The sequence below is a fragment of the Peromyscus californicus genome, unplaced genomic scaffold, assembly GCF_007827085.1.
Source record: "Peromyscus californicus insignis strain IS unplaced genomic scaffold, ASM782708v3 Scaffold_3__1_contigs__length_106647218, whole genome shotgun sequence".
Classification (NCBI taxonomy): domain Eukaryota; kingdom Metazoa; phylum Chordata; class Mammalia; order Rodentia; family Cricetidae; genus Peromyscus; species Peromyscus californicus.
The window spans coordinates 25,469,124-25,606,856 of NW_026294551.1; the positions used below are offsets into that span (position 1 = coordinate 25,469,124).

The following is a 137,733-nucleotide window of genomic DNA, read 5'->3' on the forward strand; positions in this document are numbered from 1 at the left end:
GGTACTTTGTTCTAATCTATCAAGATGATTTGACCACATTGTAAACATATATCAAACCATCACACTGGGGCTGGAGAAATGATCTATAGGTTAAAAGCTCTTGAAACAGTGCAAAGGACTTGAGTTTGGTTCCCAGCACCCAGGTCAGGTGACTCTCAACTGCTTGTAACTTTGTAACTCCAGTTCTATTGGATCTGACGCCATCTTCCTAACTCCATAGACACTGCACTCATGTGCACATACCCAACACAAACACAAACACACACACACACACACACACACACACTCATAATTAAATATTAAAAGCAAGCAAACAGCTGGGTGGTGGTGGTGGTGGTGGCGGCGGCGGCGGCGGCGGCGGCGGCGGCGGCTCATGCCTTTAATCCCAGCACTCGGGAGGCAGAGGCAGGTGGATCTCTGTGAGTTCGAGGCCAGCCTGGTCTACAGAGTGAGATCCAGGAAAGGCGCAAAGCTACACAGAGAAACCCTGTCTCGAAAAACCAAAAAAAAAAAAAAAAAAAAAAAAAGAAAAGAAAGAAAGAAAGAAAAAAGAAAAGAAAAAAATTTTGAGCAAAGTTGTGCTATGTAGCCTAGATGGACCACACACTGGAAATCCTCCTGCCTCAAATTCCCAAGTTATGGGAATACAGGCATGTGCCAATACAATACAATACTATGCCTATTCCTGGATGAAAAATACATTTACATTTTTTCCAGGTGTGTTTGAAATCCTACATTTATCATCCATTCTTTTGCATATCACCAAAAACCTCGACTTTAAAAATACCAGGGCAGTAATGCTGCAGCTCCTTTTCCTTTTTTTTCTTTTGGGGTGCGCAGGATCTCACTATGTATCCTTGTCTAGCTTGGAACTCGCTATATAGACTAGGCTCTCCCGGAATTCATAGAGATCTCCCTGCCTCTTCCTTCCAAGAGCTGAGATTAAAGGCCTGTGCCACTATACCAACCAGCAGCTCTTTCTTCATCTCAATCTACTGAAAGAGTCTCTCTCTCTCTCCCCCCCCTCCCCCACCCATCCCATCCCCGCCCCCGCCCCCACCTGGATCTCTCTATGTAGCTCTGGTAGTCCTGGAACTGGCTATGTAGACCAGGCTGGTCTCTAATTCACAGAGGTCTGCTTGCCCCTGCCTTCTGAGTGCTGGGATTAAAGGCCTGTGCTACCTACCAGTCTGGACCTGCTTTTATCTTCTTACTCTGTCTCTCATTGTGTCGGGGAGAGGACAAATATATTCCATAGTTTGACATAGGAGCCTTCAGATCAGAGGCCTAAAGACTCAAGGTGAACTCTGCATTTACATGCACATGTTCTATGAAGTTTGGACTGCAGTGTGGAAAGATGAGTTGACACGAAGGGTGTGCCAAAGAGTAATAGATTAAGGGGGAAACCCAGCAAGGCCTGTCTGTTGAGATTCCTGGCCTGTGTGAGCAGTGTTCTTCCTTCCAGGGTGGGTGGGGTAACAGGCTGCACTCAAAATGTAAAGTGAAAGTTCTTTAAAGTCGACTCCCATGGAGAGGTGGAAGGGAGAGGTGGAGGGGAGTGGGGGGAGGGGAGACGGGGAGAGGAGAGGAGGAGGGGGAGGGGTGAGGGGGAAGGGAGAGGGGGAGGGGTGAGGGTGAAGGGAAGAGGGGGAGGGGAGAGGTGGAGGGAGCTGCAGAAACATTTTGAGATTATGTGGCTGGCTTCGGGAGAAAGGGCTTTTTCTCCTCTGGTCATACTTTGGGATCTGCCTTGGGGAAGAAGAATCCTGGTGTCTGTATGGCTTGCCTGGGAGAGACCGAGAAGGGCCAGCAGGGCAGAGATCAGGAAGAAACTCAGCTTCTGAGATCTTTATTTGGGGGTATTGTTTGCTGAGCTATCCACAACTTTCAAGCTCATTTTCTTACCTGAACATTCCTGCACCTTTTCTCTTTATTGATAATACATATTAATACTACCAATCTGTGGCTAACCCATTAAAGCGGGCCGGTTCCACCACGTGACCCACATAACACACTTTTGAAGGTAACCACAAAACACAGCTGTTACATTGAGGACCTCCCGGTTGAAAAGCCAGTCTTTCTTTCTTTGGATTTTTCAAGACAGGGTTTCTCTGTGTAGCCCTGGCTGTTCTGCAACTCACTCTGTAGACCAGGCTGGCCTCGAACTCACAGAGATCCAACTGCCTCTGCCTCCTGAATGGGATTAAAGGTGTGCGCCACCACTGTCCAGCTGAAAAGTTCCTCTTCAGCTATGCAGACCCTCCAGCAATTCTGAGGGAGGCTTTGTGATTGTCAGTGTTCAATTCCCCCACCAATCCCTGAAAACCGAAGTCTAGATTATTCTAGATGTTTTGATTTCAGCTTTCAACTTTGATTAGGTTCTCCCCTTTGACTCTTTCAAAAAAAATTTCCATTATTTGTTTATTTAGTGTGTGTGCATGTACACACGTGCATGCCTCTGTGGGTGGGTGTGCCATCCGTACATGTGCAGGTCTCACAGCAAGTATGTGGAGGTCAGAGGACAACTTGTGGGAATTGGTTCTTGGCTTTCACCTTGCTGAGGCAGGATCCCTTGTTTCTGCTGCTGCATACTCCAGGCTAGCTGACCCTCAAGGTTCTGGACAATTCTGTGCTGGCTCCTTATCTCACAGTATGAGTGCTGGGATTACAGATGTGAACACCCTACATTCAAATTGTTGTGTGGGTTCTTGTGTGGAAGAGCTTTTACTATGCTGAGCCATCTCCCTAGCATTAGAGATTTTTGTCTTGTTTTTGTTTTTTGAGACAGGGTTTCTCTGTGTGGCCTTGGCCCTCTTGGAACTCAATCTATAGACCAGGCTGGCCTTGAACTCAGAGTAGAGACCATTCTTAACCCTAGCAGACATTCTGCTCTTGGACTAGTTTTACTTGGGTCCCTACCCAATTCTAACCTAACTGTCCTTGTGCACTGTAATTCAGTCTCTGTCTCAAACTAGCCTGCACAGCTTGTTCTGTTAGCCGATCCACTCAGTGAAAAGACCTGTCCTTCTAAAAAGCACAAATTCTGGACTGCTTCAGCCTGTGGCAGAGAACATGTGAGGTGGGATCACAGGCAGAGGGGTGTAGTTTAGGCCAGCGCTTTCCCTCTGAAGCAGTGGAGCAACTGTCTTCTGGTCTCCGGGTGGATCTTCCCAGACAGGAAGCAGTTGGCCTGTCAGTCAGGCTCTTGCAATTCAGCACACTGTGAAATTCAGGAGGTGCCCCGAGGCCAGTTCAGGCAAGGCTATTCAAACATCTCCTAAGACCCAACAACGGGGCTAGACGTTGCTGTGGTGTTGGGAGCAATATAATCAAGTCACATTTTTTTGAAATCAAACTGATTGCCTGGGTTGCTAGCTGCAGGAGTGTGCTAAGTGTCTAAAGAGCCAGAGACTTGAGGGTATTGTTTGGAGGAGAGGCAGCCAGAGGAGAAAGGGAGAAGGAAGTAGGGTAAGATGTTTATCCCTGGGGTTTTCTGATTCTTGGGAACAGTGGAGATTAAAGGCCTCAGCAGCACTGGCAGAGGGAGGCACCTTCTGAAGTCTTCTGCTCAAGGTGAGTCAAACGCCTTGCCGGTTTGTCTGGAATGCTGGGAGGAAAGGGAAGGCAGGAGGGTAAAGAGCAGTTGGGAAAAGTTCCAAGGCCTCTGAGGGTGTGTTTCTGCGTGGGGGAGGGGTTGTGTGAAATGCTAATTCCTGTTATTTCTTGGCAGCTTTTCTGGAAACTGTGATGACAGCTACTGGTGGGAAAAATCACTAGTAACCACAGTCAGTTCCCTGCTTCTAGGTAGCTGGCTATCACCTGCACCATTTCCTATGGCAGACTACTGCCGATTGATTCATTTTTCTCTTGCTCATTTGATATAGTGAGGGTATTATTTTCACTGTTTGACATCTCTTGTTTTGAGTAGAGAGAAAAGTTCATGTTTGTTTCTTTTTTCTTTGGAGTCAGGGTCTCACTATGCAGCCCAGGCTGGCCTGGAACTTGTTATATGTAGACTACGTTAACCTCACGTTCCCAGCAATATTCTCTCCTGCCTCTGCCTCCTGACAGCTGGGGTTAAAGGTGTGCATCATCATGCTCAGCTGAGAAGCTCATTTTCAAAGAGCAGTGTATCGATAAGCAGCAATGTCGATATTAACCAGAGAGAGCTTGTTGAAGAATAAAGAGTCCTGGACAGGAGATAAAGTCCACAGAGAAGACAAAGTTTATTTACTTATTTTCTTATTTATTTTCCTGAGACAAGGTTTCTCTGTGTAGCCCTGGCTGTCCTGGAACTCAGAGATCCACCTCCCTCTGCCTCTCAAGTGCTGGGATAAAAGGCGTGCTCTATCACATCCAGTGACAAAATTTATTTAAACATTTTTTTTAACTTTTTATTTTATGTGTACGGGTATTTTGCTTGCATGCATGTCTATGCACAATATGCATGCAGTGTCTCGGGACGTCAAAAGAGGGCATTTTGGATCTCCTGGAACCTGAGTTCCAGGCGGCTGTGAGCTGCCTGTGTGTGCCATGTGCTGGGAACAGAACATGGGCACTCCGGAAGAGCAGCCAGTGCTCTTAACCACTGAGCCATCTCTCCAGCCCTAAAGTAGATAAAAAACATCAACAACAAAACTCTCCTTTGTTGTTGTTGTTGAAATGGGTTGCATGTAGCCTAGTCTGGCCTTGAACTCGCTAGGTAGCTGAGTCTGGCACTGAACACTTGATCCTCCTGCCTCCACCTCTCCAGTGCTGAAATTACTGTGTGACACAGTTTCTATCTTTAGGTATGCTCCAACTAGCTTTAGACATTCTCAAGATATCTTTAGTTCATTTATCTGTGTGACAGGAATTTGTGTCCCTCCAAGATATTATAAAAGGAAACAGAAGAGAAGCTAAGAGTGGTGACACACACCTGTAATCCCAGTACTGGGGAGGCAGAGGCAGGAGGATCACTAAAAGTTAAAGGCCAGCCTGGGCTACATCATGAGACCTTGTCTCAAAAGCGAAAAGAAAGTTTAAAAAAGGAACAAGAAGTATTTAAACTCCTAAGGAAGTAATTCCTTCTAGAACTCTCTTTGATTGTTTTCTCCAGCTAGTCTGTTAAAGTAAACTGTCTGTGGCTGACCTGCCATTTTTTAAGTGGATGCTGGGCATTGCTAAGGAGCCTCTTGAATAATTTCCGCCTCCTAACTGGGACAGAGATTCTGGCTATTGACATAGAGAAGGGTCAAAATAGAACTCAGCTGTTCTACTACTTCCAATTCTCAATGCACACCATGGAAGCATTTAGTTCTGAATTCAAAGCTAGATCACCGACCAGGATTGTGGCCCATGCTTGTGAACCCAGCATTCAGGAGCTTGAGGCAGGTAGATACAAATTTTGAGGCCAGTCTGAGTTATGTACGGTCACTCTGCCTCAAAAGAAGAGGAAAAAAATCAAGCTAGATTATGCAAACACAGACCAGTTCTGTTGACATGTGTGCTAGTGAACAAGTATAAATTATACAATGAAGGAAAAGCAAGGCAAGTCTTGATGTGATGGTACACACCTGGAATTCCACACTTGGCAGTGGAGGTAGGAGGAGCAGGCACTAAAGGCCAGTTTAGGTTATGTAGTGAATTAGAATTTGGGGCCAGCCTAGGCTACATGAGACCTTATCTCAAAGGGAAAAAAAGCAGAGGGCTGGTGGTGCTGCTGCTGGAGAGATAGCTCAGTGGTTAAGAACACTTGCTACTCCTGCAGATGACCTGGATTTGGCTACCAGTACCCACATGATGGTTCACAACCATCTGTAACTTCAGCTCCAGAGGATCCAATGCCCTCTGAAGACACAGACATACATGCAGGCAAAACACCCAAACACGTAAAATAAATTAATAATAATGCAGAACAACAACAACAAAAATGGTCAGTCATGGTGGCGCAATGCCTTTAACCTCAGCACTTTGGGGGCAGAGGCAGGCAGATCTCTGTGGGTTCTGGGCCAACCTGGTCTACACACTGAGTTCCAGCCAAGGCTACAAAGTGAGAACCATGTCTCAAAAAAGAAGAAGGACAGAAAGAGGAAAGAAAGAAAAAAGAAAAAGAAGAAAACAATCCACATCTGGAAACAGATGAATATACATAATAAAAGGCTTGTGAATGTTACAATACATGGAATGCTCAATAACGATTTGCCATATGGTCAACATGTCACCTTTTAGGGATCCTTAGTTCACTGTGCTGAGCCAACCTCAGTGTACGAAATGCTCACACAGCATTTGTCCATCGCTGAAAATAGGTTTGTGATGTTCTGTCTCAGGTTGTTTATCTTTACCTTTGACTTTCACTGAATGAATCTATATATCCCATGAAAAGAATCATGAGTTCGGTCCTTAAAAAAGAAACCAGATTCTGTATTTGTAGGCTCTCTGGGTATCTATAGCTTCAGACATGAGTAGAGAATGAATGTGTGAACAACTTAGAGAAAGAAGGGGAAAGAAGAAACAGTAAATGTGACCATGGAAACAGGGTAGGGAGGGGTGTTCACATACAAGCCGCACCTACAGATCTGCAGGTATCCAAGAAAAGTCAGTTAGAAGGGCAGATAGGAGCTGGAGAGAAGGCTCATCAGTTAAGAGCACTGCCTACTCTTATAAGAGGACCAGAGTTCACTTCCCAGCACCCACATGGTGGCTCACAACTTCCTATTACTCCATTTCCAGAGGATCCAGCACCATCTTCTGGCTTCCAAGGGCTCCTGCGTGACTGTGATGTTGGGATAATCTTTTTGGACACTGTGTGAAGATGTGTCTCTGTTCTACCTCAGCTGCCTACGGCACCTTCTGATTGGTTTTCTACCTCACCTGCCTACGGCACCTTCTGATTGGTTTAATAAAGAGCTGAACAGCCAGTAGCTAGGCAGGAGATGATAGATGGGACTTCCGGGGAGAGATAGGAACTCTGGGAAAGAATCTGAGGTGGGGGATTCACCAGCAAGACTTGCTTTTTTTTTTTTCTGGAGCTGAGGATCGAACCCTTGCGCTTGCTAGGCAAGTGCTCCACCACTGAGCTAACTTCCCAACCCCTCACCGGCCAGACTTGAAGGAAGTCAGACATTCTTTACTGAGGGGAGATAATGAGCCACATGGCAAAATGTAGATTAATATAAACGGGCTAATTTAACTTCTAAGAGTTAATTGGGGCCAGGCAGTGGTGGCACATGCCTTTAATCCTAGAACTTGGGAGGCAGAGGCAGGTGAATCTCTGTGAGTTTGAGGTCACTCTGGTCTACAGAGTGAGTTCCAGGATAACCAGGACAGTTTCACAGAGAAACCCTGTGTCGGGAAAGAAAAAAAAAAAAGTTAATTGAGAACAAGTCTAAGCTAAGGCCAAGCTTTCATAATTAATAAAGTCTCCATGTGGTTATTCAGGAGCTGGCAGTCCAAGGAAAGACCCATTATAATACCGTACACATACAGACAAATATACACATAAATTTGTTTGTTTGTTTTTGTTTTTTGAGACATCATTTTTCTGTGTAGCCCTGGCTGTCCTGGAAATAACTCTGTTGACCAGGCTAACCTCGAATTCAGAGACCTGCCTGCCTCTACCTTCCAAGTGCTGTAATGAAAGGCCTGTACCACTACCACCCGATTCACATACAATTTTTTTTTTTTGGTTTTTCGAGACTGAGTTTCTCTGTGTAGTTTTGGTGCCTGTCCTGGATCTCGCTCTGTAGACCAGGCTGGGCTTGAACTCACAGAGATCCACCTGGTTCTGCCTCCTGAGTGCTGGGGTTAAAGACATGCGCCACCACCACCTGGCCTCACATATAATTTTTTAAGTAAATAAAAATATTGAAAAAAAGACATTTTTCTTGGTGGTCACTAGCATCTCCTTGATTTTAAACAGTGCCATCAAATCCTTTATTTGTCTCTAGAATCTCTCAGTGCCTTGATTTCTTCTGTAAAATTGTTTGTTGGACTAGAAAATCTTTAAAGTTCTTTCTAGCTCTTAAATATAATATAACTTAACTTTTTTTGTAAGATATGTGTGAATGTGTGATTCATGTGCATCATACTAGACCATCAATATTTAAAATTCTTTTTAGGGTATCTCACAACTGTCTGTAACTCCAGCTCCAGGGGACTCTGTAAGTAACACTTACATGTAACTAAGAGTCATAAATATCTTTAAAAAACCCAAAGAGGCCAAGTAGTGGTGGTGCATGCCTTTAATCCTAGCACTTGGGAGGCAGAGGCAGGTGGATCTCTGAGTTTGAGGACAGCCTGGTCTACAGACCGAGTTCCCAGACAGCCAGGGCTTCACACAGTAATCAACCCTGTCTTGAAAACAATAACAACAAAATAAACAAACAAAAAATCCCAAAAGATTAAAAACAGAAAATGAATTAACCATTAAGAAGGAGGGGAGAATATAAATATTCATATACTTGATAAAGCATTCGTATCCAGATAATATAAGGAATAGCTAAAAACAACAACAAAAAACAACCATCCATTGAATGGTAAGCTTCGAACAGATACTTACCGAGGTGTCTGAATGAACAATGAGTCATGAACAGGCACTTCCGGTAATTGCTGTAATTCTCCTTTCAGAATGGAAAACCTTGTCCTCAGCTGTTGGGAAGGCTGCCTGCCAGCAAACAGCCCTCAGCTGTCAGTCACTTCAGTGATGACCTCAGCCTCTCTATGGTCACTCTCTCTTCTCCCGGTGGCCTATATCCAAAGACTAATGAACATGGGTGTACAAAGACCCAGCCCTTTGCCCAAACTCAGAAACTTTTGAAGGTTATCCAGGCTCATTGCTTTCTAGAGGGTCAGCTGAGCCCTCTGAGGGGTGAGAGCTCACTTCTCCTCTTTTCCTTTCCTTTCTTTCCTTTTAGACATGGTGTCCCTCCATAGCCAGGGCTGGTCTGTAGCTCACGGAAACCTCCTGCATCCCTCTGTGTGTGTGTGTGTGGTGGGGGGTGGGGGGTGGGGGGGTGTGTGGTGGGGGGTGGAGGGTGGAGGGGGTGGCACATGCCACGCTTGAGTGTGAAGATCATAAAATAACCTCAGGTGTCAGCTGGTTTTTCTTCTTTGAGTCCTTTGTTCCTGGCTGCATAGAGACCAGACCATCTGCCTCAAGAGTTTCTGGGTATTCTCCACCTCTCAGTAAGAGTGTTGGAATCCTAGATGCATACTACCAACTCTAGCTTCATGTGGCTTCTGGAATTCCAACTCAGGTTTTCATATTTTCACAGCAAGAGATTTGTCCACGGAACCATCTCTCTAGTCCAGAGTCTACATCGCAGAGATTTAACCCTTGCTATGGTTTAGATATAGTTTCAGTGGGTCCATTGGGGGTGGGGGTTATGTCATTGGAGTTTTGTCCACAGTAGCAGTGTGTGTCGTAGAACCTTCCAGGGGTTGAGTCTAATGGAAGGTGATTCGGTTATCAGACATACTGTCTTCAGAAGAGATTCATGCCATTATCAAAGCATCCATTAGTTCTTTTAGAATGTGTCATTACAAAGCAAGGCTACCCTACATGCTTGGGCCCTTCTGCGTGCAGCCCTTTCCCTTTCTTTCTTTCTTTTTTTTTTTTAAGATTTATTTTAGTTAATATAAACAGTATTCTTTCTGCAAGTTTGCCTGTACGCCAGAAGAGGGAATCAGATCTCATTATAGATGGTTGCTGGGAATTGAACTCAGGACCTCTGGAAGAGCAGTCAGTGCTCTTAACCTCTGAGGCATCTCTCCAGCCCCCATCCCTTTCCCTTTCTGAGTCTACACTGATGTGACGTAGCCAAGGGGAAAATCAGACAGTCTGAACAAATGAAGCGGCTTGATCTTTAGCTCACAGCCTTCACGACTGTGAGCTAAACAGTTTTCTTCATAAGGTATTCATCCTCAATTATTTTGGTACAATCTCCCAGTTTGTCACCTTAATGGTAGTTGGAGGGGGGACCCTGGGGGGAAGTGAAGATCAGGTGAGGTTGTGAAGGTAGAGCCACCATAATGACATTAGTGGGCTACTGAGAAGAGGGAGAGAGACCCAGGCTGGTGCTTGCTCTGTCTCACCATGTGATACCCTCTTGCCATGTTCTGAAGTGACAGACAAAGCCCTTACCAGATGCCAGGACCATCCCGTTAAACTTTTCAGCCTCTAGACCCATGAGTTAAATAAACCACCGTTATAATGATTTTTTTTTTTTTTTTGGTTTTTCGAGACAGGGTTTCTCTGTGTAGCTTTGCGCCTTTCCTGGAACTCACTTGGTAGTCCAGGCTGGCCTCGAACTCACAGAGATCCGCCTGGCTCTGCCTCCCGAGTGCTGGGATTAAAGGCGTGCGCCACCACCACCCGGCTATAATGATATTTTTAAAGACAAGGACTTGTTGGGCTGGATAGATGGTTCAGTAGTTAATTAAGAGCACTGCTCTATCAGAGGACCTGGGTTCAATTCCCAGCACCCATATAGTGGCTAACAACCACCTATAACTATAGTCCCAGGATATCTGAAACTCTCTTATGGTCTCACCGATTCCAGGTATGCAGGAAAAACAACCATAGACATTATAAATAAATGAAATAAAGTTAAAAAAAAAAAAGACAAGGTCTTGCTATGTGTCCTTGCTTGGTACTCAGCCTCTAGTCCAAGATGGCCTTAATTCAAGGTAATCTTTCTGCCTCAGCCTCCCAAGTTCTGGGATTACAGGCATATGCCACTAGGACTGGCTTAACCTCTATTTTTAAGTTAATGACTTGACTCAGGTATTTTGTTGTACCAACAGAAAATGGTCTAATACACTTCAGATTGTGAGCAAAGGACATCTTTTAAAGACTTCCTGCCAGGTGGCTGTGAAGATGACTCAACTGATAAACTGTCTACTGCATGAGCTTGAGGACCTGAGCTTGAATCTTTAGAACCTACATAAAACCAGAAATGTTAACATATCTGTAACTCTCATGCTGGGGCAGCAAAGGCAGGAGACTTCTTAGAGTTCAAGGCCAGCCTCCCTAGCAGGATTGACAGACTCTAGGTTTAGTTAAAAACTGTGTCTCAAGAAATAAGATGGAGAGTGATCAAGGGGTACACCCAGTGACTTCTGGCAGACACCCATGTGCACACGCGCATGCACATAACCACATATACATGTATACACCAGCTACCCACACCCTTTACTGCTGGCTAAGCGTGGTGACACACACCGTAATCCCAGCACTCAGGACACCGAGCTATGAGGATGAGTAAAGTTCAAGGTTATCCTTGGCTACATAGTGAGCTGGAGGCCAGCCAGGACTACATGAAACCCTCAAGACCAAAAAGCAACAAACCAAGAAAACAACAATAGCAACAAAAAACCCTTCCTGCCTATTAATTTTCTCTTTGCCCTTACTACCAAGGGAACCCAACTGTGATAATACCCAAGATGGTTAATGATCAAGGTATTTGAATTAAATGCAAACCATGAACTGCCACTTTACATTCACTAGAAGGGCTGAAAGGATTAATAAATAGTAAATGTTAGTGAAGTTGTAGAGAAACCAGGACTCTCTGGGATAAAATAATACCACTGCTTTGGAGATTACCTGTCAGTTTCTTTTTCTTCTTCTTTTTTCTTTTTTTCTTTTTTTTTTTTTTGTTGTTGTTGCTGTTGTTTTTCGTTTTTTTTTCTAGACAGGGTTTCTCTGTGTAACAGTCCTGGCTGTCCTGGAACTTGCTTTGTAGACCAGGCTAGCCTCGAACTCACAGAGATTCACCTCCCTCTGCCTCCCAAGTGCTGGGATTAAAGCGTGTGCCACCACCGCCTGGCTGGCAGTTTCTTATAAAGTTAAATAGATACTTAACCCATGATCCAGCATTGAGTTAGCCAGGTGTACTACCACATGCTTGTGGTCCCAACACTCAAGATGTAGAGGCAGGAGGGTCAGAAAATCAAGGTTATTATTCTCAGCTACATAGTAAGTTTGAGGCCAGTCTGAGACACATGAGACAAACAGACAAGCAGATTGTATAACATAGATCTGGCCCACAGATGCAAACCATACCAAAAGATCCCACTGCTGTGAAGTACAGGAACAGGAGGCAAAAATACTCTGTGGCATTGGAATGTAGAAAGTACTTGTCAGGTTAGTGTGAGTGGGTAATAGAGCTGACTGAAAAGACCATGAAAAAGCTCCCGGCTTGTTAAAAAAGGCTCTATGTCTTATTTTATTTTATTTTATTTTTTTTTTTTTTGGTTTTTCGAGACAGGGTTTCTCTGTGTAGCTTTGCGCCTTTCCTGGAACTCACTTTGGAGACCAGGCTGGCCTCGAACTCACAGAGATCCGCCTGGCTCTGCCTCCCGAGTGCTGGGATTAAAGGCGTGCGCCACCACTGCCCGGCCTCTATGTCTTATTTTAAATCATAGTTACACTGCAGGTACAATTCTCAAGTCATTGATCTGAACACTTCAGGTTTGCCCAGTTTACTATATGTACATTATTTCTCAGTAAAAGCTTATATACCCATATGAAAAAGGTGAATTGTGGGGGCCTGGAGAGATGGCATAAGTGGTTAAGAGCACTTGTTGCTCTTGCAAGGACCTAGGTTCTATTTTTAGCACCCACATAGCAGCTCACAACAATCTGTAACTCCAGTTCTAGGGGATCCAGTACACTTTTCGGACATCCTTGGGCACTAGCACACACATACTACATAGACATACTTGTAGGCAAAACACCCATGCACGCAGAATTTAAAAAAATGATGGCCTGGCAGTGGTGGTGCACTTCTTTAATCCCAGCACTCGGGAGGCAGAGGCAGGCAGATCTCTGAGAGTTTGAGGCCAGCCTGGTCTATAGAGTAAATTCTAGGCCAGCCAGGGCTACACAGAGAAACAGAGAAACACACACACACACATACCACAATAAAACAAAACAAAAATAAATAAATAAATTGGAGTCTAGGGAGAAGACATAGTTGGTAAAGTTGGTTGCCTTGCAAGCAGATCCCCAACATTCAGGTAAGAGGCCAGGCTTGGTAGAGCTCTCATGTAATCCTTGGAGATAAAAGAGTCTCTGGAACTAGCAGGCAAACTAATCCTGTTGAAACGGTGAGCCCTAGGTTCAGATTCAGATCCTATCTCTAAAAATATAAGGTAAAGAGCAATAGAGGAAGACATTGATCTATGGCTTGTGTGTGGATGCAAGAATACACCACACACACCCACACACCCACACCCACACCCACACACACACACACACACAAATCATGGTGCATGCTAGGCATTTAATAAACACAATAAACAAGTAAAGAGATGACTTTTTTCTGAAGAATTAAATTATTAAATAAGCTGGGAATCCAGGCATAGTGATGCACAACTTTAATCTCTGTGAGGTCAAGTCAGAGCCTGGTCTACAGAGTGAGTTCCAGAACAGCCAGAGCTACACAGTGAGACTCTGTCTCAAAAAACCAAAAAACAAAACCAAAAGAACAAATAAATTTTCTCATGAAAGGGCTAGGGGAGACAGCTTAGGGGGTAAAAGTGCTAGCCATGTGTCTTAGTTATGTTTTCATTACTATGAAGAAACAACATGACCATGGCAACTCTTATAAAGGAAGACATTTAATTGAGGGGGTTTGCGTTAGAGTTTCAGAAGTTTAATCCATTATCATCATGGTGGAGAGCATGGCAGCATGCAGACAGACATGGTGCTGGAGCTGAGCTTCCTACATCTTGACTCAGAGGCAAGAGGAAGTCGACTGGCTCATTGGGCAGTATCCTGAGCATAGGAAACCTCAAAGCCCGCCCCCACAGTGACATACTTCCTCCAACAAGGCCACACCTCCTGATAGTGCCACTCCCTTTGGGGGCTATTTCCTTTCAAACCACCACACCATGCCATGCAAGCCTGATTATGTAGATGTAACCAACCATCTTATTAAATAAGAAACACAGAGCCGATTCAGAGAAGAAAGCCAAGAGGTCAGAACTAAGAGCCTCACCCTTCCTGATTCAACCAAGAGAGCTCTCTGTAGCTAGAGTTTTCCTGCCTGGCCCATAGTCAGGACAAATCTCTCTCACCTGCCAGTCCCACAGCCGCTCAGACCCGACCAAGTAAACACAGAGACTTATATTGGTTACAAACTGTGTGGCCGTGGCAGGCTTCTTGCTGACTGTTCTTACAGCTTAAATTAATCCATTTCCATTAATCTATACCTTGCCACATGGCTCGTGGCTTACCGGCATCTTCACATGCTGTTTGTCATCGTGGCGGCTGGTAGTGTCTCTCTGACTCAGCCTTCCACTTCCCAGCTTTATTCTCCTCCTTGTCCCACCTATACTTCGTGCCTAGCCAATGGCCAATCAGTGTTTTATTTATTGACTAATCAGCAACACATTTGCCATACAGACCATCCCACAGCAGCTCTCCGAAAGGGACCTACTTCCTGTGTGTATGTCTTTATATAGTCTAGCTGTTCTGCCTTCTCATTGGTTGTAAACCCAAACACGTGACTGCCTCATCACAGTACAGCCCTCCAGGTCCTCTATGGTATTGAGATTAAAGGCATGCGCCACCGCCGCCACCGCCGCCACCGCCGCCACACACTTGCTATGGCTCTAATAGCTCTGACCCCCAGGCAACTTTATTTATTAACATACAATTAAAATCACATTTCAGTACAAGTAAAATACCACCACATGATTACTTATGTTTGATTGCCAGAACACACTCCTGCGGTGAGATAGGAGGCTGAGACGGTAGATCACCTACATTCTAGGTCCCAGAAGCTTGTGCATCAGGTGGCCTAGAGCACAACATGGCACAGAAACAGACCCTGAACTCAATAAGGTGGAAAGTGAGAACCAATTTCCAAAAGATGTCCTCCAACCCCCACACACCTGCTGTGGCCTGCACTTGAACTCACACAATACATGAATAAACATTTTTTGTTGTTGTTTGTTTGTCTTTTTTGAGACAGGTTCTTAATTATGTAGCACTGGCTGGCCCCGAACGGCTATGCAGACCAGGCTGGCCTTAGGCTTACAGAGATGTGCCTGCTTCTGCCCCCTGAGTCCTGGGATTAAAGGTTGTATGCCACCATGCCTAGCTAAATAAATATTTTTTATTTATTTATTTATTTATTTTTTGTTTTTTTTTGAGACAGGGTTTCTCTGTGTAGCTTTGTACCTTTCCTGGAACTCACGCTGTAGTCCAGGCTGGCCTCGAACTCACAGAGATCTGCCTGCCTCTGCCTCCCGAGTACTGGGATTAAAGGCGTGCGCCACCACTGCCCGGCTAAATAAATATTTAAAAAAAAAAAATCCTATGAAAGCCAGGTATGGTGGATCATATCAGATAGTTGTGAACTGCCATGTGGGTGCTAGGAGTTGAACCCAGGTCCTCTGGAAGAGCAGCTAGTGCTCTTAACCTCTGAACCATCTTCCCAGCCCTGTAATAAACAATTTTAAATCCAGGCGAGGTGGTTCATACCTCTAATTCCAGCACTCTGGAGGCAGAGGCAGTTGGATCTCTGTGAGTTCAAGGCCAGCCTGGTCTGCAGAGTGAGTTCCAGAAAGCCAGGGTTACATAGAGAAACCCTATCTTAAGAAACCAAATAAAGAAATATAAATAGGTAAATTTAAGCTCTGATATTCACAGGAGAGGCTGAATCAGGTCTGGAATGTCAGCGTGAGTCATTGTTAGGTAGTGGAAGCGTTCAAAGTATATTGAGACAGTACCAGTGGCCAGAGAGAAATGAAAACCATCATTGGTTTCTCTGTGGTATGTCAGCTCTTGGCTGCCACCTGACAAAATCTTGCCAATATCACTCTCAAAGTAATTTTTTGTTAAACAAACACAGCACAATTGCTACCCTATTCTGAACACAAGTATCTAATCGCAGAAGTAGTATGTAAAGTATCTGAACTATTTGGTGAGACAAGCTGATTTTTATGGAGCCAGTTGAAATTAACTGTGGAGGTTCTGAATGAGAATGGCCTTCATAGGCTCCTATATTTGAATGCTTAGTCATCAGGGAGTGGAACTGTTTGAAAGGATTAGGAGGATTAGGAGATGTGGCCCTGTTGGAAGAAGTGTGCCATTGGGGGTGGGCTTGGCGGTTTCAAAAGCCTGTACCCAGTCCAGAGTTTCTCTCCCTCTTCCTGCCTACGGATCAGGATAGCTCTCAACTACTTCTCCAGCATCGTTGGTGCTGCCGTGCTCCCAGTCATGATGGCAGCGGACTAAACCTCCGAACTCGTAAGCAAGTTCCCAGTTAAATACTTACTTTTATAAGAGTTGCCTTGGTCATGGTGTCTCTTCACATCAATGGAACTGTGACTGAGACATTAACCTATGCTGTCTTCCACTAAAGTAAACAACCTGGATATAGGAAAATCAAAAAAGAGATCCTGTTTAGGGTTTCGTAGGTTGAAAAATGCAAACGTGACAGAATGCCAGTCAACTCTCGAGAAAAAGGTCGGTGCAAACAAAAGCTCTTTTGAAGTTCCTTCTTAGAAAGCAAACAGCTCAGGAACTGGGGATGCAGCTCAGTCGGTAGCGGTGGGATCTCTCAGTAGGCACAAAGGCCTGGGCTCTGCCTTCAGTGCCACATAAAGTTGGATCTGGTAGCACCAGCCTCTAATCCCAGCACTCTAAAACTGAAGGCAGGAGAACCAGAAGTTCAAGGTCATTCTCTGCTATACACAAGTTTAAACCCAGCCTGGGATATAGTGAGACCTTTTCTAAAAAATAAACAAGCACAAGCTGGGGGTGGTGGCTTTAATAATAAATAAATAAATAAATACTAAAAATAAACAAACACACAAATCAAGCGAACAGTTTAAATACCATTGGTTGCAGTCCTCACATTTTTTTTTCCCCAGAGCTGAGGACCGAACCCAGGGCCTTCTCAAGCGCTCTACCACTGAGCTAAGTCCCCAACCCCAGTCTTCAAAATTTGAAAGCAGGATTGGTGATATATATATAAGGCCCTGGATTCCACCCTAGCACCAAGAAAATTAGTGAGAACTCCATATGAACAATGTATAGTGTTGATATGAGTGTAAACTCTTTTTTTTCCTTTTGGCTTTTTGAGACAGAGTTTTTCTGTGTAGCCCTGGTGGTCCTAGAATTTGCTCTGTAGACCAGGCTGGCTTGAATTCATAGAGATCTGCCTGCCTCTGACTCCCGAGTGCTGGGATTAAGATCATGAGCCACCACTGCCCAGCTGTAAACTCTTATTGTGTATTTAAAAGAAGATTTAGTTTATGTGTACGTGTGAGTGTCTGCATGCATGTCTGTGTACCACGTGTGTGTAGTGCCCATGGAGGCCAAAAGAGAGTACTGGATCCCCTGGAACTGGTGTTATCTATGGTTGAGAGCTGTCATGTAGGTGCTAGGAAATGAACTGGGTCTTCTGCAAGCACACCAAGTGTCCTTAAGCTTTGAGCCATCTCTCTCCAGCCATTTACATTTTTGTTTTTTTGTTTTTTTTTTGTTGGTTTTTCGAGACAGGGTTTCTCTGTGTAGCTTTGCGCCTTTCCTGGAACTCACTTGGTAGTCCAGGCTGGCCTTGAACTCACAGAGATCCGCCTGGCTCTGCCTCCCGAGTGCTGGGATTAAAGGCGTGCGCCACCACCGCCCGGCTTACATTTTTAATATAATCATATATCATGAAATATTGGATATATATTTGATGCTAACATAAACAAACAAAAACCCATATTGGGATTCACTAGCCTCTGCTTCCTGATTGTGGACTCAATGTGACTAGCTGCTTCAATTTCCTGTCACTTTGGTGAACTGTCCCCTCCAAGAGTGAGATAAAAATGAACCCTTTCTTCCTTAAAACAAAACAACATATGGTCGTTTATCTAAAAATTAAAATTTATAGCTGAGATTTATAGCTCAGTGATTAAGAGCATTGGCTGCTTTTCCAGAGGATCCAGGTTCAATTCCCAGCACCCACATGGCAACTCACAACGGTCTATAACTCCAGTCCTAGGGGATCCAACGCCCTTTTCTGGCAGGTACCAGGTACTCACATAGTGATATAATGATATGAATAAGGCATACATTCAGGCAAAACACCCATACACATTGAATAGAATATCAAAAATAAGTTTTTAAAAAAAGAAATTCAAATTTAACCAGGTTTCCTTTTATTTCCTGGCAAACCTCTGACCTGGCTGGCGAGTGTGCCTTTAGCCATGACCATGAAGAGGACAGATCCTTCTGCTCCATGGATTTTCACTCTGTCCCCTTTACATGGTGAAAAACATGGAAATACACTTTTAATCATTTGGTGCAGTGATGGATCAACTATTAAATAAAGTGGATACTTCATTTGCAGCTCTTCAGTTAGTGTTTGTGTAAGGGCTGAGAGCCTCGGATTAACCATACAGAGTTATGCCTAGAAAACCTGTTTTTCTTGCTAGGGTTGCTGTTCCTACTGAAGCGTAGATTCGATTCTGGAAAGCAGTTTGAGGCCTTCACAAATGCTGAGTGAGAATATTTTGTTCTAATGACGTCATCCTCGCCTTTCCCTAATGGGTTACCCTATTGTCTGGCCTTTTAGGACTTGTCAGACCTCCAGGAGAGAAGCCTGCCAAACAGAGACTAGAACCGTTGTTATTCCAGAGAGGGTTTGAAAAACAGCTATCCTGGCTGGGTGTGGTGGCACTCCAGAGGCAGAGATAGGAGGAGGTCAGCCTGGTCTACCCAGTGAGTTCTGGGCCAGCCAGGGCTACGGAGTGAGGCTCTGTCTCACAAACAAAGGAAGAAAAAAAGAAAAGAAAGGAAGGAGGAAAGGAAAACGGAAAGAGCCCTCCTGTGCTCATCTAGATCACCCCACTCAGCATCAGCTGACGCTCTGTGGCACAGGATTCTGTTACCCTCATTTGAGCAGCCTGCTTATTCCAGCAATCAGATCTTTCTGTCTCCTTCCTGTTACCCGACCTTGACACTACCTATTCATGTGTCCTCTTTGCCTTGACTCCAGGCACACAATCCTTTCATTTTCTTTAAACTCAAATGCCAGAGTATTGGAATTCCCAGACATTGGCCTGTCTTAGGACAACAGTGGAGGAGCACACCTGCCATCGGAGTGTCCTAGAAACCTAGCATAGGTGGTGGCTCCTCTGTGAGTTCCAGACGACAGCAAGGATCTCTGGACAGCAGATAGGGCTCGGAGTCTGAACCCGTTCTCTCTGTGTTTTTAGTCTTTGCTCACAGTTAACCCCGGGCAGACTGGGGACGCTTCGTCCCGTGTCAGCTTCCTCTCCCTTCTATTTGATGGACCGGTGACAATAATGAAAACAAAAACGAACTAGTTTCCAACTTATTTTGGCTAGTCTTGAAATGCAACCTAAGAATCTTCAAGGTTCGGACACAACAGGCTGTGTTTCTATGGCCCTTTACCACAAAGTGGGAGAAAGAAAGGGTATGGAAAAGAAAGGACTTGAAGACTTGCCCATTCAAATCTGAATTCTTTGGTTTTCTTTTCTTTCTTTCTTTTTTTTGTTTTAAAGTTTCTTTTCTTTCTTTTTTTTTTTTTTTTAAAGATTTACTTATTATGTATACAATATTAGGCCTGCATGTGTCCCTGCAGGCCAAAAGACCACACCAGATCTCATTAGGTAGTTGTGAGCCACCGTGTGGGTGCTGGGAATTGAACTCAGAAACTCTGGAGGAGGAGCTCCCCTCCCCTCCCCTCCCCTCCCCTCCCCTCCCCTCCTCTTCTCTTCTCTTCTCTTCTCTCTCTCTCTCTCTCTCTCTCTCTCTCTCTCTCTCTCTCTCTCTCTCTCTCTCTCTCTCTCTGTACATGCAGGAGCAGGAGCACATTGGTGCACATGTGGAGGCCAAGTTCAATGTTCCTCAGGAGATGCCAACCTTGTTTTGTTTTTTTAAGACAGGGTCTCTCACTGACCTGGGGATTGCTGACTAGGCTAGGCTGACTGGCCAGGGAGCCCTAGGGATCCTGTCTCTGCTTCTCCAGAATGAACCACCACGCCTGGCTTTTTATGCTGGGGATAGAATCAGGCCAGCAAGCTTGCATGGTGTGTACTTTACCATCTCCCTACTCCTAAAATTTCTTTTGTTTTTAAAGATCAAAGGTTTTTTGTTTGTGTTTGTGGTTTTTTTGTTTGTTTGTTTGTTATTGTTGCTGTTTTGTTTTCTGTTTTTTGAGACAGAGTTTTTCTGTGTAGCCCTGGCTCTCCTGGAACTCCCTTTGTAGACCAGGCTGGCCTCAAACTCACAGAGATCCCGCCTGCCTCTGTCTCCCAAGTGTTGGGACTAAAGGCATGAGCCACCACACCAGGCTTGTTTTTTTAAGATGTGTGTGTGTGTGTGTGTGTGTGTGTGTGTGTGTGTGTGTGTGTGTCTCTGTGTGTGTGTGTGTGTGTGTGTGTGTGTGTGTGTGTGTGTGAATATCCTGCCTATGAAGGCCAACAGAGTAAGTCAAATCCCCCGGAGCTGGAGTCACAGGTAGTTGTGAACTGCCTGATGTTGGTGCTAGGAACTGAACTTGGGTCCTTGGCAAGAGCAGCAAGCCCTCTCCAGTGCCCCACCTCCATTCCAATTCCTTTTTTTTTTTAGGAAAAGAATGAATCATGTCTGCTTTTAGAATTGCAAGTTGCAAAATTCCCGTGTGCATCCCACCTGAACAGAACTCCAATCTTCTAATTCCTCGAGAAAGCAGCAGGACGAAGGGCTAGTAAACTAACGATCTACCCTGGCAGATGGTCACACTAGCATTTCCTGTCAAACTTCTGTCACCTCCCCTGCATCTGCTGGGCTGCCTTGCTTTAGGATAAAACAACAACAGCAACAGCAACAAAACAGTGAATCACTTAACTAAAGTGCAGGGGTTGGGGACTTAGCTTGGTGGTAGAGCCCTGGGTTCAGTCCTCAGTTCTGAAAAAAAAATAAAAATAAAAAAAGTGCACAGGGTTAAAGAGAGACGACACATTTTGGCATCTTTCGGCACAGTTATACACCAGATCAGGACACCCCAGAGTTCCTTGTGTTTGATGATGCAGACTGGATACCATTGTGGCTTCTGATTCTGAGCTAACATAGGTGTGGGGTGACAGGAACATAAATCTCTCTTGAATGGTTTAAATTGTCTTTTGACTAAGGATTTTTTTTTTTTTGACCTGCCCTAGTTTCTGATGTCAGGTCCTTACGGTATTCATGCTATGTCTCTCAGTTCTCAGTGAATGTGTGTTTTATACAGTGTGATCGCACTTTGAACTAAAATAGACCATAGCCAGACACCTGCTTGTGCAGGCTTCTCAGGGCTAATGAGCAGGTTCAATCGCTCTTCTGTCTCTTTGGTTTCTTTGAGTTGGTTCAGAACATAGAGATACTGCATCAACATCGTAGATTGTATTTGTGATTTTTTAAAAAGATTCTTAAAAGCTGGCTCCATAGCTGAGTGTGATGGCACACGCCTTCAATCCCAGCACTCAGGAGGCAGAGGCAGGCTGATCTCTGTGAGTTCAAGGCCAGCCTGGTCTATAAAGCAGACAGCTAGAGCTGTTACACAGAGAAACCCTGTCTTGAAACCAACCTCTCCCCCTGCAAAATAATATCTGAAGATGGAGGTGCCCCAGAAGCTGGATTTACGATCTCTCTTCGTTCACCTCTAGTATTGTTTTTTTCTTAGGGACAAGACAAGTTCCAGTTGAGTCACAAGCCAATTCCCATCTCTCTCTCCATTTTGTTTTGTTTTGAGACAAGGTCTCCTTACCTAGACTGTCCCAAATTTACTATGTAACTGAAGATGACCTTGAACTCTTAATTTTACACCTCTGCCTCTCTAGTGCTGTGATTACAGGCATTTACCACCATACCTGGTCTCTTATGCTTTTTAAGTGCCTTAACTTCATTCAATACTGACTCCAGGGAGGTTGGCAGCCGAGAACTGTCATCTTCAGTTATTTATGTGGCTAAGACTCCAAGGCAAATTGCTGTTATAAAGTCACACCCCATGAGATGAGATTCTACCAGGTGGTGGCAGACCTTTGTGTCTTGGATTTCTTTCCTTCACCACACCCTTAACCTGGGGTTGGACAAGGGCTGGGCTATTCTCTCTGCTAGGCATGGGATCAGATACTGAGGGTGGCCTAATTCTGATGTCAATTCTTCCTGTCAAGGACTTAAGAAACAGAAAAAGAGACAAGGGTGGAGAAATTGAGGCTCTATGACTTATTGTCATGCTGTTGAGGCTTCTAATCCTCTTGGATACACCAATGCTCTCATTCAAGTTGCCTCCACAATGATTTTTATTTTTAATTCTTTTTCTTTTTTTGTTTTGTTTTTCGAGACAGGATTTCTCTGTGTAGGTTTGGAGTCTGTCCTGGAACTCACTCTGTAGACCATCCTGGCCTCAAACTCACAAAGATCCGCCTGCCTTTACCTCCCAAGTGCTGGGATCAAAGGTGTGTGCCACCACTGCCCAGCTTAAATTCTTTCTTCTTCTTCTTCTTTTGGTTTTTCAACAGGGTTTATCTCCACCAACACCCGGCCAAATTCTTTCTTCTTAAAGAGTTATTTTTATTTTGTGTATATGGGTATTTTGCCTGTATGTATGTGTACCACGTGTAGTGCCCAAGGAAGCAAGAAGAGTGAATTAGATTCTCTAGAACTGGAGTTACAGACGACTGTGAGCCACCATGTGGGTTCTGGGAAACCAATCTGGGTCCTCCGAAAGAGCAACAAGTGCTCTCAACTTTCCAGCCACCTCTCTAGCCCCTATTTATTTATTATTTATGTGTGAGTCTATGTGCATGAATGATGCGTGTGTGTGTGTGTGTGTGTGTGTGTGTGTGTGTGTGTGTGTGTGTATGCAGGTGCCAAGTCATGCATGTGATCAGAGGTCAACATCATGGAGTTTGCTCTCTCCTTCCATTTTTACATAGAATCTTGTGGAACTCAGGTTGCCAGGCCTGAGTGACAAAGGCCTCCACCCACCGAGCCAGCTCCTGGCTGGATTTTTTTTTTAAGTCACTGCAAATGTGGTTGAAACCCAATGCCAGCATGCCAGCATGCCAGAACACTGTAACCTTTAAAGATTTGGGATTCCACGAGAATCGTTGCTGCTGCATTCCAGAAACCCACACTGCAGACACAGACATCTGCATTCTTGCCTGCAGCTGCTGGCTTCACTCCCTAACACACATTCTGTAGAGTCCTGATGGCTCACACTTCCCAGGAGAGCAGAGGTGAACAGGCCCAACTCAATCTGAAGATAAGCAGTGATGGGCTGGGTCTGTTGTGTAGCTGCTGGTCATTCGGGACTGATAAGTAAACTTTAGTAATGATTACGAGAAGGGTGGTGGTGGTGTTGGGGCTCAAAAGGAAATTAGGCAGGTGGAAATGCATGACTCTTTCAATTTCCTGATGGAAAGATACCAAGAGAAACAGAAATCTTTTGGACAAAATAGAACCAAGTACCAACCTTTGGTCTTGGTTGGATCCACAGAATAATATTGCTATTCTCCAATAAACAAATCTGGGTTGGGGTGTAGGTCAGTGGCAGACCACTTGCCTACCATGAGTAAGTCCCTGGGTTAGAATCTTCAGCACCAGAACAAAGAGAAAAAACCCTGAAAAAAATCTCTATCAGCCAGGGGTGATGGGGGTGCTGGTACACACCTATAATCCCAGCACTCAAGAAAGGCAGGCAGATCTCTGAGTCTGAGGCCAGCCTGGTCTACAGAGTGAGTTCCAGGACAGCCAGGGCTACACTGAGAAACCCTGTCTTGAAAAACCAAAAAACAAACACAAAAAAAACAAACACAAAACTCTATCATATTATATATACATATATATACATACATATATATGCTCAGAACTCAGTATGCAGACCAGGCTGGTCTCAAACTCAAATAGATCCACTAGCCTCTTCCTCCAGAGTGCTGGGATTAAAGGTGTGCACCAACACACTGCCCTGTACGTAGAATATGCTTCTTAATGTATACCGAATTAACCTACTTCCCTTTCATGAAGAACACAGGAGAGTGTCAACATTCCGTTTATTTTCATTTCCAACTGTCATTACAACAGCCATTTTAACTTACAGAAGACAGCCAAGGTTGGCATCACTTCTAGACGGACTGTGCTCCAACTTTCTGTGTCCCTGGCTTTTGGAGCTCCTTCTTCATATTCCATAGGTAAGAATCATATTAGTAGAGTAGAGTTATAATTTTCACCCTTGAAATTGACGTTGAGGCCAAAATTTCCAAGTCAGAGATAGTGATGTTTTGCTTTGATCTAACATGGTAGGTTTTATGGTCTCCCATGTTTTTTACATCTTTCTCTTCCCCTTTCCATGTTCCACAGCCAGGGTTTCTTTTCTGTCTGGATATTTTGGCTCCCTACTCTAACTCCTTTGTACTATCTTTGCTTTGAATCATCTCTTTCAGTGATCTACATTTTCTCCATGAATCCTTTATGCTATCCCTTTACCCATCATATTACAAAAATGGTAAGACCTTTCCACAGAAAATTTCAAGCCCCAAGTGAAGCCCAAATCTCACTTATGGATGTGGAAACCAAGGCAGACAATGTATATGACTTGTTCTTGGTCACACAGAAGACACTGAAATTACCTCCTTGTGTCCTCAGAGTCTTGAGCTCAGGGCAAATAAGCACTGTACCACTGAGCTATATCCCCAGCCTATTTTCTTAGCCTTTAAAATTTTTATGTGTGTATTTGTTTATTGTTACTATTATTTTGTTTTTTTCTTTGTTTTTTGAGACGGTTTCTCTGTGTAGCCTGGCTATGCTGGAATTCACTGTAGACCAGGATGGACTTGAACTTCCAAAGACCCACTGGCATCTGCCTCCTGAGCTAGGGTTATAGGTATAGGACATTATACTAATCTATTTTTTTTTTTTTTTTAGATAGGGTGTAGCTAGAGTTTTCCTGTCTTGCCCACAGTCAGGACAAATCTGTCTACCGCCAGTCCCACAGCTGCTCAGACCCAACCAAGTAAACACAGAGACTTATATTGCTTACAAACTGTATGGCCATGGCAGGCTTCTTGCTAACTGTTCTTATAGCTTAAATTAATCTATTTCCATAAATCTATACCTTGCCATGTGGCTCGTGGCTTACCGGCATCTTCACATGCTGTTTGTCATCGTGGCGGCTGGCAGTGTCTCTCCCCACCTTCCTGTTCTCTCAATTCTCCTCTCTGTTAGTCCCGCCTATACTTCCTGCCTGGCCACTGGCCAATCAGTGTTTTATTTATTGACCAATCAGAGCAATTTGACATACAGACCATCCCACAGCAATAGGGTTTCATGTAGCCCAGGCTGGTCTCACATTCTTTATGTAAGGGAGGATGACCATGAACTTCTGATGCTAGTGCTTTCACTTCCAATTACAGTGTTACAATCGTTCCATCGCATCCCACCTGGCTAAGGCAGGCAAGATACTAGGGGTTTTCTCTTTTCCTTCTCTTTCTTCCTTTCTTTTTCTTTCTTTTTTTCTTTTTTCTTTCTCTCTTTCTTTCTCTCTCTCTCTCTTTCTTTCTTTCTTTTTTTCTGGAGCTGAGGACTGAACCCAGGGCCTTGCGCTTGCTAGGCAAGCTCTCTACCACTGAGCTAAATCCCCAACCCCTCTTTCTTTCTTTTTTTTTTTTTCTTCTTTTGTTATTGTTTTGGAAGATAACTCAGGCTTGCCTGGAACTTACTATGTAGCCCAGGCTAAGCTCAAAGTTGTGGCAATCCTGTCTCAGCTCTCTAAATATTTGTTTCTCATATGCCCTCCCACTCCACCCCCAACCCTGTGTCTGTAGCTCGTGTGTGTGTGTGTGTGTGTGTGTGTGTGTGTGTGTGTGTGTGACAGGACGAGTGGACACTTGCAGGAGTCAGTTTTTTTTTTTTTTTTTTTTGGTTTTTTGAGACAGGGTTTCTCTGTGTAGCTTTGCGCCTTTCCTGGAACTCACTTGGTAGCCCAGGCTGGCCTCGAACTCACAGAGATCCGCCTGGCTCTGCCTCCCGAGTGCTGGGATTAAAGGCGTGCGCCACCACCGCCCGGCTAGGAGTCAGTTTTTTTCCCCAGTGTGTGGGTTCTGGGGATGGAACGAAGATTGTGAGGTTTGGAGGCAAGTACCTTTACCCACTGAGTCATCCTGCCTGCCCCCTTTTAAACTTTTTCATTGAAGCTTATGGACTAGAACAGGATTTCTTCTTCTTATTTGCACATTTTTCAGGGGCTTGGTAAACATACCCAGAAATCTGTTAAAAGTAAGGCTGATTGATAATCTCCTGATAGCACTGACTTCCTAGTCTTCTGGAAGCACCAAGGAGAATTTCCAAAAGCCCTGGAATTCTCCATCTCAGCTGTTTTAGAGAAGCCTTAATAGAATAGATGTTAGGGGGGTATCCAGTCCCAGGTAGGAAATGCTTGATATACTGAAATCTCCTGGGTTATGTAAATCAGGGATGGGGCTGAATATGATTATTCTCTTCTTTCTCAGCAAGTTCAAAATTACTGCTGTATGAAGTAGTTTTTTTGGATGGTGGGGGGCTAGGAATTGAACCCAGAACTTTTTGTACATGTCACGTCAGGCAAGCACTCTAACACTAAGCCTACACCCCAGCCCATGTGCATTTTCCTTTTAATCTTGTTATTTAATAAAAGAAGACTGTCTATAGTCTTAGGTTCACAGTTTCTCTGTGGGGCACAGATCTGGTACAGGAAAGACAACACAGACTGAATAAGATGTCCTCTCTTGGCCAGTTGTGAGTCAGCTCGATAACTGAGGTGTACTTTGTTCAGGGCCTGCTGCTGAAAGCAATAAAAGAAGCAGAGAGGGAGCTCTTAAAAAAGGAAACGAAGCAGAGAGCTAGGTGTGGTGGCTCAAACCTGTAATCCCAGCACCCAGGAGGCCGAGGCAGGAGGATAACTACGTGTTTAAGGCCATCTAGGGCTTCAGTCTGAGACCCTATTCCAAAAAGACATAACATGGCATGGTGGTTCCTGTCTTTAATTCTAGTACTAGGGGAGCAGAGGCAAGCAGATCTTTGTGATTAGGAGCCAGCCTGTTCTACATAGTTAATTCCATGCTAGTCAGAGTCAGGACCACATAGTGAGACCCGGTGTTAGTTTACTTTTTTTTTTTTTTTTTTTTTGGTTTTTCGAGACAGGGTTTCTCTGTGTAGCTTTGCGCCTTTCCTGGGACTCACGTGGTAGCCCAGGCTGGCCTCGAACTCACAGAGATCCGCCTGGCTCTGCCTCCCGAGTGCTGGGATTAAAGGCGTGCGCCACCACCGCCCGGCTGAGACCCGGTGTTAAGGGAAAAAAAAAGAAAGAAAGAAAAGAGGAGGAGAAAAGGAAAGTAAAGTAAGAAAACAAACTGGTGATGGTGCATGCCTGTAAACACCTGGGGGAGGCTGAGGCAGGAAAATTGCAACAGTTTCATGCCAGCCTGGCCTATATATTGAGTCTGAGGCCAGCATGGGCTATAGCGTGAGACCCTGTCTCAGGGAAAAAAATTAAAAAATAAAAAACCAAGCCAACTCTTGCTAGTATTTATCCTACAAACCAACCCAAAACCCTATACATTCCATGGCAAAACATAAGAACAAGTACAAATAAGTCAGCAGAGTCAGTACCGGAGCTAAGGGGAGAGGGTTAGAGCTGGGTGGCGTCAGCCAACGAGGACTGTTTCTGAGGACAGGAGGAGCAGGAGCTTGACAGAAAAGGACGAGGAGGAGGCCATTCCAGCACTAGTTTGTGAGCAATGGTAGACGGCAAACGAGCAAGCTGCAGGGGCCACACAGTAAACGGGTCAGACTGGAGAATGTATGTTAAAGGGTAAGAAAAAAACAAGTCAGAGGAACTGCGGTGGCGCACACCTTTAATCCCAGCACTCGGAAGGCAGAGGCAGGCGGAGCTCTGTGAGTTCGAGGCCAAAATAGCTCACAGACAGCCTTAGATGGTTATAAATCAATTTTGCTTTGACACAGGAAGCCTTTTGAGTATTTTTAAAATGAAAATATCTTGGGGGAACTGATACACAGTTAGATTAGAATAAGACAAGATGGTAGAATTATGAAAGGAGCTGTTGTAAAGTTCCAAGGAGTTAAAAGAAACGGACTGGGTCCCAACTCCAACTCTGCCTGTATACAGGTCTTCGGCAAGTCATGTACTTTTTTTCTTTTCCCCCTGAGACAGGGTTTCTCTGTATAGCCCTGGACATTCTGGAACGTTCTCTGTAGATCAGGCTGGCCCTGAAATCACAGAGATCTGCCTGCTCCTGCCTCCTGGGATTAAAGGCGATTGCCACCATTGCCTGGCTATCTCCCTTGTTTTAATTCTACCCAGTGGCTCACAGTGTGATGTGGTGATGTCTATGGACAGGTCTTGTCCAAGAGAGCATTCTCCACTGAGTCTCGGAAATTAAGTTTTGGCTCTACTTTAGAAATTTCTTATAAAGATATATGCTTTTAGGAATAAATATCTTTTCCCTTGATGTAATTTAGACTCATGTCTAATTTAACTACGGAATGGAGAGAGCCACAGTTAGGAAATTTTTATGAAAGTCACAATTGGTAAAGAGTCTTGTCATTTAAAAAGGCAGGAACAAAAAAACGAGGAGCTTGAGGTGTGGCTTAGTGGCAAAGGGCATGCCTAGCCTGGATGAAAGCTATGAGTTCAAGGCCTAGCACCACAGGAAGATAAGATCCCGGAGACATATTTATTTGATTAATTATTTCTATCTATGTTTTTTGAGTCAAAATCTTTCTCCGTGCCCAGACTATCCTGGAACTCACTCTGGAGCCCAGGCTGGACCGTGATGATCCTCCTGCCTCAGTCTCCACGCCCAACTCCGAAGCATCTTGTTTTAAACATTAAATCATGGGGTCCAGTCCTTCTGATGTTTGAAATCACTCCCCCAAAGGGCCAGCTCTCACTGGTCGGAGCGCCTTGGAGAACTAAAGATTTTCTGGTAAAAAAAAAAAAAAAAAAAGGAATGTTTTCAGGTCATCCCTTCAACTAGCTGTGTAACAGAAAAGAGCCTCGGGTCAGGATTAGACCGCTGAGGTAGAACGGCTGTTTCCACACGTCACCCCGGCCGAACCGACCGCCGCGGCCGAGGCTTCCATTCCCCTCAGCACCTCAGGAGCTCCTGCACGCCCTCGGCGGCTCTCTCCGGCCACAGGCCGAGCGGCGCCGACAGGTGCAGCGCCCGGAGCCGCCTCGCGCCTTCCCGGCCGCCCGGCCGCGCCCTCGCCGCCCCGCCCCGCCCCCGGCGCGCGCCCTCGGCGGGGGCGCGCACGCCCCGCGGGGCCGCGCACGCCGCCGCCGCCGCCGCCGCCGCCTCCCTCCCTGCCCTCCTCCCCTGCCCTCCCCTCCGCCCCCTTCCCCGTAGGCAGCCCGCCCGCCCGCCCGCCCGCCCGCCCGCACCGCCGCCCGCCCGGCCCAGGCACCCGCTGGGTCTGTCCCCCGCCCCAGCCTCCCCGGCGGCTCTCGGCAGGCGGTCGCCCGCGCCCGGTGGATGTGGCTGGCAGCCGCCGCCCCCTCCCTCGCTCGCCGCCTGCTCCTCCTCGGCCCTCCGCCTCCTCCCCTCCTTCTCCTCCTCAGCCGCTCCTCTCGCCGCCGCCGCCTCCTCCACAGCCTGGGCCTCGCCGCGATGCCGGAGAAGCGGCCCTTCGAGCGGCTGCCCGCCGAGGTGTCGCCCATCAACTACAGCCTCTGCCTCAAGCCCGACTTGCTGGACTTCACCTTCGAGGGCAAGCTGGAGGCCGCCGCCCAGGTACGGCGACCCTCGGGCGGGCGCCGGCGGCGAGCAGCGGGGCGAGCAGTTAGGCCGCGCCCGCGGGCTGGGCTGGAGGCCGGGGCGGGCTGGGCGCGTGGGCCGCGGGACCGGGCGGGAGGCGGGTGCGGCGCGCCCCTCGAGGCCGGCGGCGTGCTGGGCCTGGCCGGGCGGCGACCGCGGCCGCGGGGGCTTGCGGGCGGAGGGCGGTGCGCCCCTCGGGGGGCCCCCGCACACCTGTGTGCGGACGCCCCGGGTCCCCGCCTTCCGGGCCCCGAGCTCTGGGAGAGGCTGGCTTGGGGGGTGGGGAACTAGAAGGGGGCTAGGAGTCCCTGCTCGGTCCCAGCCTGGCGGACTCGGTTCTGGTCTGGTTGTCCCTTCACCCTCCGGGGGATCGATTGGAAGGGGGTGGTCATCAGGCTGTCGGGAGCGAGGAGGGGAGCGTCTCGAAGCAGGGGGAGAGTGGAACGAGAATGTTAATCCCCGGCAGCCTCACCGAGTTCTCTCGGCCCTGATCCTGCCCAGGGGCCGGGTTTCCAGGATGATCCGCCCCCCTCCCCCCTTCCCCTCAAATGACAGTGCAGCAGTGACTTTGTTCTCTCTCCCCTAACCTCCTGAGAAGCTGCGGGAGGACCCCAGCTCCGCGTTTCCTATCTGCCTTGCTCTCGGAACCTTTGAAGCTGGCGGATTTATAGCTGCAGCGATGGTTGTTCAGCAGTCCCCTCCTCTGAAAGAAGGCTCTCAGTCTTAGGCTGCCCCTGGTGAAAATATTCCATTACTCTCCTTTGCAGTTTTTGGTGAATCATACTCTCCTCTCTCCTCCCCGAAGCATTATCTGGCAGTATTGTTTGATTTTGGAGACCATTAGTATAGATGGCCCATAAAGGTCCCCAACGGACATTTATGATAGATACCATGGTGCATGATGTGTTGTGTGAAATCGGAGATGAAAATTGCGAGCTGTTTAATAGCTATCTGTGAAAGGAATGGTGGGAAATATAATTGGTTCCGTTTCTTTTCCCACCCCAGCTAGGGGTGGGGGAGCAGGAGTGGTGGAGGAAGCTAGGCCAGTAGGCCTCAACCTGAAAGATGAGGGCGTGTATGTGTTGTGATGAAATGAGAGAAATGGAGACTAGTGCCCATGAATTGAAGGCCCAGAAAGTATGATACTCAGTTTGAAAATTGGTGTAAAAGTGCAGAACTTAAAAGTATACTCTTAGGGGCTGGAGAGATGGCTCAGCGGTTAAGAGCACTGACTGCTCTTCCAGAGGACCCCGGGTTTAATTCCCAGCACCCACAACTCACAGTTACGGCAGCTCACAACTGTCTGTTAACTCCAGGAACCAACAGCCTCACACAGACATACATACAGGGAAAACACCAAGGCACATAGAATAAAGTAAGTAGATAATTAATTGTTAAAAAATATAGACTGTTAGATTTGGGGCATTGGTTTGAGAGCTTGAAGGCCGTAGGTGCTGGCAGCATCAAAAGGCAGGACTTTTGTGAAAGTGAGATGATTTACAAGTTTTCTATCAAGAATATAAATCAGTGGTTAGGGATTTTTAGCTCGGAGGTTAGGGATTCAGCTCTGGGAAAAATACACACACACACACACACACACACACACACACACACACACACAAAATCAGCATGTGTGCGTGTTGGGTCTAAATTAGGATTTGAAAGTGTTAGTTAGGAAACTCTGGTTTATGCCAAGTGACTTCAGTTTGATAGGTATTGGCAGGGGGCAGATTGAAGTAGAGTGTCTTGTGACTTGGCAAACCTTTGGAAAAGGACCTAGCCTTGGATGAGTGTGAACTATGTGAAAAGACTAACATTCAGAAAGTTGACTGGAGTTTGTAATTCTGGAAGGTGTACAGAATTGAGTGAAGAAACTTGAGGAAAAAATAGTACGATTTGTTTACTGGTTATTTGGTGAATTTTACTAAAGTGTTAGAACAGCAAGCAGCAACATGCCGCTTTTGACCCCCTCCCCTTTAAAACCGCGTGTGTGTGTGTGTGTGTGTGTGTGTGTGTGTGTGTGTGTGTGTGTGTGTGTGAGAGAGAGAGAGAGAGAGAGAGAGAGAGAGAGAGAGAGAGAGAGAGAGAGAGAGAGACATGCGCGGGTGCTATGGTATGTATGGTCAGAGGACAACACTTGGCATCTTTGATCCTCTCACGGTGGGATCTTGGGTTCCTACTCAGGTTGTTTAGCTCCCATGTCAATCACTTTTACCCTGATGCTACCTCTCTAAAGAGATGAAAATATGTGAAGATTGGTTCTGCTATTGGGAAGCACAAGGTTAGATGTTCGCCATCAGCAGGATTTAGTAATTTTCTTTGAGATGAAGATCTAGTTGCCCAGGCTGGCCTTGAACTAACCATCTCACACCTCAGCGTCCAGAGTAGATTCTAGGTGCACATCATTGTATTTGCCTGATTGGTGAATTTGCCACGAGGAAATGAGTAGATTTTTTTTGGAGAGGGTTGGTTTTGAGACAGAGTTTCTCTGTGTAGCTTTGGAGCCTGTCCTGGAACTCACTCTGTAGACCAGGCTGGCCTCAAACTTACAGAGATCCTCCTGGCTCTGCCTCCCCAGTGCTGGGATTAAAGACTGTGCACCACCACTGCCCGCCTGAATCTTTTTTTTTTTTTTGGTTTTTTGAGACAGGGTTTCTCTGTGTAGCTTTGCGCCTTTCCTGGAACTCACTTGGTAGCCCAGGCTGGCGTCGAACTCACAGAGATCTGCCTGGCTCTGCCTCCCGAGTGCTGGGATTAAAGGCGTGAGCCACCACCGCCCGGCCCGCCTGGATATTTTTAATAGAATAGACTTTACAAAGAATTAACAAAACACTTCCCTCATTTATTTATTTTGTGTGTTTACCTATGAGTGCATGCACACTTGGGTGCCAAGGCATGCCTGTAGAGGTCATTGGGCAACTTGTGGGAGTTAGTCTGTCTGTTCACTATGTGGGGCTCTGGGATCAAACTCAAAGAGTCTTGGCAGCAAATGCAGCTATCCACTGAGCCGTCTTCTTGGCCTTCAAGCCCCGCCCCCCTCCAGTTCTTTTCAGGCTAGGTGGCAACACAAAGATGGGGTGCTTGTGAATCTTAACGAGTTGACTAAGGGATGAATGGACTTTTTAGTTGTCCCTTTGGAAGTGTAAGTGACATTAACAGTAGTTAAAGCAACTGGATCCACAAATTGAAGCTATATGTTTAAGTTGTAGCATTAGGTGGTTTCATTGTGGAAATTTAAAATATTTTAAACTTTAGATTGAATAATGACATTAGGTTACTTTTTTTATTTTTTTTATTTTTTTTCGAGACAGGGTTTCTCTGTAGCTTTGCGCCTTTCCTGGAACTCACTCTGTAGCCCAGGTTGGCTTTGAACTCACAGAGATCCGCCTGGCTCTGCCTCCCTAGTGCTGGGATTAAAGGCGTGCATCACCACCGCCCAGTTAGGTTACTTTCTTAACAGTTGATATCATATCATAGAATATGGCAAGTTGCTTGGTTGCCTTAGTTTAGAGTTGCAAGATTTTATGGCAGAGTATTGGTACAGGTTACATATTAGAAACTTGGTGGATTTTTAACCTGGCCTCAGGTATTAGACTCCTGTGAAAAGTGAAAAAAATTAGACATTGTGTAATGATGTAAAAATTGTCTTTTACAATTTTTGTTTAATCCCAGCACTAGGGAGGAAGAGACAGGCAGATTTCTGTGAATTTGAAGCCAGCCTGGGCTACAGAACTAATTCCAGGACAGCCAAGGTTACACAGAGAAATCCTTACTTGAAAAACAAAATAATAATAATAACAATAATAATAAATTTTATTTTACATAGATGACTCTTCTTTCTTTCTTTTACTTTTTTTTTTTCCCCTAGACAGGGTTTCTCTGTGTAGCCCTGGCTGTCCTGGAACTCTCTGTGTAGATTAGACTGGCCTAGAACTCAAGACCCACATGCCTCTGCCTCCCTAGTGCTGGGATTAAAGATGTGTGCCACCACCTCCTGGCTCATAGACACCTCTTCTGATTGTGGTGGGATTTTTTTGTTTTTGTTTTTTAAGATTTATTTATTTATTAATTTTATACACATGTTCTGTCTGCATGTATGCCTGCATGCCAGAAGAGGGCACCAGACCTCATTATAGATGGTTGTGAGCCACCAGGTGGTTGCAGAAATTGAACTCAGGACCTCTGGAAGAGCCAGTGCTCCCAACCTCTGAGCATTTCTCCAGCCCTGATTGTGGTCTTTTTGAAATGAGGTCGGTCTTTGTGGCTCAGCCTGACTTGGCACTCAATGTGCATTCCTTGCTACCCTCCAAAGCTTAGCAGTCCTTCTGCCTTTGGAGCACTGGATTATAAGCACGAGCCACTGTGCTCAGCTTCAGCAGGCCCTGAAAATGGGCCTGGAGAGATTTTTAGGCCTATAATTCACTTTTATAGGTAATTTTTTTTTTTTTTTAATGTGCATTGGTGTTTTGCCATGGGTGTCAGATCCCCTGGAACTGGAGTTACAGACAGTTGTGAGCTGGACACTCTCAGGCTGGGCAGTGGTGGCGCATGCTTTTAATCCTAGCACTCGAGAAGCAGGGGTATCTCTGAATTCCAGGCCAGCCTGGTCTACAGAGTGAGTTCCAGGACAGCCAAGGCTACACAGAGAAACCCTGTCTCGAAAAACAAAAACAAAAACAAACAAACAAACAAACAAAACCCAAACAACAACAAAAAAGAGTTGGATACTCTATCTGTATCAGCCCAGAAATCAGAATATACTATAAGGTCTCTGCGTTCTACCAACAAATATCCATGTTGCAAATGACTACATTGGCAATAAGAGGATAGTTGCAGATCCCAGAGTTGGTTTGGCAGGCTAAAAGCTTGCCATCTAAGTGGATGTTATTGATAACCATGTGTTATGAACATTAATGCCCAAGTTTTCCGTATTTTTTCCCATAATCATGGGTGACCGTTTTTAATTACTTTTAAAAATGAGCGAAATTAGGCCGGGCGGTGGTGGCGCACGCCTTTAATCCCAGCACTCGGGAGGCAGAGCCAGGCGGATCTCTGTGAGTTCGAGGCCAGCCTGGGCTACCAAGTGAGTCCCAGGAAAGGCGCAAAGCTACACAGAGAAACCCTGTCTCGAAAAACCAAAAAAAAAAAAAAAAAAAAAAAAAGCGAAATTAATAATATGCTAGCATTATGTTAGCTCATTAATTGGTCTTAAATTTGTGGTGTTAAAGGTGCAGCTTTATGGTCAGAATGCATGCTTCAAGGATTTGTGTTCAATGCCCAGCAAATAAACAAAGTTTAGAAGGTGGGTGTCTTAGGGTTTCTGTTGCTGTGAAGAGACACCATGATTACAGCGACCCTTATAAAGGAAATCTGTTTTTTTTGTTTGTTTGTTTGTTTGTTTTGTTTTCAAGACAGAATTTCTCTGTGTAGCTCTGGCTGTCTTATAACTAGCTTTGTAGCCCAGGCTGGCCTCAAACTCACAGAGATGGGTCTCCCACTGCCTCCCAAGTACTGGAATTAAATGTGTTTGCTACCACTGCTGGGCAAAGGAAAACATTTAATTGGGGCTGGCTTACAGTTCAGAGGTTTAGTCCATTGTTGTCATGACTGGTGGCATGGCATGGTAGCACTCAGGCAGACATGATACTGGAGAAGGAGCTGGATCCTAAGGCAGCAGGAAGAGAATGCCACACTAGGCCTGGCTTGAGCTTGTGAAACCTCAAAGCCCTCCCCCAGTGACACAGCTCCTCCAACAAAGCCACACCCACTTCAACAAGGCCATACCTCCTAATAGTGCCTATTTCCTATGGGCCAAGCATTCAAACACATGAGTCTAGGGGGCCATTTCTATTCAAACCACCACAGTGGGTAATAAGAAATTTGCTCCCATTTTATGTTCAACAGTGTATCTATAAAATAAGAAATATAAGGCACTAAACTGGGCCTAGTGGCTCATGTTTGTAATTTTAACCCTTAGGGGGCAGGAGGATTAATTACCACAAGTTCAAGGCCAATTTCAAATCAGCCAGACTGCAAAGTAAGACAAAGACAGAGACAGACAGACTGACTGACACACAAAAGAAAAAGATACATAAAGAAAAGGGGGACTGGAGAGATGGCTCAGAGGTTAAGAGCACCCACTGCTCTTCCAGAGGTTCTGAGTTCAATTCCCAGCACCCACATGGTGGCTCACAACCTTCTGTAATGAGATCTGGTGCCCTCTTCTGTATAGATAATAAATAAATAAATCTTAAAAAAAAAAAAAAAGAAAAAAGAAAAGGGGTTGGGGATTTAGCTCAGTGGTAGAGCGCTTGGAGTTTGGTCCTCAGCTGGGGGCGGGAAGCAAGCAAAACACACCAGCTTGGTAGTAGAGTCCATGCTTAGGATTTAGGGTGTGCAGGAACTTAATGCATAGAACTTTTTTTTTTTTTTTTTAAATGCATAGAACTTTTATGTAGTGAACTTTTGTCTGAAGTCACCTGGCATTGAAATCTGTAGTGAGTTTTCCATATAAATCAAACTTATCTTTGACATATTTAAACTTTATTCACTGATTTGGATGGAAATGTTTAAGGTTTATAATTGACACTCTAGATTTCTCTTTTCCCTTTTTGAAATACTGACTCACTCTGAGCATGTCATTGGTGCTAGAATACTTATAGCAGTTACCTCAGACTGTGCACTGTATGATTCATGAACTTCGTACCTGTCCTTTAAACTTGCTTGTGTGTTCCCTGCTCTCGGGCACATTGCTTCTCTCTGTGGATTGTGTCTTGTCATAATGCCTGGTGTGCACCATGTCCTCTCTTGTTTCACTGGAGCTTGAGCTGGAGAAGTCTATGGAATAAGTCAAGCAAGCTTGTTTAAGCTTAAAAATGAATTTCTAAGTGAGAGTTGATGGATTCTCTTCTAAGTAAATGGTGTGAGCTTTAGTGTATGAACTTTGTATTATCTATTCTGGCATTGTGTACAAGCCTTTTTGTTTTTTTAAAGTTTAACTTTCTGGTTCTAGATTATCAATGTCTAATACAACTTGGATAAATGTGGTCTTGAGTAGCCAGTTATCTATGAAGCTGCTTTGAACTTTGCTACATTAATGAGTCTGTTTTTGTTGTAAAGTAAATCTATTCTAATCTGTATGTGAGTCAGTGGGAAAGAACTGAGCTTTCTGCTAGCTGTTGTGTTAACGGAGCTCAGCTCCCCAAATTTTAGAGATTTCCTTTTGAACACCACGTAAACCTGTGGTTTTGGTTTTTTTTTTGGTCATTTGTAATCTCTTTGAATTTTTATTTTAAATCAGGAAATGTTTTAGAAATATAGAAAATAACTTACCTAGATTTACTCTTTTGTCCTATTGTTTCAGACTGTTTATACTATATTTTGGAAAAGGTCACAGATAGCACTGGGGTTGCAGCTCAGTAAATAAGAGTTGCTTTTCTAGCTCACACAGGCTCCCTAGCACCACCAAGTAATCTCCGTGCTTGGAAGTAAAGGCAGGATGATCAGAAGTTGTTTTTTTTTTTTTTTCTGAGATAGGGTTTCTCTGTGTAGCTTTGTGCTTTTCCTGGAACTCACTTTGTAGCCCAGGCTGGCCTCGAACTCACAAAGATCCACCTGCCTCTGCCTCCCAAGTGCTGGGATTAAAGGCGTGCGCTACCACCGCCCGGCAAGGATCAGAAGTTTAAGATCATCCTTGTCTGCACAGTGAATTCAAGACTAGACTGGGCTACATGAGACCCTGCACCCTGGGCACCCCCACCCAAAAAAAGACTAGGTATGATGGCACACACCTTTAATCCTGGCATTTGGGAGGCAGAGGCAGGCAGATCTCTGAGCTCCAGACTAACCTGGTCCATATAGAAAGTTCCAGGAGCCAGAGCTTTGTCTCAAAGAGTAGGGGTAATCATGAATACCACTAAAATTCATTCCCATGTCTTACCATGCTCAACTGTTGCCTACTTAGAGATACATAATATGCCTATATACAGTTTTAACTTTATTGTGTTTATAAGTAGTCACAAACTATAAATGTCAATATTCTGTGTTTGAGTATATGTGTGTGTGTGTGTGTGTGTGTGTGTGTGTGTGTGTGTGTGTGTGTGTGTGTGTGTGTGTGTTTATTGATGACTGGGAGTGGTGGTAACATGCTTGTAATCCCAACTCTTTGGACAGGTGGTTCTCAAATTCCAGCCAGCCCGGGTTACCATAGTGAGTTGGAGACCAGCCTAAGCTACAAAACAAACTATCTTAAAAAACAAAACAAAACAGAAAAAGTTCTTACTTGGTTTCGTTTGACTTGCTCTTTTCAACATCACTTGTAAGAAAACTTGTAAGAAAACTTGGCTCAATTTGAATTGACCAATAATTTGCTTCTTGTTGATTTGAGAAATTATAGTTCTGTTCCTCCAAGGCAACAATTACTGCAAAGTTTTAGCAGTGGAATCACTTATTAGGGAAAGTGTTTCAGACTTCCAAATGATTGTGTTTGTGATTATGTCACTGGACATTTTCCTTTATTAATTTATCTGGATTTGGCAGTCAGGAAAAATTTATTGAGTCTTACTATAGTAAATGCAAGATGTATTTACTATTTATCTGATTATAACACAATACAAAGTCATCTTCCCCAAAAGATCAAGGGCCTGATGGATGGAGCATGTTACTTCATTGCAGAGAAAGCTTTCAGGAAAAATTGTGTCTGCTTGCTACCTCTGTAGTGCCTTGGAATCTTCCATTGTACAATTGTTACCAAGGACCACGCTGCTTTAGTACAGCCATTTATGTGGTTCATTTGAAGTACAATCTGTATAGAAATCCAAAGATTTAATCCTGGAGCTGAAACAAAGAAATGGCATTCTACTCTTTTATGGCATTAAATGGAAGAATTGAAAGTGAGTTTATTATCACCACAATTTGTAGGTCAACTTAAGCATTTCACACACACACACACACACACACACACACACACACACACACACACACACACACCAGGGTTTCTCTGTGTAGTTTTGGTGCCTTTCCTGGATCTCGCTCTGTAGACCAAAGCTGGCCTCGAACTCACAGAGATCGGCCTGGCTCTGCCTCCTGAGTGCTGGGATTAAAGACATGCGCCACCACTGCATGGCTGCATTTCACTTTTTAAAGTTAGAAATTGGCAGTTTTAGTGCTGAAATTCATTTAAATTAAAACCTATTTCTCTTTTTTATTTTTATTTTTTATCTACTTATTTTGTGTGTATGAGTGTTTTGCTTGCATGTGTTTGTGTGCACCATATGTGTGCTTAGTGCCCATGGAAGTCAAGAGAGGGCATGGGGTGGGGATGCGGCTGGAGAGATGGCTCAGCGTCCCAGCAACCACGTGGTGGCTCACAACCATCTATAATGAGATCTGGTGCCCTCTTCTGGTGTGCAGGTGTGCAGGCAGAACACTGTATACATAATAAATAAATCTTAAAAAAAAAAAAAATCCGGGGGGGGGGGGGGGGGAGGGCATCAGATTTCCTGGAAGAGTAATGAATGGTTGTGGGTATTGGGAACAAAATCTGGGTCCTCTGAAGGAGCAATAAATGCTCTTTACTACTAAGTCATCTCTCTGTCCCTCTTGTTTTCTTGTTTCAGTTTTTGGTCGGTCTTTCTTTTTCTTTCTTTTTTTTTTTTTTTTTTTTTTTTTTTTTTTTTTTTTTCTTCAAGACGTGTTTCTCTGTGTAGCCCTGGCTGATCAGGAACTCACTCTGTAGACCAAGCTGATCTCAAACTCTTAGAGATCCACCTGCCTCTGCCTCCAACTGCTGGGAGTAAAGGTGTGTGTCACCATTGCTGGGCAGTGTTTTTGTTTTTAATTGCAGAGCACAGGTAACATTTACTAACATGATGGTATCAATATATGAAAAGTAACATGCTATATCACCAGGTCCTTGCTGTTGTTGGAAAGATGACTTTAAATTTTTTTTGATTTTTTATTTCTATTTTATGTCCATTGGTATTTTGCCTGCATGTATGTCTGTGTGAGGGTTTCGGGTCCTCTGGAACTTGAGTTACAGACAGTTGTGAACCCGGGTCCTTTGGAAGAAGCAGTCAGTACTCTTCACCTCTGAGCCATCTCTCCAGCCCCAGAAAGATGACTTTATATAGTCTTGTAATCAGCGTACATGCCTATGTCCATATGCATATTTTAAATTATCTTTGTTGGGTAGAACATTTGTGCTGGTACCCCCAAAACTATATGATAGAACACAAGAGTTCTTAAATTTGAAATTTAATTTATAAACTGTTGGGTGAATGCTGCTTTTTAAATTATGTGAGAATACAGTTACTTTGGTGTGTATGTATACACACAATACCCTTTTAAGTGGTTACTACTTACCAGGCAGTAAATGCTAACTCAATCACTTTCCATAGATTATCTTGTTTTTGGTTACCTTTTTTTTTTTCTTTTTGTTTTTTGATATAGGGTTTCTCTGTGTAGCTTTCGAGCCTGTCCTGGAACTCGCTCTGTAGCCTAGGCTGACCTCAAACTCACAGAGATCTGCCTGCCTCTGCCTCCCGAGTGCTGGGATTAAAGGTGTGTGCCACCACTGTCCGGCTTTTGGTTACCTTTTTAAACGCATCTCTAATAAGGGGCAAAAAATATTGACTGTTTCTTTTTTTCCATAATATTTTTATTGGTTATTTGGGAATTTCACATCATGAACCCTGAGCACACTGTCTTCCCAGTTCTCCCAGGTCCACTCCCCTCACCCTTATGACACCCCCCACTCCCCCACCCCCCCTATCCCCCCCACACCTGCCAAAAAAAAATCCAATTTGTCTTGCCCATATACTCATTTGGAAATGGTCAAACTCCCCATGGCTAGTTCCTTAAAGAAAACTGAGTCCTTTTCCACCTCTACCCTCACCAGAAACTACCACTTGTGGGGAACTACACTTCAGCATCCTTATCACAGTTTTTATGAGTTCTCTTTGTTGGCTTTCTGTCTAGGGTGTTGCTATGTTTTGGGGAGGTGAGGTGATATTGACTGATATTTAAAAGGTTTAATGGAGTTCTATTTTTAAGGTACACGTTTTTGTTCCTCTGGCTTCTTTTACTTTTCTAAAAGTGTCAGTAACCTGAAAAGAAAAAGTAGCTGTTAAGTAAAAAATGGCTTGATTTATTAGTATAAGCAGGTAGACTTCCCTAAACATAGGAGGAATGAGAAAATATTGGTAATTTGATGTTGTACACAAAGCTTTCTAAAGTAAATAAACATTATAAGCCCCTTCAAGGTGGCTATAGTAGTAGTCAGCTAAATGGGATTTGCAGATGTAAAGTAGTAAAGTTATGTTGACTGTGGTAGATCAAATGACTGGCTGCCATGAAAACTCAAGGTATGTGTTGATGGATGACAGTATGGTTACTTAGATAAGGATTAAGACCAGTAACTAAACCAGTTATTTTGTTGGCATAAGCTTCAAACTTTGAAAAATATTAATTCAATTTACTCTTTGGAGCAAACTTCAGTTAAGTGCTTCTTTCCCCCAGCATTTCTTTTTCTAAAAAAATTACATTCTTTTAGTGTGTGTGTGTGTGTGTGTGTGTGTGTGTGTGTGTGTGTGTGTAGGGATGCCATAGTGTGTATGTAGAGGTCCTGGGGATCAGATTCAGGTTGTCAGGGTTGGCAGTAGAAGTCTTTACCTACTGAGCCATCATCAGCCACCTTTTCAGGGTTTTGAGACAAGGTCTCGTTATGTGGCCCTGGTTGAGCTTGAACTCATGGGTTACTGTCCTAGCTCTGCTTTCTGAGATTACAGGCATACCCCACCATTCACGGCTCCCACTACCCTTCTTAATTCAGTTTATGAATAGGCAGAAGGCTTGTTGTCTATGACCAGTTGGACATAAAGGTTTTGGTATTGATTGGATATGTTCTGATAAAAAACAATGGGAAGGACCATTGCTACTTTAAACAAAAATTTAAAACTAGGTGACATTATTATTTTGAAACAGGAACTTTAAAAAGTGTGTGTGTGTGTGTGTGTGTGTGTGTGTGTGTGTGTGTGTGTGTTGGATCTTGAACTAAGGACCTTTTTGTATTCAAGGGATAACAGTTAAACCAGAAATTTCCAGGGGGAAATGTTAGATGTTTAGTAATCAGAGTTTGTAATTTGGGAGATTATAATTAAAACCATAGAATGCCATTTAATATTCACCAGGTTATCAGACATTTTTAAGTGGTTTAGTAGGTACTGAATTTCTTTATTCTTTGTGCAGTGAAGTGTTAGTTGGAGCTACTCAGGAGGGAATTTGTCAAGTCTTGGTAATGTTTTATACACACACACACACACACACACACACACACACACACACACAACCTCTGCAGTCCAGATAGACCGTCACGTCATTAAGTTTCTTTCTTCCTTTTTTTTTTAATTTAAGAAATTCTTTATTCATTTTACAAACACAAATCCTCCTCTCATCCCTCCTCTTGCCTCCCCCCAAGGTTTCTTTCTCTGAAAAAATTCTGCTTGTGCACAAGAAAACTCTAAACCAAGATGTTTATTGTAGTACTGTTTTGTTTATATGTAATACATATAAACAAGCAACAAAGCAGTGTTGTTTTAAAAATGGAAATAAACTTCTTTAGGAAGTGTCTGGATAAATAACTGCTTTATTCATAGGATGGAACACTACAAAGGAATTCAAATTAATTAGATCAATCCAGGTGTTGTGGAGGCTGAGGCAGGTGAATTTCTGTGAGTTCCAGGACATCATGGTCTCTATAGTGAGTTGCAGGACAGCAAGGGCTATATTGTGATCAAACAAACAAACAAATAAATACACATTTAGATACCTGAAATCATGGTGGCATATTTTAAGTCTTCCTAACTATCTTAGAGTGTTACCATATGGTAAAAGAACTATTTTGTTCTTTTTTTGTTGTTTTCAAGTCAGGGTTTCTCTGTGTAGCCCTGGCTGTCCTAGAACTCTGTAGACTAGGCTGGTCTTGAACTCAGAGATCCACATGCCTCTGCTTCCCAAATCCTGAGGTTAAACGTTTGTGCTACCATGCCCAGCTTGTTCTTTAATGGAAGAACAAGATTTATATCACTGTTTTGTACCTTTGGGCCATTGTTAAGTAAAATAATAGTGGAACACAGCACTTGTACATTTGTACAGACAAGCTGATAATCCGGATTGCTAAGTGACTAGCTGTAAATAGGGTATGTAGACTCCATAAGCTGAACAAAAGATTCCTAGGCAGGACAGGAGATTTTAAGCTAAGTTGTGCAATTTAAAAAAAAAAAAGTAATTCTTTTTATTTATTTTTAGATTTTATATTATTGAGATTATTTTTGTGTGGGGGAGTGTTTTTGCTTATTTTTATAGCTTTGCTGTATGTAGGCATATCTGGTGCATGTCTGGTGCCCACAGAGGTCAGAAGAGGGCATCAGATCCCCTGGAATTGGAGTTATAGATGGTTGTGGGCAGCACCTGGAAGAACAGCCAATGCTCTTAACCAATAGCCATCTCTCTTCAGCCCCCCAATACTCTGCCTTGTTTTTTAAGAAAGGGGGTCTGCCTGTGTTGTTCAGGACAACCTTGAAGTCTCTGTATATAGAGCCCAAGTTGGTCTGTAATTTTAGTTCTTTCTGTCTTATTTGCCCAAGTGCTATGATTACAGACATGAGACACTACCTAGAGCTTAGGTGTTCAATTTAAAATTTAAGAATTGTTTAGACTGAGGATCTATCTAAATGGTAGCGTGCTTGTCACATATAAGGCTGTAACACCACAAAACGATTAGTTTTTGGAATTTTCCATTTAATATTTTGGGCTGTTGATCAAGGATACTCCCCCCACCCCCCAATCTGAGGACTGAACTCAGGGCCCTGTGCTTGCTAGGCAAGTGCTCTACCACTGAGCTAAATCCCCAACTCCCCCTTTTTTTATTCTAACACAAATAAGACAGATTGATGTTAATGTTGATGGTAGGTTATAGTGTCTATTACATTTGAAATGTTTCTTTGGTAAAAGAAAAATCTAAAGACTAAAATACTTTTTAATGTGTATAGGTGTTTTGCCTGCATGTATGTGTCCTGTTTACATGCAGTGCCTGAGGCCAGAAGAGGGTTTGCATCTCTTGGGTTTGGAGTTACAGTAGGTTGTGAGCTGCTGAGTGGGTGCTGGGAAGTAAACACTGACCTCTGGAAGAACAGCCAGTGGCCTTAACCCCCGAGTCTTCTCTCTGGCCCCTATTTTATGATTTTTTTTTTTTTTTTTTTTTTTTTTGGTTTTTCGAGACAGGGTTTCTCTGTGTAGCTTTGCGCCTTTCCTGGAACTCTCTTGGTAGCCCAGGCTGGCCTCAAACTTACAGAGATCTGCCTGGCTCTGCCTCCCGAGTGCTGGGATTAAAGGCATGCGCCACCACCGCCCGGCTGATTTTTTTTTTAATATCATAGTTTAGTCTCAAGGAAACCCTCATGGCTTCAATGTGCTGATAAAGTATGTAACTAGTGTAACATGTAAAAAAGATTTCGTATTCAATTTTTTTTGAGGGGCTGGAGAGATGGCTCAGTAGTTAAGAGCACTGGCTGTTCTTCCAGAGGACTTGGATTCAATTTCCAGCACCCACCACATGGCAGGTCACAACTGTCTGTAACTCTAGTTCCAGAAGATCTGACACTCTCACACCGACATACATGCAGGCAAAACACCATAAAAAGAAATAAAAATTAAAAAATTAGCCGGGCAGTGGTGGCGCAGGCCTTTAATTCCAGCACTCGGGAGGCAGAGCCAGGCGGATCTCTGTGAGTTCGAGGCCAGCTTGGGCTACCAAGTGAGTTCCAGGAAAGGCGCAAAGCTACGCAGAGAAACCCTGTCTCGAAAAAACCAAAAAAAAAAAAAAAATTAAAAAATTTTTCTTGAAATTGAAATTCAGTTAAATGGCTTTAAGGTTTAGGGGTCTGGAGGTTTGGCTCAGTGGTTAAGAATGCTTCCTGCTCTGCAGAGGACTGGACTTCAGCTCTACTCTTTAAAGATTTATTTTTTAATTGAGTGTGTGTGTGTGTGTGTGTGTGTGTGTGAGAGAGAGAGAGAGAGAGAGAGAGAGAGAGAGAGAGAGAGAGAGAGCGCGCTTGAGTTCCTTGGTGTGCACTTGAAAGTAGAGAAAACTCACAGGAATTGGTTCTCTCCCTTTACAGGGACTCAGCTCAGGGGCTCAGGCTTGGTGACAAGCATCTTTTCCTGCTGAGCCATTTTGCCAGCCATGCTTGGGCTGAGAGAGGGACTCACACTGTAGCCAAAGGGGCCAGGAACTCATGGCAATCCTCTTGCCTCTGCTTCCCAAATGCTGAGATTACCAGCATGAGCCGCTACATCTGGCCACCAAACTGCTTTTCAAACTGCTATGTCATTTCACACTCATTCATTCATTCATTCATTTGCAAGACAGGGTTTCTCTCTGTAGCCCTCGCTGTCCTGGAACTCACTCTGTAGACCAGGCTGGCCTCAAACTCATAGAGATCCACCTGTCTCTCCTGAGATTAAAGACGTGGGCTGCCACCACTTGGCATCATTGCACATTCTTGTTCACAGCCAGCTTAAAGATTATAACCTGGATATACATTGGGATGGAGTTTGTTTGTTTGTTTTGTTTTTGTTTCTCTGTGTACCTGGAACTCACTCTGTAGACCAGGCTGGCCTTGAACTCACAGAGATCTGCCTGCCTCTGCCTCCAGAGTTCTGGGGTTAAAGGCGTGCGCCCCTTAGCACGAATTGTTAGAAGGTCTTATTAATGAAAACAAACCCGGGGTCAGGTTTTGGGGTGAATGCTGGAAGATCAGAGAAGCAGAACAAGCCACAGTCACCTCACCTTGCCAGTTTCTCAGCTGATCCTGTTTCCTCAGACTGGAAGCCTCTTGAGTCCTCATCCAGAATGAATCTCAGCTGAACTGCTGCTCAAAGCCTAAAAGCTTAACCAGGCTCTAGTTCCTCGTTCTCTCACCGTAAATACCTTTCTGCTTCTTGCCATCACTTCCTGGGATTAAAGACTCTTGTTACCTCGACTGGCGGTTTCCAGTGTGGCCTTGAACTCACAGAGATCCAGGCGGATCTCCGCCTCTGGAATGCTAGGATTAAAGGCGTTTGTACCACCATTTTCTGGCCTCTATATCTAGTGGCTGTTCTGTTCTCTGACCCCAGATAACTTTATTAGGGTACACAATATTTTGGGGAACATAATATCACCACACGCCTCCACTGCCCAGCCAGTTATTTATTTAATTTTATGTGTTTTGAGTGTTTTACCTGCATGTATGTCTGTGTACCATGCATGGTTGGTACCTGCAGAGGTCAGAAAATGGTGTTAGGTCCCCTGGAACTGGAGTTACAGATGGTTGTGAGCTGTAATGTGGGTGCTGGGAACCGAACTTGGGTCTCTGTAAGAGCACCCAGTACTCTTAACCACGGAGTCATCATGCCAAATCCCCCAGTTAATGTCTCTTAACTTTTTCTCTCTCTCTCTTGAACTTTCTTTTAATTTGTAAAGTTGTTTATTTATTTGTGTCTGTGTGCCCTGGAAGCCAGAGGACAACTTTGTGGATTCAGTTCTCCTTCTGCCATGTGGGTCCTGGGGCAGAACTCAGGTTGTCGGGCCTGGTGGCAAGTGCCTTGACCTTCCAAGTCAACTCTTGGCCTTTTCTGGGCTTTTTGTTTTGTTTTTTGTGTGTCTCTTGTTTTAGATTTGTTTATTTATTTAAATACTTATTCAATTAAAAAAATGAGACAGTGTCTCACTATATAGCTCTGGCTACCCTGGAATTCACCATGTAAACAGACTTATTTTTATTTTAGTGTGTGTGTGTGTATATGTTAGTGTTTGTCACATGAGTGGAGGTGCTGCTGGAGGCCAGAAGAGGCTGTCAGATTCCCTGCACCTGGACTTGATAAGAAAAAACTTTTGAAAAATCTTTTGTAGATTTATTTATGTGCATGGATGTTTTGCTCGCATGTATGTCTGTCCACCACATGCATGCCTGGTGCCTGCAGAGGTCAGAAGAGGAAGTCAGAACCCTTAGAACTGGAGTTACAGATGATTGTGAGCTGCTATGTGGCTGCTGGGAACAGAACCCACATTCTCTGCAAGAGCAACAAGTGCTCTTACTCACTGGACCATCTCTCCAGCCTGTTTCTCATCAAATATTCGTGTGTGTGTGTGTGTGTGTGTATATGTGTGTTGTGTGTGTGTGCCTGCTCCCATGGGTGCTTGTTCTGTGGCCCACATGTGGAAGGCAGTGCAGCAGGAGTCAGTTCTCTGCTTCTTACAAGTGGGTCCCAGGGACTGAACTCGGGTCATCAGGCTTGACAGCAAGTGTCTTTACCCATGAAGTCATGCTACCAATTTTTCTTCCTTTCATTTATTTTAAAGATTTTGTTTATTTAAGAAAGAATTAAAAAAAAAAATATAACACTGCCTGGTTTGGAACTCACTGTGTAGACCAGGCTGGCCTTGAACTCACAGAGAGATCCACCTGCTCCTGCCTCCCAAGTACTAGGTGTGCATGTCACCGTGCAACTAGCTCTTTTTTTATGTTAAATAATTGTGTGTGTGTGTGTGTGTGTGTGTGTGTGTGTGTGTCTGCTTGTGGGTATGTGCAAATGGGTACAGATGCCCTTAGAGGTCAGAGGCATTGGCTACCCCTGGAGTTGGAATTATGTGATTATGTGTAGTTGTGGGGTGTCCTTTGTGGATGCTGAGAACTGTCAGGTTGTTTGTTTGTGTTTGTTTTTATTTTGTATTTTGAGACAGAATCTCTCTATGTAGTCCTGGCTGTCCTGGAAATCTATGTAAACCAGGCTGGCCTCAAACTGACAGAAATCCTCCTGCTTCTGCCTCCTGGGTGCTCTGATTAAAGTCGTGCATCACCCATCGGGAGGGAGGGAGGGAGGGAGGGAGAGAGTGAGTGTGTGTGTGTGTGTGTGTGTGTGTGTGTGTGTGTGTGTGTGAGAGAGAGAGAGAGAGAGAGAGAGAGAGAGACAGAGAGACAGAGAGACAGAGAGACAGAGAGACAGAGAGAGAAAGAGATTGCTTCCTGATGTGGATGTTGGGAACTGAACTCCAGCCTTCTGCTCATAATGGCTGAGCGCTCTCTCTCTAATTCCCAATATAAAATGATTTTTTTAAAATAAAGAGGTAGAAAAGATTTTATTTATTGATCAGATATTTAAATAGTATGAAAAACTTAAACATGTATTATGGCTTTTAATATAATTTAGAAAATGTGAGTTGCTTTGAAGTATTAAAACAACTTATTTATTTTTACTATTGTATAAATAATCAGCCTAGGTTTTAAAAAATTGCATGAAACATTAGCCCAGGTTGAAGGTCAACATATTTTTTGTGCTAGTTCTGATAATAGCTGGATTTTCCTTTCTTCTTAGGTAAGGCAGGCAACCAATCAGATTGTGATGAATTGTGCTGATATTGACATTATCACAGCTTCGTATGTGCCAGAAGGAGATGAAGGTGAGCCCTGTTTTCCATTTTAATTTGGTATGTGGAGAGAGACAGAGACTGACTGACTCAGACTTTCCAATTGAGACTTCAGTGCCGATTACTTTAAAATGAGCCAGGCATGGTGGTGCATACCTATTATAATCCTGGGATTGGGAGGCTGAGGCAAGAGAACTACATGTTTTTGGCCAACCTGGTCTATGTGGTGAGACTCTTGTCTCAAAAAATAACAAAACAAAGCAAAGAAAAGCAAGTTTGTTAGTTGTTTATGGGAATGTTTGAATAGTATTACCTATGTGTATTGTAAGATAAGAGAAGTGTCAGAATTTAAATTCTATTTGAAACAGCTTATGTTGTTATCCTGGGAAATCACATTTTTATACATGTAAAGTGAATATAATAACAAGCATAACAAAACTGGTTTTTGTTTTGTTTTGTTTTGTTTTTTTGGGGGGAGGGGAGACAAGGTTTCTCTGTGTAGCCCTGGCTGTCCTGGAACGCCTCTGTAGACCAGGCTGGTCTCGAACTGAGAGCCGCCTGCTGCTGAGATTAATGGCATGTGCCACCACCTCACACCTTCCTGGGTGAATTTTTTTTTTTTAATTAAGTACTTTGAATATGAAAGTTCATCAAAGGAGCTTATTTTTATATGTTATGTATTTTTCTTTCTTTCTTTCTTTCTCTCTCTCTCTCTCTCTCTCTCTTTCTTTCTTTCTTTCTTTTGTAGTTTTTCGAGACAAGAGTTTTTCTGTGTAGCCCTGGCTATCCTGGAACTCACTCTGTAGAGCCAGGCTGGCCTTGAGCTCACAGAGATCCACCTGCCTCTGCCTCCTGAGTGCTGGCATTAAAGGTGTGCCCCATTACCGCCTAGCCTGTATTTTTCTTAGAAGACCTCACCACCTTGAACTGTAGTTTTAATTGAGATAGTAAGTCTTACTTATAACTAGAAAAAACTTGCTTTGTGAGGCCAAGTGTTAAGGTTAGAAGCTAGATATTGGTGTTAGTCATCAGGATGTAAAAAAAGAAGCATGGTGTATTTTGTGTGGGAACCCTATTAGCATCTTTAAAATGAGAACTATTGTAGATGTTGTAATTTCAGTAAGGTTGTAATAGATTTGGGGTTCATAGCTTATTCACACATAAGATAATGGAGCCAAATTGTTTTTTACTTTTGTGTTTACCTTACCATTCCGTGTCAGAATATTTTATTGGTTACTTACAGAAAATCTCATTTGACATAGAATAAGTTATTGGTATTTTTAAAAAGTCCTATTTTTTTATTCTTCTCTTCTGCTTTACATTATGCTGAGAAGAAGCATACAGGTTTATTTTAAGGTCTGGCATTGTGTCTTGACTTTTCTAAAATGTCTTGTCAGGAGGAAGATGAGGTAGTAGTGGTTGCCCACACTGTTGCTGCAGTTAGCTTATGCTCAGTAGTTTAGTTTGTGAGGTTGAACTATTGCAGTTTACCTTTAGAAAAACAGATTCTTCAAATGGACTTGAACGAATGCTACCTTTCGAAAGATAGCCTGGCAAATGAGAGAATAGTCAATTTCGTCACCCCTTAGGAAAAATGGAAACACTTGAGACAGTTAAATCAAGGCTAGTTTTCAGTTAGAGAACATTTAAATCAGTGTAGATAGGCAGATCTAGTAAAATAAATACAGTATTTTAGAGCACTTAACAAACAAGACACATATCTGAGTTCGAGGCCAGCCTGGTCTACAGAACGAGTTTCAGGACAGCCAGGGCTATACAGAGAAACCCTGTCTCTAAAAACCAAAAACAAACAAATGAATAAACAAACAAACAAAACCCACCAGAACAACCATTCCTTCCCAAACTGCAGGCAGGGTTTTATAAGACTCTGAGGAGTTGCACAATTGACTGGCTAGCCGGCCAGTGGCCTGCACTTGGGGCAGCCTCGGTTAGTGCTCTCACTTAAGGAGAAAGAACTTACCGAGAGAGTCAGATAGAACTTTACAGTTCTAAGACATTCTTCATCAGGCGGTGGTGGCGCATGCCTTTAATTCTAGCACTTGGGAGGCAGAGGCAGGCGGATCTCTGAGTTTGGGGCCAGCCTGGTCTGTAGAGTGAGTTCTAGGAGCTAACTACACAGAGAAATCCTGTCTCAAAAAACAAAATCAACAACAACAAAATTTTCCTTCAGAACTAGCTACGGAACATTTCCCAATCCTTTTCTCCTATAGCATCAGGAGAAACCCAGAGTCATGTGGAAGTTTGGTTGATTGTAGAATGTAATTTGCAAAATGGTAATTTTATTGATTTGATATTTTAAGATTTGTGTAAGCAGCATGGATAGATTTGACCTTTACACACACACACACACACACACACACACACACACACACACACATACACACACACAATCACAATCACAATCACACAATTTAGTTTTGTCCTTAGACCTAGTAGCATTTTATGGTTTTTACCTTATAGGCGAGTATGGCATGTTGTTTCTTTATAAAGTGATAATTATAAATTTGACCCAGCTCTTTCCAGAGCTATCTGCTGGTAACAGGGAACATTTTAACCTAGCTAATCACATCAAGTACCCATTAATACTTATGATAAACTTATGCAAGATTGATTCAGCCTGTCATGGTGTCCCATGCCTTTAATCCCAGCACTCAGCAGGCAGAGGCCAGTGGATCTCTGTGAGTTCCAGGCCAGCCAGGGCTGCACAATGAGACCCTGTCTCAAAAAAAAAGATTCATTATTAGGATCCACTAAATTTTGATGCTTTAGGCTAAAACCAACCAGAAAAGTATTTGAAGCCATGAAATTGATGCGGTATAAGTTTTTAATGAGTGGAGAGGCCATCTTGTAATATATGCATTAATTCTGAGAGTCTGTTAGACTCTAAGGCACTGTCTTTTAGGCATGGTTTATTTTAAAAAACTATTTGAGATCTTATTTTGTAATATACTTTTTTAATATGAGAAACTAGTAAGCGAAAACGGCTGAAAACTGTTTTTTTACTGTTCTGCACTTCAAGGGTTGGTGAAATCACTGGCACTTAAGCCAGTGCAAGGAATGCACCTCCCTACACAGTGCAGGGATTAGTATTGTCATCAGCTTCTGCAAGAGAAATACGAAACTCTTGAGTGCCTGAACTCAGGTCCTGACAGGTAAAGAGTCTTTTAATTTATCATTAATAGACAGCTTGAGTAAAGCCACGTAGAAAATGATCATTGGAAAATTTTGTGCCAGCTTTTCCCTAGTGTATCCTATCCTTTCCACATTAGTGTGTGAGAAAGGAGCTCCCCTGATGAAGTGTCTCTATACAGGTCCAATTCCAGATTTACCATCTTCACTTTGGCTTATCTATATAAGGGCCTAAATTACATTGTTTGTGAAGTATGGTTATATATTTGAATGTGTACTTATGGAAGTGTGCATGTGTTTAATGTAACAAAAGAATATTGCCAAATACATTATCAGAACAAATTGTTAACTTGACAAAAAGTAATGGTTCTTCACACATGACTATAAGCCCTTGTTTAACTTCTAGTAATGTATATTCTCTCATATAATTATGTATCGATAAACAACACTAGCCACCATCTCTTTGAAGTGGACTTATTTAATGTCATTATTCTGAAAATTCATGTGGCCCTTAAGATGGGAAGACTGAAAATGAAAGCAACATAACTGTCTCTAAAACATATGTATTGATGTGATAGACATGGAGATATTTTCAGTGGAAAGGAACTTGACTATGACTTCAGTTTTTTTTTTATTTATTTATTATGTATACAATATTCTGTCTGCATATGTTCTTGCAGGCCAGAAGATGGCACCAGATCTCATTATAGATGGTTGTAAGCCACCATGTGGTTGCTGGGAATTGAACTCATGACCTCTGGAAGAGTAGTCAGTGCTCTTAACCGCTGAGCCATCTCTCCAGCCTTATGACTTCAGTTTTAAGACAGAGATGTAGGTTAGAGTTACTCTGTAGTCAGACAAATAGAAAATGACTGAATTGGGCTGGCATTAGGAAAATTTGATGGGACAGAGGCTAACCTAAAAAGAATGCTTGTCTCATAAAAATATATTCAAGGCTTGTAAATACAGCTTAGTGGTACAGTAATTGCCTAGCGTTCATGAGGCTCCAGGTATTTGATTCCCAGTCCAGCAAAATAAGTCAAACAATTAAAAATAAATGTATTCAAATTAAAACAATAACAACAACAAAACACTTCTGGAAGTCACATAAAGAGACACCTCTACTCCCAGCACTCAGGATAGTGAGGCATGAGGATCACAAGTTTGAGGCCAGCCTGGACTACATGGTTGAGATCTATCTCAAGCAGACAAAAAGTCAAAAGAGTCTTCTATTCAAACAAGACATTCCTTTAAATTAAAAAAAAAAAATTACTCATTTATTTAGCAGTGTTAAAGTTGGATGAATGTTAGGCAAGTGCTCAAGCATCAAGATGCATTCCCAGCCCTGAATAAAACATTTCTGAAGGCCACTTTGAACTTAGTTAAAACTTGGAATTCTGAAAGAGTCCTGGGAACTGATTCCAAGGAACTGGTATATTCTGCATCTTCTTCATCACTTAGACCTTAGTGCAAGATGTGAGCATAGCTATCTGATTAAAAGGGAGTAAAAAGAGGTTTGTTTAATTAATTAATTTATGACGTGGGTCTTCTACAGCTTAGGCCTACTTTCAGCTCATTGTGTATATTCAGACTGGCCTTGAAGTTGGTATCCTCCTGCTTCAACTTGCCAAGTGCTAGGAATACAAATGTGTTCTGCCATTCCTGGCACAGCCTTGAGGATGTATAGACCTCAGTGAAAATTGACACAAACAGTATGTAATACACTGTATTATAATGAAACCTTAACTAAGTTGTTTGAATTTATTTGCTGTTCTTGCCTCTGTGATACTATAGATACCAAGATTTCAGGGCTGGCAAAGATGGTTCAGTGGGTAAAGGTACTCCACCACACCCCCAGCCTCACGACTGGAGTTAGATCTCCTGACTTCACATGGTAGAAGGTGACACGTGTGTCTTGGTGTGCACCCACCTGAAAATAATGTTAAAAAAATAAAATATTTAGGGCTGGTGTGTAGTTAAGTGGCAGAATATTTTTCTGGCATGTGTAAGGCCCTGAGTTTTATCCCTGCTACTAAAAATAAATATTCAGAATCTATCAGCTCCTTTTGATAGACTTTATACTGTTTTGTATGGAGAGGTTGGGTGCATGGTTGCCTACCACTGATAGAATTCTCATGCATATTATACAAACACTCCACCACTGAATTATATCTTACCCAGTTTTTCTTTGGAGAGATTTTCTTTTGTTTCATTTTGCTTTTTGAGAAGGGGACACACTGTATATAACTAAGGCTGGCCTTGAACACTTAACAACCTCCTGCTTCAGCTTTCTGGCTGCTGGTTTAAAGAGGTTTTGAGCACACTTGTTTATAATGTCTTTATTTCTGGGTGTCTTTTGTTGTTGCTGTTTTTGTTTTATTTTAATTTACCTTTGTCTCCGGTTTACTGTTTTTTTCTCCCCTCCCCCCGCCCTATCTCCCCCCAAAGGGTTTCTCTGTGTAGCCAGGCTGGCCTCAAACTCAAGAGGTTCACCTGCCTCTGCCTTCCAAGTGTTGGGGTTAAAGGTGTGCGCCACCACCTGGCTTGGTTTAGTATTTCTGAATGTAATGAGTTAGAATGGGAACATAACGTCTATTTGTGCTATTGTTCTTTTGAAGAATGAGTAAAGTTTTGTGTAACCTGACCACTACTCCAGACTACATTGAGCAACCAGATAGTTTCTCAACTCTTTGGTAAATTTCAGGACATCCTGTTTTCTAAATTAAATGGCTCTCTTATTTCACTTTTAATATATCTTAATTTTTAGAGCTATTTTAGGTTAACAGCAGAATTGAGAAAAAAAAATACAGAGAGTTCCCATATAACCTCTGTTCCTGTGCACTCAACAGACTCTAATGTCAGCACACTGCTCTAACGTCAGCACACTGTTCCGAAGTGGCATTAGTGGTTCCAGTTGATAAATCTCCACTGAAACATCTTCATCTCACATCTGTTTATGTGTTAGTCTTGGAGTACTATCTGTGGGTTTTGACAAATGGGTGATGACCAGTGTCCACCATTACAGACTCATGTGGAACTGTTTTACTACCCTAAAACCATCTGTACTCTACCTGTTCATTCCTCCTCCCCATGTATCTCCTGACAACCACTAATCTTACCACTGCTGTGCCCATAGGGTTGTTTTTTTTTTTTTTAATTATTTTTAATTATATGTCTCTCTGTGGGTATGTGCATATGATTATAGGTGCCCACAGTGGCTAAGGAGTGTGGGATATCCTGGAGCTGGAGTTGCAGGTGGTTTTGTGCTGCCTGATGTGGGTGTTGAGAATTATCCTCTGGAAGCAGCTACTGAGCCATCTCTAGCCCTGTGCCCATAGTTTGCCTTTTCTAAAATGGCGCGGTTGGAATCAAACGGTATGCAGTCTTTCCTGATTGGCACTTTTCACTGCAATAGTATACATTGGAATTTTGTCCGTGTCTTTTCATGGCTTAGTAACTTGTTTCCTTCTAGCACTGAATAATATTCCATCTGGGTGTGGTGGTACAGACCTTTAATGCCAGCATTTGGGAAGCAGAGGTAGGTGGATTTCTATGAGTTATGCCAGCCTGATTTACACAGCAAGGTCCAGCCAGCTAGGGCTGCATAGTTAGACCCTGTCTCAAACAAAAAATGCCCTTTTTGCATATGCTACAATGTATTTACTACAGGAATGTTTTGGTTGCTTCCAAATTTTGGCAATTATGAATCAAGCTGCTGGAAAAATCATATTCAGGTTATTGTTTGAACTTAAAGTTCTTCGTTCTTTTGTATAAATACTAAGGAGTATAGTTGCTGAATCCTATGGTACAAAGAATATTAAGTCTTCTCCATCTTCCTTCTGAGACAGGTTCTAATGTAGCTCAGGCTGGCCTTGTATATGTAGCCAAGGATGACCTTGAATTCCTGATCTTTCTGCTTGTACCTCCCCAGTGCTGGGATTGGAGGTATGTGATATTATACCCAGGCAGGGTATTCAGTTTGTAAGCAACTTCTACTTCCAAAGTGGCTGTTCTGTCAACAGTGAAGGAGTTTCTATTGCTCCACAACTTTGCTAGAATTTGATGTTCTGGAGTTTGGACATTCTGATAGGTATGTTGGAGTATCTGTTGGTTTTCATTTGAATTTCTGTGATAATATATGGTGTGCATATTCTTCTCATGAGCTTATGTGCTATCTCATCTTTGGTTTAGATCTCTGTCTTGCTGAGGATCTGATCCAGTACCTTGTACATATTTAATAAAAGCCCTACCCCAAGCTACAGCTCTAGTGTCTACTTTGGCCCCTTAAACAGCTGTGATTACAGGCATGAACCATCCTTTCTCTCTTTGTCTACTTTATGATGCTGATGCTGATGATTTGGAAGAGGATCTCACTATGGAGCTTAGATTGGTCTCACACTCATGATCCTCTGATCCTCCTGCATCCCAAGTGCTGGGATTACAGGAGTGTACCATAGTTGTGTTTTTGTTTGTTTGTTTATTTGTTTTGGCTTTTTGCACCTCACTTTCCTCCTCCTCCTCCTCTCTCTCATGCCCCACCCCCCTTTTTCAGACGTTCTCACTACATAGTTAAGGCTGGCCTTAAACTCAGAATCTTCCTGTCTCAGACTCTCTGTGCTGGGATCACAGGTGTACTCTCTCCAGCTCTCTTACTGTTGAGTTTTAAGAATTCCTTGTGTATTTTAGATAATACTCTTTTGCTAGATAGTTCTTCTGCTAATGTTTCTCCCATTTTGTGGCTTATCTTTCCATTTTGACAGTGTCTTTTGCAAAGCAGTTGCTTAATTTAAATTAGGTTATCAGTTATTTCATGGATTCATGCCTTAAGTCATCTTGATTTTTGTCCTGTGTTGTGTTCTGAGAGTTTTCTAATTTTACCTTTTCCATTTAGGTGTATGGTCCATTTTAAGTTCTTTTATTTTTTTTTAGGACCGAACCCAGGGCCTTGCGCTTCCTAGGCAAGGGCTCTACCACTGAGCTAAATCTCCAACCCCTGTTTTAAGTTCTTATGGGGGATGTAAGCTTTGGCGTTGTTGCATGTGGCTGTTTAGTCCCAGTGAGCTGTAGAGGAGACTACCCTTTCTCTTATTTTACTGCTGTTGTTCCTTTGTCAAAGATGGACTGACTTTATTTGTGTCTATCTCTTCCTGGACTCTTTTCTTGTCTATTTTTTATTCTCTCACCAGAATCACACTGCCTTCATTACAATGGCTTTGTAGTTAGTCTTACAGATGAGTGATGTAGCCCTGACTTGAGATTCTTCTCCAATACTGTGTTCACTCTTTAGGGTCTTTTGCTTTTCCATATGAAATTTAGAATTAATTTGTTATCTATGAAGCAACTTCCTAGAATTTGTATGTCATTTCTATATCTATAGGTGTGTGTGTGTGTGTGTGTGTGTGTGTGTGTGTGTGTGTGTGTGTGATCAGCTTGAGTGTTGTTCTTCAGGAGCTAGCCAACATCCGTGTGTGTGTGTGTGTGTGTGTGTGTGTGTGTGTGTGTGTGATCAGCTTGAGTGTTGTTCTTCAGGAGCTAGCCAACATCCGTGTGTGTGTGTGTGTGTGTGTGTGTGTGTGTGTGTGTGATCAGCTTGAGTGTTGTTCTTCAGGAGCTAGCCAACATCCCCCCGCCCCCCGAGGATTTCTCTGTGTAGCTCTGGCTATCTTGGAATTCACTCTGTAGACCAGGTTGGCCTCAAACTCTCAGAGATCTGCCTGCAGCTGCCTCCTGAATGCTGGGATTAAAGGTGTGTACCACCACCGCCTGGTTCCAACATTCATTCTTTTTATTTTTTCTTTTGACTCAGGGTCTCACTGTGTAGCCCTAGAACTGGCTATGTAGATCAGGCTGCCATTAAATGAAAATGCAAAGGTCTGTCTGCTTCTGCCTCCTGAGTATTGGGATCAAATTCGTGGGCCAACTCCTGGGCGTGGTGGCACATGCCTTTAATTCGAGCACCCAGGAAGATCTGGCAGACCTCTTTGAGTTAAGGGCCAGCCTAGTCTCCATAGTGAGTCCTAGGACAGCCAGGTCTATGTAGAGAGACCCCATCTCAACACCTCCCCCCTAAGAAAAAAAGCATGGACCCCTACAGCCAGCTAATCTCAACATTCTTGGTAGCTGTATTTTATTTGGGAAGATAAATGAGCTGTATCATAAAGACAGAAAATTGTGACTTCAAAAAGTGTGGGCTATTTCCTCCCAAGCAAACAAACAAAACAGTTCAGCAAAAGGGATACCAGCTGAGTGTCATCTATCCAATTCTGTTCTGACACCATCTCCCTGTAGTTACAGGTCAAGGCTCGCGGATTAAGAGTTCAGTTTCTGCCGGGCGGTGGTGGCGCACGCCTTTAATCCCAGCACTCGGGAGGCAGAGCCAGGCGGATCTCTGTGAGTTCGAGGCCAGCCTGGGCTACCAAGTGAGTTCCAGGAGAGGCGCAAAGCTACACAGAGAAACCCTGTCTCGAAAAACCAAAAAAAAAAAAAAAAAAAAAAAAGAGTTCAGTTTCCAAGATATTTACTGCCCCTCTCTTCAGACACCAATTGTAAACGTGGGTGGTTTTCCCTGTTTCTAATCTTCCAACTATTCCAAGTCCTCACAACAACCTCTTGATTTTGTTTTGTTTAATTTTTTGAGACAGTTTTTCTGTGTAGTCCCTAGCTGTCTTGGAATTTGCTCTGTAGACCAGACTGGCCTTGAACTCACCAAGATCCTCCTGCCTCTGCTTCCCAAGTGCTGGGATTAAAGGCACACACCGCCACTGCTGTCCACCTCTTCAGTTCTGATTAATTTGCTTCAGCAGCTCACAGATCTCAGGGAAATACTTACTGGTTTATTACAAAGAGTACAGATGGCACGATATATAGGACCAGGCATGGGGCTACAAGCCTGCAATGCCGGTACTTGGGAGGTAGAGGCAGACAGATGTCTGTGAGTTCAAAGCCAGTCTGGCTTACATAGTGAGACATTTTAAAAAATAAAACAAAATATGGGGAGTGGGGAAAAGGCTCATCATTGTCTAGGAATTTCTCTTGTCTGGAAGCTTTCTGAATGCTCAAATTTTCAGTTTTTGTTTTTTTTCTTTTTTTGAGACAGTGTTTCTCTGTATAGCCTCCCTGGCTGTCCTGGACTTCTCTTCTGTAGACCAGGCTGGCTTTGAATTCACAGAGATCCACTTCCCTCTGCTTCCCAAGTGCCGGGATTAAAGACATGCGCTACCACCTCCTGGCTTCCTTTTGAGTTTTTGTGGAGACAATTTCCTATCTAATGCTAATAGAATTGGTGAGAAAATCCAGAAAGGCCCGTCCAGATTCCTCTTGACATTTCCATATAGCATTCTCTTTTGAAATAGTGGTAGCAAGGAAGATTAACTTACGCTTAATTAATACCTGCTTTGGGGGTGGAGTTATGAGCTAGGGCCATTGAGTAAAACTCCAAATACCTATTATTATATCCTAACAGGTAGCAAGAAAACATACAGAATAAACTAGTATTAAAGGCAAAAAAAAAAAAAATTGGAAAGGCATATAGAATGAGAATTGTTTATTTTGTTTGGTGTGGGTTTCATGTAGCCAAGGTTGGCTTTGAACTCACTATGTCTGGAATTAGAGGCATGTACCACCATGTCCCATGTTATGCAGTGCTGGGGATAGAACCCAGGGCTTCATGCTCATTAGACCAGCACCAGAGCTACACTCTCCAGCCTTGTGACGATTGTTCTTAAAGTCTCTGATTGGTGTGTAAAATGAAAAAAAATTTTTCTTAATAAAAAAATGAAAAAAAAGTGATAGAACAAATCTTTAAAGAAATAAGTTGATATCTGAATGATTAAGATTTACATACATAGCTGGAGAAAGAACTGTTGAGGCAGATGTGGAAATCCTGAGATTGGGTTGGAGAATGTTTGCACCAACAATATTAGTTTTAATTCTAGGCAACATTAAAGCTAACTACTAATGTGTGTAGTGGTCATTGGTGGTGGATTTAATTTGTGTTTCCTTGAAGACTAATAATGTTGAACATTTTTTCATTTTTGCTTTGACTATTTATTTTGAGCTTAAGAGTATCATAGACTTTGATTTGGGGGCTACGGAATGCTCCACTTAATCTGTTCAGCATAAAATGAATGGATAGTTCCAAGAATACAAGACAATTTAGAAGAATTCAAATATATGGCTATTCTCTTCTGAGGAATCCAGAGAGGACTTGATTCCTTGGTAGTTCTATAGTCTAGTTGTACTTACAGTTGGAGGTATTTATTGTGGAGGAATGTAGCACTCCAGCACTGGGTTGTTCTGTTCTCAGGCTCTCTTCTTCTTTTGTGTTTCATTAACTTCTTGCCAGTTTGAAATGTTTCTGTAGATTTATAAGGACAAATTGGTTTTAGTCATACCTCAAAACTGCCAGAATCCCAAAGTTCTTAGAAAAGAACTTTGGCTGGGGTGGTGGCTTGGTTGGTAAAGTTCTTGCTGCACTGTTGTGAGGACTTGATTTCAGATCCACACCACTCACATAAAAGGGGACTTGGGGGGCTGGAGAGATGGCTCAGAGGTTAAGAGCACTGATTGCTCTTCCATAGGTCCTGAGTTCAATTCCCAGCAACCACATGGTGGCTCACAACCATCTATAACAAGATCTGGTGCCCTCTTCTGGCCTGTAGCCATACATGCAGACGGAACACTGTATACATAATAAATAAATAAATCTTGAAAAAAAGTGGGGGAGGGACTTGGAAGTCATTGGCCTGCCAGCATAGCCAAACTGTGAGCTGCAGGTTCAGGAAGAGACTGTCACACACATGAGGTGTCACACACAGGAAGACACCCGATGTTGCCCTCTGGTCTCCTCGTGCACACGAACATGCCACACACACCAAGAAAAGAATATTGTTCCCTTGTCTGTTTGATCATTTGAGAATGTCTCACTATCATCCCAGGCTATCCTCATTGTCGTCATGATCCTCCTGTCTTAGCCTCCCAAGAACTGAGATTGCTGCTGTGTACAACCACACATGACAGAAGTGAACGTTTATAGGCGTTGTGGTGATAATTGCCTTTCCTTCAGGCTGTTGTAATTGTATTCTATGGAGTCACTTTACAGCATGTGTTTAGTTTTTGTTCTAGCAGAGAACAATTCTCTGTATACCAAGTTTTGGATATCTGTTTAAATTCAGAAGCAATTTTAGGATTACATAAAGAATCTTAGGAAATAATTACAAGAAGGCAGCTGAGATTTAGTCTAGCCATTTAGTCTTCATCATATCCTTAACTTCATTTTCTATTTCCTTTTCTGTAAAATGAAGGTTTATTTAGGGGATCAATGAAAGTTCTTTAAAGTTTGAACTAAACTGTAAGAATTTAGTTTTAGCCTGGCAGTGGTGGTGCACGCCTTTAATCCCTGCACTTTGGAGGCAGAGGCAGGCAGATCTCTGTGAGTTTGAGGCCAGCCTGGTCTATGAAGCAAATTATAGGACAGCCAAGAAAGAAACCCTGTCTTGAACCACCACCCTCCAAAAAAAAAAAAAAAAAAAAAGATTTTAGTTTTATAGACACGTGTATAAACCTTAGTGATAATATAAAAAACTTTGAAATCTTGCTAAGTCAGTTTAAAGCATCTACAGGGCTGTGTATTCCTTTCCTGTAATCTCAGCATTTGGGATGAAGAGCAGAGAGGATCACTGCAAGTTACAGACTGACCTGAACTATAGTGTGAGATGCTGACTCATAAAGCCAAACATTTTAAAAATGAATAAAGTGTGTAGATTTTAATAGCTTTTAGTTTGTTCACACTTTGTATGGTCACCAGCAGACTCAATATTTCCCAGCTCCAAGAAGTACTCATTGCCCATTTCCCCTCCATCTGCCACGCATTTACTTTTTAAAGATTTTTTTGTTTTGTTTTTTGTTTTTTGTTTTTTGAGACAGGGTTTCTCTGTGTAGTCCTGGCTGTCCTGGAGCTCGCTCTGTAGACCAGGCTGGCCTCAAACTCACAGAGATTCGCCTGCCTCTGCCTCCCAAATATTGGTATCAGAGGCATGTGCCATCACCGCCCAGCTAAGATTTTTATTTATTTATTTTTTTAAGACAGTTGTCTCACATACCTCAGGCTGGCCTCAAACTTGTAATGTACCCAAGGCTGGCCTTGAGCTTCTGAGTCTTCTATGTCTTCCTCCTCAGGGCAAGAATTATAAGCATGTGTTATCACCCACCTCACCCCTCCAGCTGTGTCTAGGCTGTTCTTTTTTTGTTTTTAGTGATGCTTGGATATTTGTCTTGTTTAACTTGGTCTATGTTCAGTTTCAAGTTCATAGGGACTGAGGGTGTTGCTCAGTGGTAGGATGCTTTAAAAAGACAAACAGTTGGGTGGGCTCATTGAGTAAACTGCCATGTGAGGACTTGGGTTTGGATCTTAGCACCCATGTAATACGCCAGGCAAAGCACACACATACTCCAGTAACCTAAGCACTGGATGGGCAGAGACAGGGGGATCTCTGAAAGCCAGCCATCTCAAACACGGCTTTAATCCCATACAGCACTGGGGAGGAAGGGGCAGGCAGATCTCAAAGTTTGAGGCCAGCCTGGTGTATAGAGTGAGTTCTAGGACAGCCAGCGCTACATAGTATAACCCTGCCTAGAAAAAACAAAAACCAAACCAAAACACCCACAGATTAAGGTGGAATCATTTGGAAAGACACTTGGTTGACCTAGCCTCTACACACACATGCACACATACGTGCAGGTACTCGCAGAAGAAAAAAAATGACAAGACAAAAAAACTTAAGAGGATCACTAGTTGAGCTTGCTCTCCCATGCCTTGACCCCAGCTTTTGAGATATTGAGGCAGGAGGATTAGTAGTTTAAGGTCATCTTCAGTCACATAGCAAGGTCAAGTCCAGTCTGAGCTTCGTGAGACCCTCTTTCAATGTTGATGCCCATTAAGGCACAACTCCTTTCTTCCTTCCCAATCTTTGTTTTCAACATTCATTTGAAAAGGTGGCATATACCCCATAATGTATGTGTGGAGGTCCAGAGACAACTTTCAGGAATTGCTCCTCTCCTTCTACCATGTGGGTTTCAGGGATCCAGCTCAAGATGGTCAGGTATGGTGGCATGTACCTTTATCCACTGAGCTATCTTGTGGTACAGCACCTCATTTATTTTTATTGTTGAATAACAGTTCATTGTTATTCACATTTTATCTATTAATTAGTTGATGGACATTCGGTGACAGAAGCCCCACATTGGAACTATTAATAACAATACTATTATGAACATTTGTACACTTGTATATATACAAGTTTCTGTATTGACATAGTTCTTCAGAGAGAGAAATAGAGAAAGAGAGAAAACACACATGGAAGTGGGATTGCCCCACCATAAGGTAACTGTATATTTAACCTTTTGATGAAGTACCAAACTGTTTACTAGGTGTCTACTATTTTATATTCTACCAAAAATATATGTGGGCTTCAGTTTCTCGACAGCCTCCCTAGATGTGTTTGTAATTATAATCATCATAGTGGGTTTGAATTGGTATGTTTTTTGGTTTTGATACTGAGCATCTTTTTGCATGCTTATTAAGGCCATATTTTTAACCATTATTTTCACCTGGGGTATACTTGGGATGTGTTGGTTGGAACTGGCTTATGGATTCTTAGTGTGTCAAGTAAGCTTCCTTAAGTGGCATTAAAGACAGCAGTTTCTTCTCCTTCCTGGTTTGTGGAGAGTAAGTAACTGGAGTCTTAATTTATCTGTACATGTTATTATTATATTTATTTCTGTAAAATCCAAGAGCAAAGAATCTAGAAGAGGGTGTGATTTCTATCTGAGTTTACGTTGTAATCTATCTTTCGGGGAGCGGGGTGCAAGACTCTCGTGATATCTTCAACAGTGAATTTGTAACAGTGTACTAGATCTTCTAAAGATCCATGAGTCGGTGCGGCATAGAAAGTAATGCCACAGTCTCATAAGAATTAGAATGAATCATTTCCCTAAGTCTGACAAGACGATCACAACTCTGCAAGCTGAGACGACAAGAGAATTGCTAGTTGAAGCACAGTTTAGGCTATATAGTAAGACCCTATTGATGCATTTAAATAATTACTCTTTATCAATAAAAACTTGGGAGTCAGATATCGTGGTAAGAACTTGAATGATCAGAGAAGGTGAAGTGGCCAGTGACCTCCTATCTCTTTTGTTCCTCCATTCAAAAGGGCTGAGACCCTCTCTCAGGCCCACCCTCCTACTTCCTGTGTCTGTCAGTCTCAGTCCTCCAAAACTTGTATGGTTAATTTTGTAGCTAGTAGCTAGCTCCACCCTCTGATTAAAAATAAACTTTATTGTCAGTCTCGGGAGCATCAGAGTGCAATCAAAATATCACTCAACACTCTCACAAAATGAGCACAGTATAAATGAACAAATAGAAAAGAAAACTATCATTTGTAGTAACTATTTCCTTTACATCACCAGAGATGGCAAATTTATAAAGAACTGTAATTATTCTTTAAAATGTCATACATGTCTGTCTATGTATGCGCGAGTGTGCACGTTTGTGCACATGTGTATGTGAGGTCAGTGGACAGCTTTGTGGAGTTGCTACTCTCCTACTTTTACATTATAAATTCTGGGAATTTTGAACTTTTATTACCAGACACTTGTACAGCAAGTGCCTTTAATTATTGAATCATCTCACCAGCCCACTTGTAATTCTTTTTAAGGAGCATTTTTGAAACTTGATTTACTAAATTGAGAATGTTGCATTTTGTCCAGTATGTTGGCACACACCTTTAATCCCAGCGCAGGGTCTCTGAATTCCAGGCCAGCCAGAGGTACATAGTAAGACCTCTTGTCCAAAACACAATCAAAGAAAAGGAAGGCTAAGGCAGGAGGATTGCTATAAGGTCAAGATCAGCCTGGGCTACATAGTACCAGGGCTGTCTAGCCAGAACTGTCTCACCAAACAAGAATATTTCATTCATTTCAGTAGGAATTTTGTTAAAGATGTTAACTTCGAAGTCATGTACTCCGATTTGTGAAGTAATTTCTTTTTTTTCCTCTTTCCAGAAATCCACGCTACAGGATTTAACTATCAGAATGAAGATGAGAAAGTCACCCTGTCCTTTCCTAGTACTCTCCAGACAGGTGAGAGACTGTCTCTGTGAAATCCATAGAAACTACTCGTGTTAGCTTTCCAGGGAACGTGTGCTGTCTCTTCCCTGAGTATTGCTCACCGATTGAAGTGTTCAGACCTTCCCTCCCCCTCAAAATTCTGGGTTATGAAAATAAAGGTTTCAGATTTCTATCTATTTGTGTTTTAATTAAACAGAAAACTAGATGAAAAGCTAAAGATCATTTACCATAGAAGAAGATGTTTAATTTTTAATTGTTTCTGTTTGTTTTTCAAGATAAAGTTTCTCTGTGTAGCTCTGGTTGTCCTGGAACTCACTCTGTAGGCCAGGTTGGCTTCCAACTCACAGAGATCCACCTGTCTCTGCCTCCTGAGTGCTGGGATTGAAGGCGTATGTCACCATGCCCAGCTCAGTTTCTGTTTTTTAAAAATACATTGACTTAGCTCCATCTGCTGCTGCTTGAAATACTCTACATATGATTTTGGTGTACAACCAGAAAGAGAAATTTTCCTAGTGAGGGCACAGAAAGGAAGATTCAACAATGTTACTATTATTTGTCATAAAAGCACAAAGAAAGTAGATCTTCAGAGCTTAGTATAAAAGAAATTATATAAAAATCAATTTGGAAAGCTCTAGGGATTTGATAAATGAGTAGATGAAAATGAGCACTTCAGGCGGTGGCGGCGCATGCCTTTAATCCCAGCACTCGGGAGTTCGAGGCCAGCTTGGTCTACAAAGCAAGTTCCAGGACTACATAGTGATACGCTGTCTCAAAAAAACCAAAAAAAAAAAAAAAAAAAAAAAAAAGAACAGATCATTTATTAAATACACTATTAAATGTGTAAAAAGATACTCAGTTTCCTAGTAATCAGAACTATCAAAACAAGTTGCTCTAATACAAAACTAATTTATTCTTGTAATGTAAACTGAAGTTAAAAAGTTCTTTTTTTTTTTTTGCTTTTTAAGACAGAGTTTCTTTGTGTAGTTTTGGTGCCTGTCCTGGAAATCTCTCTGTAGACCAGGCTGGCCTTGAACTCACAGAGATCCGCCTGCCTCTGCCTCCCGAGTGCTGGGATTAAAGGTGTGTGCCACCGTGGCCCAGCTTAAAAAGATTCTTAATGGGGCCTGAGAGATGGCTCAGTGGTTAAGAGTGCTTGTCGTTCTTCTACAGGCCCAAGTTCAGCTCTGACACCCATGTCAGGAGATGTGCACCTCCCTATAACTCCAGCCATGGGGGGGATCTGATACCCTCTTGTGATCCCCCCCCACACACACACACACTCTCACTCCTTTTTTGTTTTGTTTTTCTAAACAGGGTTTCTCTGTGTAGTCTTGGCTGTCCTAGAATTCACTTTGTAGACCAGGCTGACCTCCAACTCACAGAGATCTGTCTGCCTCTGCCTCCCCATGCACCACCACCTCCCAGTTAAAAATAACTCTTAAATGAGTAAGATTCTTGATGATAAAAAATGCTTTGTAGTACTGGGTAGAGATAAACCATGTAATTACTTTTGAAAACCAGCTTGTCAGTACATGCAAAGAGCTGAATGTACTCATGACATTGGACTCAGCCATTCTGGTAGTATGTATTCTAAGGAGAAGTCATAACAAAAATATTTTATGCCTGAAAGTATGTTATTGAGACATTATATATGTTGGTGACAAAATTAGAATTAATATTTGTTCAACACTGAGTTAACAAATTCATTGTGACTTCTCAGTATAAATGAAATATACTTAGCAGTTAAAGTTTGTTAATTCTTATTAATGTAATAAAATGCTTATTATAATACAAATTTTAAAACTATAAAGTATATATTCAGGTTGACAAATCCTATTTCTAAAATAGTACAAATAGAATGATACTCAGCTGGATATCCTCGCTCACACCTGTAATCCCAGCACTTGGGAGATAGAAACAGGAGAATCAGGAGGTCACCTGGGCTAGGCCAGACCCCATTTTAGTACCTCCTCCCTGTTTACTCTGTAGATGTCTAGATTATGTCTAAATATTTACACAGTTATTGCTTTTATTCTTATTTATAACTATTATCTGATTTCCAGAAATTTTTAAATTTTTAAAAAATTGATCTGTGTGTGTGTGAAATGTATGTACGTGTATATACACATAGTATAACTTTTGGAAGTCATACTATGATGAATTAAATGTTTTTTATATGTATGTATGTATGTATTTTGGTTTTTCGAGACAGGGTTTCTCTGTGTAGTTTTGGTGCCCGTCCTGGATCTTGCTCTGTAGACCAGGCTGGCCTCTGAACTCAGAGAGATCTGCCTGGCTCTGCCTCCCGAGTGCTGAGATTAAAGGTGTGCGCCACAACCGTCCGGCTAAATGTATTTGTTTTTATGTCTATGGATGTTTTGCCTGAATGTATGTATATGTGCATGTAAGTATGTGCACCACATGCATGCAATATCCTCAGTGGTCAGAAGAGGATGCTGGATCCCCTGGAACTGGTGTCATAGAAGTTTGTGAGCCAACATGTGGATGCTGGGAATTGAACCCTGATCCTCTGGAAGAGCAGCCAGTCAGCTTAACTCTGAGTCATCTTTATAGCTCCTCCTCCTTTTAAGCAAAGGTTTCAGAAGATGAAATTGAGTATGTTCTGAATTATAGGAAAAAACAAGGAAATGCAAAACAGAAAAATAGGAAAACTGAGAACCAGTCTATCAGAACCAAAATCCAAATTATTTAAAAAAGAAAAATTAAAGGACAGAAAAAATGGGAAGATTTTTTTTTTTTTTTTTGTGGTTTTTCGAGACAGGGTTTCTCTGTAGCTTTGGAGTCTGTTACTAGCTCTGTAGACCAGGCTGGCCTTGAACTCACAGAGATCCACCTGCCTCTGCCTCCCGAGTGCTGGGATTAAAGGCGTGTGCCACCACCGCCTGGCTAAGTGAGTTTTTTTTTTTTTTTTTTCCTTGGAGCTGAGGACCAAACCCAGGGCCTTGCGCTTGCTAGGCAAGCGCTCTACCACTGAGCTAAATCCCCAACGAAATTTTTATTAAAGGAATAAGTTCAGCCAGCGAGGTGGTGCTTGTCATCAAGCCTGCTTCTGTAGCTTGACTCTGGAGCCACATGAGAGCAGGAGAGAGCTGTCTCTGCAAGCTGTCCCGGGCCTCCAAGTCTTGGCACTTGTCATATGCTGTGCACTCTTCTTCCTCCCTTCCCACCTGACTGCACAATTGAATACATAAATGTAAGGTTTGAAAATTTGTAAAAAGACTAAAGTAAGAAATCTCTTTGAATTAAACACTGGCATCTTCAGTCTACAAAAATACACCTTTGGAGGCCCTGTGGTGGCTCACACCTTTAATTCCAGCATTCGGGAGGCAGAAGCAGGAGGATCTCTTTGAGTTCAAGGCCAGCCTGGTCTACATAGTGAGTTCCAGGACAGCCAGGGCTACAGGGAGAAACCCTGTCTTGGCGAGTGGGAGAAGGAAAAGAAATCAGAGTTGAAACCTTGGCTGCTGGCTATTTATGGAGGGCACACTGACCAGGACTTGTAGCTTATAGTTAAGCTTGTGGCTGCTGTATCAATTTAAAATGTAAGCTGTTACTTGATAAAAATGAAGCAATTTTAGTCTGGCACACGCCTTTACTCCCAGCACTCTGGGATAGAGGTAGGAGGTTCTGTGTGAGTTTTGAGGTCATCCTGGTTTACATAGTGAGCTCCAGGATTGCCAGGACTGTAGAGAGAGCCTGTCTCAAAACAAAACAAACAGTAACCTTATGTGTATGAGCGTTTTGTCTGCGTGTATGTCTGTGCAGTAAGTGTGATGCCATTAGAAGCCAGAAGAGATGGGGTCAGATCCCCTAGAACTGGATTTACAGGTGATTGTGTGCCGTGTGAGTGCTGGAAATCAAACCTGGGTCCTCTGAAGAGCAACAGTGCTGTTAACTGCTGAACTATCACTCCAACCCTCCTACTCAAAAAAAAAAAAAAGTATGTATCATTAAAGAACTATAGTATGTATGTATGTTTGTATGTATGTATGTTTTTTTGGGTTTTTTTTGAGGCAAGGTTTCTCTGTGTAACAGTTCTGGCTGTTCTGGAACACTACCTCATATTCTATGTTCATACTGTGACAATATTAGAAGTCAGTAGCAAGGCCAGGCACGATGGCCCACATGTTTGGGAGGCAGAGGCAGGCAGATCTCTGAGTTTCAGGCCATGGTCCACATAGTGCTCCAGGACAGCCAGAACTACATAGAGAAATCTTGTCTCAAAAAAAAAAAAATTAATAGCAAAATTTTTTCATTTTTCACATATTGAGTAATTGAGTCAAAACTTGTTAGGAAAGTTAAATTAGCAGAACATTTGGTTAGTATGTGCAAGGCCAAGTGTAGTCTCCAGTACTGCAAAAATATAAAAAGGGAAGAAGAAAATTAGAAAACACTAGACATCATGGCATGTATTTGTAGTTCTGCCTCCTTAAGAGGCTGGAATGAGAGCCAGGGAGTTTGAGACCATTGTGAGAAAACTAAGACCCCATCTAAAATCATAAACAGAAAATTAGCAAGAAAATAGAAAATATTTAGAACTGAATAAGAAAATTGAGGCATATCAAAACATACCGAATCTAAGTAAAATGCTATACAAGCAGGATATTTAGTTAAAAACAAAGACTGAAAATGAATCAGCTAAACATCAAGCTCAAGTAAACAAAAACAGATTCTTCCTACGAGAAAGGGGAGAGGTAGAACTTATTACTGTCATGCTCAGGGACTTGGATTCAATCTCCATTGCCACTAAGAAGGAAGAAGAGATTGAGGAAATACAGGCTTGCTATGTATGAGAAGCCTGACGACCCAAGTTTATCTCCAGGACCCACATAAAAAGCCAGATGAAGCTAGATGGGAGGTGGAGACAGAAGGATCACTTGCCTGCCAGCTATCCTTTAGTGCCATGGACCATGAGTACCAGCCCAGCCTGGGCATCATACTCCAGTTCAAAAATAAATAGAGCAAACAAAAGCTTGTCTCTGCTACATTATGCCTTTTAGTTTGCTTCTTTTTTCATAGTACCAGGGATTTAACCCAGGGCCTTAGGCCCGGGCCTTCCACCTCTCAGCTGTGTCACCTGAGCCACTCCCTCTCTGTTTGTTTGTTAGTTTGTTTTCTAGATAGGCTTTCTCTATGTAGTCTTGACTGTCCTGGACCTTGCTCCATAGACCAGGCTGGCATCAAACTCACAGAGATCCACCTGCCTCTGCCTCCTGAGTGCTGGGATTAAAGGCATGTGCCAACACAGCCCAGCTGCTCTCTGTTTTTGTGATAGGTCTTGGCTGCATTCCTCTGCCTGAACTAGATCTTGCTTTATAGACCAGGTTGGCTTTGAACTTGCCTCTGCCTCACAAATGCTAGGGTTATGGGTGTATGCTGCTGTGTCCTGCTTAGGTTTGTTAGCGCAAGCGCGTGCGTGGTGTGTATGTGTGTGTTTATATTTGTTTGTTTTATTGTTTTCTTTTGTTTGAGGCAGCATGTGTAGCTCTGCTGGGCTACAAGATAGTAGGTAGACCATGTTGGCCTCAAACACAGAAATCCACCTGCCTCTCCCTCCTGAGTCCTGGGATAAAGGTATGGGCCACCATGCCCAACTTCAGCTTAGAATTCAATTCCTACACCCAACTGTGAACTGAACCTAAAGCTTCCACATGCCAGACAACTGCCGTTATCACTGAGCTACATTCTCACATGCCTGGCCCTGTTTTTTGTTGTTTTTTTTTTTTTTGGTTTTTCGAGACAGGGTTTCTCTGTGTAGCTTTGTGCCTTTTCCTGGAACTCACTTGGTAGCCCAGGCTGGCCTCGAACTCACAGAGATCCACCTGGCTCTGCCTCCCGAGTGCTGGGATTAAAGGCGTGCGCCACCACCGCCTGGCGTTGTTGTTTTTTGTTTTTTGTTTTTTTGTTTTTTTTTTTGGTTTTTTGAGACAGGGTTTCTCTGTGTAGTTTTGGTGCTTGTCTTGGAGCTCGCTCTGTAGATCAGGCTGGCTTCGAACTCACAGAGATCCACCTGCCTCTGCCTCCCGAGCGCTGGGATTAAAGGCGTGCGCCACCACTGCCCGGCCCCTAGCCTTGTTTTATCTTATTTTTTAATTTTATTTTGGCAGAGTTATTGCTGTGGTACATAGTTTGAAAATTTATATGCTCCCTGATGGAATTTTGCTTTGCCCTCCTCTCAGTTTACCCCTTAAGTGGAATCAGTTTCCTCTGTATCATTACAAACTATATCATAGTTTTGTAGTCGTTTATATATACTGAAATAGTTTTTAAAAAACAATTCTTTGTATATGGGTGTTTTGTCTGCATGTATGTCTGTGCACCAGATGGTTGTGAGCTGCTGTGTGGGTTCTGGGAATCAAACCTGAGTCCTTTGGAAGGGCAGCCAGTGCTATATCATTCTTGATAAATTTATAAAACACATGATAAATGTCAAAGCCATTTCAAATAATATCAGAGAAAATTACCTATATGTAATACACTATAATTCATCATACTGATTTTTATCTGTTCCATATTTTATTAGAAATTGAGTTTATACATAAAATACTTTATAGTTTTTGAATTTTTTAAGTTAATAGAATTTTTTTTTGTTTTGTTTGTTTGTTTATTTGTTTTTCGAGACAGGGTTTCTCTGTGTAGCTTGAGCCTGTCCTGGAACTCACTTTGTAGATCAGGCTGGCATCGAACTCACAGAGACCCTCTTCCTGCCTCAGCCCCCCAAGTGCTGGGATTAAAGGTGAGCACCACCACTGCCCAGCAGAATAATTCTTTTAAAAAATATATTTATGAGCCGGGTGGTGGTGGCACACTCCTGTAATCCCAGCACTTGGGAGGCAGAGGCAGGTGGATCTCTGTAAGTTCGAGACCAGCCTGGGTCTACAGAGCTAGTCCAGGACAGGCTCCAAAGCTACAGAGAAACCCTGTCTCGAAAAACAAAACATACATATACATATTTTACATATAAGAGTTTGTGTTCCGGGGGCTAGAGAGATGGCACAGAGGTTAAGAGCACTGACTGCTCTTCCAGAGGTCCTGAGTTCAATTTCCAGCAATACATGGTGTCTCACAACCATCTGTAATGAGATCTGGGGCCCTCTTCTGGTGGACAGACATACATGCAAGCAGAATACTGTGTACATAATAAAAAAAGAAAAAGGGTGTGTTCCTATGTATGTGCAGAGCCTACAGAGGTCAGAATGGGTGTTGCATCACCTAGTAATGGAGTGCCAAACAGTTTTTCTTAAGCTAATATAACAACTAATAAAAATGCTAGAAAATCCTGCAAGTGTGACTATACTAAATTATTGAATATTGGGCTGACAAGATGGCTCAGTGGATAAAGGCATTTGCCATACAGTCCCTAGAACCTATGTAAAGGCAGAAAGAGAAAGCCGACTCCATAAAGTTATCCTCTAACCACAAATAATAACACAATTTTAGATTATTAAGTATCTTGATAATGTCTGTTGAAAGATTCCACATTATAACAAACTGACTTCCACATTATAACAGAGTTCTTAGGATCAGATACCCAGTCATTCTTTGCTTTAAATAAAGGTCTTACCTCACAAATATCTGTGAATTTGGGAGAAATAAAAACAACTAAGTCTTTTTTTTTTTTTTTTTTTTTTGGTTTTTTGAGACAGGGTTTCTCTGCGTAGTTTTGGAGCCTATCCTGGAACTCGCACTGTAGACCAGGCTGGCCTCGAACTCACAGAGATCCGCCTGCCTTTGCCTCTGCGTCCTGAGTGCTGGGATTAAAGGTGTGTGCCACCACCGCCAGGCAAAAACAAAGAAAAAGTTCTTTATCTTTTCAGATTTGTATCAAATTACAGAACAGGTCTTGGGTGATGATTGAGTAAAGATTGAACATAATTTTATGATTTTTAGCCTTTAGTAGCCTTTGTGTTTTATCTCTTTAAACTTAACAATTGTAGCAGTTATCAGATAGCTAAGTAAAACATTTCTGATGCTGACATTCTATAATATTAATATCCCATAATCATCATAAAGTCTAAAAGCCTGAGAACAGTTTTCAAAGTCCTATAAAGTGGTATCAATATGGAGAAACATAGTCGTTCTTAGTGTTTTCCCTTTTATATAAATTGGTCTTTAGTTTTATAGCATTTAATAAGCTTATTAAATTTCTTATTAAAATACCTCAAGATATGTAAGTTTTATAATTATAATTTCAAGCTTTCATCATTTGTGTTTTTGATGGATGTTGTGATTATTTTAGTTGTTTAATTTTAATCATTACTTTATGTTTTTTTTTTCTGTTTTTTGTTTTTTGTTTTTTTGAGACAGGGTCTCATTTTGTAGTTTTAGCTGATCTGGAACTCTCAACATTGTAGACCATGCTGACCTCAAACTCAGAGAGAGATCTATCTGCCCAAGTGCTGGGATTAAAGGGGTGGGCCACTAAGCTGCCTTTATATTATGTTTTTAAAGGTTTACCATCTAAACCTAAGTAGGTTATATATTGAAATTAAGTATCTAATTTGAGGAAACAATGTAGTTGCGTGTGAATAGGTATAAAATAAAAGACCTATTGAAAGTTTGTTCATCATGGTGTTTGATAAATGAAATTTGTCAAAAGTCCTTTTTTTCTACTCACGTTAAAATTTTATTAATAGTAATACTTTGTGATTAGTATTGTATAATGTGAAACTAATTTATGAATTATTTAAAAAAACATTTAACTTGTGTTTTGTTTGAATTTCAGGTAATTATCCTTTCCAATACTTTGTATTTTGTTTAGTAAGCCACTCTTTGGAAGTGGTCACTGTCAGTATCTTGTTATGGTTTGATGGCCTTGGAGATTTAAAACCAAGTAAAAGTGTAAGCAGCCTTTCTTATTTAGTTATGAGTTTTAAACCCACTTTTGTTCCAAATAGGAAAAAGTGAAAGCAAATTTACTGTTAATATAAGTTATATTAGAAAACATCCTGACAGTGAAAACAGACTGCCAATTTCATCTGTGGAACTATAACAGAAAATTCCATCCACCAGTTCCCAAAGGGTAATGGAATTGAAAAAATAATCTATTGTATTTTCTTTGAAAACTTAAATAATCTTAGTATATATTAAAGTCCTATAGAGAATAGAGGATAAACCAATTAATTATTTTCTTACATTTTTACATTAGTTATTCCCTTTTTTAAGATTTATTTATTTATTTTATGTGTATGAGTGCTCTATCTACATGTACGCCTTTATGCCAAGAGTTCATCAGATTTCATTACAGATGGTAGTGAGCCACCATGTGGTTGCTGGGAATTGAACTCAGGACCTCTGGAAGAGCAGCCACCTCTTACCTGCTGAGCCATCTCTCCAGCCCTAGTTATTCTTACTATCCATTTTTAATCCATCAATAATAAGACTCTAGTAGTGTCTTATAACTGTGATAATATTTATTGTCCTAGTAATCTGCTATTCTTGTTAAAGAAAAAAGTATTCACTGGAGTTTGGGACATAGCTTAGTGGCAGAGAACCTTCTTAGCATTATTCATGATGTCCTGAGTTCATCCTAGCACCACATACCAAAAAATATTCATTGTCCCTTGAGATGTCACAGATCAAATGTCTGATTTTCAAACTATACCTATCACAGAAGTCTACCGGTTGAGCTTCAGTTAGCTGTTAGTGTTGTTTTCCACATGATTATTTTAAGAGTGTGACACTATTTTTACTAGTGCTTACTTTGCTATTGTAGTCTGAAATTCTGTCTCAGACTTAGTGACATGTAGGAAAATGAGTTTAGCCATGTAGCAGATGCACTTGTTTTTAAGCAGAGGTGATGCCTTTGTCCATTGCCTGTTGTATAGACTTCTACTTACGTGACTTTGAACCTTTCCAAAGAGCAAATTCAGTTTTAGGCATGAAATTTGACTTTAAGACCATACAAAAAGATATGTCAAAGGAGGAAAAAGTCAATGACATTTAATGAATGTCAGGCATGGTTACTTCATAGCATTTCAAAATGACAATCTGAAATATTAGGATATGGAAGTCTGGTATGTTTGGCTAATCATTTTCCTCATGTCTTTAATTTGTTAGGCTCACTTTCTCCTGATCTTATTATAAGTAGGCATATGGAAAAGATCAGTCAACATTTTTTAAAAATTCTTTGTGTGTGTAACTTGATCTGTGAGATGTAGAGTGGATTGCTGTTTTGCCGTGCACCTGTTTTTAGCAGGTGACTGCTAGATGTAATTATCTTTATTCTATTGTTAAGAACAGTACAGAAAAGCAAAAGTTGAACGTAGAGGCAAAAACTCATTGTGCTCTTAAAACAATATGGATATGTGTTTAGGTTGCATTTTTGCTTCGATTTAGTAATTTCTTTCTTTAGTATTAGTGCTCAGATGATTGAAGTGATTCTCAGAGTTCATTTTATGCCCTGTAGTTGGTCAAATAATTGCTCTTTCCTATAATTCCTTACAAGAATATGCATCAGTGTTCTATCTGGATCAAACAAATACTGTCTTTAAGCTTAGACTAATTGGCTGCATTTCTCTTCTTGTGCATAAAGTTATCTAAAAAGACTAATCACATGGTATAATTGGCAGAGAGCATGTTTTGGGTAAAAACATCCTTGCTGCTTACTTATTGTATGACCTTTGGAAAGCCACTTTAAATTTTCAGCCCTCATTTCCTCTTCTAATAAAGGGGGTCACTACCTCCAACTTTGTAAAGTCGGAAGTCTCATGCACAGAAACATGCGTTAGACATTTAATAATGAATGTTTTCTTTCTTATTCTTGATTTATATATTGTGGTAATTTGAGACTTACTGAAATTGTTTTCTAAGCAGTCACCCTAAACAAGACTTTAAGGATTAGTTTACCATTTATATCAATCAGTATAGTATTCTCTTCAGTGCCAAAAGGAGTATTTGAGAAAGGAAATGCTTTGAACACTGTAGTAGCTGATTGAATATAGTGTCTTGAGGGCATGTTTCTGATACCTGTATTTATTAACATCTCCATAAAAAGATCTCTGTTCATCTTCCACCACAGGTACAGGAACCTTAAAGATAGATTTTGTTGGAGAGCTGAACGACAAAATGAAAGGTTTCTACAGAAGTAAGTACACCACCCCTGCTGGAGAGGTGCGCTACGCTGCCGTCACACAGTTTGAGGTATGTATGTGGTGCTCTTCACTAGTGTCATTCCTTTTGGTTTCCATTTATTTGTTTATTTATTTATTTTAGTTTTTTGAGACAGGGTCTCACTATGTAGCTCTGGCTGTCCTGGAATTCATTTTTTTTTTTTTTTTTTTTTTTTTTTGGTTTTTCGAGACAGGGTTTCTCTGTGTAGCTTTGCGCCTTTCCTGGTACTCGCTTTGGAGACCAGGCTGGCCTCGAACTCACAGAGATCCGCCTGGCTCTGCCTCCCGAGTGCTGGGATTAAAGGCGTGCGCCACCACCGCCCGGCTGGAATTCATTTTTATAGCAGGCTGGCCTTGAACTTCACAGAGATCCTCTTGCCTTTGCCTCTTGAGTCCTGGGACTAAAGGTGCACACATACCGAACCACTAATGTAATTCTGTTAGTTGTTTTATTTCTTTTCTTTTTTCTCAACACAAGGTTTCTCTGTGTAGCCTTGGATGTCTTGGTACTAGCTCTGTAGACAAGGCTGGCCTTGAACTCCATGTCTCTGCTGGGATTAAAGGAGTGTACCATCATGCCTGGCCCTAGAATTTATATTTTATATTCAGGATTTTTTTCTGTCTATGTAAAGGAGATAACTAGGACTGGGGAGATAATTCATTGTTTAAGAGTCCATTCTGCTCTTGGAGAAGACCTGAGTTTGGTGGTTTCTAGTGCCTATATTGGGCAACTGAACAACTCCAGCTCCAGGGGATCTGCTCTTTCCTGTGTGTATGCACTCACACATGTAAGAAGAAATCTTAAAAGAAAAAGAGGGAATAAAGGATATGAGTTGGAGAAGAATATTATATCCAGGTAATAATATACATGTAATGAAATTTAATCAGAATTGCTTTTGTTCTTATTGTTGTTTTAGGCTCAATAGCGAATTTGAGAACTGCCACAGCTACCCAGTGTTACCCTGTCAAAAATAAACCAAAACAAACAAAAATACACTTAGCACATTTGTGTATGCTTGTTTCTTTTTTCTTTTTTCTTCCTTTTTTTTTTGGCTTTTCAAGACAAGATTTCTCTGTGTAGCCCTGGTTGTCTTGGAGCTCCCTCTGTAGACTAGGCTGCCCTCGAACTCACAGAGATCCACCTGCCTTTGCCTCTGCCTCCTGAGTACTGGGATTAAAGGCGTGCCCCATAATTGCCTGGCCATTGTTTCTTTACATTTATCCTCGAATCTTAGCTGTAGCATATCTCTAGTTTATGTTTTTTGTTTTTGTTTTGTTTTGTTTTTGTTGTGTGTGTTTGTTTTTTACTTTGTAGGGTTTTAATAGTCAAATGCAGCAGTCTGGTTCAATTCAGCTCTTTGACTGCCAAAGTGGAGGCAGGGGCTGCTTCCCCTTTTCTGCCTTCTCCTTGTCTGTGATGACCAGGCTGTAAAGGTACCTGCTGCCACAGACCTTGACCTTCACATTATCCTTGTTCTTGATCTTGACGGATTTGGCATCCTTCCACTGGACTGTGAGCAGAAAGTCCTTGATTTCCTCCATTTTCTAATGCATGGTGTTGAGGCAGTTGACTTGGTGACTGCACCTGGCTGTGGACTGTCTAGGATTTAACTCCCTTCCCCACCTACCCAACAAAACTCACACTTTTGGGGAGGTTTTGAGATAGGGTTTCTCTATAGCTCTGACTGTCCTAGAACTTGCTCTGTAGACCATAGATATCTGCTGCCTCTGCCTCCTAAGTGAGGGATTATAGGTTTGCACCACAGTGCTTGGCTGCTGTTGTTGGTTTTTAATATTCCTGTGAAATTTGTTCTTCAACAGTTTCATAGGTGTATGTAGTATTTCTCCATCTTTTAGCTTCCTCCCACTTCAAGTCCCTTTCTCACATTCATGCCTTTTGTTTTACATGGTGACTCTGATTTTATATACATATACATTTTTAGACTTTTTATTTTTTAAGTGTGTGTGTGTGTGTGTGTGTGTGTGTGTGTGTAGGTTGAGGTGCCCACAGATGTTAGGCATCTATTCTGGAGTTACAGAGGTTGTGAGGTCCCCTACATAGGTGCTGGGAACTGAATCAGATCTTATGCTCTTAACCTCTCCCATTTCTGTAGCACTGACTCTGATTTTAAGCAGGACTCTCTGTGTGTGGCTGTGGGGTTAGAACTATGTATTGGAGCCTGATGGGTGTACCATTTGGTACACAGCTGAAAGTAATAACTGTCCCTCCCCTAGAATCCATCAGTTGCCAAAAGTTAGCATGGAACACAAACAGTTGTGTTTTTATTTCATTGACTTCCTTTTTATATGTAAGGGTGTTTTTCCTACTTGGATATCTGTGGACCATGTGTATACAGTGCCTGTGGAATCTAGAAGAGGGTGTTGGAACCTTTCGGTCTGGAGTAACAAATGGTTGTGAGCAGCCATGTAGGTGCCGGGTCCTTTAGAAAAGCAGCCAGTGCTGCTTAACCACTGAGCCATCCCTCTACCCCAAAGGGTTGCTTGCTTATTTATTTGTTTGTTTGTTTATTGTGTATGTGTTTCAAGACAGGGTTTCTCTGTGTAAAAGGTCTGGCTGTGCTAGAACTTACTCTGTAGCCAAGGCTGGCCTTGAACTCACAGAGATCCGCCTGGCTCTGCCTCCCGAGTGCTTGGATTAAAGGCGTGCACCACCACCGTCCAGCCCCAAAGAGTTTTTTAACTTGGAATATATAATTATATGCTGTGGCACTCATGTGGAAGTCCGACGACAACTTGGGGGAGTTGATTTTTCCCTTTTACCTTGAGGGTCCTGGAATTGAGCTCAGGTGTTAGACTTGTCACAAAGTACCCTTACCCAGCTGAGCCATCTTGCTAGGTTTCCAGTAAGGTTTTTGTTGTTGGTACTGTGTAACTTGGGCTTGTCTTTCTTTACATTCTTCATGCTCTTCCTGCCTTAGCTTGTTCAATGTTGGGTTTTCAAGTATGTATCACCAGCCTGGCTCACTTCTGTTTCCTGATAGCATCCAATTTAAAGTGTTCTGTTTCCTTAGATCTGCCTCAGACAACACAAACAAAAATAGTTTAATGTGTTTTTTAAGAGCTTTCTTTTATTTTGGGGGGAATGGAGGGGGTGTGTCTCCTTTAGCCTTGGATGGCCTGGAACTTGATCTGTAGACCATTGTGGTCTCAAACTCAGAGATCTCCCCGCCTCTGCTCCATGAGTGCTGGGATTAAAGATGTACATTCATGCCCTGCTTTTAAAAATAGATTTGGTTTATTTTAGTTCTCTGTGTGTTTACACGCACACAAGTGGAGTTCAGGTGCCCTAGGAAGCCAGAAGAAGGTATTAAATCTCCATGAATTTGGAGTTACAGGCAATTAAGAGCCATCTGATGTGGGTGCTGGATACCAAACTTGGGTCTTCTGAAAGAGCAATGAGAGCTCTTAACCACTGAACCATCATTCTAACTCCTGTGAACAAGTGCACAGATGTGAGCAGATACATGCGTTCATGGAGGTCAGAGTTCAGCCACAGATATCATTCCTTGGGTGCTCCCCCCCCTTTTTAAGAGTTTCATTTATGGCTGGAGAGATGGCTCAGTGGTTAAGAGTACTGGCTGCTCTTCCAAAGGTTCTGAGTTCAATTCCCAGCACCCACATGGTGGCTCACAACCATCTACAGTGAGATCTAGTGCCCTCTTCTGGCCTGCAGGCATACATGCAGACAGAACACTGTGTACATAATAAATAAATAAATCTTTAAAAAAGAGAAGAGAGAGAGAGTGTTTCAATTAGAGCTGGGCATGGCGGTGCATGTCTTTAATCCCAGCACTTGGAGGTAGAAGAGGCAGGCAGATCTCTGAGTTCAAGGCCAGCTTTGTCTACAGAGCAGTTCTAAGACAACCAGAGCTACTCAGAGAAACCCTGTCTGGAAAAACAAAACAAAAGTTTTAATTAGGCTAGAGTAGCTGACCAAGGAGCCCTAGGTCTTTTCTTATCTCTGCTTTTCCAGCCCTAGGATTACAAATACCACCACAAACATAGGTTCTGAGGATTGAATGTAATCCTGTTAACTCAGTACACACGACTGAACTATCTCCCTAATCCCATTTTTAATTTTTATAGAAAGAATGAGGTCTTTAACTGGACCAGATAGTGATGGTTTTATGTCCAGTGTATAGAAACGCCATTAAACAAATGACCTATTTGGAATTGATAGAGCATCTGTTTTTATTCTCATTCTAGATAAATAACAGAGTCCATCAGCGATTGGGAATATTTTTACTTATTTATTACCCCACATGGTGTTCTTTTCTGTATTGATGATTTTTACTTTAAAATAAAAGCCAGAGGCACCTTCTCTCATATTTTCCCTAATCTGAATCCTTACAGCATGGTATTAAATGTTCTGTGTTTTGTATTGTGTCTACACTATTGGTAAAGTTATTTATTCATGTTAAATCTGGAGTGTTAAAATATTTTAATAAAAGCAAAAATTAATTACAAATGATTCTCATTTTGTTATGATGTTTAGGAGAATAGTTCCCAAATAATTGCTGGTGGGACAGTGGTAATAACATTGTGTTTACTTTGCAGTCAGCACCTAGCTCGTTTCCTGGCAGAGTAGACATTAAATCTTTGAAGGTTGTGCGTAGACATCAGTAGAAGAGGGCTTGCTATTATATGATGTCTCTCTCTCTCTCTCTCTCTCTCTCTCTCTCTCTCTATATATATATATATATATATATATATATATATATATATAAAAATACAGCCTCTGAGGTTAATTTAATGGTATTTATAAGTTTATATTTTTTCCTTAAGGCTACTGATGCCCGGAGGGCTTTTCCTTGCTGGGATGAACCTGCTATCAAAGCAACTTTTGATATCTCGCTGGTTGTTCCTAAAGACAGAGTTGCTTTATCAAACATGGTATGTATGTGCTAGTGAACTGTTTGGTATATTTAGTTTGTTTTTTAAATAGGATAATGTGAAACCCCCTAGCTTAGTACTTACTACACCATAGAAGTGTTTCTATTAGTTTTCTTTATTTTGAGTAAGTCTTGTTTTCCTTGGTTGCTTTTGATTTTTTTTTCTCCTCAAGGAAGAACTTCTCTGTTAGCGCCACTGACAAGATTCTCACTTTTTGCTGTTTTGTTTTTGAGTCAGGGTCTGTTATATCCAAGGCTGTCCTGGAATTTACTTTGTAGCCCAAACTGGCCTTGAACTCACAACTATCTTCCTGCTCATCTTGGGTACTAGGATTATGTCTATGAGCCACCGTGCCCAGATGATCTACTTTTCAAAATTGAAGGATGTAAGTAAGGTACAACCTTACATATTACCTGAAGTAAGAGTAGTGGCTTTCTCATTAAATCCTAGAAGTGATAGCCATATTTAAAAAGTATATTTAGATTTTTGATTGATTATATTTTTAATATGCTCTCTTTACTATTACTGATCTCATTCATAAGCCAGATAAGCTTTCATTTCTTAAACGGTGTTGTCCAGGACAACCTTGTTTAAAATGTGCTGTAACCAGGAGTGTAGACTGAACTCTGTAGGGCTAATGGCCGCTAGGATGGTGAAAGTTCAAGGCCAGCCTGGACTACGGAGTAAGACCCTTCCCAAAGCCCAAAGTGAACAAAGCATGTAGTTTTTGCCTACTTACTGGTGGAGAGAATTCCACAGAAAATGCCATTCTCTTCTCCGACATTCCTAGAGAGGAGACTGATACCCTAAAAAGAACATTCATTTACACTGCTGTATGAATACCTTTAGGGTCTGTTTCTTTGCTTGTCTGTTTTTGCTTTTTCGAGACAGGGTTTCTCTGTGTAGCCCTGGCTGCCCTGGAACTCACTCTGTAGCCCAGGCTGGTTTCGGAACTCTGAGATCCATCTGCCCCTGGAGATCAAAGGCATGCGCCACCACTGCCCTGCTGAGGAAAAAGCTTTACCAGATCATTTTCCTTCTGAGAGGAAAGACCTTTATGATATAAAAACACTGATGAACTGGGATTAAAATTAAGACATTCTAAGTTTGCTTTTGTTTTCTGTTTTTGTTTTTTTCCCTGAAGAATGTAATTGACCGGAAACCGTATCCTGATGATGAAAATTTAGTAGAAGTGAAGTTTGCCCGTACACCTGTTATGTCTACGTATCTGGTGGCATTTGTTGTGGGTGAATATGACTTTGTAGAGACAAGGTCAAAAGATGGTGTGTGTGTCCGTGTTTACACCCCTGTTGGCAAAGCAGAGCAAGGAAAATTTGCGCTAGAGGTAAATGTCCTTGAAGAGGATTGTTCCAACAGTCCATAACTCCAGGTTGGGGAATTTACATTTCTGATCAATTATTATTAGTACAGTTATTTGTGATTTAATTGGAAAGTTGTTTTGATACTTTCATTTCACTTATTAGACTTGGATATGCCAACCTTGATGTTGGATTAACATTTTATAAGATAATGATCTAGAAAATAGGAAAGAGAGGGCTGGAAGTGTAGTGTGGTAGAGTGTATGTTTATCAGTGCATGAAGTCATGGATTCAAACCTCTGACTCTGGATAAAAGAGAGAGTATAAAAACAGAATTTTGTTTTTCTGTGGAATTACCATTACAGTAATATTGTTCATACCAGGTTATATACGGGTTCGAGTTTGGCCAGTAGTAGAAAGCTTGTGGCCAATGCAGTCTTCAAAGGAAGTAGGGTTCCCTGGGGTTAATTTCTAGAAGCTTATGATAGTTTGGCTTAAAACAGGTTTCCTTTTGTGGATTTCCATGTGACTCATAACAAATTATTCATAGAATGTTTTTTGTTTGTTTGTACTTTCATAGGTTGCTGCTAAAACCTTGCCTTTTTATAAAGACTACTTCAATGTTCCTTATCCCCTGCCTAAGATTGATCTCATTGCTATTGCTGACTTTGCAGCTGGTAAAGTAAATTTCGTTTTATTGCTGAATTGTATGATTTTATTTGAATTTTGTGATTTTTTTGAGGAAAAGTATGCATATATATCAATAAATGTTTATATTTATTTTATGAAGGTGCCATGGAGAACTGGGGCCTTGTTACTTATAGGTATGTTAATGACACATTACTCTGCCCTCTTTCAAATCACTGATTGCATTCTGTTCACAGATGAGTGCTTTTGCTTTATGCTCTAGGGTACATTTTTCTGCCTCTCCTGAGTGTCATGAATATTTGAAGCATGCAGATGGACTTTCCTCTCTGGTGCTACTATCTGAGGGTGCAGTATTTTTAACAGGAGCATTTGGCACTTGTACCATTTTTAGCTTGTGTTCTTGGCTGAATCTCATTTGGTGTGGCTCCTTCCCAGCAGTTACACAGCTATTACCCAACTTGAAGAGCCTCCCTGATCCTTGTGTTTTCTAGGCAGATTTTTACATGTCTTTCAACACAATACAAACATGTGGCTTACATAGTTTCTGAGACTGAGTCTGTAAACAATTTTTCCTTCCACTTTCACTTGCCTTTTAGATGAACTAAGCTTTGCGAGCCTACTCCGTGCCCTTTTGGGGACTTTAGAATGTCTTCCGCTGCTACTTCCTTGTGTCTCCCCTGATGAGCATAGTCTTCCTAGTCAGCAGACAGCATGCTGATAAACTTGTATGTCTTTGATCTTCTGTTGGACAAAGTCTACCAACATAGTCTTCAGTCTTCCTGGATCCTATTAATCTTAAAAATGCCGAGAAAATGTTAACTTGATATTGCTAAAGCCTAACATAAAGCCATCTGACTTACTGCCTGAACCTTCTTCGTTTCGCTTTTATTGAAATGTTTTTACCATTTTACTTTTTTTTTTTTTTTTTTTTTTTAAATACAGGGAGACCGCATTGCTTATTGATCCAAAAAACTCCTGTTCTTCATCACGCCAGTGGGTTGCTCTGGTTGTGGGACATGAACTCGCCCATCAATGGTTTGGAAATCTTGTTACTATGGTATTTAATATTTTTAAGTGCTCAAATATATCCATCTATGTCCTGCTGCACATTATTTTGGCCTCACCGTTTCAAATTTGCTATCATTCTGTGCCAAAGAATTGGGTGATAGAAGCATTTTATTTTAAGCTGGGCAGTGGTAGCACACGCCTTTAGTCCCATCGCTTGAGAGGCAGAGACAGGCAGATCTCTGAGTTTGAGGCCAGCATGGTCTACAGAGTGAGTTCCAGGACAGTTAGGTCTACACAGGGAACCCTGTCTCACAAAACAAAACAAGAAACATTTTCTTTTAAAAAGTCTGTTTTGCAAAAATATTTTTCAGGGTTAGGCAAATACCTCAGTGGTTAAGTACTTGCCCAACATGCTGAAGGCCCTTAGATTCCCTAGCGAAGAGAGGAGAGAGAGTGTTATGAGAACAAAAATGAGACCATATTTCTTTAACAGGAAATACTTGGTAAACTTCTATGATTTGTTTGCAAATAGGGAATGTTAAGATACTAATTTGAGCTAGAGAAAAATTTGTCTTAGACAAAGAGGAATGAATTGTGCGGTGAGATTCTCAGAACTGTAGTTTCTTGAGTTATCTGTTATGTAGTTGCTAGTTGATAAGAAATGTATAAACACAAAATTTATTTTATTAAATTAAAGTGGTTGTTAAGAGTCATTTTGGTTTTTCGATACAGGGTTTCTCTGTGTAACTTTACGCCTTTCCTGGATCTCGCTCTGTAGACCAGGCTGGCCTCAAACTCACAAAGATCCGCCTGGTTCTGCCTCCCGAGTGCTGGGATTAAAGGCGTGCGCCACCACCGCCCGGCCAAGAGTCATTTTTATTTGCCTAAAATAAGATGAAGTTTGATGGAATAAAAGTTTTTTTTTTTTAATCTGCGGAATAAAGTTATACTTAAGTCCAACTAATTGGAGTTTTCAGTTACCCTATGTATTTTGTACCTGATGTTTCCCCTTTACTATAAATAAAAGTCTATCTGGGAGCTAATTATGTTAGTGTTTTGAAATACAGAGTTTAATAGTTACAAATTAGAGGCACCTGTGTAGTGAAAGAATTTCTTGATAGCTAGAGAACTGAACCTGTCTTGGATGTAGGTTAAGTCCATATATATTAGAAATGAGCAAGAAAGTAAGGTGTGTTCCAACTGTGACTTCTTAGCTGAGAGCATTTCTAAAGAAAGTCAGTCTCTGAAATAAGTTCGTCCACTTTTCTTTAGCTGGTTAATGCTTTTCTTATAGCTTATAAGTTTTTTATTTTCAGTATAATTTTATTGGAGCTATACAAGTTAATGACTGCATTCAAATGTGTGTAAGAATTGCATTCTCTCTTTCTCTTTGTTTTTTGTTTTTTTTTATTTGGTTTTATTTTGTTTTGTTTTCTTGAGGCAGGGTCTCTTTATATAGTCCTGGCTGGCCTGAAGCTCATTATGTCCAGCTGACAAGGCTGGCCTGGAACTCATAGAGATTCTCTTGCTCCTGCCTCCCAAGTGCTGGGGTCACAGGACTGTACCACCACCCCTGCCTTGGTGTTTTCTTTTAATGCAGCAAGTCTGCTGCTTCCTACCAAGTCTTTCTTCTTCTTCTTCTTCTTCTTCTTCTTCTTCTTCTTCTTCTTCTTCTTCTTCTTCCTTTCTTCTTGCTTTCTTCTTGCTTTCTTCTTTTTTCTCTTTGGTTTTTCGAGACAGGGTTTCTCTGTGTAGTCCTGGCTGTCCTGGAACTCACTCTGTAGCCCAGGCTGGCCTCACAGAGATCCGCCTGCCTCTGCCTCCCAAGTGCTGGGATCAACGGTGTGCACCACCACATATTTTTGCTTCCTATCAAATATTTTTGCTAAGCTTTGGGAAAATACGATGATTTATGACCAGCAATAAATTTTAGCAGAGGGAATATGTGCTTATTGTTTTGAAACAACTTTTTACTGTGTTTATGTAACTGTCTGTATTCGATGCCAGTTGTTCCAAAAGTTTAGTGTTCAGTAGCTTTGAACCAGGCGCTTACTAATACCTAAATGGCACAGCTTTTATTACCTAATATTAAAAATATTTGATCCTTTCAAACTGTGTAAGTGCCCTTTTATTATTCAACAAAAATTCTCTGGCTTCTGTCTTGGATTTATATTACTCTCCTAAGAGATTTAATCAATTTCAATGAAAATTAGACTGTTGTGTTCTAAAAAGATGGTTCCTAAATGTTTTCATCTGTCACTCATTTGTTTTCATTATACAGAGAATTCTTTATTAGTTTCTGTGATTACACCCACAGAGATAAAACCTCACATATTTAATAGTGTTGCCTCTGTACAGATGGAATAGAAAGGTTTACTGTTTCTAGACCAGTATGGCTGTTAATTTCTGTACATTGCCATTTCAATGTGGTAAGCTGGGACAAACCCCGCCCCCACCGCCCACCTCTTGCCAATGGTGTCTCTTACTGATTTTATTCTTGGTCTGTTCTGCTCACTGTGCATGCTCATTTAACAGATTGAATTTTCTGTTTCATACATACTAAAATATCGTTTGCTTTTTAGCTGCTTCTTGCCATGTATGACATTTCTGTTAAATTTATATAATCCTTATAAGGCTGTACTATTTTTCTATTTATTTAGAAATAGAAACCCAAGTCAGTGTTTCTCCTAGTCATTGTGTGAATAATTTTTTAGTTTTTTATTTGGTCTTGATAGCTGTGGTTTGGTTTGGGTTTTTTAAAGAGAAATTCTTGGCTTCAAGCAGTATTCTGGTTTTCTGCCCAGCCCGATGCCCTGTTGCAGTGAACTTAATAAATTGTTCTTGCTGGGCAGTGAGTGGGGGAGAGTGAGACTCTCATTCTTTATTAAACTTTTTTCTTTCTTTTTTTTTTTTTTTTTTGAGAAGGGTTAGCCCTGGCTAACCCAGAACTTGCTATATAGACCTGGTGGCCCAACATTTCTAGAGACCCACTGTCTCTGCCTCCTAAGAACTGGCATTAAGGTATATGCCACCATGCCTGGCCAGAACTTTCTTCTTTGTGGCCGGGCCAGGTAACATGGTTTCACTTTGTAACTCAAACAAGTGATCCTCCCAAGTTCTGGGATCCTAAGAGTATACCCCAGGAGGGGCTGGAGAGATGGCTCAGCAGTTAAGAGCACTGGCTGCTCTTCCAGAGGACCTGGGTTCAATTCCCAGCACCCACATGGCAGTTCACAACTGTCTGTAACTCCAGTTCCAGAGGATCCAACATCCTTACATGCAGACAAACACCAATGCACATGAAATAAAAATCCATAAATGGAAAAAAATAAACTTTTTTTTTTCCACTGTGAGGTTTTTCTATCTGGTCTTTGTGTATGTGTTCTGTTTTCCCTTTCTGTACACTTAAAACCCTTCCTCCTTTTTAGTTCTGGCAGTAAGAAGTTCTTTATCCATGTTACCATCAGTTGGCATTTCTTTTATTATTCTTTTCTCAAATACGGGTTCTTTACTAACTGGTTTCTGTTGAATTTTAGGTTATTAAAGTACAAATTTTTCAAGTATAATAGAAGGGAGACATGGTTCTCAAAAGATGGAATGACTATTATTTTGTTTCCTTCACTTGTTTCTACTTCTTTCTTTTTAGGAATGGTGGACTCATCTGTGGTTGAATGAAGGCTTTGCATCCTGGATTGAGTATCTTTGTGTAGACCACTGCTTTCCAGAGTATGATATCTGGACTCAGTTTGTTTCTGCAGATTATACTCGGGCCCAGGAACTTGACGCCTTAGATAACAGCCATCCTATTGAAGTGAGCTATACTTTCCAACCATTTTAGTGAAATAAGTATAATTTATTATGTCTCAAGATGCTTAGAATTCTGAAAGGAAAAGCTGCATGGGTGATTTCCCTTGGATGATTTATTTTTAGCTCATATTTCCATGCTTGGAACTGATAAGAATAAATTCTAAATGACATTCCTCTTTAAGGTAGGGAATAAATTTTGTCTTTGTAGAGGCAGGAACTCTGGGCATTGAGTGAGGAGACCATGTCTATTGAGCAGTACTACAGCTGGTTTCAACATTCTGGACACAGTTCAGTGTCATCAAGGCACAGTGCTTTTGACTAGTTCCTGGCCTGGCCTTTCCTCTTGGACTTTCTTGTTTATTTTTAACTTTTATTAATTATTAATAGATTGTGATTTTTTAAATTTTTTTTTGTTTGTTTGTTTATTTTTTTTCCTTTTGGGTTTTTCAAGACAAGGTTTCCCTGTGTAGCCCTGGCTGTCCTGGAACTTACTCTGTAGATGAGGCTGCCCCACTCCAACTCAGCCACATGCTTTTGCCTCCCAAGTACTTGGATTAAAGGTGTACATCACCACAACTGGCTTTGTTTTCCTTATTACTATTTTTTTATGTTGGTGGGAACACATGCCACAGTGTGTGTGTGTGTGTGTGTGAGTGTGTGTGTGAAGACAGCTTCTGAGAATTGGTTATCTCCTTCCACTGTAAGTTTTGAAGATCGAACTTGTCAGGTTTATATGGTTAGCTCGTTTACCCACTAGGCCATCCTGTACGCCTTTTTTTTTTTTTAACAACACCCATTTTTAAAAATTTGTTTTTATTTTATGTACATTGGTGTTTTGCCTACATGTGTGTCTGTGTGAGGGTGCCAGATCTTGGAGTTACAGACAGTTGTGAGCTGCCATGTGGCTGCTAGAAATTGAGCCCGGGTCCCCTGGAAAATAGTCAGTGTTCTCAACCACTGAGTGATCTCCCCAGCCCCCTATTTTTGGGTTTTGAGATAAGATTTTGCTTTGTGACCCTGGCTAGCTTAAAATTCACTATGTAGCCTAGGCTAGCCTGAAAGTCATGGGTGATTTTCCTATATTTGCTTTCTAAGAGCGAGGAGGTGCATCATTGTATGTGGGTAGCTCTTGTAGTTTATAAATTTTGCATCCAGCAACTGGAGTCACTGTCCTGCTTTGTATTTAACCAGTGTCCTAGACTGTGGCTTTCAAACTTCCTAGTCCTGTCATCCTCTAATACAGTTCTTCATGTTTTATATGTGGCCCCAACCACAGTTTTGTTTGTTGCTACATCATAACTGTAGTTTTGCTGCTATTATGAATTATAGTGTAAATATCTGGTATGCAAGATCTGATATGCAACCCCTGTGAAAGGGTCACTTGACCCCCGCTTGGGGGTCACAACCCATTGGTTGAGAACAGCTCTTCTAAACCTTTATAATTTGTGGATGAAATCAAATTGTTTTCATCGGGGTATTCTCTTCAGACACATTGAAGAATAAATGGAGCTTTAACAGATTGCCTTTCATCAAAGGAGAGTCAGGATTAACACCTAGACTGGACCGCAGCAGTGATTGTGCTGTATATTCTGTCTTAAGTTAACTACTCTTTATTTGTTAAGGGTTGTCATATACGTTCATGAGTAAGTTAAGGCAGAAGAATATTAGCGTTAGAAGGGTTTTCCTAGAAAGCTTTTTATGTAATTCAGTGTTACAGGCTATCTGCTTCCTGTCATAACCCTGAATCACACTGTCTGCCAGGTCAGTGTGGGCCATCCATCTGAGGTTGATGAGATATTTGATGCTATATCGTATAGCAAAGGTGCATCTGTTATCCGAATGCTACATGACTACATCGGAGATCAGGTAAAAAAAATTTTTTTTTCTTCCAGTCCTGAAATCATAGTTTTAAAGCATGCACAAAAATTTGGTCTGGTTTTTTAAATTAAATTTTAAAAAATCAGTTTGTCTAAATAAACTAAAAATTACCTAGAAATTTAATTTTAAAAATTTGGTTATTAGAGTTTCCTAGAAGAATGCTATACAAGTTAGAATGTTTGTGGTGGTAAGAATGGGAAGCTGGTATAAAACTTAGAAGTTGGACATGTAATCCCAACACTGGGGAGTCAGAGACAGGGAGATCTCTCAGTTCATGGTCAGCCTGGTCTACATAGTGAGACCCTATCTGTATTAGTTAATTTTCTATTTATGTGACAAAACACCATGACCATGACAACTTCTAGAAGGAAGCATTTAATGGGGCTTACAGTCTGTCGCCATTATGGAGGAACATGACAACAGGCAGGCATGGCACTGGGGCTTTACCTAAGAGCTCTCCACCCCCTTTCCCCCTTTTTCCCCCTGAAGTTGGGTTTTTCTGTGTAGCCCTGGCTGTCCTGGAACTACTCTGTACCAAACTGGCCTCAAACGTAGAGATTCATTTGCCTCTGCCTCTCGAGTGCTGGAAATAAAGGCACGCATCACCACCACCCAGCTAACAGCTCTACTCTTGAGACAAAGCCACCAGATAGAGCTAAATGGGAATGGCAAGAGTCTTTTGAAGCCTCAAAGGCTGCCCCTAGTACTACACCTCCTCCAAAAAGGCTACAACTCCTAATCCTTCCAAACAGTTCTACTAACTAGGGATCAAGAATTCAAACATATAAGCCTGTGGGGACCATTCTCAATCAAACCACCACACTGTCAAAATAAATAAATAAAGGCACCACATTAAAAGCAAAAGTAGAGTTGCGGGGGGGGGGGGGGGGGGGGGGGGGGGGGGGGGGGGGGGGGGGGGGGCCGCCGCCGCGGGCGGGCGCCTTTAATACCAGCCCTTGTGAGGCAGAGACAGGTGGATCTCTGTGAGTTCCACGTCAGCCTGGTCTACAAAACAAGTTCCAGGACAGCCAGGGATACACAAAGAAACCCTGTCTCAAAAAAAAACAAAAAACAAAAAACCAACCAAAAAACCCAGCAAAGATAGAAGATAAAGGGTAGTTACTCTTAGATAAAAGGTAGTGGGCTTCAAAAGGATATATGTTTTTCAATGTCTGTTACTGTAGTATTTGAGTATATTTACTTTTGACTAATGTGCATGTCTACTATAAATTCTGAGCTCTGAGTCACTTGACTTTAAAAATTATATTTTTTCAGGACTTTAAGAATGGAATGAACATGTATTTAACCAAGTTCCAACAAAAGAATGCTTCCACAGGTAATCTTGGCGTTTTTTGTTTTAATCTGTGTCTCCATCCTTGCGTTCCTCTTTTTGTCAACCTGGAGATCAGTTCAGGGCTCTCACGCATGCAGAGCACATACTCCCCCAGCCTGAGCTGCACCCTGGCTTCAAAGACAGTGCCTAGTAACTTGAGATAGAAATACAGATAAAGGCCCTGGTGTTGATTCCTCAACACCAGACAAGGGGGTGCTGGAGAGAAAATGTTATTTTACACACAAAGGTCATTTTATGAGTTATTTGCAGACCATGGACTACACTTTGAATAACAAAATCTACTTAATGGTTTTTTTTTTTGTTTTTGTTTTTTGTTTTTTCGAGACAGGATTTCTCTGTGTAGCTTTGCGCCTTTCCTGGAACTCGCTTTGGAGACCAGGCTGGCCTCGAACTCACAGAGATCAGCCTGCCTCTGCCTCCCAAGTGCTGGGATTAAAGGCGTGCGCCACCACCACCACCACCCAGCTTATCTTACTTGTTTTGAAAAAGGATCTCTCCCTGAACCTCATCTACTAGGCTAGTATAGCTGGTCAACAAACAGGACCCCTTTTGTCTCTGCTTCCCTAGCACTGGGAGCTTACAAGCTTGCTCCCAATTTTTTTTTTCTTTTTTTCTTTCCTTTTTTGTTTTTTAAAGACAGGATTTTCCCGCATAGTCTGGCTGTCCTGGAACTCATTATGTAGATCCGGCTGGCCTCAAACTCAGATATGTCCTCATGCCTCTGCCTCTCAAGTGCTGGGATTGAAGGCCCCAATTTTTTATGTGAGTGATGGTATGGCAACAATTGTACCAAGTGAGTTGTCCCCGAAATAGTCTTTAGAGTAGAATTTACTTAGTTATAGCATTGTGGGTGGGGTATTTGTTTGACTCTCTGTGTGCTAGAGAAAACAGTTGGTAAGCCATGCAATGTTAAGGGTTAAATGAATTTTCTGATTTAGGAAAGAAACATAAACATTTCAGGTTATTATTTTCATTTTCCTTCTAGAGGATCTCTGGGAAAGTTTGGAAAATGCCAGTGGTAAACCTATAGCAGCTGTGATGAATACCTGGACCAAACAAATGGGATTCCCTCTCATTTATGTGGAAGCTGAACAGGTAAACCTATACATAAGAAGCCCTTGCACAGCCAGGTGTGGTATCTCATCCCTGTAATCTCTGGACTTAGGTGAGACAGGAGGAATCATGAGTTTGAGGACAGCCTAGCCAGATGGTTTGAAAAAACAGAAAAGAGTATTAGCGCACAAGGATGATGTTTTTCTCTGAGGATTTCATTCCTCAAAACTGGTAAGCTTATTAATGATTACACTTAATGAAGACTATTAGATGATAATTTTTTTTTTTCTTTAGGCTCAGCACCCTTATAAGCCTTCAGTAGCCTGCCTGGTGTAGTAGTGCACACCTTTAATCCCAGCACTTGGGAAGCAGACGTAGACAGATTTCTTGTGAGTCTTAGGCCAGCCTAGTCTGCATAGTGAATTCCAGGACAGCCAGAGCTACATTGCCTTGGTGGGGGGAATAAAAAGTAGATTTCAGTGAACACATGAGTTACAACAGAGAACAGTAGTTCTCCACTTCCCAGTACTATAAAAATTCATTTTACTTTTCTATCCAGATACTTTCAAGGTTTTGCTGTTTTTGTTTTAATTAGTTTTTGTCCCAATGCCTAGCCAATGAGCGTGTACAAAGGTGTTTTTGTTTTGTTTTGATTTTTCTGAGACAGGTTATCGCTATGCAGTCCTAGCTGGCCCGGATCTCTTAAGTTCTAGAATGCATAATATCCATAACCCATAATACCTCTTTTTTAAAAAATTATTTTTACTTAATTGTAAATTTTTGTTTGATTGTTTGATTGTTTTTGTTTTGGTTTTTTTTTGGGATAGAGTTTCTCTGTGCAACAGCCCTGGCTGTCCTGGAACCCGCTTTGTAGATCAGGCTGGCCGTGAACTCACTGAGATCTGCCTGCCTCTGCCCCCCAAGTGCTGGGATTAAAGGCGTGCGCCACCACTGATCCACTTACAGAATTTTTTAAATCATTATTTCACGTGTATGCATGATTTCCTGTATATATGTTTGTGCACTATGTGTGTGTCCATTAACCATGAAGGCCAGAAGAGGGCATCAGATCCCTTGGAACTGGAATTGCACAGATGGTTGTTAGTTTCTATTGAGTAGTGGGGACTCAAACCCAGGTCCTCTGGAAGGAGAAATAATCAGTGCTTATAACTGTTGGCCGGCCCTTTGGCCTGGATTTTTATTTGGGGCGGGAGCTGTTTCGAGACCGGGTTTCTTCATGTAATTTGGCCTGAACTTTTTAACTTTAGTTTTTAAATTTTTATCTGTTCATTCATTTATTTATCTAGTGGTTCTGTGGACTGAATCTAGGACCTTTTTCCTTTTTTGTTTTTTGTGGGTTTTTTTTTTCTGGTTTTGGTTTTTGGTGGGTTTTTTTTTTTTGTTTTTTTGTTTTTTTGTTTTTGAGACAAGGCTTCTCTGTGTAGCCTTGGCTCTCTACTCTCCTTGTAGACCAGGCTGGCCTTGAACTCATAGAGATCTGCCTGCTTCTGCCTCCCAAGTGCTGGGACTAAAGACATGCTCCACCACCACCACCCAGCCCAACCTTTTTTCTTTTTTCTTATTTGTTTGCTTGCTTGTTTATTTTTTTTCTTTTTTGTTTGTTTTGGTTTTGGGAACATGGTCTTCCTATGTAGCCCTGGCTGGCCTCAAACTTTCAGAGATCTGCCTGCCTTTTCTTCCCCAGTAATGAGATTAAAGGCTGTGACACTATGCCTGAATTTCATTTCTGTTTCTTGTACTTAGTAGGTTTACTAAGGTCATTTTTTTAGTTTAGGTTTACATTTAATATAAGTAAGTTCAAATCTTTTATATTGTGTGCTCTTTAAATTATTTATTTATTTGTATTTTATGTACAATGGTATTTGTGTGCTCTTTGAAATATCCCAGAAAGCAATGTTGATGAGCAGTCAGGAAAATGACTGCCTATTGGTTTGATTTTTTTTTCCCCTTCGGTGGGGGTTGAATGCATGGTGTAGGTGTGCATGTTTGTGTGTGCGCATGCAGGTGGTAAAGGATAAAGGTCAGTGGGCTGTACACTTGGTTTTCTGACAGGATCTCTCACTGGAACCTGGGATTTGACAGTTTGACTAGGTGGACTGGTCAGTAGACTCCAGGCTCTGCTGTTTCTACCTTGTAGACACTGAATTCTAAGTGTTCATTCTCACACCCCAGTTTTCACATGGGTGCTGGGGATTTAACTCAGGTCCTGGTGTTGGCATGGCAGGCCTTATACTGAGTTGTCATCTCACCCAAAGTAGTTTTTAAGCATATAATTTATTGCTTTTGGTTTTCTAGTTATTTGCAGTCACCCTTACCTTCACATTTGTGTTTTATTGCAAACTTGTACTTTGAAAAAAGTTGTGTATTGCTTTTACATTTAACAAGTAGCAGTCTAAGATTTGAATTCTGAATATTGAATCTACCTGTTAATCTAATAAAGTGGGAAAAAACTCTAGATATAATCTTTTTCTATAGAGTAGTGCAATTTGATTGGTTTGTTTGTTGTGTATACTTTGGGGGGAGTGGAACAAGCCTAGGCTAACTTACTTTCTTTTTTTTATTATTATTTATTTAAATTTATTTCATGTGCATTGTGTGAGGGTGTCAGGTCCCTGGAAGTGGAGTTACAGACAGTCATATGCTGCCAGGTGGGTTCTGGGAATTGAACCCCGGCCCTCTGGAAGCGCAGTCAGTGCTCTTAACCACTGAGCCATCTCTCCAGCCCCCTAGACTAACTTTCAACTCACTGTGTAGCATATTCAAGAGCGACCTGGAAGTCTTACTCTTCTGGTTCCCACTCCCAAGAACTGGGATTACTGGTGGGCATTGGCATTCCTGGCTTTTTGTTCTGTATATTTTTAAAGACAAATAAGTTGCTTTTAGGAATTTCTCTCATCTGAGTATTACATACCTTCAGAGGAGTCATATTACATAGAAATTGGTCTTTGATTTAAAAAGTTTTACTATATTTAAATTTATTTTGTGTATATATTGAGAGCTAGTCTCTAGGGCATTTAAACAGGCCCTTTTATTTGTTTTTCTTCTGAGGTCTAAATGAAAAAGATTGACTTTTTAATTTTTTGACAATTTTATACATATATACAATGTATCTTGTATCCTCAGAACTCTTCCCAACACATCCCATTCCCACCCTCATGTCTTTTTTTTTTTTTTTTTTTTTTTAAATAACTCACTGCATGCACATGGCTATGGGGCCAGCCACTGGAGCATGCACAACCTACAGGGGCCACACATCTGAAGGAAATCGACGTCTCCCACCCCAGAGCAGCTGCTTATCAGCTAGGGGTGGGCTTAGATCTCCTCCCTCAAGAGGGACTTTTTTTCCTATTCTTTAGTACCCTCATCTGTGTCACATAAGACATTTGTTTGTACTATCTATCTTTGTCACAGAAACACCTGTCCCCAGTCACCATTGTTATTATAGCCTTTACTTTGCTTCTGTAGGTAGAAGATGACAGAGTGCTGAGGCTGTCTCAAAAGAAGTTCTGTGCCAGTGGACCATATGTGGGTGAGCAGCGTTCTCTAAGATGGGCTGATCAGGGGTTGGGGATTTAGCTCAGTGGTAGAGCGTTTGCCTAGCAAGTGCAAGGCCCTGGGTTCGGTCCTCAGCTGGGGGGGCAGGGCCCCCCGGGGAGATGTGCTGATCAGTAAATTCTGGGTTCTTACTAGTGGTTTTCAAATTAAGAGTAAATAATACCATGTTATATATTTTTTGTTTAGTTATACTTTGAGTTTAATTTGTTTTATTTATTTTATGTATATGTGTGCCTGTCTGTATGTGCACGAACTATATACAGGTACTATAAGGAGGCTAGAAGAGGGCATCAGATCCCCTAGAATAGAAGTTACTGGCAATTGTTAGCCACAATGTGGATGCTGGGAATTGAACCCAAGTCTTCTGGAAAAGCAGCCAGTGCTCTTAACTGCTGAGCCATCTGTTCAGCCCCAGTCTTTAAAATTTTATGTCTCTCTTATTGAAAATGAGTGAAAAAGAGTTGGAATACCGAAGAAATGAGTTTTTTAGTCTTACTCTTGAAGGAATTACTGTGTTAATTTTTTTTTTAAGTTATTGGGCGTAGTAAGTATTAAGTCCAGTGATAATTGTCTTTACTTAGTAGTCATTATACCCGACACTAGAGTTGGCTCACACTTTGTTTTCTCAGTGTCGTTCCAAGGGAGAGAGTAGGATTTTCCTTTTACACATACAAGGCTGAAGCTAAGGTATGCCTAGGTTAGTTAAGTTGCTCAAAGTCAGCTGGGTATGATGCTGCACATCTTTAATCCCAGCACTTGGGAGGCAGAGGCAAGCAAATCTCTGTGAATTTGAGGACAGCCTGGTCTACATAACAAGTTCCAGGACAACCAGGGCTATGTAGAAAGACTCTGTTTCTTTCTTTTTCTTTCTTTCTTTCTTTTTTTTTTTTTTAAAGATTTATTTATTTATTATGTACACAGAAGAGGGCTCCAGATCTCATTGCAGATGGTTGTGAGCCACCATATAGGTGCTGGGAATTGAACTCAGGACCTCTGGAAGAGCAGTCGGGCTCGTAACCTCTGAGCCATCTCTCCAGCCCTGAAAGACCCTGTTTCAATCACCCACTTCTCCACTGCCCTCCACAAAAAAATTTCAAATCACCTGTCTAATAAGTTTAAAAGAGTGGGAATTCAAATAAGATAGTTGAAATCCCTGAGCTTGCCCTCTCAACTACTACCTTCTTAGATAACTCCTCTGTCATTACGCTCTTTTTACCTATCAAATTTTACCCAGGAAATTACATTTAAATTGAAGAAATTAAGTTTCCTTTCTTTTAAAATAGTAATCTCAGTATAGTCCCCTATGACCAGAACAGTATAGGCAACATTAAAACTTGGAGTATCTAAGTGGTGGGGCTTAAGTGGTGATTTAACCAGTTTATTTGTTTGTTTTTTCAAGACTGGGTTTCACTGTTGGCCCTGGGTGTCCTGGAACTCATTCTGTAGACCAGTCTGTCCTCAGAGATCCACCTGCCTCTGCCCTCCAAGTACTGGGAATAAAGGCGGGTGCCACCACCGCCACCGGCTGTGACTTGCCATGTTGCTTACTCAAATGTTGATTGTGTGCCCTTTTAAAATAGCTGTCAATGCACTAACACCAAGTCTGATTTGCTGTTTGATATCTGAGACAGTGTTGTACTTCTCACATGCTCTGGCTTTTCGACGTGGCTCCTCAGTGATGAATAGAGTGGTTCCAGGGGTTGTCCTATCCCGTGTAGCAGTGGGAGCCCTTGAAGGAAAAACACCTGAGAACTCTCACTGCTCAAATTGAACAACAGAGTCACTGTTGGCTTTACTGCTCTCCTTGACTTCATTATTCTCTTTGAGACAACTGTGATTTTGATATTAAATTATTTTTTCCTTTGCACTCATATTACTCAAGTCACCTGGAAGCATAGTGTAACACTGAGAGTGTCTTTGTTACAATACTAGCAGTCTCTGTCTACCTTACCTCCTGTTTCTCTAAGTGTAACATTGTCTTTAAACTTTCTATTTGTTCTCTTCTTGTTTAGGTGAAGACTGTCCTCAGTGGATGGTTCCTATCACAATCTCAACTAGTGAAGACCCCAACCAAGCTAAACTAAAAATACTAATGGATAAACCAGAGATGAATGTAGTTTTAAAAAATGTCAAACCAGACCAGTGGGTAAAGGTGAGTTGAGAATGGCATAGTTGTTTTTAACCGTACCTGAATCAATTTGTTTCTTTTACTCTGCCTTCTGTGGCTAGCTCTGAATTGTATTCTTTCAATTTAGACTAATATTTCAAGGAGAAGAAGGAAAGACTGAAGTGTGGGAAGGAAAAGTAAGAGTTGACTGCATTTGGTCATGCACACCTCTAACCCCAGCACCCGGTAGGCTGAGGCTAGAGGTTAGAGTTTGAGGCTAGCCTGGGTGAGTGAGACTGTTTCAGAAAAGGAAAGGAAGGAGTAAATAGTAGACCATACATAAAACATTTGTAGTCTTGCAGCTACAAACTGCCCTCCCATTCTAAAAAGCTAAACATGGTGGTAAACACTTTTAATCCCAGCCTTTGGGAGGCAGAGGCAGGCCGATGTCTGAGTTCAGTCCACAGAGTGAGTTCCAGGCCAGCCAGGACTACACAGAAAAACCCTGTCTTGAAAAACCAAAAAAAAAAAAAAAAGGAATTGTTCGGTTATTTATGCAGTATATTTTTATGATTCATGTGTTTTTTTTATTTTACTTGCGTTGGTGTTTGCCTGCATGTGTGTCTGTGTGAGTGTGTCAGATCTTGGAGTTACAGACAGTTGTGTACTGCCATATGGGTGTTGGAAATTAAACCTGAGACCTCTGAAAGAGCAGCCAGTGCTCTTAACTACTGAGCCATCTCTGCAGCCCTATTTTTATAGTATTTCTTCATAGTAAATTTTATAATTTCATTTTACATGTGTTCTTTTGTTTATTTGCTTGTCAAGACAGGACTTGCTCAGTAAGAACATACTTGCTTAGTATTCAGGGTCCATGAGTTTGATCACTGTCACTACCCAAAAGAACAAAACCTAGCCAGGCAGTGGTGGTGCACGCCTTTAATCCCAGTACTCGGGAGGCAGAGCCAGGCAGATCTCTGTGAGTTCGAGGCCAGCCTGGTCCAAGATCCAGGACAGGCACCAAAACTACACAGAGAAACCCTGTCTTCAAAAACCAAAAAAACAAAACAAAACAAAAGAACAAAACCTTTGTTCATTGTGTTCATTGTTGTTTTTTTTTTGTTTTGTTTTGTTTTTTTTTGTTTTTTTTTGAGGTAGGGTCTCCCTGTGTAGCTCTGGCTATCCTGGAACTCATGTAGATCAGGGTGGCTACTATGCTCACCCCAAAAAAATCTTTTTAAAAATGGAATGGCTAATCAAGTATGGTAGTGCTCATCTTTAATCCCAGCACTCTGGAGGCGGAGGCAGATCTCTTTGAGTTTAAGACCAGCCTGGTCTACATAGTGAGTTCCAGGACAGCCAGAGATGTAGTGAGACCCTGCCTCCAAAGAAAAGTCAGGGGAAAGGAAGTAGTTAATACTAACTATTGGCTCTTTTCAGTTAAATCTGGGAACAGTTGGGTTTTACCGGACTCAGTACAGCTCTGCCATGCTGGAAAGTTTATTACCAGGCATCCGTGACCTTTCTCTGCCCCCAGTGGATCGACTTGGATTACAGAATGACCTCTTCTCTCTGGTGAGCATCTCACACTTAGGTCATCTGATGCATTTTGTTGGTTAAAGGTTCCTGTTTCTCCTGGAGTGTATAAAGCATAATTAGAAGCATATGGTTCTTCCTAAGGGTTGGCACATTTAGGATGACAGCAAATGGCCAATTATTAATTAGCATAATAAAATTGTACCTATATCATTTGCCAGAAGCAAATTCCATTTCACTGTTTCTAAGCTAGTTTTTATTTAAACTATCCTTTGTAAGGCAAAAAGTCCATTCTTTTCCAAACAATTGGATATGAGTCATGAAGAAATTTCCCTACTGATTTTTTTAAAAACTAATTCAGAGTGATTTTATGTTTTTAAGTAGTACTTGTACTTTGCTAGGAAAGCCAGAATGTTTTAACAGTATGTTATTACTCAAATTATAGCATATCAGCCCCAGAATTATATACATATTTGGCTTTGTTCCAGGAAGGATTTAAAGCAGCAAAATATGTATTTTGTCTTTATGACTCCAGCAGGTTAGGTAATTTCAGGATGTCTTTGCCTGTGGTAAAATTGTCATTCTTTCTAGCGTTCCTTTAAATTGGACCTGAAATCTCCTTGTCCTCTGTGATTGCTGATTGGATTCCTTCTTTGCATAAATGCAGATTAGCATTGATGGACAAATCCTCCCATCTGCTGATCTCACTGCCACGGGAGACCTGTCCCAGGAGAGCAGGCTGTTTGTGCAGTTGGCTGATAGAACAGTTCTTTTTCCAACTCCTGTTAGTCAGTGCTGCGAGCAAGCGCTCTGACTCCGTAGCCTTCCCATTCATGTTCTTTTGGAAGTGAGTGAGGGAGAGGCTCAAAGTGACACAGTTTGCAGGTTCAGCCCTGAAAGAGCCTTTGTCGAGAACCAGAGCCCCAACTTTCCTTGCAGCTTTTCTGAAAGTCTAAAAAATGTGAAAACATTAAAGTGATGTCCTAGAAACTGAGTAGAAATAAGAAGTTAACTGGTTTTTGTTGGTCCCAAATTATGAGGTGTAATGTAATTTTTTAAGGAGTTCTTTTACAAATGGCAAAGGAATAAATAAGAGATTCTGTCATGATAGGATTTTTTATTCTACTAGTATTCTGAACTTACTTAGCCTCATTTCCTTAAACCAAAAAAATTACTAGCAGTAGTTAATACCTAAGTACATGTTTGTTTTCTTTTGTCTTGTTTAGTTTGAAGGCTGGGCTAATTTGTGTTTTTTCCTATCCCAGGCTCGAGCTGGAATCATTAGCACTGTAGAGGTTCTAAAAGTCATGGAGGCTTTTGTGAATGAGCCCAATTATACTGTATGGAGCGACCTGAGCTGTAACCTGGGGATTCTTTCAACTCTCTTGTCCCACACAGACTTCTATGAGGAAATCCAGGAGTTTGTGAAAGATGTCTTTTCACCTATAGGAGAGAGACTGGGCTGGGACCCCAAACCTGGAGAAGGTAATGAATGAACGTACTGTATGGGGAAAGAGTCTGCCTGAAATTAATACTTTCTATTCACTTGTGATTAACAGTTAGGAGCAGCATCTTTGTATCCAGATGTTATTGTGTATTCAGTTAGCCAGAAACTACATCTGCTAAACCTGCTGGTGAAAGTGTCACACCAGCAACAAACAGTAACTCAAGTAGCATGGAACCCATAGAGACTCTCCTGCCTCAGCATGAATCATCACACCTGGCATCCCTCAGCTCTCTGAAATGAATATATTAATTGCTTTCTATGTGTGTTTTCCATGATTATGCTATAATCATGTACCTTTTTTAAAACTGTCATTTAAATGTTGAGAATGGTGATTTGTAAGATTTAAATACAATTATTGCCATCTGCTCACTAAATAAGGTGTTTTCTCCTGACTAATCTTAATCTAGGAGTTTTTTCTTTTTCTAGTGCTGGGTTTAAACCCAAGGGCCTAGCCTGTTCTAAACTCTGCCAATGAGTTATTCCCAGACCACTAATCTGGGACTCTACTAATAAGACAATAATAGTAGCAAATACTTGGCACTGTCTTTTCTTTATTGATTCAACTAATATTTATGTAGCTAGTAAAAGTCAGGTGCTATTTTGGAAGCTGGTGGTAGAGATGAGCAAAGCCCTAACCCGTGTAGCTTCACTTCTAGTGGGGGACATAGCAAACACAGTGTATTATGGTGAAGGAAAGTATCACAAAGAAAAATAAAATTAGACAGTGTGAATAAGGAGTACTAAGCCAGTATTTTATAAAAATAATTGAGGAAATCATCACTAATAATTGGTCTTTGAGCATAAGTGGGAAATTGAAGGAGGGGTTTAAGAATAGAGCACACATGGAGCAGACCAGAGGGACTAGCAAGTGACAAAAGTGTGAAGGAAGAGCGTGGCTGGGGTGTCCACAGAATAACCAGAAGTAGCCGGCATGGTGACGCACAACTTTAATCCTAGCACTCTGGGAGGCAGAGCCAGGCAGATTTCCGTGAGTTGAGTCCAGCCTGATACACAAAGTGAGTACCAGGACAGCCAGAGCTGTTACACAAAAAAACCCTGTCTTGAAAAACAAACAAACAAGATATATTACAAGTGTATATCCTCAGTGTGTTTTGAAGGTAGTACTCAAACTATTTGATGGAGAACTGAAGTGTGGTAGAAAGAAAACTCATCAGATTAAGACTGCTTAGAGAGGACCAGGCTTGGTGGCCTTTAATCCCAGCGCTTAGGAGGTCTTAAATTCAAGGCTAGCCTAATCTACACAGAGAGTTCCAGGCCAGGCAGGGTTACATGGTGAGACCCTCTCTTTAATAAAAAAAAAGAAATAAAAATATGTACACACACTGCTGTAAAAGCACCTTTGGGTACAAAAAAGAGGAGTTTGGTTTGCTGTCTTTCAGATTGAAGTCATTGTGGACACCAGAGTAGAGAATGCCTAGAGATCCAAGCTAGGTAAATACATTTCGGAGTTAATAGCATGCAGGTAGTATCTATAGCTGTGAAACTAGAAGAAATCACCTAAAGATTAAGAACAGGTGAAGACGAGAGGTGTGAGGACTGTATCATAGTTTAGAATTTAGAGATTGGTAGTAGAAGCATCAAAGCCAGGCATGCTGGTGGTACATTCCTGTAATTAGGAAGCATAAATATGCAAGACCAGCCTAGTCTACCTAGAGTTCTTTGTTCTTTGTCTCAAAAAAACAAAAACAAAGAAGACTGGACATGGTGATCCACACCACTAATCTTTGGGAGGTAGAGGCAGGAGGATCAGGAGTCACATCCTCAGCTTCATAGAAAAACCAAGGCCACCCTGGACCATGTGAGACTCAGAAGAACGTGAAGAATCGCAAAGAAACTGACTGGCCAGTGAGAGGGAGAGCCAGGAGAAAGTAGAACGGCCCAGAACTTACCTAGACAACTCTTTAAAAAGAGTTTTGTTGACAACAGGAGTAGAATTGAGGATAGGGGTTTAGAGAAGGAATTTTCTTTAAGTCTGTAAATTTGTAACGTTTTTTTCTACTGTTGAAAAATAATGCAAGAGTATATAGGAATTGGAAGGTTACGGGGAGGGGGCATGGAGGGCAGAGAAATAGTAGTACTGAAAGTGTATGTGTTATGAGAGAAGGTGAAAAGCCAGTGCTGGTGTGTAATTGAGAGGAGTCCAGACCCAGCTTGTAGCAGAGGAGTTAGCTGTTCGGAGGAACATACATATATAGTAACAGGACAGTAGGAAGGAAGTGGACACATGCAGCTAGATTCCTGGATATTGCACTTTTCTTTGGAAATGATATTGTGTAAAACCTTTGATTCAAAAAGAATACAGGGAAGAGAATGCCTTTGTTTTATAGCTGTATAGACAGGGGAATTAAGAGCAAAGCAGCAAAACATTGCTTTGACTTACAACACAGGTCAGTAGCAGAGTCCCAGTAAGGGCTAGGGAGGCAACTCAGCTATGTTTCTAAGAGTACACACCCGAAGCCCCGAGTTCAATCCCAAGAACCCTTGTAAAATAGCCTGGTGTGGTGACACACACTTATAATCCCAGCACTAAGGAGATGAAGACAGGCAGATCTCTAGGTCTTGCTGGTTCTCAGCCTCTCACTTGTGAGCTCCATTATAATAAGAGATAATGGCATAAAAAGTGAGGTGGCCAGGATTGGTGACAGAGGCAAGTGGATCTCTGTGAGTTTGAGGCCAGCCTGGTCTTTAAAGAGAGTTCTTGGCCAGCCAGGGCTAAGTAGTGAGACCCTGTGTCAAAAACAAAAAAACAAGGTGAATGAGTGGCTTCTGAGGGACACCACCCGAGGGTGACCTCTGCTCACCACATACATGGACATATACATATGTACCCATATGTGCACACACAAAAACCATCATAGGAGCCAGAGAGCTTGCTCGACAATTTAAGAGTACTTACAGCTCTTGCAGAGGACCAGGTTCGGTTCCCAGGATCCACATGGAGGCTCACAACCATCTGTCTGTAATTCCAGTTCCAGGGAATCCAACTGCCATTCTGATCTGATCTGTATCCTCAAATAAAACTATTTTTTTTTCCAGTCTTGTGGGTGAACCAAAGGCCTATGGCATGCTCTTACCACTAGCTATATCCCCAGACCTTACCTTGGAGCTTTTACCTGTAATGACAGTGATGCTCAATCAGGTGTGGGTGCTTATTGGTAATTTTTCATGTCGTTGGAGGGTGAATCCATTGGATTTTCATTTTAAAATCTAAGGTTTCAGTTTATTGTGCAAAGAATGTTCTAGTTCCATGTGGGTCTTTTTAAACAAAACTTGCATCAAACCTGTATGATGTAAGCCTTTCATTTTCTTTTTCTTTTTTTTCTCTCTTTTTTTTTTTTTTTTTTTGGTTTTTCAAGACAGGGTTTCTCTGTGTAGCCTTGGCTGGCCTTGAACTCACAGAAATCCACCTGGCGCTGGCACTGAGATCAAAGGTGTGCGCCACTACCACCCAGCTTTAACAGTATAATTGAGAGTACCTTAGTAGGCTCTGATAGCTGACACTTGAGTCCAGACAATGTCAGTAAATTTGTTTGCTTATCTGGTATATTTATTCCTTTCCTCTTACAATTTGATAAATTAAGTCAAGTGTTCTCTCAAGTATTAGAGTAATTGATTGTGTTTGTTCAAGACCATAGACTTGGTATAACAAAGTTACCAAATATTTAGGTAGTGAATTTATAAAAGTGGGCCTTTCAAGTAGTTCTGTGTCTTCACTTCTCAATCAGGTCATCTAGACGCACTCCTGAGGGGCTTGGTCCTGGGCAAACTAGGAAAAGCAGGGCATAAGGCAACTTTGGAAGAAGCCCGTCGTCGGTTTAAGGAGCACGTGGAAGGAAAGCAGATTCTCTCTGCTGATCTAAGAAGTCCTGTAAGTTATCTTAATAAATTCCCATGGAAGCTGGGCATGGTGGGACACTCCTTTAGTCCCAGCATTTGGGAGGCAGAGGCAGGCGGAACTCTTGAGTTTGAGGCCAGCCTGGTCTACAGAGTGAGTTCCAGGACAGTCAGGGCTACACAGAGAGACCCTGTCAGGCAGGAAAAACAGTTACAGTAATAATAAATTCCCTTGACTTTTAGGTATTAGTTCCAGTCTAGAAAGCTAAAATCAAGCTAAGAACTGGCTCCCAGAGCCGCTTGACTGTTGTAACATACGCTACTTAGATAGGTTGTAGCAGCTTCTCATTGGTTTCTCAGGCAGCACATGAGTGTTGCAAGGTGATGAAGTAGTGCAGTTCTCTGGAAGAACTGGTGCAAGCTGCTGATAGGACATGGCAGCCCCTCTGATTGTTCACCAGGAGTCTATTAGGGATTGATAACCAGAGTCTGTCTGTGCAGGTGCATAACTATAATTTTTTAAATTCACTTTTTAGCTCATCTTTGTTTTGTTCTTCCAGACAGGGTCTCACTGTGTAGCTCACAGAGACCTTGAACTTATGGTCTTTCACTTAGGGTTTTCTCACTCTTTCCAGAGCTAAGGCCACAGGCCCTTGGCAACATGCCCAGCTACTTTTTATCTTAGTTAGAATATTTATAACAAAATACGGGTAACTCAAGTGACTTCTTTTTCCTCCTGGTGTTCTTTTGTAGGTCTATCTAACTGTCTTAAAGCATGGTGATGGCACCACTTTAGATATTATGCTAAAGGTAAGTATATCTGGAAAAGGCTCCAAGTTCTTGCTTTTGAATTTGGATATGCCCAGTACCACTTTAAATGGTTTGGGGAGTTGGGGGAAAGCCCAGGCAAAGAAATATATGTGCTGGGTCTGACTTATAATCCCAGGTATTAAAGAGGTTGAAGTAGGCCAGAAAGTGTAAGGCCTATCTGGCTACAGAGTGAGTTCAAGGTCAGAGTGGGTAACTTTGTAAAAGAGCTCTGGGAGTGTGGCTTAATGGGAGAGCTGGCTTGGCATGTTGGAGGCCCTAAGGCCCAGATCCCAGTTCCACCGTCCTAGAGAGTAGGTCTGTTTGGGTATTTCCAAATGATGCTCAACTCATTTTTCAGGGTGGTTTGTTTTTCCTTCACAACTTTAGTATCTAGCTAAATCTTAACCCTGAAATGGTGAGGTTTGACCCCACAACTTCATGCACGTTAGGCAAGGGTTCTGCCACTGAACTATAGCCTGTTTGTTTTGTTCTGTTCTGAGACAGAGTCTCAGTAGCCCGGGCTGACTTTGAAGATTCGTGTTGATTTTCTGGTCCTTGTGCCTCTACCTTCAAAGTGCTGGACTCCAGGTTTGCCACTGCCCATTTTTCTTTTGTTTTATTTGTGTGTTTTTTTTGAGAGGGCCTCACTTAACCCAGGCAGTACTCCACCTACCTTTGTAACTGAGGCTGGTCTTGAACTCTTTAAATCTTCCTAGTACCTTCCCACTGATGCTCAGTTATGGAGATCACAGACATGCATCATACCTGCTCCCACCCTTTTAAAAAGCAGGTCTTACTAGGTTATTCAAGTTACCCTTGAGCTCACTATAGCCCAGTCAGACTTGAAGTAATTCTTCTGTAGCCTCCTAAGTATCAGTATTAAGAACCTTCCTGGGATCACAGCCTGAATCACCCACTAATGCCCCCAGAGATACTTGTTTCTGTTAGTGGTTCTCAACCTTCCTAATGCTGTGACCCTTTAATACAGTTCCTCATGTTGTGGTGACCCCAACCATTAAATTATTTTGTGGCTACTTCATAACTGTAATTTTGCTACTGTTATGAATTGTAATGTAAATATCTGATATATCAGGATACCTGATATTTGACCCCAATGGGGGTCATGTCCTTCAGGTTGAGAACAGCTGGTCTAGATGATAAAGCCAGGTTAAAACTTCTCCCATGGAACGGCAGGCAAAGTGGTACTTGCCTTTAATCCCAGCACTTGGGAGGCAGAGCAGACAGATCTCCGAGTTGAAGGCCAGGCGGTCTACATAGTGAGTTCCAGGGCAGGACTAATCAGAGAAACTTTGTCTGGGGGAGGGGAACTTCTCCACAATCACATGGATCCCTACACACATACACATACACACATACACATGCACCACCGCCGCCTGACTTCTGAGCAGGATTTTTAATCCCAACACTTGGGAGAAAGAGTCAAGCAGATCTCTGAGTTCCAGGACAGCCTGGTCTACAGAGGGAGTTCCAAGACAGCCAAGGCTACACAGAGAAATCATGTCTTGAAAAACTAAATAAATAAATATATAAAATAAAAACAAAAACATCTACATTTCAAGCAGGAATAAAATGTGCTAGCTAGTTCATAGATTAGGAATACTTCTGGCACCAGACGGTGGTGGTGCACGCCTTTAGTCCCAGCACTTGGGAGGCAGAGCCAGGTGGATCTCTGTGAGTTCAAGGCCAGCCTGGTCTACAAAGTGAGATCCAGGACAAGCACCAAAACTACATGGAGAAACCCTGTCTCAAGGGGGGGGGGGGAGATACTTCTGGCTAGGTGGTGGTGGCCCATGCCTTTAATTCCAACACTCAGAAGGCAGAGGCGGTTGGAGCTCTGTAAGTTCAAGGACAGCTCTGGTCTACAGAGCAAGTTCCAGGACAGCCATGGCTACTCAGAGAGACCCTGTCTCAAAAAGCCCAAAAAAATAAATGAATCAATCAATCAGTCAGCCTTTAAGAGCACTGGCTGCTCTTCCAAAGGACCCAAATTCAGTTCCCAGCACCCATATGACAGCTCATAACTATCTGTAACTCCAAGATCTGATACCCTCTCACAGACATATATGCAGGCAAAACACCAATTCACATAAAAAATAAATTAAATTTTAGTTTTTTAAAAAAGAATACTTGCGTTAACTGGGTGGTGATGGTGCACATCTTTAATCCCAGCACTTGAGAGACAGAGGAAGGTGGAGCTCTCTAGTTTGAGGACAGCCTGGTCTACAGAGCAAGTTCTAGGACAGCCAGGGGGTACACAGAGAAACCCTGTCTTGGAAAACCAAAAAAGGAATAAATACTTGTTACCCCAGGTGGGTCAGAAGTGCAGAAACTATTGAGTAAAAGGAAGGGACCAAAGGAAAGGGGACAAGAAAATGTAATGAGGAGGTGAGTATGATCAAAATCTGTTGTATATGCTTGTGTTCCTTTTTTTTTTTTTTTTGGCTTTTTTCAAGAGAGGGTCTCTCTCTGCAGCCTTGGCTATCTTGGAACTCACTCTGGCCTTGAACTATCTGCCTCCCGAGTGCTGAGATTAAAGGCATGTGCCACCCCCATCCAGCCTTTATATGCTTATGAATATGTCATAATTAAACTCATTATTTTGTGCACTCAATATATACTAATAAAAAAAAAAAAAAGGAAGAACCAAGCTCAGTAGCATGTGCTGGTAATTCCATGATTGAGGAGTCAAGAGGCAGGAGGATTGTTGTAAATTTGAGGCTGATCTGGTCTACATAGTTTCAAGCTAGCCAGGGCTACATAGTGAGACCCTGTGTTAAAAAAATGAAAAATAAACCCAGTGTCGTAGCACAAGCTTTTAATCCCCCCCTTTTTGGGAGGCAGAGGCAAGTAAATCTCTGTGAGTTTGAGCCAAGCCTGGCCTACATAGTGAGTTCCAGTATAGCCAGAACATAAAGGAGTAAACCTCAAAGGAAAAAAGAAAAGAAAGAAAGAAATTAAAACAAATTTACAGTTAAAAACAAACTAGCTGTGCATTAGTGGCACACGCCTTTAATCCCAGCATTGGGGAGGCAGAGGCAGGTGGATCTCTGTGAGTTCGAGGCCATCCTGGTCTACAAAGCAAGTTCCAGAACAGCCAGAGCTGATACACAGAGGGAAAAAACAAACTACCAGGCCCATGGTACACGGAATGTCATGTTACATGCACAGTTCATACCATTAAACTGAGGCTGTTCTTGATTTTTTTTTTTGTTTGTTTGTTTTGTTTTGTTTGTTTTTTGAGACAGGGTTTCTCTGTGTAGCTTTGCACCTTTCCTGGAACTCACTTGGTAGCCCAGGCTGGCCTCGAACTCACAGAAATCCGCCTGGCTCTGCCTCCCGAGTGCTGGGATTAAAGGCGTGCGCCACCACCGCCCAGCGCTGTTCTTGATTTTTAATAAAAGAAGTGGAAGAAGCAAAAGAAGAATAAACTATACCTCAAGGCTTATTGCTTAACCTTGTTATGTTATACACAGGCTTCTTTTCCACTGTGAAAATCATTTTGGATTAAACTTTCGACTAAACATTTTGAGTGCTTTTCTTGGGCTTCATATTCCTGTGAAACTGTTTATTGTAAGTCAGGTGAATGAAATGTGTTACTTTAGTCTGTTCCAGGGTAGAGCATGTGGCACACATCTTTCGTCCCTGCACGTGGAGGCAGATATCTATGAGTTCAAAGCCAGTCAGGTCTCCATAGCAGGTTCCAGACCAGCCAAGTCTGCATAGTGAGACACTGTCCCAAAAACAATCAACAAACAAAAATGTTCCATGTATACATGAAGAAAAGTAAGGATTCTGAAAGCTTTATGCCAGATACTATAATATATATTATGTCATGACAATAGAAGAATTTACATTAGTGTGTGGTTTAATAGTTCACAGTTAACACAGGAATGGTCACAGAAATCGGCTTTTTTTATGAGGGGGAGACAACCAAAAACCTTAGTAAGACAGAACCAGGGCTGGAGAGATGACTCAGTGGTTAAGAGCATTCATTGACTGCTCTTCTAGAGGATCCGGGTTCAATTCCCAGCACCCACACGGAAGCTCATAACTGTAACTCCAGTTCCAGGGGAACTGATACCCATGGCAAAACATCAATGCACATAAAATAAAAATAATTAAAAAAAAAAAGAACCCTGTGACAAGAGATAAGGGTTGTTTTCTCCTGGTAATTAAATAATGATCAGTTTAATTTAAAAATTATTCCTGCTGTCTTGAACTGTGGGATTAGAATGCCATCTAGTGGGTGTGTGTTACATGTTCTCTGGGAGAGAAATACTTCCTGAAAGCTAAAGGTCAGACCTTGAATATATCAGACTCAGGAGGTAAGAGGCAGGGGTAGTGTCAGACATTTGAGGCCAGTCTGATCTCCACAACAAGCTCCAGAGTATCCGGGGCTGTGTAGTGAGACCCTGTCTCAAAATAAACAAAAAGAATATTAGGTAATAATAATCTGGGTTTTCCTTTTCTTTTCGTTTTTAAATGTATGTAGGTGTTTTACCTTTGTGTATGTCATTATACCGCATGTATGGCTGGTGACATTCTGATGAGCTCAGAAGATCCCCCTGGAGCTAGAGTTGACAGACAGTTGTGAGTCACCACATGGGTGCTTCAAACCCAGGTCCTCTGCAAGAGCAGCCAGTTCTTGACAATGCACAGCCATCTCTCCAGCCCCAGATATTCTTGTGTGACTATGAGGGACTGAGAGGTAAAAAGCTTGCTATACAGCAGGAGGACCTAGTTTGGATTCCCATGTAAGACCTAGGTGCAGAGAGTGGACAGATAGACAGGAGCTTACAGGCCTACTAGAGTGGACAGATAGACAGGAGCTTACAGGCCTACTAGCTTAGGTGAAATGGCAAGCTCCAGTTTATGGACAGATCCTGACTCAAGGAAACAAGGTACAGAGCAATACAGGAAGACTCCTGACATCGACCTCCAACCTCCACAGGTACACTCCTGAGTAAGTGAGCTGCAAACGTGAGCACATGTACACATATACACAGAAGAAACATTCGATAATGTGTCTAGTTAGTTATTTTGGGACAGGGTGTTGTGTAGCCACGGTTGGCTTCAAACTATGAAGCTGAGGATGTCCTTAAATTTCTGATCCTTCTGCCTTTACTTCCCAATATTAATGCATCTTTTCTTTTTTTTTAATTATTTTTTTTTAAATTACACTCAGAATATTCATTAATTACACTCATGATGCATCTTTTCTTAAATGAGTAAATGATTGTAGCCAGCTACTACGTGTCTAGATTATTTTCAACTTCCACTACTATAATCTAAATTGATGATATCTGGTGATAGTTTGTTCATCTGATTCAATGTCAGTGATGTAAAGAGTTCGACTGTGGCAGATTTACTTCTTAGATCTTACTGTTTGACTCCGTGGAACTGAGGCAGACTACTTAGCTAGTGCACACCTACATCCAGTGGCTTACTGCTATGGCCAATGGAGGCTTTAGTACTCAGCCATTGATGATGTAGTGTCCCACCAGTCTTACCCAGTGGAAGAGAAGCTGATAGGAACATGCGTAGAATCCGGGGATGAGCTAACTGTTCCTCATTGTTTTTTCCCTATAGCTTCACAAACAAGCTGATATGCAAGAAGAGAAAAACCGAATCGAAAGAGTTCTTGGGGCTACTCTTTCACCTGAACTGATTCAAAAAGTCCTCACTTTTGCACTTTCAGTAAGTTACAAGTTAAATTTCAGGAGAACTGGAACTCATTGACAATGTGGCCATTGTCTTTGGTTCAGCACACTCATGATCTTTTGGGGACACTGATACGAGCTTTTTGTTTTGTTTTCAAAATTGTATTGCTTTGTTTTGTTTGTAGCAGGATTGGGGTGGGGGTGAGAGTGGAGGTGAGGAGGTGAGAGGAGGTGAGGAGGTGAGTGGTTGTCTCTTCTGTCATGTGGGTTCCAGAGAGTGAAATCAGGCTTGACTGCTAGTAGTGAGGATGGAAGAAGAAATGGGTTCCTTTAGAATTCTTTTTCCTGCTGAGTCACCTTCCTGGAAGGGAATGTCTTCCTTGCTATTACTTGAATTTTCCAACAGTCTGTTGTATTGTTGTTTTCTCTGGTATCAGAAAATATTCTAGATAGCCAGACTTCCAGTTACTTTTTTTTTTTTTTTTTTTATAGGAAGAGGTACGTCCACAGGACACTGTGTCAGTAATTGGTGGAGTGGCTGGAGGCAGCAAGCAAGGGAGGAAAGCTGCTTGGAAATTCATAAAGGACAACTGGGAAGAGCTCTATAATCGCTACCAGGGAGGGTTCTTAATATCCAGACTAATAAAGGTATGTGCGAGTCTTGAGTAGCTTGCTAATTTGGTTGGTTGGTTGGTTGGTTTTTCGAGACAGGGTCTCTCTGTGTAGCTTTGCGCCTTTCCTAGAACTCACTTTGGAGACCAGGCTGGCCTCGAACTCACAGAGATCCACCTGGCTCTGCCTCCCGAGTGCTGGGATTAAAGGCGTGCGCCACCACCGCCCGGCTAGCTTGCTAATCTTGAATGTTACTGAATTCATGATTTATTAGAGTCTTGTAGATTAGACCCAAAAATCAGGGCTCTTTGCTCTTTAAAAGATTCTTCAGCCAGGTGTAGTGAGCCATGCTTATAATCTCAGCATTGATTATAAGCAGAAGCTGAGGCAGAACGATTACTATTGAGTTTGAAACCAGCCAGGGATATATAGCAAAACCCAAACCCTCACTCCTACCCTCAAATAAAGGGTTCCTGCAGGGCTGGCATTGAATCTCACTCATAGGCCTGTCCTGCACTAGGCCCTGGGTTCAAGCCCCAGCATCAAAACATTTTAACTCAGTAGTTTGTGAGGTTGGTTTTATGATTGTGTATGTTCCCATCTTAGGATCTCTGCAACAAACCAGAGTAGAGAGAATAGAATGGTTGGTTTAGGGGAGTGGAAGTTTGTTCCTCGTGTTTAAAACATGTGGTTTCTTTTCAGCTGTCAGTGGAGGGATTTGCAGTTGATAAAATGGCTGGAGAAGTTAAGGTAAGGAAAGTACTGCTTACTTTTTACTTTTCAATCCGGAATATAAAAACATGAACCTTGTTTTGTTTTGTTTTTCCCTTAAAATTTACTTTATGTGTATGAGTGTTTTGCCTGCATGTGTATGTGTACCAAGTGCTTGCTTGGTACCATGGATGTCAGAGGACATCGGATCCCCTGGAACAAGAAATCTGGGAGGTTGTAAGCCATCGTGTGGGTGCTAGGAACCGGGGTCCTCTGCAAGAATAGCAATGCCCTTACCCTGAGCTGTCTCCAAAGCTCCATGAACTTTGTTTTAATGAGTGTTGGATGGTGTGTTTTTGTGTCTCCTTGTTTCTTAGAAAAAGACAGATTTGACTTTGCCTTCAATATCTGAAGAGTTTAGAGTGGAGAGATAATCAGTTTTGTTTGTGTAGACCCTGGACCTAGTAAAGTTTGGGGGACAAATTGATGCTGAGTAGGAAAATTTTACACTCCATTATACTTTAAACTTCATCATTATGCAGTTTCACCTTTATCTTCTTGGAGGCATGATCTGGTTCACTGTAGGAGTCAGTGTTAGGAATAAGTTTTACAGCCAGACACAGTGGCTCACACCTTTGATCCAGCACTTGGGAGGCAGAGACAAGTGGATCCCTGAGTTTGAGACTATCCTGGTTCTACTGAGCAAGTTCCAGGACAGCCAGGGATACACAACACAGAGAGACCCTGTCTGGAAAAAAGCGGGGGAGGAGTAAGTTTTACTGTTTTTAGGTCGAGGTGAAATACTTGATTTCTGCTGTCATTTAAGTTACATTGTATATTGTACTATATGAACAATTTCATTGTAAAGGCAATGGGATTATAAATGAGAAACACTTAATAGGTTTGGGAAGCAGGGTAGTGGCAAACTGAAGCTGGTAAGGCAGAATTTCCTTACAATGGATGGTGGGCACGGTGGCTCATGCTAGTCAGGCCAAGGCAGGAGGAGGATCACTGCGATTTGAGGCCAGTCAAGCTACGGTGTAGAAGATGCTTTGGAATGAGAAAGAAAAGAGATTGAGACACTAATTCTCCAAGCAAGAAAAACACGGATAATGGAGTCATGAGGTGACAGAGATTCAGGATGGATTTTCTCAATAAGCTTTGGAGGGTATGGAGTGAGATAGGCCTTACTCTCCAGCCAGGCTGGCCTGAAACTCACTGTGAAACCCCAAGTTGGTCTTGGAGTTTGTGATGATCCTTCTGTCTCAGCCTCATGAGGACAGGGTTATGATTTGTGAACATTTGTTAATCTTTAATTCAACAGTGTTTCTATGTGTTGTGACCGTCTAAGGCAGTGGTTCTCAACCTTCCTAATGCTGCAACCAGTTCCTCATGTTGTGGTGACCCCCTCCCCCAACCGTAAAGTTACTTCATTGCTACTTCATCACTGTAACTTTGCTACTGTTATGAATTATAATGTAAATATCTGATTGCAAGATATCTAATATGCAACCCCTGTAGTGGGTCACCACAAGTTGATATATATAAGGGAAGGAAAAAAAAGAGCCAAGGATAATTTCCTTCTGGGGCATGCCTTTCAGCCCAGCACTCCGAAGGCTGGAGAAGGCAGAGTTAGTTCCAGGCAGCCAAGGCTATGTAAAGAAACCCTGTCTCGAAGGAAAGAAAGAAAGAGTCAAGGATGATTTCCAGGTGTAGGGATGCTACGATGCGGGTCCTGTTTGTTGAGATGGAGATGGAGCACTGCTCTGTCCTTCCAGCCTGAGAAGCCCACTGAACATTGCCTTCTGTGAACCATGCTGTTGACTGCTGAAGTTCACCCTTCACCTGATGAGTTAGTCACTTCCCTTTCACACTCTGGTGACCAGGTCCCATTGCTGCATGGTGTTTCCAGATGCTTTGTTTACTGGGAAATCAGGTGAACTAGTTAGAAAATAGCTTAGTAACTTTTAATAATGAACTGGGAAGGAGTTTGATTCTGTGAAAAGTGTCAAACTCTGGAGTTGAACTAGATCAGTATCAGCACCTTACACTTGGCAGCTTCATCGCCCTTATGCACTCATCTTGGGAGAGCATTGGGTCCTGAAGTGCCCTGTGCCGCATTTTGCTAAGTGCTCCTGCATATTTGTTTCTTCATCCTGCAGACATATCTCATAGATGAGAGATTGAAACTTAGAGCCATTAACTTAGTAACAGGCAAGCACCTTGACCATATGAGTCACATCCTAATTACTCAAGACCTTTTAACATTGGGACATAACATTGTCATCTACAAAATTCAAGCTCATGAACCATGAACTCAGCCAGCAGCCGTGGTGCATGCCTTTAATCCCAGCATTTTGGAGGCAGAGGCAGGTAGATCTCCAAGTTCTAGGCCAGCCTGGTCTACAGAGTGAGTTCCAGTACAGCCAGGGCTATACAGAGAAACCCTGTCTTGGAAAACCAGAAGAAAAAAGAAAAAGAAAAAAAAAAAAATGAACTCAGAAGCAATACCTTCCAAAGGCCTTACCTCCCAGATCCCATTAACGTATTGTATGCAAGGGATCACAGTAAAGAATCTGCCAACATTAGTAGGGCAAGGGATTTTTATTCTGAATAAGAGAGAAATACCCAGAGGCATCTCAGAGTCCAGAGCAGAGAGAAAAAGAAGTAGAGTGGATATGGCTAGGGCTATCTGCAAGAGAGCATAGGGAGAGAGACGATGGAGGCTTTGATGTGTAGACCTTGTGGGTAGGGACTGGGGGATCCTGAAGACCAGCTTGGGCTTTGATGCGCAGTCTTAGTCACTGTTGCATAGCTGTGAAGAGACACCGTGACCAAGGCAGCTCTTGTAAAAGAACACATTTAGGTGGGGGCTTGCTTGCTGTTCCAGAGGTTTATTAGTCCATTATCATGGTAAGGAGCTTGGAACAGTAGCAGAGAACGACACTGGGCCTGACTTTTGAAACATCAGAAATCACCCCCCAGTGGCTACTTCCTCCAACAAGGCCACACCTCCTAATCCTTCTAATCCTATCAGAGTTCTACTCCCTGATGACTAAGCATTCAGATATGAACCTATGGGCACCATTCAAACCACCACAAGAACCAAGTCCCTTCTGCCAGAGGGGATGAAATGATTCTTTTTGGGGGACAGAAAACCCATTTCGTGGGCTGGAGAGATGTCTCAGCAGTTGAGAGCACTGGCTGCTCTTCCAGATGACCCTGGTTCAATTCCCAGCACCCACATGGCAGCTCACAACTGCCTGTAATGCCAAGATCTGACACTCTCACACAGACACACACGCAGTAATGCACATAAAATAAAAATAAAATTATAAAAAAGAAAACCCTGTTTTACAAGTTCCTGAGGAATGCTGGCTTTTATCACCAGAATCCTTTATAGGCTAGCTAGAGCTCATTAATAGACATATGGTGGGCCTGAGACCTAACACCTAACTCTGAGACCTAAGTTTCTAGGACATGAAGTGTAGGGGTAGGGGACACTTGCAAATGCTAGCAGCAGGATGTTGAAAAGGACAAAGGAGCCAGGCTTTTTGTCAAGTCTAGGTTAGGGCCAGTGAGATGGCTCAGCAGTAAAAAGTGTTTCCTGCCAAGGCTGGTGACCTAAGCTTGATTCCCCGGATCCCTATGGTGGAAGGTGAGAACTGACTCCTGAGATTGTCTGACTTCCACATTCTCACTGGAGCACACTCAAGTCCACATGTACACACACACACACACACACACACACACACACACACACACACACACACACACGAATAAAAATAAATCTTCAAGAACAAGTCTAGGGGATAGAGAGATGGGTTGGTGTTTAAGAGCATTGATTGTTCTTCCAGAGGTCTTGAGTTCAATTCCTAACATCCACATGGTGGCTCACAACTATCTATAACTGTAGTCCCATGAGATCCAGTGTCCTCTTCCGATGTGCAGACATATATGCAAACAAAATACCCATATGTAAAAACAAATCTTTTTTATTATCTTTTTATTTTTTTTTTTTTTAACAAAACTGGATGCTGGGTATGGTGGCTCATGCCTTTAGTTCTAGCACTCTGGAGGCAGAGACAGGCAGATCTCTGAGTTCAAGGCCAGCCTGGTCTGTAAAGCAGGATAGCCAAGGCAGTTACACAGAGAAATCCTGTCTTGAAAAAACAAAAAATTAAAAATTAAAATAAACTAATTAGATTCTGAATGAAGTGAGAGAAAAGGCAGTTTAATAGACTTGAGGAAAGTAGAGGGAGTCTGAACATGCCATATTCTGGAGGGCCCTGCTTTACCCCACTGGGGTCATTCTGCTCTCTGCAGACCAAACATATTAGATGCTACACGTGACATCAGAGAACTGGAAATGTAGCTAGCTGGTCTGTAAGTATAAAATAGTCCAGATTTTGGAGACTATGTAAGAAACAAAATATAAAATATCTAAATTCTAAATATATCTGTTATATTTGGAGTAGTGTTATTTTTGTTCTTCCTAGTTAAATAAAATATTTTATTGAGAAAAAAACTGCACAATCAGATTATTTAAAAAAAATGCTTTCCTATACTGAGCCCTGTTCATAGCTGACTTTGGCTGTGTGTATCTTGTGTCTGGACCATAAATTGGACACACAGGTAGACAATTAACATTTTAAAAAAGTATCAGGTTCCATCTCTTTTTAATCAGCTTTTGATTAGGTTTTATGCATTGGCTTGTTAAGGAAGGATTCCTGTATGTAGGCCCAAGGAGTTGCTTATTCCAGCCTATAGGTAGCACTGGTCAGTTCTCATGATTGAGGCTGATGGATCCTTTAGGCTTTTACATAGTCCCAACATTAACTTCTTACTGTTGCTAACTGTGGTTCTGCATTCTGATTGTTTTATACCAGGCTTTCTTTGAGAGTCACCCTGCTCCTTCAGCTGAGCGGACCATCCAGCAGTGTTGTGAAAATATCTTGCTGAATGCAGCTTGGCTAAAGCGAGATGCTGAGAGCATTCAACAGTACCTCCTTGAGCGGAAAGCCTCCCTGCCCTCAGTGTGAAACCTCTGCACCAGGGTCCTGCTGCCTCTCCACAGGGTGAGGTGGAGCTACCAAACAGCTGATTCACATGCCAAGAATTTGGAGTCTTATACCAGTGGGGGTTGGACAATGAATGTAGTTAACTGGTTCCTGCTCACACTCCAGAATTAAATTCTATTGAAAAAGGAAAATCAGCAATTCAGCAAAAACAAAATAAAAAAATAAATAAAATAAAAATGTAAATATGATAGTAATAAACTAGAGCATAACGAAACTGTGAAACTTCCTGAAGCCTGTCATGGTTCAAAGTGTTGAACACTCTGTTAGTGACAGATGTTGTTTTAAAACCTACCAAAAGGAAAGAAAGGCTTTTGGGGAAAGGATTTTTGTGAAGTGGGTTCTACATGCAGCTTGACAAGCCGGGTGTGTCCACTGCTGGGGATGCTGACCAGATGGCTGACCCTGGCTCACATGATGGAGTCTGTGCATAATTCCAAGTGGGTTGTTTCTGTTGTTGTTTGTTTGTTTTTTTCCTTTTTGGCATGGGGACTGATCAGGAAGGTATCTTTTCCTGCATAATTCAGTCTGAACCAAGGATTGTAGTTTCCTCCTTGCCTCCCTTCTGTGTGATCCCCCCCCCAAAAAAAGTAATGAAAAGTTTTTAAAAAGTGAAACAATTTCCCCCCAACCTCCGTCCTGGGTTCTTCTCCCTTTAGTTGTGCCCCAGCCCTGACCCTGTCCTTAGAGATGATGAGAAACATCTTTGACAGCCACATTGAGTAAGAGGAGCTGATAATACTTTTTTTTTCTTTTTTAAGATAATTTTTAAGAACCCTGAAATGCACAATAGGTGAGGGAGTAGAAATAAAGACGACCAGCCAGGCCTTTTTGCTGGAGCGATTCTGCTCAAAATGGTCCCAGTTACCTGCCAGGCCGAATGCGCACCTCCTCCCAACAGTATCAGTGAGCTCTGGCTCGCCAGCTTGTGCATAGGGGGCGCCGTGGGGACGCCGCACCGCCAGCGTGCCCGCTAACGAGCCTCGCCACCTAACCCAGTGTCTTTTTACTAAGTCTCAGCCCTTCCTCTTTCCCTTTCTTCTTTTTATTTTTTCTGAATCTTTTTTTTTTTGTGTTAACAGAAATTCATATTTGGTGTGGCTTAATGTATTTCAGAAGGTCGTCAGATTGCGAGACTGCTTCCTTGAAACATTTTTGTGCTATTGTTTTAAAAAATAATAATTAAAAAAAAGTTGGCGTTAATAAAAATGTCAATGTGAAGTTGATGTCCTGATTCTTTCAGCCTCCTTAAAAACAAACTAGAATGTCTCTGTGCTTCCGTAGAATTACACAAAGTCTGACGACCATAGGATTCTTGAGAAACTATTACGTTTTATGTGTGTGGACATACACATAACACAGCACCTGTGTGAAGGTCAGAGGACAACTGTGGGTACCGGTTTTCCCCTCTACCTTGTGGGTTTGGGGACTGAACTCAGATTACCTGACTTTGTAGCAAGAGCCCTTACCCCATGAGCCGCCTTGCCCATTCCTGCCCGTTTGTGGTTTCTGAGGCAGAGCCTCATTCTGCAGCCCAGCTACACTAGACTAGAACTCTTTATGTAGGCCCAGGCCGGCCTCAAACTCAAAGTGATCCTCCTGTTTCGGCCTCCTCAGTGTTGGGATTATAGGCATGAGGAGCCAGGAACAGTTTTTTTGTTGTTGTTATTTTGTTTTGTTTTGGTTTTGTTTTAGTTTTCAAGACGGGGTCTCTCTGTGTAGCCCTAGCTGTCCTGGAACTCACAGAGATGATTCTACCTCTGCCTCCCGAGTGCTGGGATTAAAGGCACATACCACCACCCGGCCAGGCACAGCTTTACCACAGGATTTTTTGAATTTTAAGAAAATTCAGAGCAGGTTTAATGGTTTGTAATCTCAGCATTCTGAAGATGGGGCAGGAAGATTGAGAGAATTTCAGGTAGTATGGGCTATATAGCAGGAACCTGTCTATAAATATATATATCAAGATGTACCTCATCAAGAGAGCATTTGCCTAGCACGAACAAAGCTAGTTTTAGTTCCTAGATTTGCCTAGCATGAACAAAGCCTTAGTTTTAGTTCCTAGATTTGCCTAGCACGAACAAAGCCTTAGTTTTAGTTCCTAGCTACAGTAAACAATAGGGTCTGGCAAGATGGCTCCCTGGGTAAACTGCTCTGTAAGTTCATATCCCTTGCACACTCCCCCACCCCCTTTTTTTTTTTTTAAAGCAACAAGCTTAATTCCAGCACTTGGGAGGCAGAGGCAGTAGGATCTCTGTAGAGTTTGAGGTCAGCTTGATCTACATAATGAGTTCCAGGACAGGACTGTACAATGAGACCCTGTCTTGGCAAAAGGAAAAACACAAAAGCCAGGGGGCTCTATGTACATCTTTAAACCTAGTTCTGGAAAGTGGAGGTACCTGGGGTGATCTGACAGACCAGCATGACCAGCATGACCAGCATGTGGAGGAAAAGCAGGGTTGCCGTGAGTGCAAGGCCGCTACTCTAAGTACTGCGCCAGCCTGAGCTCTTCTGTTCTTAGACACCATGTCTCAAAACACAAAAAAAAGGTCTCTGCACGTAAAAGCACCCGCCACCAAACCTAACAACCTGAGTTCCCTCCCTGGGGCTCACACTGGAAGAAGAGCACCAACTACACCCATTTAGCCTTTGACCTGCACATTTTAAAGAAAACTGAAGATGAGGAAGTGAGATCTGAGTCTGACCCCCGGCTTTGTCTCAGGTCTTAGGAGTCCTTCCTGCCCATCTACCCAGCAGCTGTCTCCAGAGGTACAGGCCTAGAAAGGACCTCTCATCTGCTCGCTCTGGATTACTCTTAAGCCTTGTTGGCTCTCATGAACTCTGTCCATGTTCTTGTAAAGAACCTTTTCTTAAATGTGCTTGTACTTGAGTGTGTTCTTTTTCCGGCTAACACCTTAACTGACCGCTACAGTGCTTTTGGGACTGGCCTCAAACTTGAACTCCTTCCACCTCCTCATCCTTCATGCCAACCCTCAGCAGCCTTATTCTCAGTCCTGAGTCTGGCAAATTGTGCAGTTTACGTCCACCTATTAGTGCATCAGAACACGATCGCCTGGCTTCGTTTGCAGTAATCTGCATGCTCTGTTCTTGGTTACTTTCCTTTGTGGGCTTGAGTTTGTTGGTTTGGTTTGTTTCCCTGAGATGGGGTTTCTCTATGTAGCTCTGGCTGTCCTGGATCTCACTCTGTAGACCAGGCTGGCCTCGAACTCAAAGATCCTCCTACCTCTGCCTCCCCAGTGCTGGGATTAAAGGTGTGCACACCACCCCTGGCTGTTTTTAGTTTTTTGGTTTTTCTTTCAAAATAATTGTGAGGTATAGTGGCTCACTCCTTTACTTTTTATTTTCTATTTTCATGGATGTCTCTATACCACATGCATGCCCAGCACCGAAGGAAGTTAGAGGAGGGTATCATCCCCGGAGCTGCAGTTACAGACATGTGGATGCTGGGAATTGAACCCAAGTAAGTCCTCTTCAAGACCAGCCAGTGCTCTTAACTTCTAAGCCATAACTCCAGCCCCAACCCCTTTGGTTTCTTGGAGACACTCACATGTATCCTGGTCCTTTGTTCCTTCCTGATGTGTATTTGTCTGCACTTAAGAAAGCTGGAGCTGGTGCATGGATCAACAGGTAAGAACACTTTTTTCTTTCTTTTTCCTTTTTGAGATGGTTTCTTTGTGCAGCCTTGGCTGTCCTGGAACTCGCTATATAGACAAGGGTGAGAGCTGACTGCCTCTGCCTCCCAAGTGCTGGTATCAAAGGTGTGTGCTACTCCCTACCAGCAAGACACCTGCTTTTATGCCCAACTACCTGAGTGCACCAGGACCCCCCTGGTGGAAGGAGAGAGCCAGCCGCAAGTTGTCCTCAGACCTTCACACACACACCATGGTATCTGCATCCCCGTCTCACACACAGAATAAATAAATACAAATGTAATTTAAAAAAGTAAAAGGTACAGGGCTGGAGAGATGGCTCAGTGGTTAAGAGCACTGGCTGCTCTTCAGAGGACCCTGGTTCAATTCCTAGCACCCACATGGCAGCTCACAACTGTCCGAAATTTCAGTTCCAGAGGATCTGACACCTTCACAGACATACATGCAGGTAAAAACACCAATGCACATGAAATAAAACTATTTTTTAAAAGATTTATTTATTATGTATACAATGTTCTGCCTGCATGTGTGCCTGCAGGCCAGAAGAGGGCACCAGATCTCATTACAGATGGTTGTGAGCCACCATGTGGTTGCTGGGAATTGAACTCAACCTTTGGAAGGGCAGCCGATGCTCTTAACCTCTGAGCCATCTCTCCAGCCCCGAAATAAAAATATTTTTAAAAAAATATAAAATGCAAAAAGCAGATGAGCTGGGCAGTGGTGGCACACACCTTTAATCCCAGCACTCGAGAGGCAGAGGCAGGCGGATCTCTGAGCTTTAGGCCAGCCTGGTCTACAGAGTGAGTTCCAGGACAGGCAGGGGTACACAGAAAAACCCTGTCTTGAATAAAAAAAAAAAATAATAAAGCAGACAGTGGTGTCCTACATGTTATCCAGTAATTGGGAAGCTGAGGCAGAATTGTCAAGTTCAGGAACAGCCTGGTTTACAATAGTGAGTTACAGACTATCCAGAGATAGAGTAAGATTTTGTCTCAGATTTTAAGAAGAACTAGCTATGATGCACACCTGAGGTCCTAGCACTGGGGAGACAGGGCTCCAAGTTCAAACTGAAGTTAAAGGTGGGTAGCCTTAAAAAAGAAAAGAAAAGCAAAGGTAGGCGTGGTGGTGGATATCTATGATCAGAACACTGAGGAGGTGGGGTATGACCAGAAGTTCATTAGGTGTGGTGGCCCACATCTTTAATCCTAGCACTTTTAAGACAGATCTCTGAATTCAAGATCAGCCTGGTTAAAAAAAAAAGATAGAAAAATAAAGAAGTTCTGTGGTGATACTGTGTTCCCCAAAATATTGTGCACCCTAATAAACTTATCTGGGGTCAGAGAACAGAACAGCCACTAGATACAGAGGCCAGAAAATGGTGGCACACACGCCTTTAATCCTAGCATTCCAGAGGTGGATCTGGATCCATCTGGATCTCTGTGAGTTCAAGGCCACACTGGAAACCACCAGGCACGGTGACTCATGCCTTTAATCCCAGGAAGTGATGTCAGGAAGCAGAAAGGTATATAAGGTGTGAAGACCAGAAACTAGAAGCTTTTGGTTGGTTAAGCTTTTAGGTTTTGAGCAGCACAGTTCAGCTGAGATTCATTCTGGATGAGGACTCAGAAGCTTCCAGTCTGAGGAAACAGGATCAGCTGAGGAATTGGTGAGGTGAGGTGGCTGTGGCTTGTTCTGTCTCTCTGATCTTCCAGTGTTCACCCCAATACCCAGCCCGGATTTATTTTTATTAACAATACCTTCTAACAATTCATGCTACAAAGTTCATGGTCACCCATGGTTCAAGGCCAGCCTGAGCTACAGGAAACCCTGTCTTTAAAGAGAATGTGAGGGAAGTTGGTTTCCTTCTGCTCCTGACTGGACGCTGTGACCATACATCTTCCTGCTGCTGTCCTGCTGTCCCTGCCACCCTGCTGTCCTGCCATCCTGCTGCCCTGCTGCCCTGCTGTCCTGCCTTTCTGCTGCCCTGCTGTCCTGTTGTCCCTGCCATCCTGCTGTCCTGCCTTCCTGCTGCCCTGCTGTCCTTCTGTCCTGCCTTCCTGCTTCCCTGCTGTCCTGCTGTCCTGCCTTCCTGCTTCCCTGCTGTCCTGCTGTCCCGCTGTCCTGCCTTCCTGCTGCCCTGCTGTCCTTCTGTCCTGCCTTCCTGCTTCCCTGCTGTCCTGCTGTCCTGCCTTCCTGCTTCCCTGCTGTCCTGCTGTCCCGCTGTCCTGCCTTCCTGCTGCCCTGCTGTCCTTCTGTCCTGCCTTCTTGTTTCCCTGCTGTCCTGCTGTCCTGCTGTCCTGCTGTCCTGCCTTCCTGCTTCCCTGCTGTCCTGCTGTCCCGCTGTCCTGCCTTCCTGCTGCCCTGCTGTCCTTCTGTCCTGCCTTCTTGTTTCCCTGCTGTCCTGCTGTCCTGCTGTCCTGCCTTCCTGCTTCCCTGCTGTCCTTCTGTCCTGCCTTCTTGTTTCCCTGCTGTCCTGCTGTCCTGCCTTCCTGCTGCCCTGCTGTCCTGCCTTCCTGCTTCCCTGCTGTCCTGCTGTCCTGCTGTCCTGCTGTCCTGCCTTCCTGCTTCCCTGCTGTCCTTCTGTCCTGCCTTCTTGCTTCCCTGCTGTCCTGCTGTCCTGCCTTCCTGCTGTCCTGCTGTCCCTGCTGTCCTGCTGCCCTGCCATTGTGAGCTGGTTCCTCCCAAACTGAGCAAAAATAAACCCTTTCCTTGAAGAAAGAGGAAGAGGTTGGTTTAATGAACGTTAAACCAGTTGGAGAGGTCTCAGGATCTCAGATTAGAAACCACTGGGGGATCTTAAACACAGTTCAATCATTTTTACTTCTTTGGCATTTTTCAGTATATGTACATGTTCCTGGGGAGGGGAGTGTGGTTCTGAAGTTGACTGTGGCTGTCCTCCATGGCTTCTTCACTTTATTTTTGGTTTTGTTTGTTTGTTTGTTGTTTGTTTTTCAAGACAGGGTGTCTCTGTGTAGTCCTGGCTGTTCTGGAACTCTGTAGACCAGGCTGGCCTTGAACTCAGAGAGATCTGCCTGCCTCTGCCTCCCGAGTGCTGGGATTAAAGACAGGCATCTCCATGCCCAGCTTCACTTCTTCACTTTATTTTTTTTAGAGACAGGGTCTTTCACTGAGAGCTCACAGGTTTGATAAACTGATCCTGGAGCTCACAGGTTTGATTAACTGATCCTGAAGCTCACAGGTTTGAAAACTGATCCTGGAGCTCACTGGTTTGATAAAATGATCCTGGAGCTCACTGGTTTGATAAACTGCCCTAAGAGCGCCAGGGATCTTGTCTCTGCTTTCCAAGCACCAAGATTCCAGAAAGAAGCAAGCTGCCATGCCTCCCTTCCCCATGCTGGTGTTTGGGATCCACACTCGGGTCCTCTCGATGGTGTTTGGGATCCACACTTGGGTCCTCTCGCTGGTGTTTGGGATCCACACTCGGGTCCTCTCGCTTGCTTGCAAGCACTGTTCCGACAACTATCTTCCTAACACACATTTTGTTTGTTTTCAGACAAGGTTTTACTTTCTAGCCCAGCCTGGCCTTGAATTCATGGCAATCCCCTTGACTCAGCCCCCAGATGGGGAGATTTCAGGCATGTTTCACCACAGCTGGCTAAGAGAAACAAATATAGCAAGTTTTGAGGCCAACCTGGCCTATAAAATAAGATGCAGTCTCAAAAGAAGAAAAGATAAAGGTAAAAAGAGACATCATGCCCATCCTGAAAAAAGTTCTAGAAGGTCACGCCTTTTTTATACCTAATATCTGTAAGTATTTCCAGCCTGGTGGTGGTGGTGGTGGTGGTGGAGCACACCTTTAATCCCATCGCTTGGCAGGCAGAGGCAGGCTGATGTTTGTGAGTTCGAGGCCAGCCTGGTCTACAGAGTGAGTTCCAGGACAGCCAGGACTACACAGAGAAACCCTGTCTTGAAAAACAAAAACTATTTCTATCTGAACTGTGATACAGGGCTGGAGATGGCGCTTGTTGGTAGAGAACTGGCTCAGTATGTGTGAGGTTCTGGGTTCAATCCACTGAATAAATAATAATGGTATATATTTTTTCCCAAGTTTTTGGGGTGGGAAGGAAGCCAAGTGTGATGTCATACATACTGAAGAGATTTGGGCAGGAGAAATTCTTGGGCCTATGAATTTCAGAGCAGCCTGGGCTACAGAACCCATCTCAAATAAAAACCAAACAGGCTGGGGGGCGGGGTTGGCTGGCAGAAGAGACTTGTGGGTTGTGGCTCTGTTGGTAGGTCCCTAACACCTTAACAAATGGTTTGCTGGTGCATGCTTACCATCCCAGCACCCTGGAGGAAGGTGGAAGCAGAGGACCAAAGAGGGTTTGAGGGTGGATATAGCTCAGCGGTAAGCACTTTCCTGGCATGCATAAGGCCCTGGGCTCCATCCAACTAGAGATCTGGAGGGAGGGGAATTTCTTAACAAGCTCACCTCTCAGGAACAGGCCTTTTTTTTTTGTTTTTTGTTTTTTGTTTTTTGTTTTTTGTTTTTGTTTTGTTTTGTTTTGGTTTGGTTTGGTTTGGTTTTGGTTTCTCAAGACAGCATTTCACTATGTAGCCCTGGCTGTCCTGATAGCCATTCTGTAGACCAGGGTGGCCTCAGACTCACAGAGATCCACCTGCATCTGCCTCCCAAGTGCTGTAATTAAAGGGGTAAATGGAACAGCCTTGTTTAACAGGTAAGTTTGGAAGTTACTCTACCACTCAGCTTTTTTCTTTTTTTTTAAAGACAGGTTCTCGTGTAGCCAAGACAAGCCAGACTAGGCCTAGAACTCACTCTCCTGTCTCGTCCTCCCAAGTCCTAGGCTCACAGGCATGGACCAACCCACCCATCCTGGCTGTGCTTGTATTCACTAGTCAGTGTTTGCAGGGATAGAGATAGGCTGTACCCGCTTTTTGTGTCCTCTGTACAATCCAGTGTGCCACACCTTTGCCATCTTTGATGTTCTGAGCTCTGGACCTGGTGCCCGTGACAGTGTGCTAGGCAAACACACCTGGGGACTGCATCTTCCTCCACCAGTCACTGTCAGGTGTTGCAGCCTGCCTTGCGGGTATTAGGGTCAGTGTGGTGTAATTCCCACAAGTGAGGAATGAGGTCCAAAGCTTCTGGCATCACTGGTTCTACGTGATTCCTGTCCATGTCCTCGTCACCAGAGATGTCAGCTGTTCTGAATCTGAGACCAGCTCTTAGAATCCTGCTGGAGTGTTCAGTTACATTTTAAAAAGTCCTTTAGACAATTTCACACAATGCAGTCTGATCACTCCCCCCTCCCTCCCCCCCCCCTCCCTCCCCCCCCCCTCCATTATTGTCAATGCTATCTTCAGCTATAGTTTCTGGCTAATATCACCATTAACTGGATTTAGAACGCTATACGGTGATTAATTTTACAATGATTTTGTAGGGGGAAATAATAGCTGGCCGAGAAAACCACTAGCACCTGTTTTCAGATTCCCAAGCAGCAGAGACTATTTCCCGAGCTGCTAAGGAGCTGAGAATGCCTCTCAAGGCGCATGCTCACTTGCTGACTGGGGCCACGCCAGCCGAGCAACTCTGCTCCTTCTACTACCCTGCTTGTCTCATTAATCCAGTGACTGACTGCCTTCTTCCCACAAACAAAACCATGTGCTGGTGCTGGGGGTGAGCTCATGGGTAGTCACCTGCAACTTCCTGGGCTCAATCTCGGCTTGAGAGATGGGAGTGAAGGGAACACAGGACAGGAAGGACCTCAGGTAGTGTGGGAAGGTTTTTTTTTTGTTTTTTTTTTTTTGGTTTTTCGAGACAGGGTTTCTCTGTGTAGCTTTGCGCCTTTCCTGGGACTCACTTGCTAGCCCGGGCTGGCCTCGAACTCACAGAGATCCGCCTGGCTCTGCCTCCCGAGTGCTGGGATTAAAGGCGTGCGCCACCACCGCCCGGCAAGTGTGGGAAGGTTTTGTTTTTGTTTTTTTGAGACAGGGTCTCACTATGTAGCTCTTACTAGCCTGGTATAGACCAAGCTGGCCTTGAACTCATAGAGAGCTGCTTGCCTCTGCCTCTTGAGTGCTAGGATAAAGGCATATTCCATTACTTCTGGAAGGGTGAATAATTTTAAGTAACTGTCACTTATGGACCATCCTTGACCATGCCAGTGTGTTCCAGCTGGACACGGGAACATCACAAAAGCAGGAATCTAATGAGAATGGCACTGGCCTTGTCCAGTTGTTCTGACAGAATGGCATTGTGCGACCTCACAGCATGCCGTTTGCTAGGGTGGATGTACATTTGGTCACGAATTAAAAGACCTCGGTTAATCCTAGCCCTTGGAGGCAGAGGCAAGCAGCTCTCTGTGAGTTTAAAGCCAGTCTAGTCTACACAGTAAATTCTGGTTATTGATGGGGAGGCTGGAAAAAGAGTTCAGCAGTTAATAACACCCACTGCTCTTGCAGGGGACCCGAGGTTCAGTTTCCAGTACACATCCATAGGAATGAATGAGCTGCCAGGAACTCTAGTTTGGGTGGGTGGGTGAGGATCCAATGTCCTCTTCTGGCCTCTAAGAGCACCTGTGTGCATATGGTGCACATAAACACATACACTCACACACACACACACACACACACACACACACACACACAAATTAAAAAATAAGACAATGATCATTGAAATACCATAAAAGCAGGGCAGTGGTGGCATATGCCTTTTATCTCAGCACTCAGGAGGCAGAGGCATGTGGATCTTTTCAAGTTCAAGGCCAACCTGGTCTACAGAGTAAGTTCTAGTACAGCCAGGGCTAAACGGAGAAACCCTCTCTCAGGGGAGGGGAGAAGTGGGGGATGGTTGAGAAGAAAAAGAAAAGAGATAACAGAAAAATCATGTCAGAAAAGTCCCACCGCATTGAAGGTGAAGGCGGTGTTTTCCAAGCACAGGCTGGAATGTGTTAGTCCTGGCCTTGAAGTATAGCAGATAGCTGTTCCAAATTTTCAGTCACTAGAATATAATGTCAGACACAGCAGACATGGCCTCTGTCTGCATGACGAGTTAGCCTGGACAAGAGGCACTGAATGAGTGCTCTTCTCCTGACGTGTTGGAGATGGAAACCAGGGCTCGCCAGTTCAGCACTCTGCCACTGATCCGCAACATTAACCATCTGGACCGGGAAGCCCAGGGTGCAATACAACTGAGATTGCACTGGGGATTCCAAAGTGGCTTGAATGTTCGAGAAAATCTCCTTGAAGAAATGATGTCAAACGAGACCTGAGAGATTTGCCAAGCAAGCTGGAGAGACACTCGGCCGTTACGAGCACTGGCTGCACTGGCTACTCTTGCAGAGGACCCAGGTTCTATTCCCAGCACCACATGTAGGTTCACAACCATCTGTAACTCCAGTTCCCAAGTATCCAATGTCTTCTTCTGGTTTCATGGGCACCAGGTATGCATGTGGTTCACAGACATATATACAGGCAAAACATTCACATATTAAAAAAAAAAAAAAAAAAAAAAGCACTAGCTGCTATTGCAGGACACCCAGATTTGATTCCCAGTACCCAAATGCAGCTCCCAAGCACTCAAAACTCCAGTTCAGGGAATCTGATGCCCTCTCCTGGCCTCTAAGGGCACTGCCTCTACATGGTGTAGAGTCCACATGCAGACAAAACCCCCATACACATAAAATAATAAAATAAAATAGTAATTTTTTAATTGAAAAGTAAAGCATTGTTCATGTCTCTTTGTAATGGGAAACTCTACAGACCTGTTCCTCCAGGGATCTGGTGGAAAGGTCGGAAACATACTTCACTTGATACTCCAGTGTTCCAGAGGTCCGGAAGCCCAGGGGGTGAGCTCAGCTGTTTTGAGCAAGAGCCGACCATTTATGGCAATGTGTATTTCTCAACTCCAGTTCCTCAACACAACGTCCAGAAAAGATCAGCATTCCTCCTCATCAGCCCGGTGAGACAGGCCCACTAGAGCATGCCGTCTTCCTGGTTTCTTCCAGCCAAAGCTTGTTCTGAACACCGACTAGCTTAAACTTGGTGCCATTGTTCCAAACTATTACAGTCCTCCACACCGTCCTGTCCTGTCTCAGGTCCATGCATTAGCACTTGTGAGACATCTTAAGAAAAAGACGATGCTTTGTGAGTCAATACTTAGAGAGAACTCAAAAGTACATTGAACCAGTCAAGTCTCATGAGATGCCTGAGAGATCTAAGACTTAGCTGGCCCTTAAGACTGGAGCCTCTATTTACTGTGTAACGCTTAGTGTTCATCCTGGACCATTTCAATGACCAAGTTCAGAGGCTGAAAGTTGACTGAGGCCCTGTCTCACAGCCCCTCCCAGCTCTGAGGAAAAAGCAGCAGACCAGTTCTCCCAGAGGCCACTGACTGTCGAAAAGCCCCACTCAGTACAGTCTTAGAGGCCACAAATGGGCGTTTTCCTCTTTGACCTGCATGGTGCCTTTCTCCCCTTTTGTTGGACTACTGGGGGTTAACCTAGGGCTTTGCTATCTTAGGCAGGTATGCTGCAACTGAGTCATATAGTCAGTCAGTCCTTACAAAATGCTGTTAGTTTCAAATGCCAGCTTTTAAAATTGTTTTACTTTTAATTATGTATGTGCATGAAAGTGCCTGGGGACTAGAAGACATGTTAGATTTCCTGGAGCTGGAGTTCCAGGCATCTGATATGGGTGCTGGGAACCAAACTCTGTTCATTTACAAGAGCAGCATGTACTCTTACCCACTGAGCCATCTCTCCAGCTCCCCAAAAGGGAGCTTATAGAAGTCAAGATATTCTAGACATGAAACAGAACTAAAGAACCATCGAGAAGGGATGGGGAGAAAGGGGGAAGAGAAGGAGGAAACATTCAAGATATTTCTGCCTAGCTTATGGTGACACAAACCTGTAATCCCAGCATTTGGGAAGCTGAGGCATGGCTGAGAGGTGGTTTTTTATTACTGTTGTTATTGTTTTGTTTTTAAATTAGGCTGGGTGTGGGTGGTGCATGCCTCTATTCCCAGCGTTTTGGAGGTAGAGGCAGGTGGATCTCAGTGAGTTCGAGGCCAGCCTGGTCTACAGAGCAAGTTCCAGGACAGCCAGGACTGTTACACAGAGAAACCTTGTCTCAAAAAAACAAAACAAAAAACAAAAAAATATTGTTTTATGTGTATGTGTTTTACCTTCCTGTATGTCTGTGGACCACATGCACACAGAGAGTAGGAGAAGGCATCGAATCCCCTGGGCCTGGAGTTACAGATGGTGATGAGCAGCCCTATGGGTGCTGAATATCAATCCCAGGTCCCCTGCAAGCACAGCCAGTACTCTTAAACACTGAGCCATCAATTCAGCCCCACAGCTGAGAGTTGGAGGCCATGCCTTAACTACTTGGGCCTGTCTCAAAAAATAAAAACAAAACAAAAGCAACCAGAGGCTTGGGAGATGGCTCAGCGGTTAAGAGCACTTGCTTTTCTTCTAGAGGACCTGAGTTCAGTTTCCAGCACCCAGTTAGGGCAGCTCACAATCTGTAACTCCAGTTCCAGGGAATCCAATGCCCCTGCTCTCTGTGGACACCTGCACTTACATGCACAAACACACACCCAATTTAAATTAAAAAAATATTAAAACAATAAATCAGGCTTGCCAAATGGCTCATCAGATAAAAGTGCTTGGTACAGAAATCCTGATGGCATGATTCAATTCCCTGGAACCCAGGCCTTTTTTTTTTTTTTTTTTTAATTGAAATAGGGTTTCTCTGTGTAGCCCTGGCTATCTAGAACTCACTTTGTAGACCAGACTGGCCTCAAACTCACAGAGATCCACCTGCCTCTGTCTACTGTGTGCTGGGATTAAAGTGCACCACTACACCTGGCTTTTGAAGTCATTTAAATTTTTTTTTTATTTTATATACATTGGTGTTTTGCTTGCAAGTATGTCTGTATGTGGGAATCAGATCCCCTGGAACAGGAGTTACAGACAGCTGGGAACTGCTGTGTGGGTGCTGGGAATTGAACCTGGGTCCTCTGGAAGAGCTCTTAACCAATGAGCCATTTCTCGAGCCTCAAGTCATTTTTCAAATTCGAGGGAGGCTTAAAAAAATCACTAGACAGGCGGTGAGCAGCTGTAGTTCCTACTTTTCCAGAGGCCACAGCAAGATTACTTGGGCTTCTGAATTCAGGGCTGGTCTAGGCAGCATGGCCAGAAGACTTGGGAAGGCTGGCTTTTGAAGGATGCCATGCTGACTCTGACCTTGGGCAAGGCACTCCCTGGCACACAGCCCCTTCCTATAGCGTGAGGGTAGAGCAGCAGGGCAGGCAGGTCGGACAGTGCTGAGGGACTGTATGCTGATCAAATACTAGGTGTGCTCTTCATCTCAAATTGCAGTTTCTGTAGTGACTCAGTATATCTTAGATTTAAGAAGAGTGGGGTTGGGCAGAAGAGTGGGAAAGTTCTGTTTAGTGCCAAGATGTTACAGATGAGCAAATGAGAATTTACCTCCAAATTGCTCATGGTTCAGTGGGAAAAATAAACACAGACCTATGAAAGTGTACAATATGTATATTTAGGGTTAGCCTACTATAGTCTGGCTTCAGATACACACATCTGCCCTTCCCTGTGATGGGATGAAAGTTTGCCGTAAACTTCTATATACTGTTTGGGTAAATCAAAAGCTATCAAGTTATTGGAGCACGTTTAATGCTTCAGGTATTTAATATAAACAATGAACGGTGTTGTGTTTGTGTGCACACTTTTGCCCACAGCTGTTTGGATAGTTTACTTATTTTCCTTTCCATTAATGACCACTCTCTCTCTCTCTCTCCCCCCTCCCTTTCCTTTCTTTTTTTAGTTTAATATATACAGGTATTTTACCTGCATTTATACCTGTGTACCACATGCATGCAGTGCCCAAGGAGGTCAGAAGAGGGAGTCAAGAGTCTAGGAATTGGAGTTACAGACAGTTGTCTGCAGTCCTGTGGGAGCTGGGAATCAAACCTGGGTACTGTTGAAGAGTAGCCAGTGCTCTTAACCACTGAGTCATCTCTCCAGCCCACTTTCTTCTAGTTTTTGAGACAGGATCTCACTGTGTAGCCTGGCTGGCCTTGTACTTACTGTGTAGCCTACCTGGCTGACCTCACACTCAGCATTTCTCTTGCCTCAGCTTCCTGAGTGCTGGAATTCTAAGCACATATTACTACATTCAGCCTATTTTTACATTTGGGGTATCCTGTTGCCCAGGCAGTTCTTGAACTTGATGGCCCACGTGATCTTACCTCAGCCTCCCTGAGTAGCTGGGACCACAAAGTAGCTGAGATTACAGGCATGTGCCAGCACATTAGACTTCTTGACAATTTAGTCTAAGTATTTAATGCATTAATTTACTAAATGAATTCCATTCGCTCAAATCCTAGTCAATGAAAAGGAACCCAGGATACTTGAGACAAAAAAAGAACTGCTGGCTGGAACACAGGAAGGACAGTTGGAGGGGAAGGAGACATTCCGGCTGCAGGGGAATAGTTCATCTGTGCCAGGGTGGGAATCAGCAGACTATTTTCTCTGTACGACACACACGGCTGGACAGCTTAGTCTGTGATTCTGTTGTTCCTTTGTTCATTTGAGACAGGCTCTCACTATGTAGTCTTGGGTGGCCTGGAACTTGCTGTGTAAACCAGGCCTCAAACTCACAGAAATCCTCCTGTCTCTGCCTCCCAAGTGCCAAGATCAAAGGCAATCACCACCATGCCTGGCTCTGTCAGCTTTTAATATCTGGAGTTATAAACAAAAACAGGATTAGATTTTCTCAATGTCCTTGCAATGAACTGTTCTCATAACAGCCACTTCATCTCATTTCTTGGATATGTATCACTTCTTTTTATCACTAAATTTGCTTTGTGTGTTTGTCGTCTGGGGACAAACTGAGGCAACAGGTTGCTTCTTTCTATTATGTGGGTTCCAGTGAGTGAGCTCAGGCTGTTAAGACTGAGTAGCAAGCACCTTTACCCGATGAAGCACCCTGGCCTGGCTACATCACTTCTGTTCCGATTGCTCTCTAGCCCTGCTGCCTGGCTGGTCAGTACCCTGGGATTTTCCTCCTTTATTCTGACCCATGTTGATTATCCTGTTTCCTGGATCATGTGTCTTCTTTTAAATTATGGTTTTGCTTTTGTTCAAATGGGTCTCACTCTGTAGCACAGACTGGTTCAAACTCACGACAGTCCTATTTCTGCCTCCCTAATGCCGCTGTTGCTGGGCAGGCCACCACGCCCGACTGCCTTTCTGTTTTACTTTCTGGTTTTAACAGTCACTTCCCCCAGCTGGCTCCTGAGAAACTGGGCAGAGATAGGAAGTTAAAAGTTTTGTTTTAATTTCGTACATCTGTAAATATGCTTACTCAAGTGAATCACTATTTTGGCTAATTTATACGGTGACAGGTTGTGATTGTCAGGACAGCCGTGAGGAAAGCGTCTCTTGAGAGCATCTCTCCATGGTCTTCCAGCCCCGAAGCAGAGAAGCATGGTGCCTTTCCCATGCTTCTTCCCGGGACCTGCTTTTTTCCTTGGTTCTTCTGTCTTCTCTCCTTCACTCTTCTCTTGCAATTCTCTGAACACTGGATCTCCTGTGTTACCTTTCTCCCCCTGAGTGTTTGGACAGGATCTCCCTGAGTTACCCTGGCTTGCTACAGCCAAGGCAGGCCTTGAACTTTTAGAGAGCCCCCTGTCTCCGCTCCTGAGTGCTCAGGTTAGTCATGTCCCACCTCATCTACCTCTTGGGTGTGTGTGAATGCAGGTGTGCTTACCCATGTGGGCACAAGTGGAGGCCAGAGCTCTGTATCAAGATGGCTTCCTTAATTTTGTCGCCACCTCATCTTTTGAGATAGGGTCTCTTATGAACCTGGAGCTTGCCACTTCAGCTAGCCTAGCTGACTGAAAATCCCCAGAGGTCTGCCTGTCTTCTCCCTGCAATTCTGGGGTTACAGGTGAATGCTGCCATGATCAGCTTTCACATGGCTGCTGGGTATGTGATTGCAGGTCCTCACGCTCGCACAGCAAATACTTCCTTCCCTGCTGAGCCATCTCCTCAGTCTCCACCTCGACATTTAAAACTGGTTATTTGTCTATTGGTTTTGGGAGGAGTTTGTTTGTTTGCTTTTGGAGACAGTGTTTCTCAGTGTAACAGCTCTGGCTGTCCTGGAACTCACTCTGCAGACCAGGCCTGCCTCTGCCTCCTGAGTGCTGGGGTTACAGCCATGCACCATCACTGCCCAGCTTTATTTATTTTTTAAGACAGGGTCTCTCCATGTAAAACTGTTTTTAGTTCCTCAATTTTATCTTTCAACTTTTTAAAGTTATTGTATTTTCTTACTGCATATATTTATGGGGATGTGTGTGCCGTCTTGCTCACAATATTGTAGCTGAGATTACAGACCAGGGCTAGCTACCACAGCGGGCTAGCAACTGCTAGATTTTATCTTTGCATGTGCAGCCCAGAGTCAACATTGGTTGTCTTTCTCTATTGGTTGCTACTTTTACTTTTTTTCTATTTATAAGTATGTGTGAGTGTGTATCATTTGTGTGTGGAAGTCTGATGATATCATCAGTTCCCTGGAGCTAGAGATACAGGCAGCTGAGAGACCCCCAACATGGGTGCTAGGAGTCTCAGGTCCTTTGTAAGAGCAGCAGCACTCTTAAGCACTGAGGCATCTCTCCAACATCCCACTATTTTTCTTCTTTTTTTTTTTTTAGTTCAGTGTTTCTCAACGATGTTGGAAACCGAGATCCTCAGTCCTGGAATTCTGTATGGGTACACTGCTGTACCCGGCCATTTGACATGCCTGTTGGGATTGAATTCAAAGTATTGCTTGTGTAGCAAGTACTTTACCAACCAAGTCATCTCCTTGGCCCCTTTTTATTTTGGGGGGGACAGTCATTTCATAGCTCAGCCTGGCTGCAAATGCATATACTCCTGATTGGCCTTGAATGTGCAACAATCCTTCTGCATCCAGCTACTGAGTTCTGGGGTCACCCTTGTGCACTGCACGGCTAGGGGCTTCCAATCCCAGTGTCCTTCTGCCCCAGCACCTCCTTTGCAAAGCTCTGCACTATCCGTTCCACCACAGACCCCCTTGAGTCTAAGCCACCTCATGCCGGAGCCAACGGAAGCGCTGCTTCCTCCGCTGACTAGCGCCACACAACAAATGGTCTTGTCAACAGCAAGTCTACAGAGGGCAGAGAGCAACTTGTGGGAGTCAGTTCTTTCCTCCAAGTGGGTTCTAGGGTTCAGACTTAAGATTCCCAGCCTTGGAGACAAGCACTTCATCCACTGGGGCAAGTTGTGGGCCCAGTCTGTCTGTCTGTCACTCATCACATTCTCCTTGTGTGTGTCTAGGACCATCATGTGTGTGAATCTGGGTGTCACACACATGCAGACAAAGGACAGTCTGGACCTAGCCTTCTAGCTAGTTTGAGATAGTCTCTATGTTGTCATGAGTCATTGTTGTCCTCATGTGTGTCCATGTACCCCAATCTTCTCCACTTCTCATGTCCCCATAGGAGCCCTAGGGTTACAGACACTTGTGCTACGTGTCTGGCTTGTACTGGGTTATGGAGATCTGAACTGCAAAGGCTTTTATGCACTGAGCCCTTCCATATTATACTTAAAATGTCCCGAGGCTCGGGGGTTATCAATTGATGTAGTTGAATGTACCAATTAAGGGTGCAATATTGATGATGGAGAGGGACAAGGAGAGAAGGCTCAGGAGTGTGGGAGTACCTTGATCCCCATTCCTATAGGCTAAGGTGAATGATGGAAAGGAGAGCACAGCTAAGTTATAAAGCATCTCTGAGATATCAAAGTCACTCTTCATGTATCACATGCTGCATGTTAATTATGTCTGTTTTATCCATTGGGCACAATGAAAACCTACTATATGCCAGGCACTACTTTAAACAGTGAGACACATGATCTTGGCCTTGTAGAACTTGTCATTTAGAGGGGGTAGCAGAGGTTAAATGATCTTTAGGTAGCAAGAGGTGTGCTGAAGGACAGGGTACCAAGCCTACCTGGGTCCTACATAATAGCACATGCCTGTCATCCTATGACTAGGAGAATCAGGCCACTGGGCAACAAAATGAAGCCCTATCTTGAAAAACCAAGGGCTGGAGATATATGTAGTTCAGTGGTCGAATCACAGTATCTGGAGACTACATGGGACAATGTGGTCAGGACCAGTGTCACTTGACATCTGGAACAAGGAGTAACAGGAAGGAACTCACCAGGTGGTAATCAAAGAGATGAAGCAAAAATTACAAGTTCTGAGGCTACAAATTAAGGATCATTCAAGAAACAGTAGAGTGGGCAAAAGCAAGAGGGAGGGCTAGAGAAGTTCTTTGAAGTTTCTATTCCATGTGAATGGGTGTTCTGTCTGCATGTGATGTACGTGCACCATGTGTGTGCCCATGACCAAGGAGGCCAGAAGAGGGTGTGGGATACCCCTGGAATCAGAGTCATAAAGATTATGAGCTGCCATGTGGGTGCTGGGAATTGAATCCAAGTCCTCTGGAAGAGAAGTCAGTGCTCTTAACCACTAAGCCATCTCTCCAGCTCTTGGAGAAGTGTTTTGTTCTTAAAGTCAAGTTTCTCTGCTTCTGAGGGCTAAAGATGGAAGAGCAGCCCTGCCTTGCTTTTCTATGAATGCTCCCAAGGTCCTAAATTTCTTGGGAGAAGTGTCCTGTGTAAACAGTGTGGTCTAGACAGGTAGGCAGTCCTTGAATATCCTTTCTCAGCACCTGTGAAACTGACAGTGAACTCCACCGCTCAGAAACCTTGCTGGAGCTCCTGGGGGCGGGGTGGGAGAACAGCGGGCTCTCCTTCACTGGAGAGTCCAGTGTTTGGAACTAGAAGTGCTAGAGCCTCTCTGCAGAAGCTTCTGTCCGGGGACTTTACAGAGGGGCAGAATTCTCCCATTTCAGATACCAAAATGTAGGCAGTGTCCAGACCCATTAGGAGCAGGAGAGATGGCTCAGTGAACGCACTGGCTGCTCTTGTAGAGGACCTAAGTTCACTTCCCAGAGCCCACAAGGTGGCTTACATCCATCTGTAACTCCAGTTCCAAGGGATCCAACACTCTTCTGACCCCTGTGGCACGAGGCATGCACATGATGTACAATACACACACACACACACACACACACACACACACACACACACACACACACACGCGCGCGCGCAGGATAAACACGCACAAAAATCTAAAGGACAAAACCCAACCAAACCCCTGAGAACCAGCACTCTTCAGAATGTCCTCTCTTTTCCATTTTGGGACAGAACTGGCTTTATGTATGCTCAGCAAGTGCTGCCTGCTAAGCTTCATCACCAGCCCTCTTAGCCCTATTTTACAAGAGGAAAGTACACCTCGCAGGCTAAGAAGAGGGAGACCTGGGAACATGAACTCAAGCAGGCATTTCTGATGTCTGCTCAACAGTTAATGCTGAGATTGCAGGCTTAGAGCACTATACCCAGTTTATGCAGAGCTGGGGATCAAACCCTGGGCTCTGTTCATGCTAGTACAATGGTTAATCTTGGTTTTCAACTTGATTGGCTTGGTCAATGAAGAGACTCATCCTCTGGACAGGTGTGTGATGTTATTTCCTGGACGGATTAACTGATGATGGGGCAAGTCTCCCCTAGAGTGAACAGATTTTTCGGAGGTAGCCACAAGGGTAAAGCAGGTCTGGTTTTGTCTGCCAGCCTTCATGCTCTGCTGGGCAGTGTATCTACCAGGTGGCTGCTGCTGCCATCTTCCACTAAAACCAGCTTTTTTTTTTGCCTTCCAACATGGATTGAAGATGAGCAGCTATCCAGGAATCCTCCAGGCCGTCAGCACCAGATTGAGACTGTTAAGACACCCAGCCCTGTGGACTGAAAAGCTACCAGGAATACTAATGCACTAAGCAAACCCTCTACCAACT

At 42.7% G+C, this 137,733-nt stretch overlaps 1 protein-coding gene and 1 pseudogene across 4 annotated transcripts; one reads left to right on the forward strand and one right to left on the reverse strand.

The window, feature by feature from the left end:
- Window positions 1–3,466: 3,466 nt before the first annotated feature.
- Window positions 3,467–118,335, forward strand: Npepps (aminopeptidase puromycin sensitive). Of its 4 annotated transcripts, none has more exons than XM_052756018.1 (23): window positions 3,467–3,573; window positions 48,199–48,283; window positions 64,463–64,540; window positions 75,570–75,691; window positions 80,467–80,574; window positions 81,719–81,919; window positions 82,474–82,570; window positions 82,684–82,717; window positions 83,484–83,598; window positions 87,196–87,360; window positions 89,118–89,222; window positions 90,510–90,570; window positions 91,574–91,683; window positions 95,128–95,191; window positions 97,230–97,369; window positions 98,765–98,899; window positions 100,126–100,345; window positions 104,114–104,256; window positions 104,976–105,032; window positions 110,643–110,750; window positions 111,206–111,361; window positions 112,028–112,075; window positions 116,926–118,335. In XM_052756018.1, the coding sequence occupies exons 2-23, from the start codon at window positions 48,226–48,228 to the stop codon at window positions 117,076–117,078; spliced, it is 2,478 nt and encodes an 825-aa protein (XP_052611978.1). In that variant the 5' UTR covers window positions 3,467–3,573; window positions 48,199–48,225; the 3' UTR covers window positions 117,079–118,335. The 4 variants fall into 4 exon arrangements, with proteins under 4 accessions (XP_052611978.1, XP_052611977.1, XP_052611975.1 ...); XM_052756017.1 differs by lacking the exon at window positions 3,467–3,573 and adding an exon at window positions 24,081–24,162; XM_052756015.1 differs by lacking the exon at window positions 3,467–3,573 and adding an exon at window positions 29,407–29,760.
- Window positions 75,840–77,214, reverse strand: LOC128121369 (60S ribosomal protein L38-like; annotated as a pseudogene).
- Window positions 118,336–137,733: the final 19,398 nt, after the last annotated feature.

Excerpts from the sequence above, each read along its gene's own strand:
- Npepps (XM_052756015.1), top strand. The coding sequence starts at position 29,503 with ATGTGGCTGGCAGCCGCCGCCCCCTCCCTCGCTCGCCGCCTGCTCCTC. Across the intron at positions 80,575-81,718 it reads GAGTTGCTTTATCAAACATG|AATGTAATTGACCGGAAACC; the intron begins GTATGTATGTGC and ends TTTTCCCTGAAG. Across the intron at positions 110,751-111,205 it reads TCCTCACTTTTGCACTTTCA|GAAGAGGTACGTCCACAGGA; the intron begins GTAAGTTACAAG and ends TTTTTTTTATAG.